This window comes from Dunckerocampus dactyliophorus, chromosome 17 (genome assembly GCF_027744805.1).
Source record: "Dunckerocampus dactyliophorus isolate RoL2022-P2 chromosome 17, RoL_Ddac_1.1, whole genome shotgun sequence".
NCBI classification, from domain to species: domain Eukaryota; kingdom Metazoa; phylum Chordata; class Actinopteri; order Syngnathiformes; family Syngnathidae; genus Dunckerocampus; species Dunckerocampus dactyliophorus.
In genome coordinates this window covers 19374659-19518837 of record NC_072835.1, presented here as the reverse complement: position 1 = coordinate 19518837, position 144179 = coordinate 19374659, and the positions used below count along the sequence as shown (strand labels likewise).

The 144179-nt window shown below is 41.5% G+C and overlaps 1 protein-coding gene across 1 annotated transcript; it reads right to left on the bottom strand.

Moving 5' to 3' along the window:
* Positions 1 to 70380: 70380 nt before the first annotated feature.
* trabd2a (TraB domain containing 2A) lies at positions 70381 to 134260 on the bottom strand. Its single transcript, XM_054757727.1, has 7 exons — positions 133701 to 134260; positions 128554 to 129114; positions 101295 to 101441; positions 99261 to 99435; positions 78470 to 78560; positions 75998 to 76261; positions 70381 to 72567 (listed from the first exon to the last, which is right to left on the bottom strand). Exons 1-7 carry the CDS (start codon positions 133806 to 133808, stop codon positions 72372 to 72374), a joined length of 1542 nt encoding a protein of 513 aa, XP_054613702.1. The 5' UTR covers positions 133809 to 134260; the 3' UTR covers positions 70381 to 72371.
* Positions 134261 to 144179: the final 9919 nt, after the last annotated feature.

Genomic DNA, 144179 nt, shown 5'->3' with positions numbered 1-144179 from the left:
GTGAACTTATTCCTCTGAAAGAAGTCCTTTGTGAGGCAGGCATTGTGAACAGCAGCGTTGTCCTGTTGAGTAAGCCAGTCATTACCACACGAACGAGGGCCTTCAGTCATGAGGGATGCCCCTGCAACTTCTCCACATACCCAGCTGCTGTTTGACGCCCCTGCACAACCTTAAGCTCCATTGAAGGAAAACGCACCCCAGATCATGACAGTACCCCCTCCACTGTGCCGTGTGGAAAACATCTCAGGTGGGATCTCCTTGTCATGTCAGTAAAGTTGGAAGCCATCAGGACCATCAAAGTTATTTTTTTCATCAGAGAATAAAACTTTCTTCCAAATCTGAACTGCCAATTTTGTTGCTTTGAAGGAGACGAGGCCTTTGAAGACGTTTAAAAGCCTTCCCTCGCAGATGCCGTCTTATGATTATTGGACTGCACTCGGCACCAGTAACAACCTTCATTTGGGCGGAGGATCATCCCGTGTCGGACAGTCAATGGGATCCTCTGGCTAAGGGCCGGTGAATTTCTTTTGGGTCTACCACTTGACTTTTTTGTTCTATAACCCTCAGGATCTCTGAAGAAGTTTAAATTGACAGTCTTACTGCGTGGCGCAATGCGCCAGGCCTTGCAGCTCAACAATCCCACCGCGTTCAAGGAGAGAAAGCTTTTTTGCCTTTGCCATCATGAGATCATAACAGTATGAAAAAAATGACATTGAATCCACATTTTTGCAGATTGTGGCTTTTAAAGGCTGTGGTCTTAAACTTTTGACAGTCTATTTTACTTGAACAGTTCTTTGCAATAAATTGTTTAATCAAAAAATGTTTCGTCTCGCTCCCATTTCTTCTTTCTGCATTTTGAGAATCCAAAATGTAAATTCTTGCAATTTTTCAACAGGTCTTAAAATTCTGATCAGGAGTGTATTGTCAATAAGGTGCATCGGACATATTCATGTATCAACATTTGCAACAAAAACAACTGAAAGCGTGAACAAAAACAAAACAGCTGCAGCATGCACACGATGCAGCACATTTCCACCACATATACTGTAAACTACCCAACATGACATAAGACACTGAAACATAAACACCAACAAATGAGCTGGCGCATCAATTTATCATTGAGTGAGTTGCAAATTTGCATCGCCGCGAGAAGTAATGTATTCACAGGTCTGAGAATCAATTTTTCATCACGCCTCCAGTTTGCAAACACGATAATTCTTCAGGTTGAATTCCTCAGCCGTCGACCTCGCATCCCGCTGCCTGCTTCCATTGTCGCCAGTTCAGATTTAATGGCCTCCCGAAAGCCTGAGACTGATGATGGATTACAGTTATTTCCAGTGGTGATTTTATATGAAAAAAATTGATGGGGCACCAACCTCATAGAAGGCTACATACTGTATATACGCATACAGTATATACAGGTGTGGAAGGTCTAGAACGAACTTCTGCTGGTAATAATAATGGGTTCGATTTTAGACACCCAAAGCGCTTCACAATGAAGTGAACCCATTATTCATTCACTCCTCAGTCACACAATGGTGTTGGTAATCTACATCTGTATCCACAGCTGCCCTGGGGTTGTCTGACGGAAACGAGGCTGCCAATTCGTGCCTACGGCCTCTCCGACCACCACCAAACATTTATTCACATTCATACACCAGAGTGGGCAGCACTGGAGGCAAGGTGGGTGAAGTAACCAGGGACACAACAACAGTGATTGGGTGGAGGGAGTGAGGATCGAACTGCCAACCTTCCAGTTTCTGGACGGCCTTGTCCTTTAAATGTTTATTTTTAATTATTTATTATTAATTAACATATTTCTGAAAAACCGTGATAGAGTGAAGCTGTGAATTTCGAACCGCAAAGTCACGAGGGACGACTGTACTTGTCTTATGTAATGTTTCTGGTAATTCTAGCTTATTTGTAGTTATTATTAACAATTTATTCCTACTTTATCAATTTGAAATCCATAGTGGTGCAGTATAAAGGCAAAATTGTAAAACCAAAGACGCAATAGGAGCCAAATACTCACCTTAGTTTAATACTTTACCCGACTCCAATTTGTTTGCACCTAAGCAGAGACTATTGAGAGACGTTTAATAACAGCCAGCAATGTAATGCTATAAATGTGAGCGTTAATGACAGGCTTGCGTGTATCTAATAACAGGCGTCATGAGAATAAACACAATGATGGAGGCAGGAGTGAGCGGGAAATGAACCTCAGATGCAATGACTTCACTCCACACAATTCCTTCTACATTGCAGATTCTTTATTTGTTTGGCTAATGGCTTTTGTGCTGTTCATTTAGGCTCGGTAATATTACTCCTCCAATGGTAATCCGAGTCAGGCAATAGATGCTTTCCTCCGCATGGATTGTAAATATTTATTTCTGATGCAACATTGCGTGGCAACGACAACAGTTATCACCCGTGAATCTTTAAAGAGCCGTGTAAAAGCGTGCCTCCTCGGTGGCCTGAGGGCTCGAGGAAATATATTTATAATGTGCACGGCTTGATGCATTCAAATGTAAACATCATTTTTAAGAGTTGCCTTTGTTTGTTTTTCTATTTCATTCCCAAAGGAAATAGTCATTGGGGATGTAATTGAAGCTAAAACAAGACATCACCCATTCGCAGTGCATGATTTTTCATCTACTAGAAAAGAGAAATTATATTTTAAGCAAATACAGGAGGCAGGGAGAATGTGTGTGTTCATGTTGGGGGAGATGGTGAAAGAATAAAATAAATGATGATAACCCGCTGACCTTCGGACTTCTGCTGTTTTCTCACAAGAAACAGAAGAAATACTCAAGAGCGTGAACTTTTATACTGTTGGAGATGGCTGGAATTGAACAATAGAAGCATTGTAGGATTAAACATTGGAAGCACCGTTGCTTGAATTTGGCACAGACAGGTTGCTTGGCAACATTATCATCTTGCCTAAGCTTGCACACATAGAAGGCATGCACCTAGATTGACAAGCACTAGAACCAGTCAGATACAGAGACATAGACACACCACTCATCCACATAGGGAAGCGGTACCACCCCTGCGAGGGTGGGACCCGAGAACAGCATAATAGAGTAGGCACTTCCTAGTTGGAGACTTCTTTCTTCTCCCAAGAGATGGACTGAAGTCCAGCACTGAGCTTTGTGACAACTTCCTGACAATTGCTTCACTGAAAATTGAAAATACAGAACAGCGTGTCCGAAAAGTAATTAGTAAAGTAAAACATTTTAACATTCTTATCTGTTGTAAGTGTAAAAAGACAACACGGCTGACGGCTGACAACAAGTTAACCTTAACTTTGAGTTTGAATTTGCGGCCTATGTCTGTTTTTTTTACTGGCCCATGACACATTCTAAAAATAGAATTTAACAAGAAAACTACAAAACAGGAAACATCGAAAAATCATCAGTGATTTTACAAGAATATTATATAATATATCAAAATATTAAGAGAAAAAGTCCTAATTTTATGAGCATAAAGTCATAATATTATAAGGAAAAGTAACATTCCTCCTACTATCCACAGCGACGATGCAATTTGGAAACCTGCACATTTCGATGAGGCACAAACATACATATAACAGCAAAGTGGAAACTATGAAATTCGGGACTAACACAATCTGTGACATTACAAAAATGATTATTGTGCTGCATGAACGCTGCGTATTGAAGGAAGATGTCTTACCCCCCCCCCCCACAATAAATAGCGCTTTAAAGTCATTGCAAATTGTGTATTTAGAATCCAAAGGCGAAACCTGGAGCTCTGTGGAGTATGAAGAGGTCTTGCTACTGATATGACATACTGTAAAGCCAATATTATCAGACATCCCAAGAAATCACATTTTTCTCAAGTTTTTCTATGTACTGTACTCAGACATAATAAAATATAATAGGAAAGTTTAATTAGCTTAATAATATAATGATGTTACACTGGTTTAATATTACAATAGTACATGCACTGACAATTATACATCATTTTTTAAGTTGAAAAAAAGCCTGTAATATTTACAGTACTTCAAGAGGTAGCCTACAAAGGACTAACGGTGACAGTGCTATGACTCATCCTCATTGACTGACCTTGACTATTTATAGTTCTTTCCAAAGACAATAAACAGTTTACAAGGGGATGTCCAGGCACAAATCCCAAGGGAGTTCCACATAGTTTTTCTAAGAGCACTTTCTCATATCGCTTACAAATAAGGATAAGGCAGCGTTTCTGATGGATAAGGCCACTGCATGAGAAAATCAATTTCATGGGAAAAGTCAGTTGATAACTGAGTGTAAGGAAATGCTTTGCCATTAATGCCACATTTTAAAGATTCCCAGTTTACAAACAAGGAGAGTAGCCAACAGAACACAACAAGGTAAACAGATGGGCACCATCACACCAATGTAATCTGGAATTTTCCTGGTGGGGATGATTCATGTCAAGGCTTACTTCAGTTCCTCCGCAGAGATAGTATTTATGAAATCCTTCCAAAATCAGTACGTGTGAGAGTGTGTGTGTGTGACTATTTTTTGCTGTCAGTGAACGTCACACCTGTTTTCTCATTTTCCTTGAAAAGAAGCCATTTCCCAATGATTACGTGGTGTCAATCAGAGTGTGACAAATGATATGTAATGGGCTATTACTGCACACAAACTCATCCCCAGCAGTCGGGGCCTGCGAGATATTCACCAGAGAGGTACGAGATTGGCAGAAAGATGCCGGGAGGAAATCAGAGCTGATGAAAAAGGCACCAGAGAGATCGTTACAAGGACCAGTAGGCCTTTCAAGTAGGCAGAGCACAAGAGGAAATAGGTCTTTGGTGGCCCTCTTCTATGTTTTGAGGCACAATCTGAAATGATTACACAAGCCAGAACTGCTGATCGTCCTGAAGATTGGAGGCTTTGATTAACGTTAACGTCTAACTGTTGGCAAATTGGGAGATATCGTGATCCAGAAATGACAGATAGGTACACCGATAGACCGCGGCACCCTTAAGGTTGTCGTCCCCAACCTTTTTGAGCCCATGAACCGACCCATTTCTGCTAAACCTCTGACAAATAGATTTATCAAAACAAAATATCCAATTAGAAAGCACACTGTAAAAAGCACACAAAAGGAATACTGACTCCCCATCGGTGCGAGCCTGGAGTTTGTTTTCCAGAAACAACATAACCATTTAGTTTGATGTGTGTGAGCGCAGTTTGTAAAAACGAGGGATGAGTGAGTACACCACTATCTGTACCTGTCTCTGTATCTATTCACCCACCTAAATGATCAGTATCCATAGCTCTACTCTGAGTGGGCGGGGCATAAACAGGAAGTAAAAACATCTTGAGTGCCATTGTGGAAAGTTTTGGATAGTTCCTTTTGACTTTAATCCAAAACGACAGAACATTGAACTTCACCCCAGGATTTGGTACTTCAGCATGCCTAGAACAAGAACCGTATTTTAAGAAGCTGTTAAAATTTACGTTAAATTTAACAACCTCTGTGAGAAAGCTTGTTAACGTAATTTGTCTCTTTGACCCAGAGGTCACAAACTGATCATATATTTGAGTCAAACCTTGGTTTACGTACTCCCCAATTTTCGTAGGATTCAGTTTACGTCAAACATTTCCACCCTAATTTTGCCTCAATTTCCGATCACTGTCACTGTTTTTGTACAATATTGCGCGTAATCTAACTAGTCCGTTTGCCCTGTACTGTATTGTCCTGCGAAACTGAGTGCCCAAACCAGGCACACTTTGCATTGCTGAATCACTGCCATTGGCCCAAAAAGTTGCCATTTTTTCTTCTTATTCACTTCCTGTACATGTAGAGACCATGCATCCCAATACTTCTGTCCATGTGTATTTAACCCCTCTGGTTCAGCCAGCGCCGGGCTCAAACCAGGGTCCGTAGAGTCGATAGCGTTAGCCATCGAGCTGAACCTTGTCAACAAGATGTCCAGCTCGCCTCTTAAGGTGTCAGGGAGTGAGGTTTCCCAACGAACTGTACATCTCTAACAGCTGCAGTCCGTTACACATTGATTTAAATGACATCCCAGCGTAATGACGGATTTGATGTTGTCATCGGCGAAGAAGTGTCAGATGTTTAAGCGAGCAGAGGTGTTTTGAACTGAATGTCAGCTGACTTGTGAACTGAAGCAACTGAACTATCAGAGAACAATTTGTATGTTCTTTGCTTAGTTTGGAGAAAAAAAGGGGTAAAATAGCAGAAAATGGGTTTTACATGTACCAATGCTTTGTAAGTGATTGCTCATTTTGGACGTGCCATGTCATTTTGATCTATGTTGGCAACATGGGTCAATATCTTACGTGCTAAACACGAAGGAGCTCTGATTACAAGACATTTATCCTACTTTGACAGACGCTGAGCTCCCTAAATATTAGTCTTGTGCTGTGGGCTGGTACGAATATATGAGCAAGTTGAAGGATTGGTCGGTGACTAAGTTACATTTTAATTAATTTTGTACACTCGTTCTCCTGTGCTGCCGAAGCTATTTATTATTCATTTAGTAGAATGAACAGCGGTACTATGGGAGCAGAAATTATTCTCCTTTCCTCTCACCAAGTACACTTCCAGACAAAAATACTAAAGGTAGTTTTTAAGAATGCATTGAGAAACTCGACAGCAACATTAAGGCCCTGTCCCAATTTCTCAGAGAAAAAAAATATGACCCTGGATGTAGGAACACTATAGAACTGCCTTGGCATTTTCAATACATGTTAGATGCTAACATGCTAACTGTTAGTATGTTGGTATTATAGCCAATATCGTTATATTAAATTGCATTTTTTGCCATGGCATGATGCTAAATCATGACAAAACAGCACTTTTGGTGCTTAGCGCTATCTTGCTAGGAGCTAAGTTTAGCATTTTACATATCACATTAAGATTTTGCACTTGAACCACTGTCTACTGAAGCGGGAAATGTTACCATGATATAAGAATGTATCCATGCAGGTTGTTAGCATGCTAGCTGTCAGTATTATTAACAACCGTTTCAAAAACAGTGTTAGATATTCTTATTAAACTTTTTGATTCAGTCTAATAGCTCTGTGCATTTTAAGTAGCCTATAGCTTATCGTAGAAGGCCTTCTTGACACACACACGCACACTCACATAGCACAATCAGTGTTGCGTAACACTTAGTTATACTGGGAGACAGGGCAAACACAGAACAGGTGCATTGTTCTCTCTCTCACAAACACAAGCTTAACTTTCACTTTCTCTATCTTGAGGGGTGTGCCAACTGCTTAATATGCTTTGTACTAGGGATGCTCCGATCAGGGTTTTATGCTGCCGATTCCAATACCGATCATCCATGAGTGAAATCAGGCGATATAAATCACATGGATTAATTATACATTTTTCAATTTATTTATGATGAGTGCTTTTGGCCAGGGGTGCCACATAGAGTGGAAAAGTCAGGACAATTCCAAGGTCCCCTGACTGCCAGGGGCCCCCAAAAATTGTGATTTTTTTTTCATTCCTGGCTTTACCCCTGCTATTGGCTATATGATATAAAAAACAGAACCATTAAATAACATTAATTTAGAAAAAAACATATTTTTAGAACATATGTCACTTGTGAAACTTACAGAGGATGAGACGCCTTTTTCAATTAGATTTTGGATGTGAGAGTACATGGGTGGAGCCCTGGCAGGGCTTCCAGGTAGCACATAGGTGGGCTCCAGGTGAGAGAGGAGTCAGCAAACCCGGTGTCTTCCACCGCTGACAAAGGCGTTTTGGCTGCATTTGCTGCCGTTTGACTGATGACCACACCGTGAGCCTCGAAAACTCACCACACTCACACACTGTTTGCTCTTCAAACGCCATGTTAAATTAAAGTTTTTTAATGTGCTTAAAAGCATCCCTACTCTGTTCACACATCATCCTGGGACGCTGATCGACCTTCCTGATCGAGTCCAGTGCTGTAACCAAATATATTGCTCTTATTTTTTCATACAATTTGAAAACCTTTTAAATGTCGCGGCCATTGACTACGTCTCCGATAGCAATGCGGTCCCGAGAAGCGGGAAAAAAAAGCTTTTACAAAAGTTTCAAGGCAAAACCCAGTAGTTTATTCTATTGTTGTCAAAATGTTGTCATTTTGCATCTGCTGCCTTCTGTGGCTGCAACAAAACAACACATAGTTTGCCATTTTAACACATAATAGTACTATAAAAAAAATGGATCGTTAAGCATTTACCACCAGACGGGACAACAAACGACTATTAAAGATCGCCTGCTCTTTGTTTTTGTATTATAAATTGCTTTCTGACAGCAGGTAAAAGTTGTGTCACCGCTTATTAGGCTATAGATGGAGATTAATGTGGTGGAGTGCTGTGTATTTGCTTTAAATTCAGTGATATTTGAAATTAGCTCGCACAAGTTTCAAAGCTCGGTAATGAGCTATTTTGGTGCAGACAGTGTTGACAGCGCCAAGCTGTGAATTATGTGATGGTTCTGTCACAACTGTCACAAAAGGTCCAAAAATAAACACTTGCCATCAAAATCAGTCAAACAAAACAAGAAAATATCTTTCTTGATGATGTGTGCGTTGTCTTGTTGTAGCTACTTTTACTGTTAAGTCAAAAGGTAACGACAGAAAGCAGGCCACGTGTTTCTATTTTAAAGCACACTATTCAAAGTGTCCTGATCGCGAGGGCTTTTGGGAGGTGGAGAATATCAACTATATGATCCAGAGAATTCATGAGGGACACAGGGCATAAAATGGGAATAAAAAAAGACCTGAGGAAGGTGAAGCTGACAGTGAATGAAAGCAACGTCTTTATCTCTGTTGCGACAGAAACATGACTCGAGAAAAAGTGTGAGACAAGTGTTTTTAGACGGTACCGACGTCCACAACCAACCTTTTCCAGGCTTTTCTTGCATGAAAAATGTGTGGCACTTTGTGAGCTGAGAGAGTGTGTGGACTGACCGTAAAATCTTTGGAGAGTATCAGACCTGAGGGTAGAGATTAAAAAAGGGCATTGGTGAGTCTATTGTATAATGCAAATCATGGTGGGGAGGGCTTTGTGCAGTGCAGGTGGCCTCACTGCCGGCTTACTTGTGACTGTTTTCAAATACAGCGCCTCAGGTTTGGTGTCTGAACACAGTTTATGTCATACAAATGACCTGTGCAAAGACCTAGTGACCAGGGTGTCATGACATCTCGCGATATTAAAACGTGATGAGAATTCTCATGCGGAAAAAATTTGAATAAATGAATCAATCACACGATAAATGAAAATGAACTCGATCATTTTGCCGGCCTCCGTATATCGCCATGTGGATGCATGTCTGTTTTCCTTGTCTCTTGCCTCCAAACAGACAGGAAGAGGTTTCACTCTGTGCATTGGTTCAGCACCTAGATGTTTAACAGAACAACGGTGTTCCATAGAACAACTGAGGACAGAGTGAGACCTCTGGTCAGTCATACAGTCGCTTTGTCATATCCTCCCGACCCAGTTTCCCCATCCTCTTCCTGACAGTCAACACTCAGACACGTTTGGTCGGCAAAGTAAATGTAAACGGAACAGTGCAAAATGGTGTGCGTTCACAGAAAGTAATCGCAAAAGAAATGCTACTCCTTAATACAACTGAAAAGTCAACATTTAAAAAAAAAATTCAAAAAATGTTTGACAAATGTTCTAACGATGCTGATAGCATGTCTGTTCACTATCTTCTCCTCTCAATATTTTTAAATGAGTTATCTGTGCGTGTTGTGCAAGTCTAGTTGTGCTATGTGAGTGGAGTGTCATGAAAGCGTTCCTGTTGGAAGCTATTAGACTGAAAAACACTAGGCTATTAGACTGAAGCTAAAATTATAATAATAACATCTAACACTACACTGTTACTGGTTTTATTTTTAAGTTTTCACCTTCCTGTTCTCAGATTCTTAGGCAGTATGGAACAGCTTTTTGTGAACAAAGGAATTTTGATCAGATTTTCTGTGACTTTGACTCCATCTCTCTGTGCTGTTTGACAAGAAGGAGTTGCAAGTGGAGATGCAGACTGCTACAGTCCTGACATTCCGACCCTCATTTATGATCACAAGGTAGCGGCTGAAAGGTCAAGATGTGATGGACACACTGGTAGTTAGTGTCACATGCTACTGCCTTTCCTACAGTCGTAGGTTCCATTCTCAGTGACTTCAATTGGGAAGGCGTGAAGACTAAACCAAACAACTCATGTGAGTGACTTGCAGTGGCTACCTCCTAATACGCTCTAAAATAGTCTTTCTTTAGCTTTCTTATCCAAAGGGACTATGTCTCAAAGCTGGGGACCCCTCCGTTGCTGGACACAGGGATGTCTGATTTGTTTGGCTCTGGATGGAACCCTAACACTGGAGAGTCTTGGAAATAGTTTGACTCCTTGGTAGCAAGCATCTCCCCAGGAATCATTTGACTCCTTGGTAGCAAGCATCTCCTCAGAAAGCAGTCCTCATATTCTGAGATCTTCTGTTGTTTAGTCCATAGATAGTCAAGCCAGGTTCTTGTGGAAAGAGCTACTGTCCCATGACCAGGTGTGGCCCGCCTGTTTCAGCCAGCCCGCGCTGGGATTGAACTTAGGACCTTCGCAATGGGAATCGAGAGTGCTAACCGTAGAGCTAAAAGTCTGGACAGTCAACCTGGTGTCCAGCACGGCTCGTAAAGTTGAGGTAGTGGGGCTGACCGACGTACACGTGTGCAGCCATACTGGCTGGCATCCATTACACGGGGTTCTAAATGCCCGATAAATACCACGCGTAAGAGTCCAGAAAGTGATCTACTTATATAGCTTGTACTAAAAAGACTTGGAAAAAGATAGTGGGTGGCATTAAATGAAGAAGACAGAAAACTAGGACAGTTTTAAATCCAGTGTTGATGAATGGAAGCTAAGTGCAGAGTGAAAAGCTTCTTTTATGTGCCTTTGTTGTTTTTATCAAATCATTTATGCCAGTGAATTAACTCTGGTCTGTTCTGCAATTGGTGTTTATTATTATTCGTCTTTTGTGCAAATTTGGACTGATCATTGCCAATTTGTTCAACCACTCTTGCACACAAAAAAAAAAACCCTACCTACTTCTGTTACTTTTTGTTCTGCATTGAAGCTCACAGTCGCTGATGTGTCTGTACAGCCAAGGTTTGTTGCTGGCTCGGCGCTACAGCCACAAAAAGGATAAAAGCGATGACGATGAAAAGGACACAGAATGATGGGCTCTCCATTGCTCAATTCTCAATTTTGCAAACATGTTTTTGGAGGCTGTACTATGCGCACAGGAAAAATTATTACATTTCTACAGTGAATAAAAGGCACAAGCGTGTTTTTTTATTTTCCTTTTTTTTCAATTTTGCAATAATATATTTAGGATTTTACTGTATTTGTCTCTCTTCCTGTCCGGCTACATAGTTTGAGTCAGCTGTGACGCGCACTCCTGTTGATTCCAATAAATAATAGATGTGAATCCACAAACAATAATGGATGAAGAGTGCTGTGTTCTTTTGTCTGTGTTGAATATGGAATAAATGCTATGTCGGGGATTGCAGATTTATTTGTTTTTCCCACCGCATAAATAGTTTATCAACTAAGAAAAAGTGTTTTAGTTGAGGAGTGAAGATGCAGCAGCGCTTCATTATGGTTGAAAATACCATCCTGAAGATTGATATTTCGGGCAGAGACAGTCGTGATTTGTTTTTTCCTGGTACTGGTACGCCCTTTTAATGATTTGTTTCTCAGCGGTGTCAGAACCCTTAGCTTCGTCAAAGGTTTCAAACAAGGCTACATCATTTTTATTAACAGTGGAAAAAAAAAAAAGTTACTTTTGGAAAAACAATTTGCAGGCACTGCTTAAAAAGGAGAACATACTGTAATAGCAATATTTATATTTATATGTTTAAGACTGCGCCCCAAAGAGAAAGAACACTCTTTTGAGGACAAAAATGTACAAATTCTGGACAGAGACAGCCATCTCTGAACAGACCACCTTTCTCTCACATGCAATGCTGTTCTTTTTTCCATTCCTAAAAGATTCAGTCATTTAGCTTCTAACAAATAAACAAGGCACAGCCATCGTAGCTGCAGGTGGGCCCATGGCCACCATTACATCTGAACCAGACGCTAACGAAGGTGGTACCACCCAAACAACGATCGTTGGCGGGCAAAGCCCCCACTCCATTGCATCCTAACGATCGTCATCCAACAGAGTGTGTGACTCGGTGTGTGTTTTTCAGTTACAAAACATGTTTTATAGTTTTGCCATTATAGTTTTACATGAAACAATTCTAAATGCATATAAATGACGAATAAAAGGGCTAAATGAAGATTTATCATTTACCTTCATTGAAGACGTGATTGTTGCCAAAGACACGATGTGGCAGCGAGATCGACATGGGCACCACCTTCATGTTATGCGAGGAGTTACTTCTTGAATTCAATGGTGTTTCTCACCTTATTTACCAAATGCTGGCACTTGCAATTTCCGTTGGCTCCATTTTGAGTTATTTTGCAGCCGTGAAGAAGAGCAGAGACTTGCTATGTTCTCTTTCTGCTGTCTGACTATGGACCGGACTGTACCCACAATACAGAGTGCCACATTTTTTTGGAACATTTCAACCTTGGTAGAGGTCTCTCTGAACAAATCAGTTGCACTTCAAATGTGATTTCATTGGAGACTCTTCACAATGAGATATACAGATTTAAATGTTTTTTTCTTTCACTAGGGATTGTTCTTTTGAAGATGGAAGAGCGACTCAGCAGGGGACACAGTGACTGACCTAAAATGTCACCATGCGAATGTCAGAAAATGAACCAATTACAAGGTACCTGCCTCCAGGCCCGTGACCACCCAATAAACATTAGATGAAATGTTAAGTAAAGGTCAGAAACACATGCCACTGGTAGTACGGGAAAAAAAACGGTGGCTGAATTGCAGAGTTTCTCTGGTGTTGTTGTGCGGTTGTTAGCTATGGGATGAAAATAGCTTTTGAAAATGCAAGTAGGCTGTACTGTGTGCTTTTCTGCCTCCTCTGAATGAGGAATCTGCAGAAATGAATCCCAATCAATCTCATTCCATCCCCATGTTTATTTTCCGGTCACCTGGATGTGTTTTGCATTCTACAGTAGGCCTGGCCAAAGCATAAATATAGACTTGAGTTGATGTGAGCTGGCAGAATGAAAAGGGGATTTTCTTTCCACCATGCATGCAGGAACTAGTGAAGGCATTCACATTAGTGTTCCGATATTTGCAATTGGAATTCAATTGGCAAATATAGCTATTAAGCCCTTTGCAATGGCCAGTGTTGTAATAAATACTCAATCCTTGGCTCTCAAACGCCATAGTTTACGCCAAAAAATGTTTGCCCAAATTTTGCCTCGGTTCTCGTACATTGCCTTGGTTATCGTACAATATTGTGCATAACAAATTGTTGTATTTTACAATTTGGCAGGCTGATTCTTGTGGTAAGAAAGATGTAGACTAGATTACTCCCAGCATTGCTTGTTTAATCGGCCATCTTGGATCACACACTCAACACCAAATCTTGTCATTGCTTGTGTCCCTTTGTAGATGTCATGTGACATCAGTCTGCTGATATTAAGCTCCCCTCCCGATTCGCTGTTGCGCCTCAGCGGCAAAGTATGTGGTGAACAAGCGACACACGTTAATGCAACTTTCATCGTTATTCGTCCGATTATGGATGAACTAACTCAGCGGTAAGAACAGAAATTATCCGTTCACTTGTAGCGGCTAGCTATATAGAAAAAAAGTCAATTAAGTTCACATCCTGAACTCCACTATAGAAATGTGTGTTTTCTACACTTTTGTTTGTGAAACTACTGTATTATTTCAGGATTAACTCTTTCAATAACACAGATGTATTTATAATCCCAAACACCCGATCCCAACAATATATTTATGTCTTTTCGGGGTTTTTTTGCGCGAGAGGCAAAAAGCGGTGATGACGCAACTCTCCACGAATGCGTTAACATTTCAGAGCACTTTTAAGCCATAAAAACAACCACAAGGTGGCAGAAATTTTAACGCATGCACACGCACACACGTGCACACACATAGTTCAGTTCCAAATTGTAAATACTTCAGGGTGTTATATTTGTAAATAAATTATTTAGTGTTTTGTTGGTATAGTTGTTTAGATATTTCAGCTGTCACACAAGAAAAAAATATTTGTGTGAAAGTGCAAGTTATGCTTGAAATGTATCTTTACTGAAAAAAAAATGTTTCTCCATTTTTTAGTCAGGAACTGATATTTTCCTGAAACTTACCTATGTTCTACTTCTGATTACTAAGGAACGGAAAAAGGTATTCATTCAAAATGGTGTAAAATGGCCTGTAACAAAGTGGTTGTCTTTTGAAAAATGGCTGAGATTGAATGAGTTCATTGGAAAATGTACCCTTTGCTGAAACCTTTTTAATACGTTGCTTTGACTTCAGAAATAGTTTTTTAAGCGGTCACAATCTGCAAGACAAATGCACTGCACACTCCACACCATTGGGGGCAGCACTCAAACAGTGGCACAAGAATTACCAAGTGAGGTTATTCACTTGTATTACAATAAAGATATGAATCATCAGTCAACTCCTACCGGTACATGTTACCCACTAAAATGCAGCTGCTGAAATAAACACACATGCTGACGTTGCTGACGTACCCTGTTGCTGCAGTACACCAGAGGCGACTGTTTGCCGCAGTGCTCGTTTTTTGTTTTTTTTTTGCCTCGTTGCTTTTTGTTAGTGTCTCGTTCTGACGGACGCGTTCCATGCGGCACTGTTTTCACAGAACAGACTGCTGTAAACCAAAGCGTGCAGCGCTGAAAACGTGTCTGCCAGCGTTGAAAGATGAGCGTCACCTGCTTCTTTCTACACAAATATTCTAACCTAATTCATCTACTTCACCTGTGTTTCGGTGCCCTGTGTACACGTATTCCATTTTGAACTTCTAATTACTACTATCCAGCACTTTTTCCTGTTCCGGTGTTTCATTCCGACTTGCGGAGTGACTCTTGCGCCGCATTCAATAATTCATGAAACACAGAAGTTGGAATTGTTCCTTTATCTACGTGTTCGTTAACGCCACACAGGCGTCAAGCCACGCCGAGCCAAGCGCTTCATATTCTTTCTCTCAAATTTGGATATGTGAGAGGAATACATTTGAATACATGGACGTCTTTGACAAGTTGTTTTGGTCCTTGTGCGTTTCATTCAAAAAGGAATATCTTGAATATTTGATTTATAATGAAATGATTTGTCCTCTATAACTCCTGATAAGGGCTCGCTGATGATTGATGAATACCAAATGCTTTCAGATGTGCTCTAAATATTTTACACCGGCCAGAAATATACGGCACACACCCACCCAATAGTAATGGAGGTCTGCTCCTCTGAGTAGAATAAAAGCCTTTTGTTAAGTGCTCCACCATAAATAACAATAGTAAAGTTGAAAGGCAGCGGACCCACTCGAGAGAAAACAAGTGTATTGTCTCCAAATATAGTTTGTATCTTGTTGTTCATCCGGCCTTTTTTGACCCACACTTCCTTTTAGAATAATGAAAATGGTTCTCTTTTGCCTACGAGTCGTAAGACGTACCATCGGGCTTTTATTTTGTTAGTTTTTTTATGAGTGAATTTGTATAATTTGAACACTCATGAATACGTGACTGTGAATCAAAGTACTTTAAAAAGACTTGCAAGCGAAAAAAAAAAGATTAACAATGGAACCTTTTAGGCTGTGTTTTTTGTTTACAGTCGTCACCTAGCTTATCGCGGTTAATTGGTTGCGGACCTGATAAGTGACATTTGCTAAGTAAATTTGCATGAAGTAGGATTCAATATCAATAAATCAAATATTTTTGTAGTTAGACCGTAGAAAACCTGTTTGACCCTCTAAATATGTTTTTTTCCCATTATTAGAGCACTGTAGACATGAAATAACACCCCTATAGTCGCCTTTACGTTTCTATTACCCAACATAGCAGACATAATAATAGAAAATAAGAGGGTTGTCCAGCCACAGATAATTATCGGCCTGTTATTGACATAAAAACGTGATATCGGCTAACGTCAGTATTGTTTTTTTTCCCTACATTGAAAGCCAATAGCATTTTTACCATCAACGTCGCAAAATTGCAACATCAACATCATCGGGAGAAAGAAGTATTTATTTAGCAAGCAGAGTAATGACAGCTCACAACAAACAGACCAGCTCCATAGAAGGGGGGGTTTCGTTCCACATACCATTTTTACTCACTGTGTTTTTAAAGAAAAAGCTAAAAAAAAAACCACCACACAGCAACGTACCAGGTAGATAACAACAGACAAGACACTACCAAGGAAGAATGCTGAATAATCAACTACTATGTGAGCTCTAAACGTGTATCTTAGCAGCCATTTACAACAACAGTACAGAAAAGCACGCTGGGAAACAGGAAGTGCTGTTGTCAAAACCACATACATAGACGCCGCATCGAGCGCTGAACCTTACGTCAACGTTGCCGCCATATTGGATGTGGCAAGGCTGCGCTGTAAGTGAATACAAGTAAATGTACTTACAGTCATAAAGCGCCTTTCCGCAAAGAAGTTTAAGTTAGTGGCTCTCGTTTATACATTCACACATGCACTAATATACTTGGGAAACAGTTAGGCACCAAAAACAACGTATTTGATCTGCTCAGATGGCTACAATAACAACATAAATGCGATAGACTCACATGTTAGCACTGGCAGCGTACATTCATGATAACATGTAACACTTACAGCATTTTGCCGTATTTTGGTCCTTGTAAGCAATACCGGAACGTCCTTCCTCTGCGCATTGATTTCACATAGAAACGAACGCATGAACTTTTCCAAACACTATAAAAAATAATAACACAGCAGCAGTGGCGGCAGCTCCAATATGTAGCCTTAACTTTTTACCTTTACCGGTGCTAACGCGCTGCGGGCGAGTGTGTGTTGAACGTTGCTAGCCGGCTAGTAGCTAGCCGGTGTGGTGGGGCGAAGTGTCAAAGTACCAGGAATAAGCGTTTCCCATCACGTGCATTCTTAGCTAAGTCTTTTTTAAAATCTGTTTTCTTCTATCTTTAAAAAAAAGAGCGCCATATGTGTTCAAGTCTCACATAAGGATTGCGAATGATGGGCAAAATTCCAAAACAGTTTTCCTTTAAGGATAGCCATTTAGATGTTGTGTTGCTTTGATATTGTTTCCTTTCTTCTTCTTTCGCCCCCCAGTCTTGTCTTACACGTTGCCCTTGGACCTGCTTCCCTTAAAAGTGTCTTTGTGAGGAGCGTGGAGGATGCATTATTGATTGCAGCTATGCAACTGTGAAGTTGTTAATGGCTGGGCTGCTTCACTAACCATTCGAGTTGTAGATCAGTTGAGAAAGGACGCAAAACACCACCGAGGGCCTTGACAGGAATGAAGATGGCAGCTGGTGGTTTATGGTTGAACATTATTTCAAAGCACCAGAGTAGCACATTAAAACACTGAAAATCTTGGCAGATATTTTCCTCTGAATGGATTCCAGATTTGAGGTAATCAGGCATATTGTGTCGTTAATTTCCTCACTGTTATTTGCTTTATCATAAGTGAGCTGACTGAGACAACTCACTTCCTGTAATGGGTCTCCCTTAAACCGTCCCCCTTGTTAAACCTTGACATGACAACCTTATTGTAGCAGACGCTACCTTCCTACTTTGCTACGAGTCCTTTCATGAATTCAACACGGTGCCTGAAAAAAGGCTGGGAACAATAAATAATAACTTAACTCGTAGTTGCTCATTTGGATTCAGTAATAGCTTATATGAAAAGGCAAAACCTCTCGATTATGCTTATTATAGCAAAATAAGGTCTTGTATTATTCATTGCATTTTATCATTTAATTAGGCCTGAAAGGTTAGATTGTTGGTGGACCAACGTCTTGTCGCATACCAAAATAATGTACGGTAGAAATGATATTTCCTTTGAAAATAAACATGCTACAAAAACATCAGAGCATAAAGTCAAGGTGCCTTGGTGGGAAGCATTGATATTGCGTGTGACTCCCATGAACTTGGAGGATTCTATCCAAACGTCATACGTGTGCATACGGTTTCATCTTCCAAGCCTCCTTCTTCATCTAACTCCAAATATGCTCAGTAATGTTCATGTCTGGAGCTGGCCGATCCTGGAGCGTCTCGACCTCCTCGCAAAATGCCTCCTGTTGCTCATTACCTTCCAAATCACAAGCGAGGGCAGATTCTTCAGCAGGATGACTTCAGCCTCCACATCAAAGTTCCTGATACCACAACCGGATGTATGATTTTTTTTTTTGATCGAGCAATTTTGTGCGTTTCCCCCCTAAAAACGAGACATGTTTTTGGCAATAATTTTCCGTTCGGTTCGGCTGCAAAATAAACCTCTGAGTATTTGTTGGTGGAATGTAGCGTAAAACCCCATCATATTGGGCAAATGGAATTGCTCCAAAGTGGAGGTTTTCAAAATGCCAAAAGAGGGCTTCATTGGCGGCGCAGCAGCTTGAAAAATAGATGAGAGAACGACAAGGACAGCAAACTTCAGTTGCATTTCGTATGGAATCTTGGGCGGCAGAGGCTCAGCAGGTGCAGCAGGTCGTCCAGTAACGAGTCTGTTAGAACCCTGCTTCCTGACTTCAAGCACTTGTGCCAAAAAACAGAACATTGACTCATAAAAAGAAATAGCAAAGGGTTATAGATTGTCGGTTATTGAAAAAGTATCGGGACGCCTGGTCGTTACACATTTTCTTGCATTTTAAGTTCCTGAAAGTGTAGGTGGCCCCCTTCTGGAGGTGCGGAGTTTCTCTGTGGGAATTGAGTGAATTCAGACCGTCGAATCCTCCTGCAACTACTGCAAAAAGTAGATGGATCATTTGGTGATTTTGTATTGATTGTAAGAAAGAGCGGAATACTGCTTTGGGAGCGCAGGATATTAAGTTTTAATGTCAACTGTCTGCAACTTTTTTGATCCATCGCTTCCGGGTCAGCCGGAGTTCTTTTGCTCTTTATGACACATCACGCTGTGAATGATACATCAGGTGAAAATGGCAAAACTTGTGGTTGAGCGTAGTGCAACACAACATATATGAGGCTGCAGCTTGGATGGGGCGCGGCAACTGCTTTATATGCTTCACACACCCGTCATTCTGGGCTCTTCGTCAATCTTCCTCACTGATGTTAGAGTCCAACGCTGTAACCAAATTAAGCAATGCAGTCCAAAGAACCAGGAAGATAGGCTCAAAAAAAAGAAAGAAATAGTCTTCACAAATGTAAACATTCAAAGTACTCCTATGCTAGGTCAAACAACATCAAAATACTAGGATAAAAGCAACATTCGTATAAAGCAAAGTAAGTACCGTAATTTCCGGTGCATAAGTAGCTACTTTTGTCTTAAACTGCGTCTTATACAGCGGTGCGGCAAATCCATGGCTATGTTCTAATCTGGTGACATCTCCTTTACTTCAGAACTACTACTACCCGTTTAAATACTGTGCCGCTCGCCAGTCAGTGAGGAAACGGGAGCTCTTTCTTTGGCAGGAACCAATCACGAGTTACAAGTGAACTCAAGACGAGCTTGTCAACCCATTGGAAATCGCGGAAGGTCATTACTCAATATAACAGTCTGACTCGCGGTGTCATCTTAGAAGGCTAAAATCATCACACAGCAACTTGACACTCAGAAGGTAGCTAAGAAATATACAAGACAAGAAAGAGTTTAAAATAAAAAGCAACAACTATTTTAACTATTTCCAATGTGCGCCCTCTGGTGGCCATGGCGACCATTGGCCAAATAACTGCTACTACAACACCAAAGCTATGATTAAAGCGAACACCATCACAGTACACCTAAAATAGTGTACAGTCGTCCCTCTCAAAACACTATTTTTCAGAAGTTAATTAATTAATGATTGTTGTTTCGTGGTAGACTATGGTCTACTATTTGTCATAACATATTGCAATACAAGTGATATGTAGTATTCTGGTCACTAGGCGGCAGTAATGACACAAAACATTGGAGACATTACCTTGCATTACATTACCTTAACACACTGCATGAAGTCATGAAGTCAGCCATGGCATGCCTGGCATGATAGAGTGAAGAAAAAGTTCTCCTCCCATCCCGTGTGGAAGTGGTAAGATTTAGACTTCTTAAGTTTAGGAGAAATACATTTGAGGCCATTTGGTTAACAAGCTGCCCTGCGATTGGCTGGCGACCAGTCCAGGGTGTACCCCGCCTGTCGCCCGAAGTCAGCTGGGATAGGCTCCAGCAAACCCCCGCGACCCTAACAAAGAGAAGCGGCATAGAAAATGGATGGATGGTTAAAACGCTAGCTTGTTGTCTCAGGTCCCTGGAGCATAAGAGTTGCAATGTGGTGTAAACAATGGATAACAGGAGTGTAAAGGTGACTATAGGGGTGTTATTTCATCTCTACAGGGCTCTAATAATGTTCAAAACTCATATTTAGAAAGTCATAAACGGTTTTCTATGAAAATATTAAAATTTTTTAACATTAGATCCTATACTGAGGAAATTCATTTAACGCTGCGGGCGTCTGGAACCAATTACCTGCAATAAACGAGGGACAACTGTACAATATCACTACCTAGCAAACATCAGGATACTCCTGATATGAGTCATCCAGAATCAGAGATGATGATAAAGCGAACAGAATCAAATCAAAGAATAAAACATGAACGTAATCAGGATGATAAAGGAGGTTTGACAAGGTCAAAATACTCAACATATTACATTAAAGTGCTCCTAGTCATACGGCAAGCATGTGTTTTGATCTAAGCCAGTCCAAATTTTGCATTTAACAAGTTATCCGAGTCACGGATTCAACACTGTTTTTTTTAAACAATCGATCACCTTAGAATTCTTTTAGGAAAACACTCTTGCTAACGTCTTTGAAAATAAATAGCTCTCAACAAAGTCGCCTATTGCGTGCAGCCACAGAGAGAAAAACAGCGTTACGTGTGGTGTAATTAGGAACTCAAGATGAGAAGCAGAAGCAGTTTCCAGCAAGGAAAACGTCTTTAATTAGTCCACGAGGTAACAGGGATATTACATCCAGAACAAAAAAACAACTCTGCACAAAGTACCAAACAAAAGACGCAGCACGGTGGCTGGGGAAAAAATAAAGTGAAAGCGGAATGCTGAAAATGCTAAATGAAAACACATGAAAAGAAAAGCATAGCACGATGGCCGGGAGAAAAAAAGCACAAACAAAGTGAGTAAAAAGAGTGAAAAGTCAGAGTCAGTGGCTAGACGGTCAAATGAGGCAGTAGGGACGACCACAGGAGACGAGGAGGCCCCAAAAATCCAAATGACATAACACCTCGCCACATGAATTAAGCAAGACGACTTGGTGACTGGAGAAAGTCTTCAAAGGCAAGTAGACCACATCGCGAGTTTGAGGCGTGCGCTGAGAAAACAAATCTGCATCCTCCTCATGCAGCGGCTTCCTTAAAAAGGCCTAATTGCCAATCTGCTGCAGATGTGTCCCCCGCCGCTGCCCCTTGTTCACACTAAGGTCGTCTAGGGTAGACGGAAACGAAAATAAGAAATACTCCACACAGTAAAACATGACAGTACATGAACACATGACGACGAAAACACGGAACATAACAAATAGAAAACATTCAGACGTGGATTTACTCGCAGTTCTGCTTCTGAAAAACGTTGCTGCCTTTGATCTGGCTCCGCCACTGCCTCACGACAGCGATGTGCATCCTTAGGTCATTTGCAGGGAATGTGCCCCCCCTGTGCAAAATGGGAGCCTACGTCTGCGAGTAGGGGGGGGGAGGCCCTGCTTTAGGTCAGAACTCTTCATCGTTTTAACCCGGTGTGACAGGTGGTGGTAGAGAGGTCACACAAACACTTGATGGTCATCCAATCTGGATCACAACATGTTAAAAATACCACACACAGGTAGTACTGCGGGAGTTATTCTTGCTTTTAGTTGATTACAGCGAAGAAAAGAGGTCGCCGTTGCTCCTTCACTGATTGGTTTGTGTGAATCTGTGAAAGGGTTCAGTGAAAAGCTTTTCAAATTCATTCCCACGCGCCCTTCCCTCTGTTGCCGGGAATCATTTATGTGATTACTATAAGTGATACTCCCACTTTTTAATTTCTTCAAGTGAAGCTTGCGGATGCCAGTTTGTCCATGGCACCTCCAGCGAGGAAAGCATCTTAATCACACATCCCATAATAATTGTGTAGAGTAAATGACAGCACACAAGCCCGCCGACCAACTACGGACTACTGAAGCTGTAAAGATGGAAAGCCAACATGTGCAGGTATTTTTCTTAAGGCATTTTGCAGAAACGATTTTTTGGTTGTTGTATTATTGAATGAATGTTTTGACTCAGGTGTTTGTCCTTCAGGGGAATTAAATGGATGTTCTCATCCTCTCGAAAGAAAGGCTCCCTCATCAAAGTTTATTGATTTTTGTGGGAGTATTATTGTGTCAATCAAACGTTGTTTTATCACTCTCACGCTGGGAGACATCTAAGAATGTTGCCAAGAGAGAGACGGTGTGCCTGCAATAGATGTAAAATTTAGGGCATGATTACTGGGGATTAAGCAGATAAAAAGGGTGTCCGCTCGTTTTTACAAAAGCGTGACAATGCGATCTTTAATGGTTTTTTACACATCATTAGCAGGTAAACACATTGAAAAATGGAGGCCTTTAACAGGCTGTTTTGATGATGTCAACAAAGGGAACAGCAGGTTACGCTTTGATTGCAGTCAGTCTATTATTTATTTACAGGTAGTTAATTCAAGTATCCGACTTTAATCCTTGTCCAGCGTTATGGAAACAAGATGGAATCATTCTAACCTCATAAAGAAGCACTTTCTTTAACTTCCATCTACTTTTCATGACTGAAGCATGAGGCCGGTGATTGCAACTTCCTTTCGCAAAACAAGACTCCTCTCGAGGGGAAGGAAGTGATATTAAGAAGGAAGAGTGCAAAACGGTAAATGGTTTTTAATAAGGCTGGAATCGCTGCGATATCTATTTCTGCCTGAACCCATCTGCCACACTGATCCATGACCAATCTGATCATCATGCTGTTCACTGCAAATAATATGCAAAATGAAATAATCCGTTTAAGCAGCCCTTTGCTTCGTACACTGGGAGCAGAGCGCCGCCTCCCAAAGTGCGTGATACGGATAGTGTTTTACGGATTTATTGAACAGTACAACACTGAGGGGGATTCATCTTGTATGAGCATCAAAATACGCGTGAAAGATGACTGTCATTCACTCTTATTTCCCTTCAATTCCCACTCAACATGCGTCTATACTGTGGCACAATTATCCCTAATGCCTTCCATTTGATCTAACCTTGGCTTGGGAAGAATAGAGGTCAAACTGGTTCCAAATGATACGCTTGGGGCTGGTCAGAAATGGGAGAAGATAAAGACCGAAGCTACAGCTTGAGCTGACTACTCCTTGGGCAATTATTGTTAAGAAGCTAAAATAATCCTAATGAGTAGAAGGATTACCGTAAATTCCGGTGTATAAGCCGCACCCACCAAAATGAGAGAAAAAAAAAAACATATATAAGCCGCACCGGTGTATAAGCCATACGTGTCCATGTCATAAAATGCCATATTGTGGCACACACGAGTCTGTGAGGACCAGGTGGCTCTTTATTTGACAGGAGCCAATCATGAGCTATGAAAAAAGTCACAACGAGCTCGTAGGAAATTGCAGGAGGTCATTACTCAAACTAACAGTCTGACTCACGCTGTCATCTTACAAACACGAAATTTGTCACACAGCAACTTAACACTCAAAAGGTATACCTAATAAATATACAAACATGTACCACTACGAGTTTAGAATGAAAAAAAAAAACACATTTTAAAGTTTTCCCACAATGCATTTCGTTTGAGCAAAGCATTTCATTGGAGGACTAGAAGCGTACAAAATGCATGGCTGGCGTTTCAATGCTGCCGCTGTCCACCAGAGGGAGCCAGAGGAGCTCAAAGCCCAGAGGGAGGCTGACATTATTGCAGCGCCCCAATGAATGCACTGCCCAGACACAATGCATTCTGGGAAAACTTGAAAAGAGTTGGGTTTTTTTTTCATTTTAAACTAGTATTGGTACATTTGTCAGGTATACCTTTTAAGTGTTAGGTTGCTGTGTGATGAGTTTAGTGTTCTTAGTAAGATGACACCGTGTGTCAGACTGTCATATTGTTATACTGTTATATACAATGACAATTCTCCCTTTTATAGTCGGGAACTGATATTTTCCTGAAACTTGCCTATGTTCTACTGCTGATTACAAGAGAACGGAAAAGGGTAGAAACTTTTTTTCCTGATGAAAAACGTGAGTCTAGTCTTTCTTCTGGTAGTTTCCAAGTTGATATATGGGCCTTGTACTGAAGGGGTTGTCTTTTGAAAAATGGCTGGGATTGAATGAGTTAAGTGCTTGTAATTTGATGTTGTTCCTGTCTTAGTTTTACACAACACATAATAAATAAAGCATTAGATCACTCGACTCACCCTGTGGGTTCAAAAAGGTCGGGAGCCATTGATATAGATGATTAATGACAAGATGATTAAAATAGGGTAATACGAAATATTTATAACAACAAATGGCCTATTTCAGTGGTGACTTCACAATAAAAGCGAGTAAAAGCAACACCCACTTGTGGAGTTCATCCGTTTGATGCTTACTGAGCTGAAGTCCCGTAGGATTTGCTAACATTTTTGTTGGCATATTTTAACAATACAACTTTTTGCTGATAATGCTACCATTGCTGTCCTGACTTGGGGGTTGGTAAAAGGGACCTTTTCATCAGATTTTCCCACCGTGTCTCTCACTTCTCCGACATTACCATGTGCACAGAGACAGTCGTCTTGTGACAGGTCAAGACGGTAATATCAAGAGAGTGAAGTCAAGTGGCGGTGAGGAAAAAGAGGCCTCAAGATAAATGGGGCGATGCAGAATGAATGTGAAAGTGTAAGATTGAGAGAATGAGAATAGCGGGGGTGAAAGAAATAAGGGAGTGAAGGAGATGATGACCATCCATCACCAAAGGTACTCTCAGTGCATTATGAGACCGACATGAGTGATTATCGGGCGTGTCTGAATGCCGACTCCATCCTGGTTTCTCCTCCGACTGCGCCATGCAGGCATGAGTGATGGCGGTGGCCGGGCGGCTTTGGGGCCAGCACGGGTCTCGCAAATGACGATGGATAACTATGACCTGCCACCTTAGTCTATGGCTTTACATTACTGATCTATCAGCTGCAGTTAGATCAAGCGTACAGTCAGGAGATGATTGGATTTGATGAACACATATAGTATTCATTTCTACGCTGACTGCTGTGATCATTATGACCCCGCTGGAGCAAGACAGCCACCCCAGTGAGGCTGCTCACAGGTGTTTATCATTAAGGTTTGAGACAGGAGCTCACTAGAAAATAGTACACCATTTTTTCTATTTATTTCTCTACTTGCCTGTGAATATTCTCATTCACCCGGGTCAGTGTTTGTTCAGGGCGTTGGATCGATCACAAACGGACTGTTCAGGTTGTCTTAGAAGACGTGAACTCTCATCAGTTTCATCAGTGTATTTATCCTCTGAAGGAGGAGGCATGTCCAAATAGGAATGGTGGAAAATCATTTGTCAGTTCCCATTACTCTTACATTCTGCGCATTCTGCAGGGTGACATGGCTCAGGAGGTAAAGTGGTTGTTTCCCAACCAGATGGTTGCTGGTCCGATCCTCAATCCTGCTGTCAGCATTCTACATATGGTCTGCACTTTTACTTTCCGACGTTTCAAATTTTTTAGTCCGCTAAATACGAATGGACAAATTAAATGGTGCCCTGTTGGGAATGGAATATTTCCCACTCTGTTTTGAAAAAGTACGACAACGTGTTTGTGCTTATCTACCACAGTAACATAACACATTCACAAGACCTTTCACTTGGAATAACGGGCACCCTGTTGTTTTTATCTGCGTGTGCACACACACAGTTTCGAGATGTGCCACCTATTTAATTTCTGTCTGAGAGGCTGTTAGCTGTCCAAACTGAGACTGGCTGGATCCAGTTTAAACTAATATCCCAACAACTAAAATAGGGAAGTTTGCACCCATTACAACACTCTGGGTCAGGGGTGTCAAACTCGTGCCTCGGAGGGCCGAGACACTACAGGTTTTCTTTCCAGCCAGTCACTAAAGCAGGTGATTTTAATGATCGACACCTTCAGTTTGAGGGAAGGAGCTCATCAATTAAATCACCTGCTGAAGAAACTGGTTGGAGAGAAAACTGCAGTGTCTCGGCCCTCCAGGGCACGAGGTTGACACGTGTGCTCTAGGTCATAAAAAAATCGGAACAGAGTTCCTCTTTGGGGATTGATCGGACTATGCTCAACCTTTGTTTACTGCTAATCACTCTCTCCAGTGCTGGCATTGCAATTGTTTGTATTTACTCCTGTTTGAATTAAATTGTAATCTCTCCTTGAGACTCCTTGACTCATTTCACAGCTGTTCCAATAAAACGGTGGGCTTTCGCCCTGCAAAAGGGCTGGTCCAAAACAGCCCCCTACTGTAGAAAAATCATTTTACATTATGATAATGTTCCACTGATTAAAGGTTGCTGGTTCGAGTGTCAGTCCTCATGTAAGTGTTCAACATACAGTCATAGAAAAAATGACTAGACCACCCTTGTGTCTTCAGTTTCTTGGTCATTGCAATGCCTGATACACCTAAAGGTACCTTTGTTCGGACAAAAAAACGTTACCAAAAAACGTTACTCAAAAAATACCCTGTAATTTACGAGCTAAATGAATATGTTTGCGGTGTGGGGGGTTATATGACGCCAATCAGTCATTTTGATGTTCTTAATTTGAGGTTGGTTCAGTGTTACTTACTTCAAGTATTACATGGGCGAAGCTGCGGGAAGCAAAACAAAACAAGGAGGATGATAATTTGCCGACAAGTTTTAATGGTGTTTTTGTGAAAATGACACTGTGTCAGCAAACATGCCAAATTGTTATTCCGTATAAACACTACATTATGTAATTATTCACTTAATGATGAAGCATAAGTGTTTCTCCCCACTGCGAGTGTACGTGTGTTTTGTTTGGGTGCCTAAAAAAGAAGCAAACTCCTGATTAAAGATCACACAGTGTGATGACGGAGCCCCCTAATTAAGCTGTTGTTTTCCTACTGAGCCCCCTGACTAATTCATAACTTAGCCCGTGGAAGTGTCACAGATAAACGCTGCAGACTAAACTAGGCCAGTTAGCAGCCATTTACTAAAACCGAGCAGGGAAAATGTGCTGAGATTTATCAGACCAGAGGCAATGAAGCCAGAAGGGAGAAAACTTTTTTTCTTCTTACCTTGGGCTAAAACTTGTACTTCTTAGGGAGTTGAAACTTACTTAATGGACATGAACATACATATAAAACATACTGTACATAAGTGGCCATGTCATATTAATTTACATGCAATATGTGTTGGGAAAATTGATTTGTAATCACTTGACTGGCAATGAGGAATATTAGTTCACACATGCCCAGGCGTCACGCACTGATTTTGACCTGTGACTCGTTACTGTACCTTTGATATAAAATAGGCCTCATCTTGGTAATGGTTTAGTTCATTTCCAACATGACTAACAAAGTTATATTAAAGTACATCACATCATCTTGCACAATTCAATATGTCCGAAAAGGAAGTAGTAAGAAGCCGACCTTATTTACCAAAAATTCGGGATTATAAAATGCTACTATTTTCACACACTGCGGCTTAAACAATGATGCGGCTAATTTATGGCTAAAATAACTACAGTTCCTATGATGCTTAGAGTGCAGATTGAGGGGGTCGTACAGTGGGTGCTAATATGACGTTTTGCAGCGATCGTGTTTTAATCTGACAAATCTTAAGTAAGTTTGATCAAGCGTAGAATTACTACAGCTCCTGGTTGGATCGGGCATCCTTACAAAATATGGTAGCACCTCCCCAAATGAATGTATTAATCTAATAGAAGCAATAAATTATATCCACAAATTGATATCCTGATATCATATGTGTGAGATTTTGTAAGAAGCGAGAACCACCACATAATATGCTCAGAAAAATGCAGTCCAGCAGGATGTTGTTGTTGTATTTGTCTTTTAACCGTTCCTTTGGATGGCGTCCAATGTATTGTCTGCACCACTCTGCAGATAATTGGCTGTCAGCTGTCTCCTAAAATTAATTGCGCTCAAAGCAGGAGTGATGAAGATAGCAGAAGGCACTGCGGCTTAATCAACTCGCACAGATTTTCGTATACAATTGCCTATGCGCATTCATATGGTTTAAAATGAGGACTCGTGTCCCCACACATATAATCACGAGTCAACTGCAGCATTGCGGTATTTATCTTATTTTGCTCAAACAGTGTTTATTTGTGAAATGCATCCAGTAGAGGAGCCATAAAGTGTTCATTACACGTGTGCTGGACAATTCTGGATTTTGTTGTAGATGTGGTAATGGCTTTTTCTTGTCTTTAACTTTTATTCCTGGTTCTTTGGACCGCGTTGCTATCAGAGAACTAGTCAATGATCACACAATTTAAAAGGTAATAACCGATAATAAGCTGCAACCAATAATATTTGGTTACAACGCTGGACTCTAGAGCCCAGAATAAAAATACATAGTAGCTGTCGCGTCCGTCTAGTAAGTGAAATCTTGTGTGAGTGATTTGTGATTTGCATCGATTTGTGTCTCCCGGCATTTTTCCACCAATCATATGTACGTGTTGCGCAACTCTGATATCTGAGAAGGTAAACTATTTGCTCATTATGAGACGGCATCAATTCTCCATCAGCACAGAGTGATTGGTGTCCCTCTTTTACTGTTTCTCTGTCTTTTGTGTACATATCAAGTAGGCCAGTTGATGTGGGACGGCAAAAACGTCCCTCAGTGGATTGGATAGTTGCTTCTGCAGTCCTACTCTCCATAATCATTTTTGTTTTGAGTGATTCTGGAATAAGTGTAATCACTGTTTGGAGTGTCAGTCAAGCCGTGGATAGTAGGATGATTTGACGGTTCATTTTCATTTCCAATGAGCTTAGTAATCAAGGACTGGAGGAGCACTTTAAAGGAAATGAGCTTACACTATGTGACTGAAACTGAGCAACTGAGTATATACATTGATTTGAAGAGCTGCATCTTTGTCATAAGTAGTAAAGAAACCTGCATATGGTTAACTAGATTATCCACAGGCCACATTCATAGCAGAACACACCGTGTAAGGAGTGGTGTTGAACATCCACTAAAACGTGCTCTGCCAAATATAATGATATTGAGACATGGAGTCAATGAAAAAAGAAAGGTCATGGCAGACTGCACTACGGCAGTTTAAAATTTGAAGGGATAGTTTGCATTTTTTGGCATGAAACTGTATGACATCCCCATTAGCAGCGTAGTACATCAAGTGAGACTTTGATGGACCACACTGCCGATGGGGATGTCATACAGCTTCATGTCAGCAAATGCAAACTATCCCTTTAATGAAGCTAATTTACACTAGCAAAACATGTTCGTATCCCTTTGGGGATCCACAGATTGATTATATCAGGGGTGTCCAAAGTGCAGTCCGGGGGCCTTTAACAAGAAAACTACAAAACAGCAAAAATAAATGAAAAACGTATACACCGGTGTAGCTTATACACCGGAGTTTACGGCACATAACTGATTTGGTTAGTAACTTTTAGTCCCGTTGTAGCCTTTAGAACAGCCACATCCTTAAACTACTACGACTCATTGTTACGTCTTTTGGGACACAGGCACTAAAAAAAGGGACTTGCAAGTTATTCTATCTTCCAATGTGAATAATGTAAGACAGCTTCCATTTCGATGCATTTCTTTGTTTTATTCATCCACTGTAAATTGGATTCGTGATTTATGTGACCGCGCAATCCCTTCAGATTGGCTTCACAGGTTGATTGTCCTGATTTATTACACTTGTACCCAGCTGACGTGAGCGCCAGGCAGGTGTTTTCTGTATTTTTTCCTGTAAAGGGCACTTAGTAAAATTGTTGATCTTTAATCTTGAGCACACACATTGGAATTGTTGGATGTTATCAGTCAGCGTGTGCTGCTTATCTGCTATTGTTCATGTCGACCTGATAGCTTACGTGTTCGCTCTCTGTGTTTAAATGTATTCCTAAAGTACACAAACAAAGTGTTTTTCCCTCGACTGGTTTTTCCAATTCATAAAACAATCTGTCTTGTTCAAGGCTGCGGACGTATTCCCGTCACTTTGCTTTTGTTAAACCCTCTCCGTCTTGGCAAGATGGATTTTTGCAATCATCTTAGATTCAGGACGCTTTTGGGAAAACAAGGCTGGAAACCTATTCAACATTCCGTATCTCGTCTGCGGAGAGAACACACCTGCAAGCAGATGAGATCAACCTCAGGCTGTGGAATGGACTGGTGACAAATAGACACACCTCATTATTTCTCAAAGACAAACAGGAGAGAAGTGGTGGTGGGCGCCAACATGTCCAAAATTTACACAATGCATTCTCGCACACAGTCATGGATTTGGATTTGGCCCTCATCAATTCCAGTGTGGCGAGATTTGCAGCTCAACTCACAATGGTGAATGCTTCACAACTACAGGTATGTATGAGCTTTGCTTTGTGTTTTGGACTGTAATTGTTTGCAGTCTTTTACTACCCTGAATGTTGTGTATGTCTGAGGTGGAGTTTTTACATGGCAAAACATTAGTAGGACACCATACACGCTGCCCCTCCTAATCGTTTTATGGTCTACAAAAAAGCAAAACTTATGCTTGCGTCTTGATTAAACCATAACTGAGAAAACCCCTAACAACTCAAAATAGGGCATTAAGTCAGTAACTGCACAGTGACATTTTGTGGTAGTGATGGGTGATACCTGATAGATGTTTTTATTTGAATACCGATTACTTTTTTTTTTCCCCCGGATACCATTACTTTTTTTGGCATTTTTACCCCAATAAATAAACTTTAATGTTTTTCATATCATATTAGTCATAACAAATTCAAATATTTTTAAAAAAGCGGTCTTGCGATAATAAATTAATGAATTAATCACACGACAAATGAAAATGAACTCGATCATTTTGATGGTCTTTATACTGCCATGTACATGCGTGTCTGTTTTCCTTGTCTCTCGCCTCCAAACAGGCAGGAAGAGAGTTCAGTCTGTGCATTGGTTTCGGCGTTCCATAAAACAATGAACCGAGTGAGACGTCTTATCAGTCATACAATCGCTTTGTCTCTGTGGGGGATAGGCGGGGCCCCTGGAATATGCAAACAGAGCAGCAAGTAAGCCTCGTGGGGTAATGAAGGGTAATGCAGCAGAAAAATATGATTGCAAAGTAAAATGCCACAGCCCCTGCATGGGAATATTCCGGCTTCAAACCGAATGAGCAAGGTGAGCCCATCAACGTTGGAGAAAAAAAGTGCACATCGAGATGCAGAGCCGTCGTTCTGACAGTCAACACTCACTGAGGCGTTTGATCGGCGAAGGAAATAAAAACGGAAAAGCGTAAAAAGTGGAATTTGCTACATCGCAAAATAAATGCTGCTCTTTAATACAGTTGAAAAGCCAGCATTTCAAGAAATGCTGCAAATGTTTGACAGACAGTACGAATTGCCTGTGAGAGAAAACATGTTACATACACCAATTCCACAACTTGTGAAAGAGAGTGAAAGATGGCATATTAAAGGTAAATATACTGTAGCAGTATATTGAAACTAGATTGCAATATATTATCATATATTTGTTATTTGGACTTTTATTAAAAGTAATGGTCAAATCTTGTCTGGTAGACCCATCGTCTCGTCTCGTCAAGTGAGTATCTCGTGACACCTAATAGAAAAATATTAGGCCGTACTCACATGAGACAACCTGTGCCATGGTCATGCTAGGGTGAGCGTTTCTAGCTAGTTTCTGGCCCATAGGCATGCTTGGAGGAGGTGGGCCTGATCCCTGCAAGGTTTCACAAACACATGCGTGCACAAAACCTATTGTGTTATATAATCAATGCAATTAATCGCTCCTCTCTGCAGTTACACCTACTTTACCTCATGGAAATAACTCGACTCAAAATAATCCCCCAAAGTGGCAGCACGGTGGAGTTAGCAGATCTGCTTCCCAGTCATGAGTTGTGGGTTAGAACCTCTATTGGAACAGCTCTGTGTGGAGTTTGCATGTTCTCCCTGTGCGTAATTCTGTGACCGGCAGGTGACCAGTCCAGGGTGTCAGCTGCGTTCAGCCCCAGTTGATGAGGGCAAGCAGAACAGAAAATGGATTGAAGCCCATGGCATCACTAAGTGTTGCTCATCCGGCCAGTTATTAATGGTAATCACTTGCACAGGAGAAATGAACACAAGTCTTGAAGTAAACCACAAAATCGGTGAAGTTCTAGCAATACAGCATCGTATCACAAAGTGAAGGTATTAAGCTGAAATGCCTTCTTTTAAAAGTTTGTTTTCCCAGAGAAGGAACAGCAGATACGCTAGAAATAGACAAGTTCCACAAACACACTCCAAAAACATGTAGAAAGTCTTCCCAGAAGCTGCTAAAGCTGCATGTCAGCTACTAACAATTCATCCAATTGGTCATAAAGATACCATCCACTGTGTTATACATTAGCATTCCCAAAAGGACAGCTTCATCACCTCCTTTTCGGTGTTAAAATGCATCTTTGTTTAATGAATATTAAAATACTTCTCCTGTCCTGGAGATACTCCCCAGTGTGGAAGAAAGGCGATAATCGAGTGCTTAGAACTTGCACAACTCCCCCACAAAGGTAGTCACTGTCAAATTGCAAAAAACCCACTGTAACACTCATTACCGTAGATGAAAACCTAACCTGCTGTTCCTTTAGAAACCCTGCTGTGTTGTTTAATGTTCCAGCATTTGTACAAATCATGATGTGGTAAATGACCAAGGGCATTAATGCACTTTCAGTTGTCACTGTGGGAACTCGCCCATTGGTGAGTGCTCTTTAAACACTCCGTAATTATGATAAACTGTGTTTAAAGCCACACTGGCATTGGTCCATTTTTGCTGCAGACCAAAGTTGGTGTTTGACAATTGTTCTCAACAACTCCACCACTCAGAGGTACAGAGGTGGCCCACAAATAATGAGGTGGATTGTTCAATGTCGACTGGGGCTAATGAGTGTTAATGAGGACGGCCAACAGTTAGGAAGAGAGGAACCGCGGTCATGGCTGCCACAGTCGCACACATGCTTTTCCATTTTGGTAACAAACCTTTAATTGTTGTGCAGAAAGCACCGCTTTTTAGTTGGATTACGTCCACAACAGTAGCCCGTGTTATTATTATGATTATTATGTTATTATTGTTGTGCCTGTTGTTTCGGTGATCAAATTTGCTGCTTGTATGTTTCACCTATTGACACCTAGTGACTGTTTGAAGTTTTAAAAATAAGCATCACATGACCGTACATGACTGTACAGTTGTCTCTCGTTTATCACGGTTAACTGGTTCCACACCCGACCGCGATAGGTGAATTTCTGCAAAGTAGGATTTCTTATTTGTAAATGGAATATTTTCGTACAGTTAGAGTATACTGTTTAAGACCTTCTAAAAATGGCTTTTAGTTTATTACAGCCATCAACGCATGAAATAACACTTCTATAATTACTTTTACACTTGTTTTACCCAATACAGTTGACGTGTCTTAGACATAAATAAAACATTACATAGACTCACACGTTAGCACTGACAGCATACTTCATCAATGTAACATTCTTGACACCTACCGTAGTGGCCCGTGTAGCAAAATACTACTGCAATGGCGCAGAGAACACATATGCAGTGAACACAGGAGCTGCTGTCAGCCACAACTCATGCGAGTCACTGGCACTCTGCACACTGCTTAATACCAACGCTCAGCAACTCTACAGTAGCTAGCTGATGACTCTTAAAGGCACACACGTCACAGCTATTACACTACATGTCATCTACAACATCTTCTAAATGCCTTATAGTTGTATTCTCATTAATTTAGCCATTTTTATGGTTGAAAATGCTTAATTTGGGCCAAGAATATGTGCAATATGCTTATAAATGCATATGTTTTGACTAATAACAAAACACATTTTCTTTTAAAAAATTGATTTTTGAAAAACCGCAACAGAGTGAGGACACGACGTAACGAGGGATGACTGCACTTGTGTTCATCAAAGAGTATCACTTCCCATGCCGATTGTGATGCTAAAAATGCATGTCTTTCACATCTCTTTAGGAATATCATGCAATGTTGGCTTGTTGGTTGTACAGAGAGTAAATAAATAATAAAAAATGGAAATGCCACTACTCAAATGATTGTAGCAAAAGAAGAACGGAGGGACCGCTGGTATGTAACAACTGCTGTTGTTGTCATTTGATGCTTTCCATCTTTGACTCAAAGGTTGTCAACCTAACCTGACAAGATCCTGTAACAAGCTGAAGTGTGAAAGAAAACTCAAGGAAATCTACTGGAGTTAAGGTGACAAAGCGTCCTCGACGGTCTTCTCAGCGTTTGGCTTAAGTCCATAAGTAGTTGACAGTTGATAAACCACGGAGCAGTTGTTGGAAGGAAAGGATAGTGCATAGAATTCATTGGAACGCTACAAAATATAACTCCTGACAAGAAACCAGGAAGCGTTCAAAATGGAAGATGAATCAACAGAACGAACGGAACTTTAACTTGAACTAAAAGTTCCTTCACAATGAAAGTAAACGTCATTCGTACAAGGGCAGACAAGATGATGGAGAAAGAGTTCCGAGAAGAATTCGCTCGTCTCTTTATTGACTTTTGCAGAGCAGCTGACGCAAGTGAAGACGATACAGCTGGACTCCTCAACGTTGATAGAAAAGAAAACATCGCGCTTAAAGAGCACTTGGAAAAATCAAAGCAAAGTTCATGGAAACTGAGAAGAAGATAGAAGGATCCGCAATCAGAAGGACTGAAGAAGACTGTGACGTAATTAAACGCATACAGTATCCCCTGCTGACGCGACTCTTTAGATAGCTACACATCACTCCTGGATGACTTTGAAGAACAGGTGACCGAAACAACGAAAGCTATTTCAGCGTGGGTGAAATGAAGAGACTAAAAACCAAAGTCCAACTAGTCTCCAAGACCAGTAATGAAATGTAAATGAAAGCATGAAAAAGTACTGGAGTTGAGTTGATAAAGCGTCCTCTACGATCCTCTCAGCCTTTTCGAGTGCAGGCTGGGTTAAGTCCAAAGGAAGTTGACAGTGACCAGTGTAGAATACGACAACGATTTCAATATGTCTTCTTCATGTCATATATTTGGATTTTACTATATATCATATATTATTGAAAAACCGTGAAGCTGCGAATTTCGAACTGTGATGTGGCGGGGATGACTGCAAATATGCCTCCTTTTTAAAAGTTTACCACTGAATGTCTTTGAATCGCATTCTCGCTTCTGTATCTTTACACACATTCTCTCCATCACTTTGCTTGCTGTCTCCCATACGCACCGCAAATGACTCCTGCATCCGTCTCTTCCAGTCACGTGACAGGAAGACCCAGTTGTTGAGGCATTTTTATTCTCACTTTGCTTCCTTCCTCACACCCAGCAATGTCGTAGCCTCTGCATTTCTTTCTCTCTCCCGCAGCTACCAGGGAATTATTCTCTTTGTTGTTTATCCTCCCACATCCTGCAGCCAGCTGTGGCTATTTGCCTCACTGCGCCATCTCCCATTCTCTCTGGACTCCACTGTCTCACTGTTGAACTTTTCCCTTGTCTGCTTCCTTTCCTCTTTTTCCAACCTGCTTTCTTTGGGATTATTTACCGGCCAACACACAGCAAAACTGTCTCCTAACGATCGTGAAATACCGCAGTGGGACACATAAGAGTTGCATTTTTGAAGGAAGACAAACGGGGAAATTCAATTTAAAATGAGTTTCAGGTTCAGACTGGTTAGATTATGCAAATGAGGCTACGTTCTTACGCACTGTGCATGTGGGAGCTCGCATTTGGGGTTCAAAAAGACAAGCAAAAGCCATTTTTTTGGGATGAATTCAGCACATCAAACCTAAGTTATTCAAGTGCGCAGAGGTGCTGGAGTGAAAAGGAGGCCGCCAGACTGTTGTAACTCCCGAGGAGGTCAGCTCTAAGTGGCAGAGGAACTCGGTGTTACACTTTGCCTGGCCCGTTCTGCCACTGGAAAAAATTAAAATACAAGAAGAGCAGCCAACTGTGAATCAATAATGTGAATAATTCAGCGTGAGGGGCGCTTGTTATCTTTGCAGGTTAACGCAGATAAAACTGTCAGTCCCGAGGGGACATGTGGAGGCTTTGTGCAGATGGTATGGGAGGTATGAGGCAATAAAAATACATTCAACCAGAATAGCATTCAGTAGACTGCCAGACAGCCCTCATCACGTCCGTGTGACTGGTTTATTGAAAAATCTTACACCGTGTACTGTTTCATTCTAAGCCCGTGGGAGCCGCTGTCCCCAATGAAAGTGGACCTTAACAGCAACAAAGCGATAGTAAATGATTGCATCCCCACTGACAAGTAATGATTCTTGGCTTCACAAAGTTTCTTGGAAATCGGTTGGACATTTTTTTGCACGATCCTGCTAGCACACCTGCATTTGATAAAAATACCAAACAAGAAATAAGCCGACTGTCACACAAAGAGCCACGTCGTCACGTGACAGTATACAGACAGGAAATAAGGTACTACAGGCCCACCAATCACACACAAGGGTTTTTTTGGAGGTGCACATCTGACCAAGAAAATGAAACCTTCGAAGTGCAACAAAACGCATATCCTAAGTGGATTTAAGGGTCAAAACGCGCGGCGTGTACGAAAAATGCAGACGTCTTAGCAGCTCTGGAAGGCTTCTTTCAAGTCTAAAGCGGGGTTAGGAAATAAGCAAACTCAATGCACACACAAGCCAAACTGCTTTGATTATGCTAAGTTGCTAATTAGCTAACACACATACAGCATTTAGTGAGGTAAAATAAAAAAAAGAGCATCCAGCAACCGACGTCACCGCAGTCGACTGAAAGAAAGGCAATTGTGCGGTTCAGTGGGGACTTCGACTTGGTGGACCTGATTTCATTTGGAAGTGAAAAGTGTGATTAAATTTGACCTGAACGTACGTGATAAGCAGGTGTAAAAATCTCTTAAGCAGTTTCCATTTAGCTTGCCAGAGAGAATTAAATCGTGCCGCAGTGCCTGAGTCAGGCCACATCAATAAAACATGGGCTTGTCTACCAGCACTGAAAGATTAATATTTGTGATAAGAGCGGCTTTAATTAATATGACATTACTTCCTGCATGCGTCGCGGCTGGGGAAGGTGATGCTGTACGCAGCAGCGGCTAGACTACCTAATGCAACCCTAAAGGAGAACTTGGAAAGGTCAAGTTAAATCCTAAAAGTATGACAGATCACGGGAAATGTGAATTTATTTTCTCTGGTGGATTTTTTTTGTTAACAGTGACTCAAAACTGCTGATATGGTCCAAATATATCAAGAGGTGAGAAAATATCATGGAAATGAAGATATAACCCCTGGAAATGTCTGCCAGCGGAACGTTAATAGTGCTACTCGTTATCCGACCTTTGATTTTGGCCAACTGAGCACAACGTTGTCTTGAGAACTTAGTAAGGAACTGTTCTCGAAAGTGAACTGAAAAACCCATCCTTACGACCTCCGTGGTATGTGCTAAACTTTGCATAAGGTTGGATCTGTGAAAATGAACTCTGGTCTGTTTCGGGTCAGTTCAGCTAAATTTCAGCTCACTTGTCCAGACTGGAACAATTCTTCAGGCAATTTTTTAACTTTTCGTTCAACGTCAAAGATGCCAGTGTGAACACTGAGGCTACATACACATGTCCAACAATTTTGAGTCATATGTCCTGGTTCACTTACCACTGACATTTTTAACGGTGGAAAAAGTTTGTCATTAAAGGCACACCCCGTAGTGTCTCTAATGTCTCTAACTCAACTTCTTTCTGGGTGCTCTGGTGTCCTACTGCATCTTTGCAAGGTTAACTGGAGTCGCTAACTTGCCCAAAGGTGTGAATGAGAGTGAATGGTTGTTTGTGTGACCCCGTCTCCTGCCTCCTGGTTCCAGCTCACCTGTGAACCCAAACAGAATAAGCAGTAAAAAAATGAATGCACCGAATGACAGAAATATACAATTTATCTCATTAAAGTACAGAAATGTATAAATAATAAAACCCACTAAATCCCTGAACAGTATTCACATGGCCGTCTGTGGTCGAATATATTTTAAATGTGATCCTTACAGTGGGAAATTACAGCTGCGGCCAGTTTGAGTCCACACAGTTGTGTTTTTTTCTGGTTAAAATGAGATATTAAAAGATAAGCTATGATGAGAGTGCAGCTGTTTGACCAAAGATTTCATGACGATCACAGAAACATGAATGTCACTCCTACACATACAGTCGTCCCTCGTTTATCGTGGTTAATTGGTTCCACACCCGACCGCAATGAGTGAAATTCCACAAAGTAGGATTCGTTTTAATAAATGGAATATTTTCATAGTTAGAGCACAGAAAACCCGTTTATGACTTTCTAAATAACATTTTTACCAATATTAGAGCCCTGTAGACATAAAATAACACCCCGATAGCCACCTTTACACTCATGAGACGGCCACCAATTTAAGCATAGCATGCCACCGAGCTAACTAGTTAGCCTCCAGTTTGTTTATTCTAACTTAAAAAAGGGTTTCAAACAGAGTGGGGGAGAAGGACAAAGTAAGAAGCCAAAAACCTCCAGACGGAATGGGAGGACTCCATGCTGTGTGAAGGTAATCTAAAGACATGTCATGTCTCATGAGTGTAACATCGCTGATGCCTTGTGACCACAATGTTACGTATAACTTGTCTTTCAATATATTTTGACTGATAATAATCCATAGTCAACCACGAAACAGCAGTCATTTATTCATTAATTAAAAAACGCACCAGAGTGAGGAAGCGATGTTTAAACCGCGTTTTAGCGAGGGACAACTGTACTCTAATTACAATAGTTTTCTACTACTACGACTATTAATAACAATAAAGATGGGATGGGTTTTCACGTAGAATACTTGCCGGCTTGTGGATGATTTCATTGTCATGTTGTTCTGAAATGCATGCCTGCAATTGTCGAGTCCATTTGCTGTAAATGAAAGCAGCGAAAATCTATTGTACATTAAATAAGTCATCTTTTTACTCCCACCGCTTACTCCTGCCTTTGTCTGAAATTTGTTGGGGACACAGACGATTGCACGCTGCAAATTAGCGGTCCATTACTGGACACAAACATGACAGTAATGTTTGAAACCTATATTGATTGTCCGAGCAAGCGCACAGAAACGGCATTTTGAACGCGCCGCGTGTAACAATTACTTACTCACAATCAGAACAAGGAAAAAGAAGGTCACTTATACGATAAGTGTGCAACTTCTGGGACGGGGGGGACGCTTCCGTGGTGAATACAAATTGTAAAATAATAAATTCCTATTTAAAAAAATGGAAATGTCATACTTTTTTCCATTCCTTAGTTAGCAGGTTACAAGCAAGACTTGAGGAAAGGATAAACAGCATTTGAAAAACCGTAACGCAGTACGAGCCGTAATATTGCAGGAGACGACTGTACATACACATACATATACACATATATACGTATACGACGCTACCACTTGCATTCTGCAGCGTAGGCGGTCCCATTGTGGCTGTTAGCGTTTTTAATCCTGGTTTGCACCAACAAGTCTCATGAAAATACGTTTTGTCCCAAAGAAAAGCCTGAATAAATCATGTAAAAGTCCTAAATAATCACTGAAAGCCTCAAAACAAAACCAAAGCAAGATGGCCAACTCCATGCTTATCATAACAATCACGGTTAGAATAAAGTGTGTTAACTGTTTGGCCGCTTGTGCCTGGTGTTTGTCTCAGAGTGAGCACAGAGTGAATTGCGACCAGGATCAGTCGGTTCATTAAGCCGCACTTTCTAATCACTTGATTCCCAGCGCATGGGGAGAAAACTCATTAACACATCAATACGACAACAGGGACATGTTCTTTTTCTTCTTCATCATTCTTCATTCTTCACTGAAGCCACAGCAACAAACATTTATTGAGTATTTGTCTTTGCATGTGTTTACACCGCGTTGTGACCCTTCTTTTTAACCTTTTTCTGACGTTCAGCACATGTGGCAAGTTGGTGCTGTGGTTGGACGACGGCAGGGTCATGATTGATTTATCTTGATATATTCCCCCCCCCCCCCCCCCCCCCCCCCCGACCATTTGATGTCGAGAGGTTGCTCTGATGACACACGTCTGGAATTTTCCACAAACAAGACATCAGCCTTCCAGAGGTCTTAAAACGATATCTACCCACAGTTTCCGTTGACCTAGACTTCGCATGTCAGCTAATATCACAAGATTAAATGCATGAGGTTAAAAAAAAGCATGTTAAACCTTGAATATTAATGGGTTCTACAATGATTATGTACAGGAGTGAGTGTTTTATGTCTTCCAATGGAAAAATTGGACAGTCAAGAAAAAAAATGCATGTGTTTTGCATGCAATAAATCGGTATATTTTACAGCTGTTCGGCAGATGTTTGATGACTTTGCTTCATTGATTACCATTATCTTGCATCATAGCTCCTGCTAATGTTTCCAGGTCTCTGGTGTGTGAGGAAAAACTCTTGATTCGCTTCTGGAAGTAATTTGGCATCCAAAATATAACACAGTGGAACCTCGGTTTTCTTAATTAATCCCCTGCTATCAATCCGCTCTAAAACTGAAACAATTCTTCCCACTCTCACCTAAGGTCGTGAGCTTTGGGTCGTGACCAAAATACAAGCGGGTGAACTGAGGGTGGCTGGACTCACCCTAAGAGATAGGGTGAGCAGGTCGGCCATCCTGGAGGAGCCGCTGCCTCCTTCACATCGAGAGGAGCCAGTTGAGATGGCTTGGGCATCTAGTTTGAATGCCTTCCGGACGCCTCCCTGGTGAGGTGTTTCGGGCACGCCCAGCTGGGAGAAGGATCGGGGCAGACCTAGGACACGCTGGAGGGATTATGTCTCACAACTGGCCTGGGAACGCCTTGGTGTCCTCCCGGTGGAGCTGGAAGAGCTGGCCGGAGACCGGGAAGTCTGGGCTTTCCTACTGAGACTGCTGTCCTCACGACCCGGACCCGGATAAGCGCAAATGGAATGGAATGGTTAAAAACACAGTGGGACTCACGCGGTGTTTTAAGAACACACCAATGCGTGTCTTTGGGCACTTGAGTTTGCGGAAGGATACAGCGGTAAACAGACTAGTTTGTGTAACATTCTCATTTCATTTTGCCAACTGAATGCGCCTTACAGGATACCGTAGTACTGTGAAAACTAAGTTTTGCAAGGTTTGGTGTTGGGTGTGTGATCCAAGATCGCTGAATAAACAAGCAATGCCGGGAGTAGTCAGGCTACAACTTATCAATACCGCAAGAGTCAACGTGCCAAAGGGTAAAATACAGGTTTATTAATGCAAAATACTCTACAAAAGCCAAAGCAAAAATGTTGGCAAAACTGAACCATAGAAAAACTGGAGTGTTTGAAAAGTTACTTTGTGTTGCAGTATATTTGCTCCATATATTATCCAGTCAATCTTAGACTCCCTTTTGGAGACAGCAACGGGATACCTGACCAGCAAGTGAAAATACGTCGTTGGTCCCTTTCCCAACCTCCACTTTTCTGGTAATACCTTCTACGAGATGCTGGAGTGTGTCTGTGGCATCCATTCATGTAGAAGAACATTTGTAAGGTCAGAGGTAAAGGATGTTGGCTCACAATCTCTGTTCCAGTTCATCCCAAAGGTGTTTAGTGGGTTTGATGTCAGAACTCTTCCAAACAAAACTCAACCAAGCATGTCTTTATGGATGCTGATTTATGCAATAGGAACCTACAAAAAGGTCCTCCCTGCAAACTCAGAAGCATAGAAATGTCCAAAATGTCTTAGTTGGATAAATAATTCATATTCAGGTGGAACTAAGGGGTCTAAAGCAACCTCTGTTTATTAATTCATTAAGAATGTTTTCAGTGGCAGTTTTTCAGATATATTTACAGATTTGCGTTCTTATACTTGCTCGTGCATGCATACACACCATCAAGTCAAATAAGGATGAAATATGAGCTGATAAATTCATCTAGCATGCAGGCCTCGATCAAATGATTGTGTGGATGCAGTTCCTAGCAAATGCACATGTTCCTGCCCAGTGAGCCAGTTGTGTCAGGAATGTAATCCATGTTTTGGCTTTATTACCACTGAGACAAAATTATTTCCTGTCACAGTATCACACCCACGAAACTTAAGATGCCATTTTTGAAGCCAGTGGAAGTAAAGATTACTACTACTTAGGTACTTTAAGACCACAAATATCGATGCAAGTCAGCCTTGTCTAAATCTTGCATGGATGGAAACTGAATCTGCAAGACTTGCTGAGTGACGCAGCTGCTATAATTAATCACAACGGGCCATAAATTCAAACACTTCTCCGTGTGATTGCTTTTCTTGCTAATTTAGAGGAAAACGTGCATTCTTAGCCGCGTCTTTTTAGCTGTTTTTATGTCTTTAGATATAAGAATTGTAGATGGGGGAAATAAAAAGTGCAGTTTTCCTTTAAGCATGACACACTAAAACTTACCACGCATTAAAACCTAGGACTCTGATGGTGGTGCACGTGCATGTGCACCCATCCCCACATTGTTGTCAACTCTCTAGTGGTAACACCGTCTCTTTGAAGTTCTCGAAAATACAAGTAAAATTATTTCATTGTGTTTTTGACCTCCTGCTTTTTGTGTGCTTTTTTTCAGCGTGATTCACCTGGTTCTCCGCCTGAGCCGTGCCTCTGCTGCTGCACCGCCTTCCCTGCTCTGTCCACCGAGAATTCTCTGCAGCGCTTTTCTTTTCACGAACGCGCAGCCTCGATAAAGTCGCGTTTGCATTTTGGAGTTCAGTCTGCAATCCGAGTACCAGCCCCTGACACATCAGGTGTAGAAATAAGGTATTGAAATCTGGACGGTATTCTGCTTGGAAGTAAAGAAGCCACTCAGGAGTTGCATCCTCTGAAGGCTAACCGATAGATACCGATCTATCTCCAAGATATTCACTCAATCATGATCCCCGACGAGAAGCTATTAGGGCTAAGCCCGGTCAAGTACAGGCATTCCTGGAACCTCCAGCACCGCTTATGTTTTGTGTTTTATATTATTTTGAACCTGTGTGGATGGAAAATCCAGAATAGATTCAAACTTCAGGTATTATTAATTAATGATCATCGTTTCGTGGTTGGCAATGGCCTGTTATTAGTCAAAAAAATAGTGGAAGACAACTCATATGTAGTACTCAGTTCACTAGGCGTCAGTGATGTTACATTGATGAGACATTTCTTTACATTACATTATCTTAGCTGGCAGCAATGGACCCTTGCAGTCCAGCATGACATAGTGAAAAAAGGTTATCCTCCCATTCTGTGTGGAAGTGGTACATTTTTGGCTTCTTTGTCCTTCTTCCCCACTCAGTTTCAAACCTATTCTTAAGTTTAGTATAAATAAATTGGAGGCTAACTAGTTAGCTCTGTAGATGGCTAGTTAACGCAGTGGCGGTCTCTTGTGTCACTTCAGAGATCCTGTGCAATGTGGTGTGAACAAAGCTAGCAGTATTGTCGGAGTATATGTCGATGCATGCCAGATTAATGTTAGACTGGCAGTCCTGTATACCAACCAAGTGACAAACGCCATAGTTTAGATGGATGATAGGCTGTCGATCTTTTTTTTTTTTTTTAATGCCATGCGATCAACTCACATAACGTTGGAGATATGACAAGGGACTTTCCCAACGCTAACGGTAAGTTGTTATGTCTTATTATCGCTTACTATGTCTACTATTTTAGGTAATACCAGTATAAAGGTGACTATAGGGGTGTTATTTAAAGTCTACAGGGCTCTAATAATGTTAACGTTTTTAAAGGTAATTCACCTATCGCAGTCGGGGCCGGAAGCAATTAAAAGGGTCGACTGTGTAATAGAAGACTGCAATGCTTGACGGCATTCTGCTTGGATGTAAAGAAGCTGCATCCTCCGAAGGTGAACAAATAGAAACCGTTTTATCTGCGAGTTACTCAAAACACTACTCTAAAATTACCTCAATCAATAAAGTTTTGACACAGTTGGGGGGGACCGGGAGTTGAAGCAGAAACCTTCTCGCTGTGAGACAACCACTTTCCCTCAAACTCTCAGGCGCTGATAAAACTGCTGCTTTGGTAGCCAGCATGCAACACTGAAATACTGGTTTCTACCTGAGATCCCAATCAGAGAAGGGTGGTGGTGGGTTTGGTGAAAAGGTAGAGCTGGGTGTCATCTGCAAACAATGACAACTGGATAGTGAACTTATGGGAAATATTACCTCGAGGGAGAATGTAAATGATGAAGAGAATGGGCCCCAGGACAGAGCCTAGGGGTGCACCAGTAGAAAGGGGGAAGGCTAGTATTTGAGTGGTTTGAGTTGAGTGAACTGACTATCTACCTAACCTAACCTGTTCTGTGCTGTAGGCACAAGAAGATGGGAGCCAACAGACAGAAAGGAAATAATACGGAATAACAACAATGGAACAAGGACACCGGCATGAGGTACGTGGGAAGTACACCAGGTGGCTGCATGAGATTGCAATGAAGATGAATAACAGTTTTCTCATTGACTTTGGGGACAACAAACAAAGGTGTCAGTTTATGAAGGTGATAAAGTGTTTTTTCTGGAGAGAAACATCTTGATGCAGACCGTCTGCAACATATCTCGTTAATGCTGATGAATTCATCCGTAGAGGGACAACTCGGGGCATCTGTGCTCAGAGTTACATGCCTTTAGTGAGTTCAACGTTAGGGTGACCAAACGTCCTGTTTTTTTCAGAAAGTGATGAACACGTCCTGGTTTTCATGAATTGAGCAGGATTAGGGCATTCTGCTGCATGTGACGTAATCCCCGAGAGGCCGACATGTGGCCGGGTTTTTGAGTTAGTGTCACCAAAAAGCCAAAGAAAAAAACGAACACGCACGGAGTTAATATTCTGACGCTTGCCGAGTTGAAGTTTGGTAAAATTGGGGACGTCATGCACAACAGCGGTTCAAGTTCTCAAGCCCTTGCGACTTTGGAAGCCGCATTTTTCCCAAAAATTTGGTTACATTCCACAACTTAACCAGCACTTGACCAGAGGTTTCGGTGTCGTTCTGTTTTTGGAATCACGTTCGTACCAGTTTTTGGACGTTTTTGAACATTCTTCCTTTGGAATGTGTTTGGTTATTGATCATATTTTGTAATATAACACTTTTCAATCCATACAGAGGAAGCATACGTTAAATGTATTCAAATTCTAAAACATCTTTGAGTAAACTTTGAGCAACATTTGAGTATCTCATTGCTGGGCTGAGTGTACTGGTTTTTGGTCATCAAAATATGGTCACCTTTGTGTTTTTATTGCTTTATTTTACTTGTTTTTGTTTCATTTTACCCTCGTTACAAATCTTGCTTGAAACATTAACTTGACAGTTGATAAAGGTGAATATAAAAAAACAATATTGATGGTTTGTTTTTGATGGTTCGCTCCCACAAATAAGCGAACAGTCAGTGGGTTGATAATGAATCCAGTATCATGGTAGAGGCTTTAGTGTATATAATGCATTAAGTTTGTTATACACTAATTACATGCAATTTGCAGTCTATTTCACAGCTGAGCAGCCTACCAAACTTTGTCTCTCTAATTGCGGTGTGTTGTTTACCATCGCTGTTGCGCGGCCATGACCTCGGGGTAAACTTTTGGGTGTGATGTTGGAGGTGAATGCTCAATGTCAGACCGGGCTATAAATAAGCTTGTTTATTCAACAAAAGCCGCAATGATGACTTGCGGAATAATCCTTCATCGTGTCTCTAATTGTAAATAATACAAATACATGACCTTTTTCAGGTGAAGGTGATATTTTAATTTGATAAAATTCCATATGGCTACCGTGTGTGTGTGTGTATATGTGAACTGTGTGGACGATTGTGTGACGACGTGTGACAAATTGATTGAAAGGAGGAGCTGTCATTTGAAATTAGAGCGGGGCAGCAAGCCTCCATATTTCATTTTACAAGAGATTAAATTTGGTCCCAACTCCCACACTGCGGGCAAAGTGTGTGTTTTCGATCAGTGTAAACTGTATTAAAGTAAAATATATATATTTTTTTAACCTGTAACCAATTTACCTCGATAAACTATACCTCGATTACTACAGTATATATGAATAAAATTGAGCTGACTTGACAATTATAGTTCCCACTCTTAAAACCATGCCCTTTACTTCAGGTCTAACGAGCAGATGATGTTTTGGCTATTTTTTTTTCCACACTACGTAGGTGTTTTAGAACCTGAAAAAGGTCTCAAGATGCATGTTTTGATCGGTCTGTAAAAACAATGATTCATGCTGTTTAGTGTACAGTACGCATGCACTTGCACTTCACAGCAAAAAGAAACAGTTACAGTATGTCGTTGAAATTCTGCATGTGGATGGAACTTTATCTTCTTTTGCCAACACTATTAGGATTCTAAATCTCCACCGTTTGTTGGTGGAGATGTGCACTTTCTAATAGGCTTTTTAAATGCAATGTTTTTAGTAAGATTACATCACATTTCATTGAATATCCTGCTGGAGAAAACATCCAGCTTCTGCCACCCCACCCGTTAATTCCACGACACATTTCTCATTTTCCTTTTTTTTTATCGAGTGTACCACAACATACTGTAGTGTTTGTATACTATCTGCACATCAGCAATTGTGTGTGTCGTGTTTGTTGCACGCAATCATTAGGATCAAGTGTGGTCTGACGATTAACATAATCACAAGTCTGGTAAAAACTCTTGAGAACAAAGCGCATGAAGAACAAGCTAATTACTTTTTCATCTGTCCAGAAGATGACAACTCAGCCAAAATTAGGGTATCGCACGCACGAAAAAAAGGAAATAATCCCCACAACAAACAAGTGAGATAAACAGAAAATGCACTAAGGGAGCTCGCAGAGGGAAATATGTGGACAGAACATATATTTATTTTTCTAGCATTTTAAAAGACACTTTATTAATCACCAACCACCGTTTAACACTTGTTTGTCACTTGTCTGTTTTTAGTCATTTATTCTTATTGGCAGCCCTCACAGTTAAGACAGATGTACTGCAAGTGAAACGTAGCCCCCTTTCCTTGACGTTCTCTTGTCTCTCAACACCACACGGCTCAGTGGAGCCTCCAGTCAAATGCAACATCAGAATAGTCGTTGGTCCCCGGCTGTCAAAACACTGAATGCTGTCATGGTGAGCAGGCTACCTGGGGGTTGTGCTGACAACTTCTTTCTTTCTCATGGCCAACTCAAAATAGGATGGGTAAATATTAATGGTGCAGGAAGTGAAGTGAAACAAGCATCTGCTGTCAAACTGTTGGAAATTATAGCAAAAAAAGCCCATAAGATCTGTGGTGTCTTTTTTATATCTTTTGAGTAAGAATACATTCACCCTGACATTGTAGATTAAAGTGAGTGGAAGTGGAGGAATGGCCTGGGGAAACGCTTCTATTCTCCGCCACAAAATAGCGTCTCAGTTGTATTCAAACGGGCTTTTTGCCTTTTGTGAGTGTTTACTCTGTTGTGTGCTTTTGGAGACTAAATGCTTTTGGTTATGGTTGGTTTTTTTTAAACATGCTAAACTGTGTGATGTTGAGTACAGTCGTCCATCGCAATGTCGCCGTTTGGTTATCGCTCCCTCCCTGTATCACGTTTTTTCAGAAATGAATGAATGAATGATGGCTGTTTCGTGGTAGACTGTGGTCTATTTTTAGTCAAAACATGTTGAAATGAAGTATTGTGGTCGCTAGGTGGCAGTAATGGCATTAGACATAACCTTACATTACATTACCTTAAAACTGCATGAAGTCAGCCATGACATGTCCGACATGATAGAGTGAAAAAAAGTTATCTTGCCAATGCGTGTGGAAGTGGTACGTTTTTGGCTTCTTAAAGGGATAGTTTGGATTTGTTGACATGAAGTTGTATGACATCCCCATCAGCAGTGTAGTACATCAACAGTGACTTCCCCCCCAATTGGCCCCGCGAGTCCAGTTCTGGTCGGATTTCCGTGACGAGGAACATAGTTCTGCTTAGTTGCCGCGTCATTTAAGTCAAGAATTTGCCCTCTCAAAACATGCGTTCAAAGAAGTGATACATTTGCATCATAAGAATGCTTCCTCGAGAAAATCAGACCTAAAAATCGCTCGCCGTTATATTTGTCTCCCGCCGTATCCGTGCTCACTGTCGCATGTTCATCCTTGTGTATGTGATGAAGACGCTCGCATCTTTTCCTGCGACGGAGCGCCGCGGCCATCTTGTTTACATGTGTGTCCCACAGCGTGACACAATGCATTACTCTTTTGAATGCATATTGTTTTGAGAAGCCAAACTCTTTACTTAAATGACCCAGCAACTAAGCGGGACTGAGTTCCTCGTCACGGAACTCTGCTGATGGGGACGTCATTCAACTTCATGTCAAAAAATCCGAACTATCCCTTTAAGTTTATAAGAAATAAATGCGAGGCTAACAAGCTACCTGCAGCATAAGAGTTACGCAATGTGATGGAAACAATGAATAACGGGAGTGTAAAGATGACTACAGGCGTGTTATTTTATCTCTACAGGCCTCTAATAATGTTAAAAAACGTATTTAGAAGGTCATACACAGGATTTCTATGCTCGAACTACGAAAATATTTCATTTATTAACATTGACTCCTAAATTGTTTAAATTTGTTTATCGGAATGAAACCAATTAACAGCAATAAATGAGTAAAATAAGAAAGAAGGAAGAGCAGCGCTGTCTGCTGGGGAAGGGCCTCTAAAAGCTATGATCTCTCACATTTAACAATGATGTGCTTTTTTTTTAGGCAGGGACAGAGTCGGACAGAGACTCTCGTTCCAAATCTACAATATGTCGCCTAAGGTGGCAGACATGAGAAGAACTGCCACTTCACATTGGTTTGATTCCTGCTTAGAGAAGTACTTGGGGAGAAAATGGCAAGAAAAAAAAACTGCCAGTCAGATACTATAAGATAATAACTCTCATGAAAGAGACTTCACGCTGTCAGCCTAAGAGCAGCGTGGATGGGATCACGGTTGTCACTGTCAATAGCCTCGCTGCTGTCTCAGCACCAGGCAGAGAGCCTGACAAAAATATCAAAGTAAACACAAAAGCCTTAGTTTGCTATCAGCGTGTCGTGTATGTAAATGGACCTGACACCACCTTGCCTGTCACTTTAAAAGAAGTGTAATTAGGAATCTGCATAGGCTGTTGCACAGCGTCAGACAGTCGATATTGGCTTTGAAGCAAGCCTTCCACCTGTTACCCTCAATTTACTGGATGAATTCATCAAGGGCCAATGCCGCCTTATTGAACTGCAGCCATGGATTCCAAGCAGGGGTATTCAACTAAAATTCAAACAGGTCCAGTTGGAGAAAATGTCCTCAAGCACAGCAAAGGACATCATAATGTCTGACTTGCATTAAGATTTAAGTAGCTTTGTACTTCTATCGTCTACATGTAATCAACAACTGATTGTCAGGCTTCGGCTTGGCAGATATCTCGGTTATCCTGGCTCAATTTATCCGTGACCCGGTTTCACACAAGAGTTTTGACATAAGTTACCCTGGAGATTTATTCTGTGGAGTTAGCCTGCTCCAGACCAGGCTAAGGTCCAGGATCTGTTTAATCTCATGTCTTATCTCGATCAGCAGCCACCATAAACGGAAACCAATAATTAACCCACTGCCCACCACACATTGTTATCACATTCAACTACACCCACTGCTATCAACATTTGCGATCATACATTTCAATCCATCCAACCATCCAACCATCCATCCATCCATCCGTCCATCCATCCATCCATCCGTCCATCCATCCATCCGTCCATCCATCCATCATCTACCGCTTATCCGAGGTCAGGTCGCAAGGGCAGCAGCCTAAGCAGGGAAGCGCTGTGGTCAAGCTGTGTAATAAATAAGTAAATTCAGCTCAATACTTTGGTTGCATTATTTTAAATTCTTTGAAGAGCTATTTTCACAACCATGTTCAATCCCACAAATCCATGTTTGTAACAAAACCTTATTATTATTGAAAAAACAAACAAACAACCAAAAACGATCGGTACCGGATCGGATCAGCCAGACTATAAAAAAAATCGGATCTGAAGCCAAAAAATGTGGATCGGTACATCCCCAGTTTAGTCCTAAACTTTGTGCTTCGTCTCACAGTGGCGTTTCTCATTGCTACTTTTGCCACAGTCTCATGTGAGACTGATTTTGTGCTTCCAGAGGGAGAAGGAACATACAGTAAATGATTCTGTCCATTCCGAGTTGAAAGCGCTATTTTCCCTGTCCACTTCCCTCTTCTTCGAGAGTACCAAGTCTATTTACTTTTCTGTTGTCTCCTACTCATCTCTCTGCCCTCTTTCTCCGTATTTATCTTATTTGCCCTCATGTCACTCATCTCTCTGTCCTCTCGCACTCGTTTTGCTCTACGTTCCCCGCATGTCACTCGTCTCGCTGTCCTTTCTCTGCGTATCTCTCACTGCCTGGAATACACGGATTGTTTTTGGTCATCTGATAAACCAGTACCGTAAAGTCGAAAAAAGATGCAGCGCCAAAACTTAAAACCCCACCAAAACTGAAATACTGTAAATTCCGAACTACCAAACCTCATGGTTAAAAAAATAAACATTGTCATTTTTTGGAAAATGAGGTGGTGGAAAAAGTTAGAATGTCACAAGAATAAAGTCAAAATATTATGGGAATAAAAGACACAATTTTACAAGAAAAAAACTTGTAACATTATGAGGTTGAAATAGTTAGAAAATGTAAAAAATAAAATAAAATACAGCAGAAATTTTAAAAAAATAGCTGTAATTTCATGAGAACAAAGTCAAAATATTCAAAGTAAAAAGTCATATTCTAATGAGAAAAAAGGAACAATTTTCCAAGAATAAACTTGTAGTATTATGACAAAAAAATCATGTAATTTTAGTACCGTAGAGTGGAAATACTAAGAAAAATGTTTGTTTTTTTCCAGTTGTAATATTATAACAAACAAAACAAAATAAAGTTGTATTTTAAAAAGTTATAATATGATAATGGTTGAATTTATTTGAACATGCATAAAAGTTACAGTGGAAGACGTCACATAGTACAATTCACAGTTCTGCATGTTCCAAAGGAGTAGGAAGACGCAAGGTTTATGGGAATAAAGTCAACATATTATGGGAATAAAGTCAGAATAATACAAGAGAAATCATTTATTTAAGACAAAAGTTGTAATATTAGGGAAAAAAACCCCAGCAAAAATGCAAAAAAAGACCAACGTTATACTAATAGGCTTTTTCACCTAATGCACAAAGATGAGATGCAGTTTTTTCTTGAAATATATATAACTTCTGAGCAGATCTTTACAAAATACCAAAGTGGCCCTTGCATTCTTTCATTTTTCACTATCTGGCCCTCGCTGGACACCCCTGCTTTAAACCTTGCAAACCTACCTACACTCGGTGTTCCCAGCATCACTAGTCAGCTCAGGTGAGACGCAAGACTCTTTTTTTGCCCATCGGAGTTCAACAGTTGCTGCTGTCCAAACAGTTGCAGAAGCTACAGAAGCTGTAATAATTCTAAACTTGATCAAACTTACTTCAGATTTGTCAGATCGAAACACGATTGTTATTAGCGTCTATTGCGGAAAGGCACTACTTTCTGTTTCAGCACTCTGAGCATCATGGGAACTGTAATTCTTGTAGCCACAAATTAGCCGCATCATTGTTTAAGCTACAGGGTTCAAAACGTGTGAAAAAAGTAGTGGCTTATTGTCCAGAAATTACACTATTTAATAACTTCCTGACTACGGGTCCAGGTCCGTACAGGACAACGTCAGCGTCCCGCCAGTTAATGACCTACGCTTCAAATCAGGCCTTTTATTAAACACATTTTATTTGCACAAAGCTATGATTTATTTCTATCTTCACATACCCAAAGGAGCAAAACTTTTTACATTTCTCTTTGTTGCTCAATTATGTTCCAGGTCTGCAAATCATTTCCTGCCATAACTCCTCAGAGACTTTTGTGCGTGCCCTGTGTCTTAAATGGCTCTCCAAAGTAACCAGTTTGACAGGTATAAAAGTGAAAATAAAATGTTCTAAGAGATGTAGGCTGCTTAAAATGACTCAGTGGAACTGACTACTGTAACCTCTAATATGCTCTTAGGAAACCTACTACAGTACTACAGTAGTACTGCTTGATATGAAGGATTGGGTCCAGAAGATCACAAATACTTCAGTTTGTTATACATTAGCATGAATAAAGTCATCAAAGGTTTTAATATTGTGAAAAAAGTTGTAATGTTAATATAAAAGTCAGTGCTGAATGAACTTGATTTTTTGTGTAAAAAATGTATCATTTCCTTTATTTCCTATGGGAATAATTGCCTGACATTTCGCAAGTTTTGTTTTCTGTCAGACCGACTTAACAAAAACCGAGGCAACACTGTATATGTTTATAGTCAAAATATAGTCCCTTTTTTTCGTAATACACATTATTTCTTATAATATTTCAACACCGCTCTTGTAATCCTCTAACTATTTTATTATAGTATGAATTACACGACGGCGAATTAGCACTAATTAATAGCTCGTCAGAGTAATGATCGCATCACGTCTATGCTGTTTCCCACTGAGCAAGCATACTGCGCCCAAGTGTGCATTTTTTTGTCTTGTAGATCAACATGGGTAAATGAATTTGATAAAAGGGCTTATATAAACCATCTTTATAACACTTGGTCTTACCATTGACAGCCGAAGGTCTTTGTCTTGTTGATATTGCTGAAGAGAGCTGAGAGCATGTGCTGGATTGTGTTCCTTTGTATTTATTTTCTGGAAATAAATTGATTGCCTCTCTGCGGAGGCACAATGTGCAATGATATTCTCTATGAGTGGATTCTCACATTGTCCCAAGACATTGTTGAGGTGAGTCAGACTCCACAACTTTGCTAAACAATGGATTTGCTGTCGCATACATAGTGTTTGCTTTCTTGCATCAATGTTTGTGCCTTTCACCGAAATACAAATGTACCTCACAGCATTCCACGTTCCAAGGCTGAATATAGATTTTCAGTTCTGATTTAGCACCGATAACTGACTTTTAGACTGCCTACTTGCATGCATCACATGACCAATAGCCAACCGTACAGTGTTCCCTCGCCACATCGCGGTTCACCTTTTGCTCTTTTGCAGATTTTTTTTAAGTGCAATTTTGCAAGTTTTTTTTAACAGCATATGTGGTGTGGTGGTGTATTCCAGTGATCTATCAGCGCTCCGTTATTGTACTTACTACTGCTACTAGTAGAGGATGTTGTATAGTATACTGATGTGAGAGTTGAAGACATGTCCAGACGTGTATAATACGTGTATAATATAAAACCACAACAGTCCTGATTGGCCACTGGAGAGCCAGTGGCCAATCACAGTGGCCAATGTGTTCTGTGTTTTGCTTGGCTGTAGACCATTGTCAATCAATCTCCTTTGTGCAGGCCTGCTTGTGTCCTGTTGTATGATCGCTAGCTGCTAGCGGTCATACATGCTGAATGAAGGCAGAAGTTACGCAGTTGTAGGGCGCCTGGAATACTGTAAATGAATCTTCGGTTCACGGAGGACGAGGAGGAGGAATATGTTGTATAACAAGGATACAAAAGAGCCTAACGGCGCCAGGACGAGCCACGATCAGAGGAGTGAAATATGCGTGAGTCACTTAAATTCTTATGTCTGATCTCATAAGTTGATCATTAAAATTCTAACTAAATTTGAACTTTGAGAGTGTTTAAACATGAGAGAAATGTGATACAATGTTAATGCCTGTCTGGGAAAAGTGTATAAAGTGTATGGTGAGGGCTTTTACAGCCTTCAAACTATAATAAAATATATAATAATTGTACAAAAATATAGTTGGCTACTTCACGGATTCCACTTATTGCTGGCTATTTTGGGAAACAATCCCCCGCGATAAACGAGGGAACACTGTATTTACATTTGCATCGGGTGACACCAACACATGGATGCACAGAATTTTAATCATCATTCATTTTCACGGTTCTCGCCTGGAAAAGGGTGGAGTGCCACCTCCTGGTCAGGGATGAGTGAGGGAAGGATGGCGCGTGAACTCGACAGGCGGCTTGGTGCTGCATCGGCCCGTTATGGTGAAGAGGGCTAACACTAACCCTCAATTTACCGTGTGATCTACGCTCCTACCCTCAGCTGTGGTCATGAGCTTGGCCCAACTGAGTTTCCTCCAAAGGGTTGCGGGCTGTCCCTTGGAGATAGTGTGAGAAGCTCTGTCATCCGGGAGAAACTTGGAGTGGAGCCGCTGCTCCTCCGCATTGAGAGGTGCCAAATGAGGTGGCTCAGGCATCTGGTTTGAATGCCTCCCAGACGCCTCCCTAGGGAGGTGTTCAGGGCACGTCCGACTGGTAGGAGGCCTTGGGGAAGACCCAGGACATGATGGAGAGACAAAGTCTCTCACCTGGCTTGGGAAGGCCTCAGGATGCATTAAGAGGAGATGGACGAAGCAGCCAGGGAGTGAAAGCCTGGGCTTCTCACCTTAGACTGCTGCCTCTGTGACCAGACCTTGGATAAGCAGACTCCGTTTCCTGATTGAAAGTTTCCATTGCTTTGTAGCAACCGTCCAGTTGTCTACCTCCAAAAAGCCATAATAATCTTAGGTGAATATCGTCAACAATGATAAGTTACATGATAGTTTTTCCACCAAAGACTGACCAACCAATCATCTGTTTGCTACTCACCTGATGCCAATTGTTTCATTGACGCTGATATATTTAATATCACTAGTTTCATGTTTTTGCGTATATTTGACCTAATTTAATCCTTCCCTTCTAGTTGTGTACCTCTGACTGCTTTCTGGATGTGACCTTGTTTTGGATCTCGCTCTGAGCCGTAACCCAAAGACACACACACACACATGCACACATTTTCTACCTTGATAAAGTGATTAAGGGCTCAGGCATCCTGCATTTGGTTCCAGCACCAATGCATGACACCCCTTTTTGCTGGGAAAGCAAAAAGTAACAGGAAGTCGACTCAGCCACAGTGACAGCAAATATCAAATGTAAAGATTAAGATGATGGGTTGAATTCCTACATTAACTTAAAATATCATGTCTTCCTTAGAACTATCTCTCCATGTGAATATGCTGAAAGCTCCCAGGCACATGCTAATGGGTTAGCAGTCAGGGGGTCAGGAAAGGTATTTATCGCTATAAATACCTGACCTGTAAGGCCATTATAACCAATCGAGCACCTGAAAAAAAGTTACTTCCGTAAAAGGCACGATAGCAACAATTGTAAAAAGATTACAAGTATTTTTCAGTATTGGTAAAACCATTTATCTATTGGACATTTAAATGTCAAATCCCGAAAAGTGTCTTAACGTTTGTAAATAGCCTAGATCGTAAGCATTTACTCATTAAAAGGCAGGTGTCTATGTTCCGAGTTCCCTGGTAATGATATGAATACTAATAATTGTTTGGATGCCCTACTTAGCCTCCATGTAGCAACAGCAATTTCCTGCATAATATTACAGAAGTAACATTTTTCCAATCATTGCATAAACACTGTATGTGTTATTTCCCTCTAAACTTTGACATACTGGTTATGTGTGTGAGCTTGTGCAGGAGCAGGCTGTGGAGCGTTCTTTTAATGGTTCTCCTCTCCAGACAATGCTCGGCAGACAGCTTTTTAATAATAAATGCACCACACACCACCACTCCGTTTGATAGTCTCTTCCATTGCAACAAAAGGCAGAGCACAGTGGTTTCCTCATTGCTCATTAAAGTTAATATAAACAGCTCAGCCACAAACAGCTTGACAACATCATTTCGAAGGTTCATTAGAGGACTGTAATCAAAACATTTAGCTAATTGGCTTGACGACTGCTCTACATTAGCATCGGTCTGCGATTGCAAATCTACACAGGCTTTGACGATTTGCAACACCCGCTGTACGAAGTACAACAATTAGAATGCGGCTGCTTGCTGTGATCCGGGAGTAAAAGTTTATTATTGACCAAATTAGATGAAGACAAAATGAATTTGTTAATGGTCTGAACTTAAAAAAATATGTCATTATTATTACTGAAACCCAGGACTATCAAAAGTGCGCCTCAGGAGCCATCTGTGGCCCACCGCACATTCTAAAAATATAACTTAAAAAGAACACTAAAAATAACAACAACAGCAAAAATGGAAAACTCCGCAGTAATTTTGCAAGAATAAAGTCAAGATATTGAGAGAAAAAAGTTGTAATTTTAGGAAAATAAAGTCGTCATATTATGAAGAATAATAATGGAATTAATTGTTTCACCAAACGTGGGACATTGAAAGGTGGAAGAAAGTTTTTTATTCTCTTATGAAAAAAATGTAACCTGGACAATCCTGATGGCTTCCAGCGTTACTGGCATGACAAGGAGATCCCACCTGAGATGTTTCCCACACCGCACAGTGGAGGGGGCTCCATCATGATCTGAGCTGCTTTTTCCTTCAATGAAACAATGGAGCTTCTGGTTGTTCAGGGGCGTCAAACGGTTGTTCAGGGGCTATGTGGAGATGTTGGAGGGGGCATCCCTCATCAGTGAAGGCCCTCGTCTGTGTGGTAATGAAGACTTTTTCAACAGGACAACACTGCAGTTCACAAGGCCCACTTCTTCCAGAGGAATAACGTCACTCTTTTGGACGATCCTGCATGTTCCCCTGATCTAAATCCAATTGAGAACATTTGGGAATGGATGGCAAGTGAGGTTTACAAAAATGGACATCAATTCCAGACAGTGGGTGCCCTTCGTGGAGCCATCTTCACCACCTGAAGCAACATTCCCACTAGCCTCCTGGAAACACTGGAATCAAGCATGCACAAGTGAATTTTTGAGGTGATTAACAAGAATGGCACACTACTCAGTCCTGTACATAAATAAGGAACTATACTATAAATAAGGATTCCCACTTTGTGGAAATTCACTGATCAGGTCTGGAACCAATTAAATGAATTGTGTTTCTGTACTGTACAGTATTTACAGCACCAAGACACAGGCGGCAGGTCTGGAACCAACTAAAGATGTAGCTTGCAACACAACTTTATTACTACACTAGGTTGAAAAAAATCAGCAGAATCATTCAAGTTCATAATAAACCACTTAATTTTTATAACCATCTCTAATTAAAGCTTTTATGCAGCATTCAGATCAATCACACTGCTAAGAACCTAACTGCAGCAGAGTTATTTGTTGATTGTACGAAGGGAACATTACAAAGTAGATTAGTAGGTTGCTTGACGGCTGAAATATTTGCATTCTAATTGTGTTTACTCACCAGTTTAGTGGTTTGGAAGAGCTACAGGGAAGCTTTATGAAATTCTATTTTTCTTTCCAGCAGCCTCGGACCATTAGGCCAAATGGTAATGAGAATTTATGTTATTATATTGTCCCCAGCTGAGGGTCCGTGTAATGGTTTGACTGTGAACTGGGTCAACTATAGGGGAATGCAATTATATGTCGCCATTTAGTTTGAGCTTTCCATGTCAAATATGTTGTGAAATTGCACATTCATCACTATTATTTACCAAAGTAATTGCCTTGTTGGTGAAGAATAGTCTACACAGTGGATATCAAACGTGCATTAAATCCAATATGATTGGGCACGCAAATGATATCTCTCTGAGAACCACTGAGAACAAATGAAAGCCGTAAGAACATAAAAAGAGCAATCATCCGTGGGCGTCGATGACTCTGCAGGAGACGAGTGTTTTGCCTCTTAAACCCCGTGATCTATGGATGCAGAACGACTCACATCTGGCAAACAAAACCACTTTAATTTTGCTTTCCGCTTCCATGCTGATGCAGACGAAGAACAACTCATATCGGGACTTGTTGCATGCAAGTTGAGGGCCGTACGCAATATCCCTCCTAATGAAACACATCCACATTGATTATGTTCCCCAGACGAGGTCGTCCCTTCAGGGTTTCTCCACCCTTGCCGTTGTACTTCTCAATATCAGTGGCGCAGTATGAAAAGGTCTAGCGTTCTCAGTGTGTTTTTAATTTGCCGATTCCAGCTCAGCACATTCTTGCCATTGTATCGCAAGGTGATGACAACTGTGAGGCCAGCGAATATTGAAATGCTGCTGTTTACAATCACAGGTCCTGATTGTGATGACTCACATTGTGCATTTGTGAGGACTTATAGATCCGCGAGCTCACAAGTGCAACTGCTCCCCTGACGCTCCACATTTGCTGTGTGTGTCAAACGAGGTGTTTGATTCATTGCGAGTTTTATTTAATTAGTGTGAAACTTTGTGAGGCAATCAGACCCTCGAGCGAAAGGCAAGGACGCTCAACGCTTCTGCTGGCATAAAAGAAATGAATTAAACATTACCGTATTTACTATTTTTCATGAAAAAAATATTTTCAATAGTAAAAAAAATACATAAATATAGCAGTAAAATAACAAAAACAATAAAATAATAAATATAGAACATATAAATATTAAATGTATAAACATAAAATAAATAAAAACTCAGTAATTCCACACCACTTCACGCTTCAAATTTCATGGCTTTATTTATTTTTCAAAAATATATGAATAAATAATGCCCTTTTGTGGTCGAATATGGCCTATTATTAATCAAAACAAATGCATATTTAAGCAAATTTTACATATTTTTTAGCTAAATGAAGCATTTTCAAGTATAAAAATGGCTAAATGAGCTAAAATACAAGTAGAAGGCATTCAGAAGACGCTGTGATGATATGTAGTAGGGGTCAGTAGTATTACTGTAATGTTCAGTGAGATGCACAAGCACCAGACTTGATCGCCGGAACAACACATGCTTTTATTGCTTTTCTTGTGAATTATCTCACAACAGGCACAATAATCCCGAACACGGGCAACTGTTGCGGATGTAACCCACGCCAAGCTAAAAGTCAACTCTGAACCACCTGTCACCCCCACCCAGCTGCCCCAGCACCAGAACACATGACAGCAACACACATGCTCACGAGTCTCATTCATGCCTTGTACGTGTACGTGTTATTTTCTGTTGTGTCAACTACATTGGTTAATACGAGTATAGGGGTGTCATTTCTACTGTATTTTGAAGGTCGTAAACAGGTTTTCTATGCTCCAACTATGCTTGGGCCTGGAACCAATTAACCGTTTAAACGATTACTGTATTACTGCCATGTGTTTTAGCTGCTCTCCTCTAAGTTTGCTAACTTCCGCAACATTTCAGCCATTTTTTTATGGGTCTCTCTTGCTGCTGCATCTCTCCATCACATCACCTGTGTGTGTGTGTAGGTGTGTGGGTGTGTGTGTGTGAGTGACGAGGAGAAGTTGCCCGGGGGGGATCTTCCAAACATGCTGGACAATGTTGCAAGCAGCAGAATGTTCTCCACAAAATCCCCAGACTCTGTGTGAACTTTGTGTCCTCTGTTGTGGATGTCGGGTCTTCCTACTGTCGTCATCGAGTCTGACAGTTTGGTGGTACTAGTGGCACGCTGGAGGTCGGCTTGTTGGACTCTGGCAGTGCTATTCTTGATCTAACTTAAGGGTTACTGCACTTCACCTCTGCTGGTGCACTGGCCTGTCTCCTGGTATCTCCTCCGTGTGCTGGAAGACACGGTATACCTGACACACGAGGTTCTGCACTTCCTGAGCATCTTGTGTGGCCTGCAGATATCACTGAATACTACAAGTGCTGGAAAAATGTAAAACTAGCCAGAAATGATGATGCAAGGGAGATGTTCGTGGCCACTACCTGCAGGGGGTTAGAGGTTGTCTTGTTAAATTCCACTCTTTTCTACGTGTTGTCTGTCCCATTTGTTCAACAGCAGGTGAAATTGGTGGCCAACAGGGCTGGTTGATGTCCTAGAAGTGTGCGATTGACTCGGCATTACACTGTGATCATTGTGTGTGTGTGTCTTCCCTTTCATTTGTAGCAGCATCAGTCTTACACTAAGTATTATAAGCCAGTACAAAACAGGAGCTGGTTTTGATTCCATACAAAACCTTTAGCTTTACAGACGCGCAATGTTTGATACTCCAGACTGATCAGTAATCAAAGGAGGCTCAGACCTGTTGGAACCTGATCAGAATACAGACATGAGGTAATCAGCTGCTCAGTCACCAAACAAGAGTAGTTACTGTGTCTGCAAACAACTGTGTGCTCTGTGTCAAAGTGCCATCTAGTGTTGGATACGCAGTCTGCTTTGACACGCTGCAATGTTGAAAGCCAGAATCCTGTTGATCAAAAAACATCAACTGAATCTTTATCATTCATCAGGGTGCTTTCTTCCAAGTTAAAACAATCCCGAGTTTCCGTAGGATCATTTCAAAAAGGAAGGACGTTATAGCAGGGTAGATGATTCGGCAGAGTTTCATTTCAAGGTTTTTTTTCAACAGCTTTTCCTCAACTTCTGCTCTGAAATTGATTTGTGCAGCGAAAGCAGCAGAGTCCCAGGTGCTCTTATTCCCCCCCAAAAGTGTTATCTCCAAGTGGCCTGACAGAACCTCGGGCGAAGACGACAAACACTTCCTATTAACAGCTGAGAACAGGAAACGAAATCGCTTGAAATTTCAGTGGATCCTGGCAGCGGTACAATGGGTTGGTGATGGTACTGGCTTATTTGTTTCGAACACACTTAACAGGTAACACGAAGGAACATCATTTTCTGAACTGGTCCATAGTTTTTGAGTTCCTTGCTTAGCTTTACTCCATATGATGAAAGGTTTTTAGCGTTGTGAGAGAATACAGATGTTTAAAATATAATTTCCCCCTGAGATTAAATCCTAATTTATGTTACTTGTTTGACTCTTTTCCAAAATACAATGGAACCTCAGTTTTCAATTGCCCCAAATTTCGTAAGATTCTGTTTTTGCACTGTCTCGGTTATCGTACAGTACTGCATGGAACAAACTAGTATTTTACCCTTTGGTACACAGAATAAAGATGTAGACGGATGTTGGATCACATGCCCAGCACCAAATCTTGCGATACTTTGCTTATCCAATACTACAGTAGTATAGTTTAGTGATCAAATTTAAATGAGAAAGTTACACAAACTAGTCTGTTTGTCCGCATACTGTATCGTTCCGCGGAGTATCCAAACAAAGAATCCCACACGTTGGTGACTCAGTCATATAATTAATACACTATGTATACATTTATCCCTTTCCATCTATGCATTTTCTTCTGCTTATCCGGGTCCATGTCGCAGGGGCAGCAGTCTCCACCAAGAGGACACTGAGGCGTTCCCAGGCCTGCTGTGAGACATGATCCCTCCAGCGTGTCCTAGGTCTGCCCTGGGGCTTCCTCCCGGCTGGGCATGCCCGGAACACCTTCACCAGGGAGGCGTCCAGGAGCCATCCGGACTAGATGCCAGAGCTACCTCAATCGGCAGGAGCTCTACTCTGAGCTCCTAGATCGACCGGTAAATTAGCTCTCTCTTAACCATGAGGGTCCGGTACAGCGACCGCAATACTGCAGACGCTGAGTCGATCTGCCTGTCGAGCTCACGCTCCAGCCTTCCCTCACTTGTGAACAAGACCCCAAAATACCCCCAACCCAGTTTGCAATCCACCCTTTATTTATGTATCCCTTTCACTTGTCATTTACATGAATAGTTTTTTGCATGTAAAACTGTTCTTGTTCTATATTTTTGTGTTTTGTGCTAACATTTTGGAGTATTCGGTTTTAGACAATCCCAAAAATCAAAGCAGTCTATATGTTAATCAAGGATCTGACCAGAAGGTCAATGAGGCAGCATTTTGGCCCAGAAGTCACTTAATAGTTCAGCTCCATTGCTTCTCTCAGGAAGGATTTCACCCATTAATTCGTGCCAGTGGATAAACAATGACAGCGAACAAGACCGTGTTTGACAGCAGAGTGTCTGGAAGATGAAAGATGTGGAGGAAAATAATCCTTTAATGAGGAACTGTGATTTATAATCCCTCCACTGAATGTGGCATGAGTGATTTTGATCTAATGACATCAAAACAAAAACAACACAGATAGTGGTCCACTTTGGATTATATACCCTGTAGCTCATTTTCATAGAATTGTAAGCTTTACAAAAAAGCCGGCTAAAACACAGTCAAACTTTTTTCATCAACATCAAAGCAAGAAGTATTGTTGTGTAGCTATTTGTTGGCACGATTACATAAAAATTACAAATTTAAATTTCTTTGTGGAGGCCTTGAGGATGATCTCAGTAAATCTGATGTGAGTCAAAAAGGAAAATGACATATAAGATACAGAAAAGATTATATTTTTGCCTTAGAAAACAGTCAGGTCGTCTTGGAATGTGGGAGTACTCGCAGAAAACCCACGCTCGCACAGGGAGAACTTGCAAACTCCACACAGAGATTCGAACCCAGATCTTCCCGATCTCCTTACTGTGTGGCCAACATGCTAGTTTAATTCATTTAATTCTGAATTGTGGTAACACAAAGATTTTCTGTCCAATCTCTTCTAGTTGGTAAGCTGCGTGACCCAGTGCAGGTAAGAAGCCTTTAATGGGCTCAAGCAAGAAAAATTAACAGAGAGTGTCGTGCAAAACAGCGTAACATAAATACTTAGGTCAAAATACAAAAAGTTCTGTGGGACTACTACTCACATAAATCACAAAGATGTGAACACAACACCATGTAAAGCATGCCATGAACCCGTGTCGCTCACACTCGGTCTAAAAAGCCTTCCAATTACCAATGCGTCAAGCCGAAACTTAACTGAACACACAACACCCGGAAACAAACCGCAAAATAAGAGCGCAAATCCAGAAATACGGAAAACAACCCAAAACAAGAGCACGCAGAGCGTGACAATTGCTAACATGTGGTGGTGTTCTTACCATTTTGTTTTAATATATATATATATTTAGAGCGAGTTACATGGAGTCCCTTTAAGAATGCAATCCAAAAATAAGTAACTAAAGATTTTAAGTAATCCAATAGCTCTACGATGCTAAAAGACACGTTTACCAAGTTCCAAGCGGGATATTTCCTACTTCTCAGCCGTATGAGCCTACATTAACATGATTGGACAAACATCTTTGCTAACAGTTTGCTAACCTCGGGGTTGTGCTAGTCTAGTAGAAGATTCTAAAGTCACCTTGGTTATCCTGCATCATACATACCAGCATATTAAAGTACCACTTACTGAAATGGTGTCCTCTTCCTCAGCCATTTCATATTATGTGAACATGAGGTATATTCTTGAAATGAATCACCACACAAACATATTGAACGAGTCATTATGCCGTATCCGGTAAAGTGCACTACTGCCCCCGAGTGGTCACAAGCGCTATTGCACTTATTGTGTGACATGACAGTCTGGTTGTGACAAAAATAGTCGTAGAAGCCGTGAAAATATGGAGTAATGGGTGTTTATTTATTTTTTTTATTTGGCTTTCGGAACATTGTAAAAATACAATTTAACAATAAAACAGTTAAAATGGAAAAAAATGGCAGTAATTGTAGTGAAGAATATAGTGAAAATATTAAAAGAAAAAATGTGTAATCAAACGAGAAAAAGTCATAATTATTTATTACGATAAGAGCGTACTATTACGAGGAAAAACAACACAAGTTAGTAGCGTACTGTTAAAATATTTTTTTAAAAACAAGTTTTTGTAATATGTTGTAATATGAAAGAAAAGAAAAGTTGTAATTTTTGGAAAATCAGGTTGCGATTATAATGTTACGAAAGCACAGTCAAAATATTACGGAGCTAAAGTCATAATTACGAGAAGAAAATTTACAAGAAGAAAGTAGAAATAAGAAAGTAGGAAAAACAGCTGTATTTTTATGAAAATAAAGTAAAAAAAAAAACGAAGAGAAAAAAGTCCTCTTCTAACAAGAATAAATTGGTAATATGAGGAAAAATAATGTCATTTTAGTGACATTGAGTTAAAATATTTTTTTTTAATATAGGGTTTTTTTTTAAGTTATAATATTATGACAAACAAACAAAACAAAATAAAGTTGTAGTTGATGGAAAAATAGGTTAATGTTCTGGGAATAAAGCCACAATATGGAAATAAAGTCATAATATTATGCAAAAAAATAATAATTCCAATGATTATTAAAGAAGAGTTTTAATATTTGGAAAATTAAAAAAAACACAATTAAAATGGGAAAAAAAGAGCAAAGACTGGACTTCATACTAATCATACGCTTTTTCACTTACATGAGAAAACAGGGATGCATTTTTTTTCTTGAAATATATATAACATCTTAGCATATCCACATGTGTTGCTTTACAAAATATCAAAGTGGCCCTTTTTTCACTATGTGGCCCCCAGTGGAAAAAGTCTGGACACCCCTGGCCTGAGGGGTCTCGGCCAGCACCTCATTGATGGATTCATTGATGAAGATTGGTCATGGCAAGGTGTAAACAGCGCTATCTGTTCAGGCACACCGTCGATGTTGCGTGGCTGTAAATTGGCTTAATGAGGTTTCCCATAAACTCCTGCTGGGAACTACATCACTCCCCATTTCTTTTAAAGACATTTTAATTGATTCTTATTTAAAATCACTGCACCAGCAGATCTGCAAGGATTTGTGGCGTCCGTGTGGGTCCGGAATGAAACCATGATATGATGTAACATCTGTGTTGGCTAAATCCACAGCGAAATTACAGCAAGTCAAGTACAAATCCATTTGGAAGTTATTTTGAGGTGAGTCATTCATTTCACGCTTGACCGCTACAGCGAATCCAATGCTTCCTCAACCTGCCAAATCCTACTTTAAACCTCAAGTCCACTGGAGGTGAGATAGTGTACGTTTCTAGCAAGCAAATGTGGGTTGTATGTCCTAAAGGAGGTCAATATTGAGTATATATCAATTTACCCTTTGTTGCAGTCAGCAGCTTCTATTTATCGGGTAATCTGTAATGATAAAATGTAAATACAGATCTTTTCTGTCATTAAGGGTAATTACTAGGACTGTCAAAAATAGTGCGTTAACGGCGTGTACCATGCGCATCATGTCAAGCCACGCGTTGTTTTAACAGGCGGAAGCATAGTGTAGTGTCCCCACACAGTCACACAACGTCTGGCGCTCTTTTGTAACTTTATTCTGACTTGAACACAACAACAGCAGCAGTGCAATTCCAACACAACATTTGTATCTCTAACCCACAAACGCGCCTCTAGACCGCCTTTGAACGACGCTTCCTCATTGTCACGAGACCGCCACCAGATGCATTCAGGGATACTCCGAAAATCACAACATATCTTAATTATGCGCGTATGTGTGGTCTAAATATACAGAAAGACAAAGAAAAACAATAAGTCGATATTCTTGTCGCTCACTAATCTAACTCTTACTGCTGAAGTACAATTTGATGCGTTTGAGTATGCTCGAAAATCTACACTCGTGAAACCCTTTTAAATTACCTCATGTCTTTGAACGCAATTCTTCATGGCTCATGATAACAAAGTGTGATTCAAATGTTGTGCTACTACAAGTATTAAAGAGACTACTGTTAACCTATCTTTTAGCTTGATTTTAATTTTCAGTTCATTTGGAGATGTTAATACATACAAATGCATATGTAATTGTGTCCTGCCATTCATCTTTGTCATCATTTATCTTTTTGTTCATAAAATACAGTAAAAATGGCCATATTTCACACATAGTGGTGAAATATGGTGATTAATGGTGATTAGTCGTGACTAATCCATTTGAAAACTGCTTAATTCGATTAAAATTTAGAATCATTTGACGATCCTAGGCATTACACTTAATGACATGAGCTAATTGGCTGAGGAAAGTCGTCTGCCAACTGAAGCAGTACCTCAAGTGACTGACAGAGGGGAGCATTCCACACAATTAAACACAGCAACTCCAATTGAAGACACTTGTGGGATATCAACCTGTGCTGTTAGGAAGCGATCAATTTCCCAATTACAGGTAGAAATGAGAGGCAATGAGCTGCCACTGCATTCCACTGTGTCATGAATAAAGCTTTTCAACTGGAGGTTTTCATTCATTGAGATCGAGGATGTGCTGTTTGTGTTCATTTCGCTGCTTCACTCAATGCGACCGATTGTGATTAAAAAAAAAGGGTATTCCAGTATATTTTACTTTTTTGCCTAAATTAATCATTTTAAGCATAAAAATTGCTAAATGAACCAAAGTACAAATATACCTGTATATATTCAGAAGACACATTCAAAGACGTGAGGGTAGGCTAGGTGTCACTAATGTTACTGTAATGTTGGGTGAGACACACAAGTGCCAGACTGCATTGCCGGAACAACAGCCTTTTATTGCAGGTTCGAATGATCTCACAACAGGCACAATAATCACACATCATACATGCGTCGCAAGCTAAAACTCAACTCTGACCCCCCGTTAACCCCCCCTAGCACCAGACACATCAGATGGTAAGTTTATACTGCTATACAAGCTGTACACTGACTACCCTAAAGCTTACCCAAGTTTCCTTCATGTAGCAGTGTCACTTGAGAAGATACACTGTAAGGAAAAATACTGCCTAGGACCCTTAAGTGGCTTTTAATGGTTAAAAAGGTGTCAAGTCCCCCAAATGAGTTTTTTCTAAAACCTGTAGTCCACTTTCTTTAACCCTCCTCCCAGTCCTAAAACAAGATATTTGTAATATTTCCAGTGACTCTTCTTTTAAGGCCCATCAATGCTTTGAACTCTGAGTGGTGTGTTCCTGCTGTTTAGAGTGTAAGGAGTATTTTTTCCACAGAGGAGGAGGCTTTGTGGGCACCCCACCACGTCTTTGGGGCACCCAGCAGGACTCGACTTAACCTGAACTTTACCGACACACAAAATGTGATGTAGGGCTGATTTCAAATGTGTGTGCAAAGAATCCAAGAATGAAAGGCATCTCAAATATTGGTGTCAGGCAGAGTTCACGGCCCGCTCTTCTCCAGGGACGCATACCCAAATGAAGTACCATAAATTAAAAGACCGTCTGAAAGCCTTTGCGCCTGACACTCAGTGTTGCGTAGTGCACTTGAACACCTCATCGCGTGAACAGCCGCATTGATAGCACAGAAAGGAGACGGATGTAAACATGGTTTACTTGGCACGAGAGCACCAAACATGGGGCATTGAAAAATGGAGGAAAGTTTTATTCTCTGATAAGGAAAACATGTAACCTTGATGGTCCTGATGGCTTCAAACGTCACTGGTGTGAGAAGGAGATCCCACCTGAGATGCACAGTGGAGGCCGTGTGGATGGAGCTTCAGGTTGTGCAGGGGCGTCAAACGGCAGCTGGCTATGTGGAGATGTGAGCACCCCTCATGACTGAAGGCCTGCGTCTGTGTGGTCACGACTGACTTATGCAACAGGACAACGCTGCAGTTGACAATGCCCGCCTGACAAAGAGGAACAAGCTCACTCTTTTAGACCATCCTGCGTGTTCCCCTGTTCTAAATCCAATTGAGAACATTTTGGGATGTATGGACAAAAATGGACATCAGTTGTAGACAGTGGATGCCCTCGGTGAGTCCCTCTTCACCACCTGGAGCAACATTCCCACTAGCTTGATGAAAACACTGGCATCAAACATGTACAAACCAATCTTTGAGGTGAGCAACAATGTCGGTGCTGCTACTCATTACAATGTCCTTTTTTGAACATTTTATTTCTATTTTGGGGGGCTATAGTCTTCAACTTTTGATCAACATCCTATTTCACTTTAATGACTTAATGGCTGGCAATAAGATCCACAAGAGGGAGCCGGAGGAGCCCAGAGGAAAAACTTTGAAATAGTAGGTTTTTTTCCATTTTGAACTTGTATTGGTACATGTTTGTATATTGTATATATGAGTGTTAAGTTGCTGTGCGATGAGTTTAGTGCTCTTTGTAAGATGACACCGTGAGTCAGACTGTTATATTGTTATACTGTTATATATAATGACCTTCTGTGATTTCCAATGGGTTGACAAGCTTGTTGTTGGGTGCACTGATAGCTCCTGATTGGCTCCTGCCAAAAAAGAGCCACCGTTTCCTTGCTGATTCGCGAGCGGCATAGTATTTAAACAATTAGTAGTAGTTCTGAAGTGAAGGAGATATCATGAGATTAGAATTTAGCCATAAATTAGCCGCACCGCTGTATAAGCCGCAGGGTTCAAAGTTAAAAAAAAAAGCAGCAGCTTGTTCACTGGAAATTACGGTAGAAAAAAAATGTTACAACTTTGTGAGCATGCGGGGATTGACTTTACTCTAATTTGTATCAAGACTAAAATCTGATTACAAAAGAGATGTTCAAGCAAATCAACAGCTCCTTGTGGTAAAGCTGGAACGCGGACTGCTAATATACTGTCGCTAACCCCGAGGAGATTTCCTACGTAAATACACTGGGCAGCACTTATTACACGGGTCTCAGTGACTGATGTACTGGTAATAGCCAGCTTAGGCACACACTGACCAGAGCTACTCTTTGAAAAATAAACTGAAGTCATTTTAACAATCTGCTTTTGCCTTCTGAACCGGAGGGACTGGATCTTTCAGGCTTCCTGGATCTTTCTGGACAAAATCACATGTTCAAGTAGATTAGCGAGCGTCGGCAAAAACAAAATCCATCCGTGTGAGGATGGAATTAATACCAGGAAATCATTAAAGTTGTTAAAACCAGAAACACTCAAAGTATTACCAACTCTATCTTCCTATAAATGAAGCTATTCATTCTTAGGGACCTGTTTAACAGGGGCGACAAAGCACAGCGATATTTTTGGAAACACTCCAGAATCATTAAGAGATCGCATTCCCCCCTGAAATGAAGAATTGTAATATGCGCCATTAGATGCCATGTCTTGGTCAAACCCACCCCACAGGAAACAGACGTCTGCGGGGACATCTGCTTTCAATTCCTACAGGTTGACGTTGTCCACTCGTCAACTCTTTCTCCGGTCCTGTGTGCTGTTCATTTTTAGATATTTCTCATTTGATTGTGCTTTCAGGAGTAGGTTTATTTTTTCCTGATATGACGCTGGAAATTGTAAGGAAGAATAAAATACGAACAGGATTTTGTCTTAATGATGGAACACTTGGGTTTGCTTTGGAGTTGACAAACAAGACCTGCCAACATGCACGCGTTTTTCATACTTGACCCATGAATGCACTCGTACGCTTCGCTCCTCTCCGGTTTTCAGTTCAGTCACCGAAACCTGGATTGTGCTCCTGTGTCGCCACACCAGCGTACGCTACATCGGCTCGCTCCTCCCGTTGCAAATTCTCTCGTGTAGCATGACGTACAGAAAAAAGTCGGACACGAGAAATGATAAAGTCGCTCGCCTGTATTTCACTCCTGTGCCTTTCGTCCTGCAGCCGTTCCGCTGTACTGAAGCGTTTTGTTTCCTTGTTAAAACGTATTGCTGCAGCACTCGTCCTGTTGCAGTCCTCCGCCTTTGAGCCAAAGATTCATTTCCATGCTGGAAAGCAAGCAAGCTAGCGATGACACAGGAGACACGGCACAAAGGAGATGGATTGACAGTGGTCTGCAGCCAATCAGGACGCAGAAAACAATGGGTGGTGCAGACAGACAGAGAGGGAAGAGAGAGACACCCAACTTCCCGCAAAGCAAATGTTCTTAACGGGCCAGGCTCGGCCGGTAACAGCGTTCGTATGCTGTAAGAAAAACAAGAAGCACTAAAAACAGGGAACATTGTAACAGTTGCTTTGATGCAAGCTCTTCCCCTTCCTGTCATGTGTGTGTCTACCTCCTCTCATGATGCACTTCTGCCACATTAAAATTGCCCTCAAGCCTAATCCATTGGTGAGGAGTTGCATCATCACCTCCGTGAAAGACGTATAAATACGTTGTCGGGATCAGGCGTTAGGGTTTATGAAAACGCACAGCTACGTCTTTGGCATTCAGTGAGTTAAAAAACAAAAACAACCTCCAAAAATGGGAAAAAAACAGACCAAAATGCATTAATGTGACTAATAATCACACAAAATTTGTCTTTAACTTTATATGTTTTTTAAGCCTTTTTACAAAATAGGAACTTGAGTGTCCAGCTTGCAACATTTACTAGCTGCATGTCCCTTGAATGAGCCTGATTGGAAAAGAGCTGCACCTGTCAGCAGATGCAGGCAAGGGGAGGCCATTAGACGAGTGAACGCCATTGATTTGTTTGTTGATTCTTGCCTGAGTGACACACAAAGTATGTTTCTGCAGGGTGTTACATTACACCCGGTAAAGTGCAGTCTGCAGTCACACGCGCTTATTAATGCTTTTGCAGGATACGTATCGATCGCTTCTCTGTCAGCGCCCTCGAGGCTTGACGTACTCACGGCCAGGTGTAAAGACTTGCAGACATTTTTGCCCAATTAAGAAAAGCTGACCTTTTAAGAATTACCCTTGTAAGCCTCTTGCAAACACACAAAAATAATCTCCATGTCCTGCAGCAGAAAGCCGCCGTGAAATCAAAGACCAAAATAAAAATTGGCTTTCTTTTCCTGTTGATATAACAAACCAATTAACGTTCATTTCCTGCCCGTGTAAGTACGGCCTGAGCTCTGGTTTCCTGTTTGTTTCCCGCGGGACGGACACGCTGGCAGCAGAGCGGCTTGCCTTGTTTGTGGCCCGACCACATGCACGCATCGCTCGCTTCTTCTTAATCGCTGCCTTATCACACCACATTAACCTCACGTAAACACTGGCGTGAACCCGGGTCAGGACACGACGATGCCGTGCATGTGCACAAACAAATGCAAAGAATGAACAGAATCCATCTAGATAAATATTTTATTGCTGCCATGGTAATACTAGGAACACTCCTATCCTGTAAATGACATGAAAGCTTTCGGAACACCTTATTATTATTATTATTATTATTATTATTATTATTATCACTGTCCAATCAAAAGCATGTATATTTATTGCCTTCAGTGTTAAAAGTCACAGTAATTACTATTTTCAAACGTTACCGACAATGAAATGTGGTTATCATGCACTGATATCAGCAACGCTTCAGTCGCTACTGCTCTCGACTCCTACACAGGAAGCTAAATAGCTAGTCAACAAGAGTGGTGCTTGCTCACGCGCCGGAAAACACCGCCTCCTAGCGTGTTGGGAGAGAACTGCAAGTCGCAAGCATCGTCAAATGAAGCACGAGCCACTACCAAAGCTAAAGCCGACATTTTTTTTACACATTTGATGGTTTAAAAAAAAAAAAGTACCACAATAATTACTTTCCCTGGTAACTAATTACATTTATGAAGGAGGGATTTCGTTATTAATTTCATTCATTGTCTGGGGAAATAACTAGTAACTATAACCAATTACTTTGCTTTACGTAATTTGGCCAACACTGATCATTTTTAACTTAAAAAAATATTCTACAACAAGGAAAAGTACAGGCAAAATTTGGGAATACATGCTTTCCATTGGACAGCGATGCCGTGCATGAAAAGTGATTAAACACGTACATGAAAAAAACAGGCACCGTGCCATCCAGCGTAAAGCAAAACTAATGTAGTTAAATAAATTAAACAAATACAATGAAAATAAGACATTTTTTAAGTGGACACAAAAAACCTGGCAAGCTATTACCACTGATACACAAAGTAAAACATTATTTTTTGACCGTTAAAAACAACAAAAAAAACAATTCAGTGAGACACATTATAGACAATGGTGGTTAGTTCCTGATTTTCTGTTGGAAAAAATATACTGCATATCTATTTATATAATCATATAAACATGTGTGTTGTGTGTTTTTTTTTAATTTTTTTACATTTTGAATAATTCTAAAATACATCTATAATATTTAAACACAATTTATACAAATGTCCCCTGCTGTGATAGGCTATTCTGTAGCATTAAACACTAATTAGTATTCTTCTACTATGGAAGAATAAATTAAAAGTCTGGAAACACTGCGGTTGGCAAGGCCAGGGGGCTTAAGAGCTGATAGATAACACACACACACACACACACACACACACACACGAATTTACACATTCATACCTCCTGCTCTTGAGGTTTTATGCTTGACGGAAACCGTTGAAAAAAATTCATATTCACAAAGCATTCCCTTACGTGCTGTCCTAAGTTTGCAAGAGAGATGCTCCGCCGGCTCTGGTGTACTGTAGTCCCAAATACTTCTACTAGAGGAGTCCGTGTGTACAACAAATACTCTACTGCAGCATAGTCCATGCCTGATGGATGACTGTAAGCGACGCACACAGGAGGACTAGTGAGGATGAGGGGAACGTTGAGGCAGATGGTAGGTTATAATAGTTGTAGTGGTTGAAGGCCCTACTCGGAGGCTTCACTGTGATGTAACCGTTGATAATGCGAACCACCGGGGGAGGCGGAGACTGGGGCATGGCACTGTGGAGACAACAAAGTAGAAAGGGAGACAGTTAGGATTTTAAAACATAGTGAAAAGCAAACTTAACAAGCTTTATACTTTATAGTAATCTGTGAGGTTCCTTATTTGTAAATGGAATATTTAGAAATATATTCCTCGCTCTATCGCCGTTCACATTTCGCGGATTTGCTGTTTCGTGGAATTTTCTCAGTGCTTCTTTTTTTTTTTTGTTACAGCGTATGAACACAGTTACGGGCCGAGCCTGGCCCTTTAAGAAGAACTGCATTGTGGGAAGTTGAGTGTCTCTCTTCCCTTGCTCGTTTGTCTGCACCGCCCATTGTTTTCTGCATCCTGACTGGCTATAGACCATTGTCAATCAATCGCCTTTTTGCCAGGACGAAAAGGCACGGTCACAGGAGAAAAAAATATGTGTGAATGAATTCATAATTTCTTGTGTCCTACCTGTAGGTCGATCATTAAAATTCAAACGAAGTGTTTGAACTTCTTTGAGAGTGTGTGTTTGTTAACGCCTGTCTGAGAAAAGTGTATTTAGTGGGACCTCTAAATATATGACATCTGTGACAGAGCAAAGGACACTGAGGAGGCTCCTTTCCATCATGAACAACCAGCATTCTCCAATGCACAACCTCGTCTCCAAACAGCAGAGCAGTTTCAGTGGCAGATTACTATCACAGTCTTGCTCCACTGGAAGGCGAAGCAGATCATTCTACCTTCACACCATACGGCTTTTCAACACAACATCTCCAGACTGTGACTGTGTGGCCAACATGCTAACCACTAGACCACCGTGCACCCAAGTAATCCCTGTATTTCTACAGTACAGTGGGGTTGAAAATACTTCTTGATTTGTTGACAGAACTGCTGCCGGATTGACAAACAGAGTTTGTGGCAGAGTTGACTTGCAGGACTGGCAGTTGCCGGATAAGATGCCAGGTTGACAGGGCAGATCCACCGGTGAGTACACTTGCTAACACTTGAAAGAAGTGCCTCATTACTGCATTCTAGATGGGCTCCAAGCAGGGTCGAGCCACTGCCCAACGTATAGACGTGCATGAAAACACCACAGACAACTGGGACTGTTGCTTCTATGTTTCTGACAGCCTCTTCCTTTTTCACTCAGGCATCTGGTCAGACATTAAAATATACAAAGATGTGAACCATGTTGGCTTTGGAACGTGGGTAAACAGTCTGTTTCCTTCCCGCAGAAGATACAAGGTCTCTCAGAAAACGAGAAAACATTTCTGCAGACTTGATGAACAGAAATGCTGACAAGCGTTCTCTGTTTTCATGATTAACAAGCCCTTTATTTCATCTTCTTCTTCTTTGTAAAACAGTATTTGATTTAAATGAGGTATTCCCAATATGGGAGGTCGCCAGACATGTATTTTGTTACATTTTGATAACTTGGTCATGCCTTGGTCTATTGTTCCAAACCACCCGATGGAACAGTAGAAGCATTTCTCCTGTAAATGATCCATCACTATTGCTCTCACAAAACTGAAAGATAAATGATTACCTCATTCAATCTCGGATATGTTTGCAACTGACCTTAAAAATGGTGTAGCCTAACAGTAACCTGTGCCAGCACTGGGATCACAGTTTATATTTATTTTCCATGTAACTGACTGCCTTCCCATGGTTATTCCCTCCCACAAATGGATAGACGCATGGATAGAATATCACCAAATTAACCTGGTGCCCTCCTGCCTAATCACTTTCAGCAAATACCGGCAGACCACACCTGTGCAGTGGTCTTAGTTTTCATCCGAAAGGTGAGTTTCTTTGGTTGTCCGCTTAGTCACCGCCTGAGGCTACTAAGAGAACCAAAACTGGATTCTTCTGAGGATTTCCCAGGCTGCTGTTTCCACATTTAAGCCACCGATACCAGTGGGGGACTCGTTAGGACTCATTCGTCACTGCAGGGCATGTGTGTGTTTACAGCTAGAGTGTGCATGTAGAATTTGATATGTTGGCTGTTTCAGCCTTGCAGCATCCCAACAGGAAGTGTCAGTCTTGTTCAAAAGACTAACGGGAGACTCTGATATCAAATCTCTGATATCAGTTCTCCCGTACCACTTCTTTGACAAGGATTACTTCCGTCAGTGTGTGACTTCATCCCATTTTTGTCCAATTTCCTGGCTACAGATGTTAGCATGTTAACCTGATCTCGATTCTTCCAAGGATGTTACTGTTGAGCTTGGGGTAGTTGAAGAATCTATACACTTCTAGCATTAAAAATGATCAGCATTTCAAAAAGTTCCGATTGATTTTAAAAGGGGGGAAAGATCTAGATAGATAGATACAAAGAGACATCCATTCATTTCCAGCAGTGCTGCAAAAATGTCAGAATAAACACTTGAAAAAATAAAACCAAGCAAGATAGGAGAGGTAAGAAAAACAAGAAAATAGAATAAGAATAAATAAATACGGAACGGATCACTTCAAATTCAAGTGCAAAATAATACATAATAAGGTTATGAGGCCAGCCTTGTGTGTGTTTTTATCCCCCCCCCCCCCCGTGTTTTGAAAGGTGGCATGGCATGGGGGAGGAATGATCTGCTCAGTATTTCAGTGGAGCAGGACGGTGATAGTAATCTGCCACTGAAACTGCTCTTCTGTCGGGAGATGAGGCTGAGCATCGGATGATGCTTGTTGATGGCTTCACTGATTACGTTTTTTTCATCGAGCATTGACATTTCCCACTTTGTTCGGCCTTCCTTGAACGCACCATAGTTGCCTGCCTTATCTACAGTATGTGATCTATATGATCGGAAATCGTTGTAATTACAACAGGCAAGCAGATCATGAAGATGCGGCTTGGAGAAATGCCCTCTCTAGCGCTAACCTGCAGACCAGGCTAAAGGCTACACTGTGACTCCGACTCCCTCTGTTCGTGGATCATCTTACATTACCGTTGATTGGTTTTATACTTTAAACGTGATTAATAAGTGTGTGGCGCATATTTCGGGCTTAAACCTGGACTGTGTCGTGAGTGAACAATGGCAATTGAAGAGCGAACAGGAGGTTTACAGAGCTGAATCTAATCTAGTGACTTTTGGAGCTCCGTGTTCGGGACCACCAAAATCTAACATTTTTCCCCGGTCACACCTGACACACCTGCTAATGTCGGTGAGTTTTTATGCATGTTTATGACTCCAAATGGGCGAGAACAGACGGAATATAATAAACACAATGAACACAAAAGGGCCTTCACACGCTCTGTGCTTGGCCACTTTTATTGCAAATGTTGATTTGAAATCGCAAGAGAACATTAACGTGACGCTTGCAAGAGGGTTTGAATGGATGTATCAATTGCTTGCGTTTTTTCGCCATTTGTTGTCGTATTTCTGGTATTGTGGTACTCAGTTTTGCAGGCGACAAACGTTTAAGTCTTGGTGGTGTTTTGTGCCCAAATTGACGGCCTCTTACCTCTCTTCTATGCGGACCCACAGATCGTTAAAATGCCTGTGACGCTGTTTCTTCTGCTTGTTCCTCCGCCTCTTCTTCAGCATCTTCTTCTCCGCTTTCTCCAGCAGCTCCAGGCTGTCCGAAGGCAAGAGCATGTGGGTCAACCTGTCGTCCTCCAGGGGACGCCCCTCATCCTCTTCTGAAAGTTCATGGAGGAACGGCTCCAAGAGCGGGGACTCAACTTGTTGGTCCTCTGACTCCATTACGTCAGGTCTGGACGATCTCCTTAAACAGGAAAAGTAAGAAACTGTTGACTGAGCGAGTTTTAGAGAGCTGGAGATCTGTCGTGATATCTGTGCTCTACCACCATTTCTTCCTAAACATGATTTCTGTATTATGGTACATTTACTCACCCACGCACTTACACACATACAGTAGATCTATTCTGTGATAGCTACCTGTACAAGACGTCACGCTACACTGCATAACATGCTTCACTTGCTACGCTAAGTCCATCCTTTCCACAACACTTCATGGGTGGTCAGTCGAGACATAATGGTGGTACGTATGGAATCCTCCTAGACACCTGCCCGCATTCCATATAAGCTGGCTTGACCTGGTTGGAATCTAAACATGCATGTGGGCAGTGGCGGAGCTACGGGGTGGCCAGGGATGGCTATGTTGACTTTGACTTGAATTGTGAAGTGTGAGACAGCTGTTAATATTGGGAGCTCTCTGGAGCAGCATGAAAGGGCATCTAAACTGAGGAGTCTAGAGTTGAAACAGGAGTGCCGATCGGCATCCACTTCCGTATGATGCCCTGCGCGGGTTTGGTTGCTATGATGGGGAGCAGAATCCAGAAGCTATGTATTTAAAGCAAGTCCTTGGCACACAGACGATCCAAAAGCAGTGGCAGCGCCACGAGGTGGTCACTATCCATCTCGACAAAGCAGGCATCAACTTGTTGCCACCCCTGTGTGAGTAATGGTCTCACCTTGGCCACTCCAATGAAACATTTCTGGCTGCATGTGGGACTTAAGAAATCAAGGCTACCTGTATCTATACGCCATGACATAGATTCAGCAAGGTCTAGATAGTGAATTCCATCCTTGGCATTGTTTGCAGTTTGACTTGGTGTATATGGAAACACTTTATTGTAATTAGAAACTGCAGTTCCAACCAGAGGTTGCATGTGAGATGCTGTTGCTGAGCCAAAATACCAAAGAATGAATTTATTTGACTTATTAAGATCATTTGCTAACATCACTGGCATCAGGTGTGGGAGTAACTAACGATATTCTTCCAACAATAGCTGTTTGTGGACTGTCATGGCTGCTGCCAGCACACGGGGTTCAAACTCACTTCGCTCAGACTGAAGTTACAGATGTCCGCCATCTCCTGGTGTAAAATAGTAACTACACGAAGCATCATATTTGTCTCTACGACTTGTTAAATTCAGCTTGTCATAATTTTGCAACTTTGCCGTTTAAAGGGTTAAGTTTAGAAGAAATAACTTCGAGGCTAACTAGCTAGCTTGCTAGCTAGCGGCCGTCTAGAGTCCCTGGAGCGTAATAGTTGTGTCCAGTGTAAACAATAAATAACAGGAGTATAAAGGTGACTATAGGGGTGTTATTTCATGTCTACTGGGCACTAATAATGTTAAAAACTGTATTTAGAAAGTCATAAACAGTTTTTCTATGCTCTAATTACAAAAACATTCCATTTATTAACATTGAATCAGATATTGCAGAAATTCCTTTATCGCGGTCGGGTCTGGAACCAATTAACCGCTATAAACGAGGGACGACTGTATATTAAAAAGTAAAACGGCATCTACAATACATCGCAATGTTGGTACAGTAGTTCCTCCCGCTCCTACTACGTATCAGAGAAATCTGCAGACGAACAATAAGCCCCAACTCCTACACTTGTATTTGTGTCATTTCGCCTTGCCAGTTTGTAGATTTACGATCCACTCTACATAAACTCTCCAGAGCAGAGAAATTACGACCCGAGAAAAGCCATGACACAACTACTCATGTTTTGGGACGTATGGGAGGAAGTGAAAGAACAAGAGAATGAATCAAGTGGATAACAGCCCCGGGCTATTGTCGATTATTTGCAGGCTACACATTTTGAAGCATTACAGGAACATCTGTTTCACATCAACAGATGAGCACATACCAGCTATGAAGTTGCATTAACTTTGAAAATGATTTTCCATTCGGAATCCAGTCAGCAAAAAAAAACAAAAAACAACTAATGTTGGAGTACATTTTTACTAGCAGGAGGCCGAAACTTGTTTAAGCGATAAAATATGAGCTTTTACACACATTGTGTCTTTTCTTGCTCAGACCCGTCGGACAGCATTTTTCTCTTAACCTTGGCTGATGATTCCCACAAGAAAAATGGAAAGAAAAGTCTTGCTGCCCTCAGTGTATTATTATTACATGTGTGTGTGACAGGTGGCAAATGTTAACTGGGAGTGTATACCTGCGTATGGGCTGCCCAGCAGGGGTGTGCTCTACCTCATATCCTTGGCGGCGAAGCACATCAATTACTGTATTGTTGCCCAAGAAGTGACCTGCAATTAAAAGAAGATTTTTTTTCAAATAAATGTACCTCATGACTGTCATACTATACATCAAAAACAATATCAACACTCCATAATGTAACGTATTAACAATGTTATGAAGAAATGCAGGGCCACAGACGCACAAGCTCAGCCTGGAGCGTTTACGGCTTCACAGACAGTCAGACAACACGGGCCTCTTGACGTCGCGAGTCACTTTTATTATTGTTGATACGAGCCGATAATAAACTCCTCTCTCCAGGCAAGGATGATACTGTAAAGACACGGAAGCTTGGTGTTATGCAGATGTCCGACTGTTTTGTGTGGCTGTTAAGATGGAGAGCTTGTGTTTGTGTGTGTGTGTGTGTGTGAGAACGGCTGCATTGTATGTGTGGAGACAGCTACGTTGGCTGATACTCTTTTTGGCTACATTCGCTGATATTCGCTGATATTCTTCAAGCTACGTTCGCTGAAAAGTTAAGAGATGACAACATTAAAGCGCGGACGTGGCGCATGGATAGGAAATCTCCGCAGGTGTTATCGGAAATTTCTGATAAGTGAATTACGCTGATATCAACACCCGATTAGATCAGTCCTATCCTTACCTAAGATGAGCAGATTGGTCTATTATAGTAACACAAAAAAATCTTGTCAGTCAAAAATAGTATTTTTGACTTTGACTTTGGAGACTCATCAGCACTACTCATGACTTTTGGAGCCCATGAACTGCTCTGCTGAGAATAATGCGTTAGGGGAAGGTGTTAAAATAACAGAATAAAGTAAAAGTTTCAGAATAAAGTTCTAACAGAGCATCAGACTTCCTGTGACTGTGTGGGGACAACTTTCTTCTTGTCATTTTTGTGACTTTATTTCCATAATATTTTGACTTTGTTTTCGTAGTAATCATTTTTCCCCCTTAATTTTCCAAAAACTGCAACTTTTTGTGGTTTCTAATATTACGAATCTAAAATTTGCTTAAAATTTCAACTTTATGCTTTAAAATAAATGTTTGTCATTCTGACTTTGTTAGCATAACGACTGTTTCTCTTAATGTGATGACTCAATTCCTGCTCTTTTCTTGTTTAATTGTATTTTTAGACCGTGCCGAGGGCCGATAAAACTTTGGACACTCCTGGTCGAAATCATCCTATATCGTTCAAGTCCATTTACACGTCACTTTATTTTGTTAAATGCTACTCCTTCCTTCCTGGGTCTTATCTGCCATCCTTGTTTTCATTCATTCCCTTTATATGTGCATTTTCCCCTTCCTCTCCCAATGCTCTACCGCCACCACTACCACCGTATTCCTTATCGCTTGCTTCCCCTGCTCTGTCTCTCCCTGACCCTCTCAGCTAGGTGAAGTAGGGCCATTGAGGCTTCAGGTTGCCGTGTCAAGAGGTCTCCATTCTTACCCTTTAGTCTGACAAAGGGGAGCAGGGAGCCATTGTCTGGGCCTGCTCAGCCGTGGCACCATAGAACTGTGTGAACAATGAGACCCGCCACTTTAATCTGGCCCAGAGCTATCGCCAGAGAGTGGATGGCTAAAATGCACCACTGGTGCCATGATACTATCTGGCAACTGTAAACTATTTTGACATTTTTCAAACTGCTGTTAGACTTTCAGAACATTTTGATCCTCGACGATCCTCGTTGGTTTTGAATGCACTGGACTACAACATCCCTTGATTCTTGTTTCTTGACAGCATTCAGTGCGCTTTATAATTACAATTTTGCAGTACACGGTTGGCTAAGTGATTGGCCAGAAGAGCGTCAACGCTCTTTGGAAGTTGGAAAGTGAGCGAGACGGAGAGATGAAGTTCTCCAGCCAAGCCCACGTTTAGAAACAACTCAACGTGATTTATGTGCGTTTACGTCAGGGGATTAAGGTGGGACAAATGGAGCTGTTCAGCCTCAGAAGGGTGGGCGGATTTCCAAACTTCAAAGGCGCACACACTCTCTCACACACACACACACACACACACACACACACACAGAAATGTATATAGATGCAAATTCTTTGAGATTGTAAACCATCAATTCTGTCATGTCCCCCACGGCTTCAATGTGTATTTCAGCACCAGTGAGTTGGAAAAAAAAGAGAAGGCGCTCGCTGACGTTGATGTAACAAGACATCACTGAATATTGTGCTGTAAGCCAAAAAACATAAAGATTTATACTTTTGCGGTCGGAGTAAAATGTTGAAAAAAACAAGGAAAGGTGACATTTTTATGTTTTTGTCTTCTAAGTGTTTACCTGCCAGTAGTCACCAAACTAATAAAAATCATTTGGACGATTTCACCTTGCCGTACATCAGCGACACCACATGAGGTCAAGGAGCGACGCAGCGTCACTTGTTTTACGGGGTGATAAAGCGTAAAAATTCACGCTTTATTTGAAAGAAAACGTTCCTTTTTTTATGTTTCGAGAAAGGAATCTCAAGTGAATGCCACCTCATGTCATTTTGCTGTTTTTGTGAGCGGCAGTTCACCTAAACAAGAACGTATTTCACCCTGAGAAAGGTCTGACGTGCTGCCCGACCAAAGTCGTGGAATTAAAAACAGATTTAGACGTCTTTGATTCAAAATGATTGATGACCCTAAAATGAAGAGAATGCGAACAGCAAAAGCTATGTCTGTTTTTTTTTAAACATAATGTAGCTTTTGCTACGCAATTTTAAACTACGGCAAAACATTTTCTTCCATCCATCTTCTATTCCGCTCATCCTCACGAGGGTCACGGGTATGCTGGAGCCTATCCCAGCTGACCCTCGGGCGGGGTACAGCATGGACTGGTCGCCAGTCAACCGCTACGGACAATTTAGAGGCGTCAATTAACCTAACATGCTTTTTGTTTTTGGAACGTGGGAGAAAACCCGGAGAGTACCCGGAGAACACCCCAGCACACACGGGGGAGAACATGCCCAACGGAGATTCGAACCCACAACTTCTAGATCTGATTCTGTGACCAACGTGCTAACCACTAGGCCACCGTGCATATTTCAGCTTTTAAAGAATTTCCTTTCCATTTCATGTACGGTAATCCCTCGCCACTTTGCGCTTCAATTTTCGCGACTCTGTTGCAAAGGAGAAGCACTTCCTGGTCTCAAACGCCAAACATTTCACCCAACTAACTGAGAACAGCCATAAAAGAAGCTACACTTGACCTGTTTTTGGGACTTACCCAGTCGATCGCTGCTATCTCATTTTACGTTTATATTTAGTGCAGCCGCTGTTCAGGGCAGACTTTGTGTTTTTTACGCCAGGCGCCTTGCAGACCAGCTAAGGGTCCTTCCCAGGAGCAGTGGCACATTCAAGCCATCCATGCAGCTGCTGTTGAAATGCGTGCATATGTTTATGTCTGTCTGTGTTGGTGGTAAAAGATAACAGATTATCTCAATGCCAAAGCAGCCAGCTGGATGAAAATCTGCACTGCGTATTAATGAAGACCGTCAAACGCCCCATTGCGTCTGGCTCTCTGACCGGAAATTTGCTTAAAACACGTACAGTCCTCACTCTCTGCTCCAATCGTGTTAATATTTGTAAAAATGAATGCATTATCACATCAGTGCCCGGCTGACACGCGTTTTGACCAACGAATACGACCGCATGCTGCTCTCCAGGTCCACAAAGCTCGGTCCACAAAGCCAGCGCCAACTAAAAACCAATAATAACCCAAAACTTTGTCTTTAAATATGTATCACTTGTAAAAAAAACTTTCTACTAAATATATAAACAGTATATCAGAGTGCGGGCGGGGTGGGGTGGTAGATCATGCCTGGGTTCAGGGCCGAGACCAGGGATCTTGGGCTCAAAAAGGTTGGTGACCGTTGGTATGGGGGCGATCTTGTACAAAAACAGGGGGAGCTTCGGAGCAGCCAATAACCCAACTGTTCCTCGCTGCTACTTTTACATCTAAAAATAAAAATCTGGACTTACTTGGAATGACTGTGACGTCTGAAGGTTTTTTTTTCCAAAGGTTATTTATATAGGCCAATTTCATACATTTTGCTGAAAGTGGCCAAGAATGACTATACCAAGACACAATATGTTCCCTGTATGTCGCTCCAACGCTGAGAGGCAAGATGGCTGAGATAAAAACCAGCGCCAGGCCTAAAAAGCCCTGATTCACAGCTCGCTCGTACAGTACATGGGCGCATTTACAGGGTTTATGATGAGATAATGTCACACTGTGACGATCGGACAGACGTGATTCAACGGAACCGTTAAACCGTAATGCACACCTGGACCGAACAAAAGATGACTGTGGTGTCCGTCGTTGTGCAGAAAGCCACTCCAATTATTAGAACACATGCTAAGCCTGAAGTAGTCGTCATTTTCCATTCCATACACATCAATATTTACATTACAACTTGTAACCGGTGCTCAAGCAGCGCTTCTCATAACATGACGACATGTTGGATAAACAAACGCTACAGCCCATTCTGCCCCGCTTTTCAAGCGGCGCAAGTCCACATGTTCCTAGCTTGTCGGCTGCTTCCAGCAGCCCATTATCACCATCACTAAGCACCGAATGAAGCTTTCTATTCCATTAGACGGGAATGAGGTGTCAGGTACTTTCTTCCTTGCGTCTTTAGTGAGATGAATGGTGGTTCTGGCTGCAGGCTTTTGGCCAAAGATGTAAAAGTACAAACATTTGGACTGAGTACACACAGGCTTTTGAGGGGCTCTTTTGCACAGAGATCATCCAAAATTGGCACGTTAGGGCGGAAGTTCCCGCATTTATTCAACCCAGCTAAGTGGGGCACTGCTGGTATTAGACGTACGCTTTCACACAGACGCTATTCCGCCTCTGTTATGGCTCTGATACTACCTCCAAGGCCGGAATATTGCTGGGTCGTTCCCCTGTTGTGCGTTGTTGTCACAGGTCAATGTATTTTAAGGGCAGTGTGGAAGGGGCAATGGACTAATTTGTATTCTTGTGTTGACGTTTAGGCCAGCATGGCAGGAGGTAGAATGACATTCCAAACTTTTGACTAAACCAGTGGTTTTCAAAGTGTGAGGTGGACCCCCCATGTGAGACTCCTGAAGACCCCAGCTTGAGAAAAAGAAAGAAAAACACATTTTTTAAACCTGTTAGGCCAACTTCAGTTGTGTTCAGAGATGTCCAATAAAAACGGGCCGTGGGGTCATATCCAGATTGTTTTTTCTGCCGATTAATGATAAAATGGTGCGCATTGGCACAAACTGACCACTCTACCGCACGACTTATTTACACCTTGTCAAGTAGTGTTTACGATTAGGTTACGACAATAGTACGCGCGACGTGCATTGGTCCCACGTGGGTATACTGTATGCATTGTCACCACCAATTCCCGCATCTGTGAAGCAGTCGTGGCATTATTTTGTCCCGCTGTGTCCCGCGGGATGCCATGCAACAGCAGGCGTCACTCCAGCTTCATTAATTCCTCTGTTTGCATGCGACCTACACGATGTTGAACCACAGAGAGGAAGCTCATCCAATAAAGAAAGGTAAGTCGATATTTTCTTGCAGCTGAGGGTAGAGAATGTGCAAAGAGCGGGAAGGAGGCAATGAACTGGAAAAAAAAGAGACGCAGACAGTGTGTGAGAGGGAATTGCTGACTAGAAGGTATCGCTTTGGGTGTTATGATTAGTTATGAACAGAATATCCCAAGGAAGATCCAAGACAGAAATGACTTGAGAATTCCCCCCGAATTGTTCCAAGATGTGGTGGAAAAGCTTCGATAGACACCACCTGCATGGTTTGCAGGTAGGTAGCTGTGAGTTTGTGTTACATTCACGACTAGTTCACGGAAATCATGCGTGCCACAAATTTTGAACAGTCGACAGCCTCGCGCAGTCTACACATACTTCACACCTGTTTACCACCGATTTACTCACTGGCACGCAAAATTGCGTGGTACTGCGGGGACAAAGTGCGTGCAAGTGTAAACAAGGCTTATGCTGAACGAGCCCACTTTACCATTTCTAAATTGCATTAGTCCAAAGTTTCCTACTACACTTTGTTCACATTTTATGTTAGTTGACTATTGGTCATGGTCGTTTGCATGATTGTTTACTTGAGACAAAATGTTGAAAATCTACTTTTTCTATGTCGTACATTGCAAGTTGGAGTATTTGTCTTGATTTTGCACAGTGCCTGTGTGTGAAATGCATCTAATGGCCTCACAGTGAAAGAAGCATAATGTGTGCACGAGATGTGACCGGACAGTTTGAGGGAAGAGCTGCTGCCAATATCGGTAATGAAGTGCTGGGCAATACATTGGATATCCATAAGAAAACAAGATCATGCATCTCTAGTATATTTAAAGGTAAAATGAACTGATCAGAGCCTAAATATCACAAATGATGCACCAGAAAATCAGTTTTTCAGGGAGGGGGGGAGGCCACAACCCACATGGATGCATGGTGTTTGGTGCCTGGCACTCCACAGAGAACATAAATTCTCAAGCAGTGTTTCTACATTCCTGGTAGTAAACCCAAAATTTGACATTAATATCTCCGAATCGCATTACTAATTGGAACTGAAGTTCCTCCAGTTGACATTGTTCCCACTATTACATTATTCCAAAGTTAGGGACACGAGCTTGCAGCAGAATGGAATATATTAGATGACATACAGTATGATGAACTCGGCAGCGAGAACTGCGTGGATCTTGTTAAGTGGTCTTAACCGCAATTCAATTACCGGAGGGTAGCGGTAAATATTATTTTAAGCACTGCAAGACTTTCATAACTTGTGGTGCGGAGTCTCTTAATGTTAATCTAATAATCATCCTTACAGAAACCACCAGATGAAAAAAAATGACTGTTGGATTCAATTTGACATACTACTTTCCAGTTTTTCAGTCGTGGATATCTGATCAAATCGAGTACACTAAGACACGTAGCCGGCGATATATTACATGTACAGTATACGCCGTGTTTGACTCATCACTTGGACTACATTTTTCAAACTGCAGGGGAAAATTAACAGCCGTGGAACAAAGTGCGTGGATGCGGTACACAAATTGGCAAATTCGTGTTTTTAAATCGTAATGAACAGAATCATCACCAGTCAACATATTATCCCACTGGAGAAAGGCAAAGCACACTCGCTGGCAAGTGGAGGAAACAGTCAAAGACAGATTTAATCATCTAATGCGGGGGTGTCCGGACGCTTCCCAGCGAAAAATGAAAGGATGCAAGGGCCACTTCGCTATTTTGTAAAGCAACACATGTGGCTATGCTAACAATGCTAGTCAGCTCTGTGATATACCGTAGGTGGAAAAGCATTTTATTAATGTGAACTTTGCTGTTTGCTGTGTTGTTTTTTCCCTTTTCGTTTTTTTTTTTTTATTTTCCAAATACTTCAGCTTTCGTCCTGTCCTGTCGGTTCCCTCGTCATTTTTTCCCCAACCTAATTTTCCAAAAATTAAAACTCCATTTTGTTTGGCATAATTTAATAACAATTATTTTGTCAGATTTCAACTCTGCTTCCCAAAATGACATCATTTAAAAAAAAAAAAAAATTTGGGTTTGTTTGCGACTTTTTTGGATTCATATTTTGACTTTATTCTGGAAAAATTACAGCTGTTTTTTCGTCTCTGCTATTTTTTTCTTTTAACTTTGCCAACTATTGCAACTTTCTTCGTCTGCTAATATTGTGACTTCATTCCCATATAATAACGTTTTACACAACCTGATTTTCCAAAAAAATACAACATTATTAGTTGTTTTGTTTGTTTCTTGTAATAAAAACATTTTGTATTCTTTTGCTTTAATATTTCGACTTTATGCTACTAAAATGATGATTTTTCTTCATAATATTACAATGTTATTCTTGTAAAATGAGGACTGGATTACAACTTTTTTCTTAATATTTTTAATTTATTCTTCTGAAATGATTGCAAATTTTTCCTTTTTTGCTGTTTTTTTTTCTTGTTCAATTCTATTTTTAGAATGTGCACACTTTGGATACGCCTGATTTCACGTTAAAAAGTAGACGTGTGCAAATTGACCAGGATCCGAACAGACTATTTACAAATGATCTTGCAAGATTATCATGACTTGTGATTCTGATTAATATTTCAAACCAATCAACTTTCCACTCTCCCTCTTCTATGCTCGTCTAATAAATGACAAACCTCTTCTGACGTGGTCCACTTACGAGCACAGGGTAAGAACATAAAAGCGTGCAGGTTGACGTCAAGCCGGCCCAATGAAAGGGTGAAGCCACAGACGCAGCCAAACCAAACGTCCCCGTGTTGTCGTAGCGCAAACTGCTTAGATCGACTGCGTGAGCCGTGTTTCACAAGGTGATGTCAGAATTTACTCACAGATTTTGGCAAAACTGGTGGAATTTTCAGCTCTTCATTCCCAGCCAGTAAATCTGAAGCGAGAGTCGGTTACAAAGTCGCTGTTCGCAATAAATCGCTCACCCGAAAAACGTTTTGTCTCACTCCCATTTCTTCTTTAAGCTCTACTTAGAACCTCCTTAAGATCCAACGGTGCACAGTTTAAATTCTTGCCATTTTTCAACTGGTCTTGTGTAGAAAGGAGTGAAGGATTCTACCACTTTCGGGACTTCTCATTTTCATCTCTTTCTAAATACCAAGAAGACATTTTAATACGGTAGAGAAGAGAGAGAGCTGACGGACGAATCACGATGGATAGCAGGCCAAAGCCACGGGATTGCTGTGCCTTCAGGGTGCCAAAGAATGCTAACATCTCAACCAACCTCTAGACGTTTAGATTTTCCATTTCTCTCCGGCTGGGTGACAAAAGCGAGTAAAACTGATATCGATCTCCAGTATAGACACAGACAAACGAAGTAGAAAAGACGTTTAAATGAGGCAGAACAAAAGGCGAGCCAAACAGACAACAAGACAAATGGATATGGACTGCAGATAAAAATGGACGGATTTAGAGCAGCTGGAGTAAAGGCAAAAGGAGGACATGCAAAACAATTGTCGAGCGAATGCTGAGTCAAACGCCAGAAGGTTCTAGTAAAGCGCAACTGTTCTCTTTCATTTGTAAATTGCACATTTCAGGATATTTATTACCTCAGAGTAGACTTAGATGTTCCAAACATAAATGCAGCAAGGTTGCCTAGCTTAGCAGTGATCATCACACCCGTCTCCATTTTTAGTAGTTTACGTGACTTATGTTTAACGGCCACCAGTGTGACAATGGCGACTCAGCCGGCGGACGCTTTCACGGCGTGGACCACTTCAGCTTTGAATTTATGATGAGAATAAATAAGAAGCGGAGCGCACGAGAGGTCTGTGGTGTGAGAGTGTTTTCTAAATAAACTCTCACCCTGAATTTGCGGCAGCACACAGCTCTCGGGAGCCGTGTAAGGAATTACATGTGTCAGGCGGCTGTAGTCCGTTTTGCTCTCTTTCGCTCCCGAGGCTCTGCTCTCTTTGCCAACAACTTTAAGGCTCTCCAGAAAACCGAGTCAGTCAATGGCGGCCTCACGAAAGAGTGATCAGAGATGGACATTTCTGTAAAAGTGGGCGGTTTTGACAAAATCGGGCAAAGCACACTGCCAGCGTTAAACGTAATTACTGTCAGGGGGAATATTCTTTGCAGCTAAAATAGATTTTATGAGTGCATAAGCTAACGTTTTGGCACTCAAAATAAATACGCCATAATTCACTAATGTATTTCGTTTGTGTCAGTGCACTTTTAAGGAGTGAATAACTGCTCACGTCAACCCTCACGAGATTGCTAACAAATCGGATTTGTTTGTTATTAACTCCTCCAATAACAAAGTCATAGTTATACGTTTTTATAAGAGGTTTTTATAAGAAGTGATGACACAACTCTACACTAATGCTTTTCACTTCAGAGCAATTTTTTAAACCCTAAAAAATATGTATCAAAAGTGCGTTTGATAAGCGCTCGGCAGGGGTCATTTAGATGGAAAAATCACCCATGACAGGAAGGAGGAAGCGAGAGAGCGTGGAGTAGTGTAAGCGTGCAGAAGGTTACGCATTGTTGGGAAATTTTAACGCATGCACGCACACGTGCCGAAACGCCACAAAAAATACAATCGGCTCCAGACAAGCAAAAATAGAAACAAAAAATAGATGATTTATCGAGAATAATTATCATTTTTACATGCAAAAAAATTATTTAAATAATCTCTTAACCTGCAGTTACTCCCAAATGCCAAAAAATGTTAAACAGAGTAAAAAAAAATCTCTGATTGTTGCTGTATGGACTCTGACTAAGTGCAAGAGTGGAAGCCACAAATCGCACAAGTCATGCCATCCTCTGTGTCTTCATGTGTTGATAAAATCTCCTTTTAGTTTTCGCACCTCCAAATGAGAGGACAGCCTCTCCATAGCAATTCCCACTCAGAATCATCAATAAATGAACAACTGCTCTCCAACTGGATGTGTAATTTTCCCTTCCTTCTTCCCTTTTAATGGAAGCGCGCCGTCTCTGCTCCAAATAAGAACATAGCCACCGGGCAGGCACGTAAAGCGCTCGTTCCAGGTGCAAAAGGAAGTACTGCTGGGTTTGAATGGGGTCATGGGTGAGGAGTTCAAGTCTTTCAATAAATCATCCAAAGCCGTTGTGACAAGCGTTCTGCTTCTATGACTGAGAGAGAAGTGTGCGCCATATAAAATATGTCTTTCAAGTCCCCCCCCCCCCCCCCCCCCGGCGAAGGAAAACGTACATGTTTAGGTGCTATTCACCGCGCAGCTTAATGGCGCATTCATTCCTTTGGTTTATCCTTTATCCTTCCGTTTAACCAAGAGTGAGCCATTCTAAACACGACACGTCACAGATGCGCCGTGTTTTTGATTTCAGCATCATGAATAGCAAACAATGACACGCCATTTAGTTTGGATCGTAAAAACTGGGACTCGGTGTGCTTTTGAAAGGTTTTGCATACAAAGAATGAAGTCAAAAGGTCCTCAGAAAACACAGTACAGTGGAACCTTGGTGAGCGTCTTCAATTCGTTCCAGAAGAAACAATTCTAACCGAAACAGACGCGAACCAAATCAACTTTTCCCGTAAGAAATAATGTAAATCCACATCAGCCAAGACATGTGTTTAGAGTTTTACATGGAGAAAGCAATTCAAAATGTATATAATTGACGAATCAAAGGGAAAATTTCATTTAAGGTCACTTTAACCTTCACTGAAGCCGTGGTTCTTGACACGACTGTTCCCAGAGACGCAGTGTGGCAGCGAAGTGACCCAAAACACAACCAAAGAAAGTCGCAAGTGCCAGCATTTTGACAAAGAAGGTGAGAAACACTGCTGAATTTGAGAAGTAATTCATGGGAAAACATGAGGGTGGTGGTTGATCTCGCTGCCACATCGTGTCTTTGGGAACGGTCACGTCTTCAATGAAGGTAAAAGTAACCTTAAATGTTCATGTATCATCAAAGACGGGCGACGCCCCGGAGTATAAATCACACCAGCCAAAAATGCACAACGAAGACGAAAAAAACATATGTCGCACTGGACTGTAAGTCGCATTTTTGGGGGGAAATTTGTTTTTAAAAAATCAGAGCAGGCATCTGTTAAGGTGACGTGAACAGGTGGTATGTTAACGTAACATTGACAGTTATTCAGATAACTAAAGCTTTAAAACGACATAACACAACTTGTTTACTTGCAGCTTGTAATCTGCATAATATGATTTTCTGTCCGGGGGCGTTTGTGTTCCGTTTTTCTCAGTTGTCTTTAGAAGTTGATGTTTACATCGTACATTTTCAGTGGTACAGGAGTGATAGGAGTAGCAGATACTGGCAAACAAGCCTGGAGCGCCCTCTTGTGGTTGTCAGTGTGGACAAAAACATATACAAATCGCTCCGGAGTATAAGTCGCAGGACCAGCCAAACCATGAAAAAAGTGCAACTTATAGTCCGGAAAATACGGTACGTTAAGAACACATTTGTACTCATGCAGTGTACTAATAACACAACAAGATGCGAGCCATATTGTACGCTAACCAAAGAATGCGCGCCGACCGAGACAAAATTGTGGAGTAAATTTGACATGAACTGAAAAAACACGCTAACCGTGGTTGGTATGTAATTTGCATGCCAGGCCGATACAACATTGTAAAGAAATGAGCACTTAATACTATACATACTAAAATACTATAATACTACATACTTAACAGTATGAAAAGCTGTTGTGTTGTTTGCGGCGTACTCACTCATGTCACATTTCATCTTGCGAGGCTATCTTCCGTATCCGTAGCTGAGCTCCAGGCTTTATTTTAAGATGCGTAGTGAAGCCTGTTTTTCCACAAAGCTCTCCTCCATGAAGTGGAATCGGTTACACATTAAAATTAGATTATCATAAAGCTGACCAATAAAATAGAGTGAGGTTAGTTCCCTCAGGAAATGCATGTCAAATGATTTAAGTTTAGTATTTAAGTATTAAGTATTACAGTAGTAGTAGTAGTAGTTGTGGTATTTCGTCCATGTTAGGCGAGTGTTTGGGCCTCAGCCGGCCGGTGTTCCTGCCAAGTGTGTGGTAGGTCGGGTCTGGATTTTAATGGTGCTCTATGACATGTGTGTACTCATGTCAGCGATTGCCCCAAACAGTTGTAAACTAGCTGTTTATGAGGGGGAGTTGCTTCGAAAAAAATAAAAAGCTCCGTTTTGGACTTTCACACCATCTGGTGAAAGAGGAAAAAATGCGGGGGACGTGTGGTGCTCGGTGTGAAATCACACTGGAGAGATATTTGGCTCAGGTATGTGTAAGGTTTGGCCTCAGGATTCGGGATTAGGGAATGTTTGGGAAGGAATTTGCGTCTACTATTTAGCTTAGTAAACTATATTTTAATTCTAGGCAGGAGCACGGGAGCTGCTGTCAACTCTCAACAGCTGATGTCACACACGTCACTTCCCAGGTCCCTCTTCTTAAAGGGATAGTTTGGATTTTTTGACGTGAAGTTGTATGACATATCCATCAGCATTGTAGTCCAATAACAGCGACTTACCCCCCACTTGGTCTCCTAAGTCCAGTTCTGGTCAGATTCCTGTGATGAAGAACGTAGTTCCGCTTAGTTGCTGGGGACAATTAAGTAAAGAGTTTGGCTTCTCAAAGCAATATGCGTTCACAAAACAAAATGTATTCATCTTTTGAACGCATATTGTTTTGAGAAGCCAAAGTCTTTACTTAATTGTCCCCAGCAACTAAGCGGAACTATTATATTCTAACTAATATATTATATTCTGGTGTGTAGTATGTTTTAGCTTGATTTAAATGTTCAGTTCATAACATACAGCACATTCCATATCCTGTAGTTTATCTTTCTGTTAATAGCATACAGTGAAAATATATTTCATGCTTGCATAACGGTGATTAATCATGATTAATTCATGTATAAACTGTGATTAATTTGATTGAAAATGTTAGGGGTGTAACTTGAGTTGGGTTTGGTGTTAAGAAGGTCAGGAAAAAGACTAATGAAGAACAGCTATGACAACACCTGGTACATTTAGTTACTCCTGGGTATTGAAGTGATGATTTCCTCACTGCAGGACTGGCGGCTAGCCGTACACTGGCCATTAAGGATGCTCTACATGCGTTATGAGGTCATGTCGACCTCTTTCGTTAGGCTATACCGCCTTTATTTTGAATAGCTTCCTAACTGCATGTGTATGGGAGGCATCCACAGGACCCTTCTACTCTCCATGACAGACTCTCTGAAGGTTAATTATTAGTGGCGTTCAGTTAGACAGGCTAACCAAGCTCTGTGGTAAATCCTGATGTGCTATGCAGCTTTGGAAAGAGAGTGAAACATTTAAAGATGAAGAAAAAGCTGCCATCAGCATTCAGTGATATGTAAACACATCACTTTATTCAAGTCAGGAGTGCCAGGGTATGGCAGACATTAGGAAGGGAACACGGGTTCAGGTTGTATACAAGGATTGGGTTACTGTACCTATAGAGTGAGAGCAATAACCGCTTCCATATGCCGTTCGGGAACACATGGCACCTTTTCAACGTCGTCATTTGCCGTGAGTGATGGCTGCAGAAGTTCGGACAAATGGAGAGGAAGGACGCATTGCAAGCCTGACAATACCTTAATACAAAACATTGGTGGGTACAGGACAAGGGGGTTATTTTTAGACTAGAGAATAATGAAAACCTTTTCTTTTTGTACCCTTAAAGTGAAGTATTGTAACACAACCTGACACCAAGAAGAACAGGAACATTTTGCCTGTCAGAAATACTGCAGAGGTTGGGGTTATTGTGGGTTACTTAACAAAAATAAACAGAGTGAGGTTTCTAACATGAGTATCAAAATGGCTAAAGGCAGTGATATGGATAAGAGTCGAGAGCATTAGCCATCAATCTAAAAGACAGCATGTCACAGAGTAACGTGGCGGTTATGCCGGAGCCTATCCCGGCCGTCTTCGAGCATAAGGTGGGGTACACCCTGGGCTGGTCGCCAGCCAATCACGGAGCACATATAAACAAACGACCATTGATACCCATGGACAATTTGGAGTCTCCAATGAGCCTAGCATGCATATTGTGGGTGCATATTTGTGGAATGTGGGAGGAAGCCGGAGTGCTAGCCATTACGCACAAACGGGGAGAACATGCAAACTCCATACAGAGATGTTCCAACGAAGATACAGTACAAACCCGCAATCTGACTGTGAGGCCAACATGCTAACCACTAGGCCACCGTACGGCAGCAGACCAAATGTTTCAGAGTATACCAGAAAAAAAATAGTACGGTTTTGGTAAAAATGGCATTTTGCAACATTGTTACATAATACATACATGCTATACCGGAACCTGTTACCTTGGTTTCAAATTTGACAACATTTTGAAAGTACATATATTTCTAAAGGTGTACAATGCGCCAGTGCTTAAACCGCCGTCATGCTTCCTGATATGCAAGGTTTCAGCATATCCTACATGAACTCACCCCAGTTCGAAGGGTCATCTCCCCCACTGTGTTTAGCTTGTTCCTTAACATTTTTTGTGGGAAAATGGTTTAATGATCGTTATAGAACCAGAAATGGAGCTTGGAGCACACACGTTTGTCCTGGCTTCTCAGCACAATATGGCCAATATGGCCAAAATAACAATAATAGAAGAACATTAGATGTGAGTGTGAACAGTTGTTTGTCTATATGTGCCCTGCGATTGGCTGGCGACCAGTCCGGGGTGTACCCCGCCTCTCGCCCAGAGTCTGCTGGGATAGGTTCCAGCATACCCGTGACCCTAGTGAGTATAAGAGGCATAGAAGATGGATGGATGGAAGAACATCAGATTCACATTGGAAAATGATCTGCATGCATTACGTGCATTGTTAGCTGCCTCGTGCTAGCTGTTTTTCCCTCTTTATAACGGACGGAAAAGGTAAAGACGCGTGTTAATGTCTCGATATGAGGATTGTGGATGACGGGCAAAATTCCAATTCCAGTTTTCCTTTAAGTGCACCAGCCAAAGACATCGTCTAAGTGCACTGCACTGAGTGCACCAAGTGGGATGACGATTTCTGCTTGTCAGCATGTCGCCAATAAATGGTTGTACAAACATTTATCACAAACCCTGACTTTCTACAGCCTTTGTAATGTCTTTAATGTAAATATGACATCATTATTCTTGCTAATTGGACAATAAAATGCTGGTGAGCTAAGGTGCTTGTGTTTGTTACTGCCGTCCTTCCATAGAGAAGAAAAGTCAAAGTTTTTTGTTGGATTTTTTTAAAAATTGGAAATACATAAACAGCAGTGCCAGCTAGAGCTAGATTTAACAACAAGTCAAATGCAATTAAGCTATTAGGATTATATGCCCAAGATCAAAAACGTATCCAAACTGGACTTTGTACCTTTACATTAAAAAAAAAACCTCCAAAGGAGTCAGTGCCTCACCAGCCACGTACGCAATGTATGACTGCCTTAACTCCCCTGTTACAGTTACAAATATAACACATATAACACATACAAATACATCTTTTACCTCACTTTTCCCCCCCTCTAGTACGCGTCCTGCCATGCTGCAACGAAGTAAAACTGACGCCTGATGTGGTTTCAGTCAAGTGCTGTTGATGGAACTCTCTAACATTCTCGGTGCAAAATGTTCTTACAGTACAAACACACAGAGATGTAAAAGCAATGATAAGAGACGTGACTGAGCATGTGCGTCAAAAATAAGACACATTGGCTCGGGTTTAGCAAGATGTGACGGTGTACCATTAATCCCGTCTCCATAAACAATCTCCGCAATTCAATATTTCTTTCCCGTGGCCTCAGATAACATCTTAGAACAGCAACATCCGTCTACTTCCCTCCATCGCGGCATCACTCATCGTGCAGCGTGTGGTGATTTTGCAGCAACTCAAGCGTGAAGATAAAGTTGTACGATTGCCATCCTCCGAGGAGCATTTTGTGGCCAAATATATTTCATTTGTCACTTTTAGTTGTTTGTTTTAGCACGTTCTTCGGACACGTTCACACTTACGCTTGACAAACACAAACAGAAGGTGACACAACCCAAAAACAGCACTCCAGACTCTAGCACACAGCAATCAGACGGTGAGTAGTTTCCACGCACTGTTTTGTTAGCCAGGTTTACATATTAATCCAGTGTTCCACAGAGGTCACTCAGAAATGTCAAGGATGCCAACTGCCAACTGTGTAATTCAAAGATGAACTCGAATCTACTTTAAGATTGGAACAATTGGAACAACCGAAGCGCTATTCACATGAACTCATGCAACACCAAAGACGTATTTATACGTTTTTATAATCCCAGACGGCCGATCCCAACAACGTATTTATAAGTCTCTTCTCGTTTTTTTGCGCGAGAGGCGAAAAGCGGTGATGATGCAACTCTCCACTAATACATTAACATTTCAGAGCACTTTTCAGCCGTAAAAAGCGCATTTGGTAAGAGCTCAATGGAAGAATCACACATGGTAGGAAGGAGGAAGTGAGAGAGCGTGGAGGAGTGTAGCTTGCAGAAGGTTATGTGGAAAAAGGTAGAAACAAACTGTTTTGTTTCTGATGAAAGACAAAGATATTTATATCAACACACTCACAGCACACAAACGTAACAATAGCAACAAAAAAACACAATTACAGGCCCTCGAACATACGGTGTATTAGTAACAAATATATATATATATATGCATATTTATGCAAATTGTACTTATTCTTGGCCAAAATTATGCATTTTAAGCATAAAATGGCTAAATTAACTAAAATACAAATACAAGGCAGAAGCAGCATTGTAATTGTGAATGTAGTATTCTACATTGGCCACAAGGTGTCAGTAATTGTTCATTGAGCATCAGACATGATCGGCAGAATTTACTGCAGGTTTAAATTATCTCACAACAGGCACAACAATAATAGCATTATAATCATAATAATAACACGGGCTACTGTTAGGGCCATAACCCACGACAAGCTAAAACGCAACTCTGAACCGCCGACATCACTTCCTGTCCTTCACACATCTCTCCACCCGCTTTGGGAACACATTTACTGTCACACAAACAAGCAGGAGTTTTATTTACATCTTAAATGGCGCATTTACTCTTATTATATCTACTATATTGGGTAATACGCATGTAAATTCATTTAAAGTCTCTATTACAATGCATTGAAACAGTAGCCATCGCAGGAAGTCTAAGGAAGTTTAATATGTCTTACTTTCTCTGATGATATCTAATATATTGGGTAATACAAATCTAAAGGTGGCTATATGGGTGTTACTTCATGTCTAGACGGCTCTAATAATGTTAAAAACCCTATTTAGAAGGTTGTAAAAAGGATTTCTATGCCATAACTACAAAAAATAATCAATTTATTAATAACCAATCCTACTTAATGGAAATTCACTTATTGCCGTCGGGTCTGGAACCACTTAACCGCGATAAACGAGGGACGGCTGTATTTTCTTTTGTTACATAGAGTTGTTTTGTCCAAAATAAAGTCCGTTATGCAAAAATAACTAAAAAGACAAAAAATATTATGGGTTGTCATTAAAACACAACAACCGTTATTGATGATATCGATATTGGGATCGATCCACCCACCAATATCGGTATTACCAAAATCCGTATCGACCCACCAACTGGCATCAGTGGCGTCAACTCTAATTGAGAATCGTAAGATGGGCTACTGCGCTTTGCTCGGAAGACCCATCATAAAAACAAATTGATTGAGTTTAGCCGCAGTTGATTAAGGACATGTCGTCTCATTCCCGTCCACAGTTGCAATACAGTCTTGAGAAAAATGGCCAGCACGTTTCAGTGCACTGCTAACTAAACAAACACACGACGTGACACGGCCGTTCTTGGAATAGAATAAATAATCCATGAACTTGGATAGTGACGGTGGGGGACATGGCCGCTGATAAGTGATAATACTTGTCTCACCGCTGATTGGAGCAGGGAAGTTAAGTAAGCCTATATAATGAGCTCCATTGTGGTGTATGTGCGTGTGTGTGTGCGTGTCCTTTGACCCCTCCAGGGATAATTAAGGACACATTTACCCTGGTTTGGCTTCAGTGTGGCTTGGGGGCTGGGGTCCAAATGTGTGTGTGCGTGTGTGTGGGAGAGAGAGAGAGACAGAATGCACCTTAATGCCCTCCATCCAGTTCCTTGTACACACTGACCCAAGCTGCCCTCCATTTGTCTAAAACTAGTGCTTCTGGGCTGATTGGTCATATCACTTTCACTCACCAGCTCACACACACACAAATACACATGCACCTTTTTAGGTACCTCCTTGGGGACTCGTCGTGAAATGTAGTCCTTGTTAGTGTGTGTGTGTGTGTGTGCGTGTGTGTGTGTGTGTGTCTGCTTTTCCTCAGCTGTTTCCTGCCAGTGCAAAGAGTCCAGCAGCATGTGAAGGCTTCTCTCTCATTCTCTAACTGTGTTTAAAGCGGATTGTTCTACTGTGAAATGACCTACTGAGAAACTGTGGCTGTGGACGATGTCATCAGATGTGGGTGGGGGGAAAAAAATGACAGCAAAATGGATGGCACGAAAATCTGATCCTCTCCCCACCAAATGTACACACCATTGTGAGAAACAAAACGTGTCGAAACATTCTTTCCGATGTTTGGGTACTCTCTTAATTGGACGTTTTTACACTCAAACGTCCAAGCACAATTTAATTTAATGTAGAATAAACATGACTTTTACACATCTGATGATGTCTTTTCCATGTGTCTTGTTCCTCTGTGAATGCTGTCTTTCATGATGCGTATTTTCCATAAGTAAGAGGCCACGTTTTTCTTATTTATGCAAGTACACAGAATACTGTATATGCTCACATAGTGGCCTCCTCTCAAACAGACGCCTCAGCCACTATTTAAGTAAATAGAGTTAAGTCTAAAATTCTTATGCAGTTATGCAATTTTTAATGTATTTTACGCTTTGAAAATGGTTGATATTCCTGATACAACATAGAGGAAATGCAATCTGCTGCACCACCTGGTAACTTCTATCATAGTCTAGAGCAGTGGTTCTCAACTGGTTTGTCAGCCGGACCCACCATCAGCCCTCAGTGACGAGCGGCAACCCAAATTGCAGGCATTTTACAACTCAAACTTCTCAAATATCTTATATTTAAAGGGTAAGCTTAGCGGTGACACGTTGTTTCTCTCTTCATAACGCGCTGGTCTCCAGCAGACATCTGCAGCTGTGTGTCGCACAGCTGTGTGTTGTTGGAAAGCCATGTCGTTTGTGTTCTTAACTACTACTTTAGACACCGTACAGTTATTTTTTCGACAACACACTACCAATTTTAATGAGTTTGGGTTTTTATGTTGTGTTTTGATCAGAAAACATTTGGGGAAACCTTATTTACAGCTTTCCACCAACTATAGTTTAAACAATGTCTATGCGTAGATATGGGGAGGAATCATTTTGGACCTTAAAAATATCAACAAAAATGTGTTAACACAGTTTCATACAGTCTTTTGACACTTTCTTCTGTCATTTCCAGCTAAAAGACACACATAAAAATTCACTTCACTCAAAATTTGGCCATGGCATGAATAAATTGTTTGTTATCATTTCATCTTTACAGTTTTAGTGTGTATGGTGTGCAGTTTTGCATATAAAGATGTTCTCCAAAGAGTACCTGACTTCAGACAGACTGAAAATCCGCCTTAGTAAATGATTACAACACAGCCCCGACCGCTTTACTCTGCGTGATCAATCATTTTGCAACCAAAAGCCAAGCAAAGCAGCAAGACTCCTAACACGACAAAGGCTGTCTGTCTACCCAAGATAGACATCACCCAATCAAGAAACATGGACACAAACCCAAATCTCTACGGTTATCTTCTGTTTTTATCCACCCTGCTTAACGTCTTTGTCTCTTATCAGACTTACTCAGACTTAACTACGCTCGTTGCGTAGTTACACAGGAATTCAGAGTATTAAAGTGACATTTCGGAAACCTTGCAAAAGACTTCAAACAGCCCACGAGCATGACTCTGGTTGCCCTCAGGCTGATAAAAAGGATGGTTTATTGTGCTTCTGCTTTCTTGAAAGATCAACTACAACTGGCCCTAAACTTATATGGAGCATCAGCTTTTGTTCAGCGGTTCTGTCAAAGTGCTTTGTCTCTGGATTCTGTCTATGTAAGTGTACAGCCGGGCTGGCGCTAATGAATATTTTGGTAATTGATTCCTCTACAAAGCAACAGTTGATTACCTGATGTTGGTAGGATTGGTGAGAATTAATATACAAACCACACCAACCTGCTCCAAAGGCAAAGAAGAAGCTCTTGTCTGGGTGCTCTTCCAGTAGGGCCTTGACCCGTTTGCCCATTCGCTCATTCCTCTTGTAGATGAGTTCCTGTCGGAAGTAGGTATCTATTTCCTGGGCGGTCACCTGCTCACTGGGCGGCAGTGTTACATTATTGAAGTTTGGGACCTGCAATTGACAATGTTCAATTTTAAGATCGATATTATGCTTTTCTACCGCCACTGTTTCAGAATTAGTTGGAAGGTCGTTTTGTTTTCCAACGTCAAGGCGCCACAAGGATGCCGAAGTAGAGGTTGTTTGCTTCTCACCAGGCTCCAAAAGCTTGCAGAGTTCTGAACCGTTTGTATAATGAAGTGGGCGTTACCTCAAGTATAGTACATACCATTTCAACATGACATGTTTTTGCTGTAAATATGAGCAGAGCAGACTTTCTTAGTCTGCGAATCTCGGATTTTTATCATCCAATCACGGCTGACCATAATAGCCATCAAACAACGTAGTGCATGATGTGGGGTGTTATTAAAATGAAGTTGCACATTTCTAAATAGTAAATCACTACCTGTTCCAAAGGAGTGTGTTTCCACCACACACAAACTTATCACAACTAGCCAAACTTAACTTTTATCCACACTCGTTTTGTTTTTGTATGTTTTTTTTCTGGCATACAATCACAAATTGGTGGTGGAATGATTTTATTTTGGAGAGCAGGAAGTGTTTCATCTCTGTGACAGTGTTTTGTTGCTACATGTTTGGTCGCTGCTTTATGGAAACAAATACTGTAGTCCTACATAATATTTATTACTGACTTGGCCCGAGCCAATCCAGTATTGGGTTCCGGTAAATTTCCGATAGCACCTGCGGTGATTTCCGATCCATGAGCCACGTCTGTGCTTTAATCAGTCAGCAAACGTAGCTAGAGGAACATCAGCAAATGGAGCCAAAAGAGTATCAGTGAACTAAGCTGTCTCCACACATGCACTGCAGTGTCCTCCTCACTCGCACCTCACGCACAACAGCCCCCACCTGACGTGTCCAGAAAACTAGAGAGGAGAGAGGAGTTTAATACAACCTCATATAAAATGAACAATAACGATAATGTAGCGAAATGATGTGCAGTGTTAAGGACTGCCTTTGAAGCTGTGAATGCGTCAGGCTGAGGGCTTCTGTGTGCGTGCGGGTCTGCACGTGTGGAGGCGGCTACGTTTGCTGATATTTATCTAGCTATATTTGCTGATATTCTTTTGGCGTGGTTCAATTTGAACACAGTTCTGGTGTCGGAATTAAGAGTGAAAAAATGGGGACTGGTGCAACCCCTAATAATAGCTGCAAGTTTGACTGGCCGGCAGTTTGGTAAACTGTGACGTAAGATTAGGAATCTTCAAAGTAAAAGTTGGAGCGTAAACTGTGCACCAGGAAACTCATCGCTTAAGATCTGGACATTTGACAAAATAAATATTAATGAATTGCTTGGCTCAAGCTGGTCTCCCTGTTGTTATTTCCTGGCAGGAGGCGTAACCCCGGTGACGTAATGACGTGACTCCCCAGGACAACGGAAAGTGAAACTGGTACGACCAACAGCGGTTCAACTCCAGCTCTGAACGAAATCTGCACCAGCACCAAAGTTCGCTAGAGTGGAAAAGGGGTCTGCATTATTTTTTGGCGACAGCCACACAAAATGTAGAAACTGAGAGGATACGATTTTTCCAAAAGAACAGTGACGAAATTGGGTGGCGTCTTCAGAAGGGGGTGGGGGTCAAGGAGGGGGTTCAGCGGGATGGAAAGGTCGAGCAAGGAGGTTAGGGGTTACTCTAAAAGGTCAAGGGCCGTGTCATTGCGACACTCCATGGGGTCAAAGGGTCAACATGACTCTTAGCTTATCAAGTGAAAAGAAAGTAGCTGACAAGTTTATATAGGATCAGTTTGATAAAATGGTGGATCTGCTTTAAAACCAAATGGCTTCTTTCTGGACCGATACCCAACTTTGCGTGAAATTGAGGTCAAGGTTGTTAAAATACGATAAAACTCACCTGTGATGTGTCGTGGTTAAAGATGATGGAGTTGAGGTCACCACAGTTGTAGTGCCTGATGAGGTCTTCTGTCGTGTACGGGACCTGGAGGCTTCCTGCTCGTAAGGACTCTTGCTGTAATAAAGTCTGGTTGAGGGCAAAGATCACCTGAAATGATAACAAATACAACCAATATTTTTAGCCAGGGGATCACCCAGTGAACCACCAGATTTATACATACGGACCAACAGGCGGCGCCAAATGACTTCTAGCTTTTGTTCCTGTCCCACACACACCATGTCAAATACATGCATTGAAAAAGAGCGGTCGTGTTATATTCAGGGTCGTCTTATATTCCGAACAATACGGTATTTGGCATCGAATCTCTAAAGCTGAGGTTATATAAACTGGAATTTGACCAAAAATGTCAAATGAGATCACACAAAACTTCAGAGTTCGAACTGGCGGCAGGCATGATGTCGAGTGAGACCTCATCGGACCTCAAAAGACCTCAGATTAAGTATTTTTGCAACACTTGTTCCAAAAACTGGACACGCCTAAACAAGGGGTGTTAAGATTGGTCGTTTCATTGATGATATCAATAACAACTAAGCGGGGTCCTTACGCCTCCGTGCTTGAACCCTAGTAGATCTTGGGAGTCAGTGCCAGAAATGATATGGCAATCTACTAAAACAATATCGGGCATTCTATGAGAACCAGATACAAGATGTGGAAACGAAAAACTCGGTGGAATGTACTGTAACGGCTCAACAAAAACAGACGGATTATGTACCCACAACCAGGAATGATGAGGTATTCTGAATCCGCGCCAAGAAAAAGACACCTCATACCCTTGATACATCTATCTTCGCTCATGTCTTTAAAGTGACGCAGCGAAACAGGTGATTCACATAAACCCTGAAGATTTATTCAACAACTTCTTAAGACGAAAGGGGCACTTTGTCCTTTGAACGCCTCTCAGCTCTGTTGCTGCCGAAATTCGGCTTTTGTGTTAGCGTGAAATCGGCCAGTGTTTGGTGAGAGGACCCTGTTGAGCCTGCCGCCTATGATCAGCACCGCAGGGAAACACACACTCATGCACAAAAACAGGCACACACTGAAGGTCTGCGGGTGTGCGCTCGGCCTCAGCTTAGAAAGAGCGAAACCACCACTCACCTCTCTCTCTCTGATCTCATCGCCGCACGCACGCACACACACGCACGCACACGCACGCACACACACACACACACACACACACACACACACTCACAAAGACGACGAAAGTGAGGTTGGTGAGAACGGCTCTTCAGAGTGAAGATGTGTGTTGACAGCTGTGGAATTAAGTCGATGTGTCCACAATATAAATGAATGCTTATGCAATTCACTGTGCATACCCGTACTCGAAGCAGGCCGACCCAAGCGGCTGTTTTTGTTCATGTTCTGTCCTCTATGGTCCTCTGATGACACTTTTCCCTCTCGGTCGCCCTATTGTGCTAGCCTCGGTATAGCGGCGTAGAGGAGGGCAGCATGGAGCAGATGCCGTCTTGTCACGGGACAAAGACCCCCTCCGTCACCCTGTCCTCTCCTTTCCTTGAGCGCTCCCTCCAGCTTTCATCAGCCGCGCATCAAAGTGGCGCTCTGCATATGAAAAGGGCCCCCGTCTTTATGCCACACAAATTAGCCTATCACCGCCCCTCCCCGACTTCATTCCACAAAAACACCCTCACATCTGTGCCACGTCCGTGAAGGAAGGCCCTCATCTGCACCGTCTCCGCTGTTTTTCTCAGCTCTTGTCTCTTTCTCCACTTGCCGTGCCTTTCAGCCCCTTAAATTATGGCTGTGAAGGGAGAAAAAGGGGGGAAAGGGGGGCTCGGTCTTCCCCAGATAAAAAGGATGGGGGCTAAAAACAGAGTGGGGAAGGTTTTGAGGAGGGCTAAGACGGAGTGGAAGAAAACAAACATGAACATGAAGAAGGATACAGAATCAGAAAGAAAACTCGAGCGAACGATTCCTTTGTTTCCACACATGATTCTTTGCTTGTTTGGATGCACTCTGGGTCAGTGGGTGCACTTTCCCACTCCCGCTCCTTTCATCAGGTCCCTTCTTCTCATCCACAGCTGCCCCCTCCTAGCATGCACACACAGACACCCCCCTTGCTGATATCAAAGCAAACGGAGCCAATGAAAGTCAATAATTGTCCATTGTCATGGAAATACTCCCTCTTCTTGAGATGGAGTGGGGTGGGAGTGTGCATGCACAGCAAACATTATCACGTTCGGATTCCCACATGTGGAGTTTTGGAGTGTTCGGTGACTCGGTTAAGGATAAATCACTCTTGCCAATCTGTTTCTGGAGTGTTATGATTTACTTTGAAATGTACTGCAGGAATTAAAGGCACTCGTGTGCTTTTTGAGGAGACGTAAAGCCCGCCGGTAGTCATCAAATTGCAACCGCACTGTGTTCCAACCAATCAGTTGTCAGGACCTGCCCTCTTAGCGGGGCAGAGTCCACCCAGATTCTTTTGTTCTACCAGCTGCGAAATAATGCTCAGAGTCTAAAGTAAGGTTTATAATTTCAAATTAAAAGGAGTAGATACAAAAAATTGCAATGCCAGCGCTGGAGAGAACGGTCAGCCCCCCTCCCCAGCCAAGGTCAAGCGAGGTCCAAGCAGTCTCTAAAGTCAAAATGAGTTCCTCTTCTTCGTATGCCTGATGTGGAGGTGATCCCAATGATCAGGAAACTTCCCCACGGGTTGAAACCAGATCAGATCAATATACAAACAATCTCGGCTAGGAGGGCTGGGCGTCTCAAACTCTTAAAAAAACAGGGTGTTATTTTTGCAAGTGAAAGGTCTTGTCATGGTGTGTTATCTCTCTGTTGTGAGCGAGTGCAAATATGTTGCATCACTTATCCAAAACACAGCGGAAAATATTCCATTCCTAACACAGTTGTAGGCCAATTTGGACATCGGACAGTCTTTCTTCTGAAAACTTAATACTCGTGTCAAACACTTTCTTAGACTTTGTTCAGGCCAACAATCCTTTAAAAGTTGCACCAAGGATAACAGGCAAAAATTCCAAAATCAGTCCAATATGTCTCAGATATCTGATCCAAGGTATGGTCATTTGCTTCTACTCTACACTCCACAGAATGGAAGTATCGGTCTGCATATTTGTCTTGGATGGCTGCCTCCCTAATTGTATTACAACTTGTCCAGATTAAAATGAATAAATAAAAAACAATGAAGTCGTATCCAGAATCAAGCATTTTTATCTTATGGTCCAAGATGGAATATAATACCTCAGCTGACTGACACTCTTAGGGCCGTGTGGTTAAGATGTGATCTGTCCAGGTTCCTAAAACAGCTGGGCTAGGATCCAATTGATGATTGGACTATCTTTGGAGATTGTAGAGAGTCATTTTTCTCTATAGTCCCATACTGCATAAATAGTGTAAGATGTTGATAGTATAACTTAACAATCCATGTTGTCATCATCGCAAGGAGATGATACTGAGTTTGACTCTGTCTGGCCTGACGTGGGTTTTCTTCGGATACTCCAGTTTCCTCCAGAATTCCAAAAACATGCGTGTTAAGGTTAAATGAAGACTCGAAATCAGTGGTCTCTAAGTCAACTTAGCCGGGTGAGGCCAGGCCACATCAAATATTCCACAGAACTGTGACTATGTGTACTGTGTGGTTTGCTGGTGACCAGTCCAAGGTGTACCCGGCCTCTCGCCCAAAGTCAGCTGTGATAGGCCCCACGACCTTAAACAGGATAAGCTGTAGAAAATGAATAAATGTGATCCCTAGTCATTCTTTAGTGATGGTGGGTTGTCCCGATTGATGATGCCTGCTACTGTATCTTAAATTATTTAATTCATTCATTTTCAAGATAATATACTTCAAAGACAGACCCTATGCCCTGTAGCCCATTGAGCTGCGCCGTCTGTACTTCCTCAGAAGGCTGGCGTCCTTCCACAGTCTGGTAGAAGCTGCTACAGATCTTCTACCAGACTGTGGTAGCTAGTGCCCTCCTGTATGCAGTAGTGTGCTGGGGCAGCAACCACAAGAAGGATGTCACACGCCTGGACAAACTGGTGAGGAAGGCAGGCTCTGTCATTGGTGCTGAGCTGGACAGCCTGACATCTGTGGCAGAGCAAAGGACACTGAGGAGGCTCCTTTCCATCACGGACAACCAGCATCATCCAATGCACAGCATCATCTCCCGACAGAAGAGCAGTTTCAGTGGCAGATTACTATCACTGTCCTGCCTACTTACCTACCTACCTAGGACCTGTAGTACCTACCTACTTTGTACCTACTTTATGACGGCATGGCTCGCAGTGTTTGTCTTTTTAATTGACAGGAAGACAAAAAAGTTACGAAGTGCTGGACAAAATTCGTGGAAAGGGACATCAAAGTGGTCGTTGTGCTTGTCGCATTTCAATGATGATTGGGGATTGAGGACATTTGCGGTGTTGCCAGGGAGCTGGGATACGTGCAAGACTGAAGCTTTCAGCATGAAATATCCCTCTACGACGTGTACGTCCAACAAGGAAAACCACCCCTTCAGCCGTCTCAGCTTGAGAGACCGAGACCGACAGCCAGCCCACGGAACCTTTGACATCAACGCCTAAGGCTAAACCGAGTAGAGGCGCTGTTGAAAAGTGAAATAGATCTAGAGTCAGTAAAGCAACGTAATTTAGTTCGGAATTCAGCCAGAGACATTTCTTCTTCATAGCTGTCGGAGCTTGTCGTGTACGTTGTCATCACGGCTCTACACCAAGTTGATGAACCCCGCCAACTCTGAAATAAAATTGCTCAAGTTCCCCGCGGAGTTACGGTGTTTCGGAACCTGTTTACAAACACGTGAGGAGGTACTCTACACGCCCCCAGTATGTGTTTCCAGAAAACTACCCTGTTTGGGATAACCTTTCAGCATCATTGCTTTGGTGTCTGGCTCTGGCTTTGCTTGGACGGTTGAAGAAGATTGCATTGAGCGGTCGAAGGGAACCTTTCACTTGATTGGTTGATTAGATAGTGACGGTTTGTTCAATTCTTGTGTTTCAGTGTCACCATTTTCTAATAGCGGAGAATGTATAACAAAAGATGATATAGAATGTTTATCCATCATAATCCCGTCTGCGGTTTCCACACTTGTGATGCAGTGAGGTGAATATACGGTCTCTTTCCGTCACATTCGTTATGGCTTGTAGACAGATTCCAGTGTGGAAAGAAGCTAATGGCTATCATGGTCCAAGTGTCATTCAGCAGGTATTTATTGACACTCATGAATCCGTCACCGCTGCACAGCTTCGCTTTCTAGCCGAAACTACAGCTTTTAAACACGCCCACGCTTGTCTCTTTAAGTTAGCTATACTGTTTCCACACTTTGTCTTACATCTTTTCTAATCTTCCTGCCTTGTTTCCACCCAAACACTCACACACACACACACACACACACACACACACACGTTCATGCTATGATTTAATTCCTCCCCTCCTGTCACGCTTTGATCGTGCACGTTCCCTCTCCTGATATGCCTCTTTCCATCCATCTCTCTCTCTGCCGCCCCTCCCCTCCTCTGTGCTTTGATCCTAAACATCCCCTCTATCAGCCAGGTCTTTTAAGACGTGACCCCTGCATTCCTCGGGTCACTAATGACCTCCTCGCCGCGCGCACGTCTGTGTATTTGCGCGTGCGAGTGTGTATACACCTGCGTGAGATTAGCTCTCTTCCCCATGTGTACATGTCGCATGCACACATGTATGTTGCCCTGTGTGTGTGTGTGTGTGTGTGTGTGTGTGTGTGTGTGTGTGTGTGTGTGTTTAAAGGCTTCATCATTGTGGATTATTGCTACCCCCGCGGAGATAAAGGTGGACCTTTTCTAGCTTTATTAACTTTCCACCGAGGCTCAAAAGAAAAGGAAATAATAAGAAGAGAAAAGAGGAAGACTGTAGTGAGACAAAAAGATGACAAAAAAAAGGCCGTAGATGACCACAATGTATCCCGCCAGGCATCTTTCAATTATTTAAGACACTGTGCCATAATAGTCAACAATTACAAAAAAAAAATCACTTTAAATGCAATGCTGACATTTAATTCATGAGAAAAAACATCATAAATGCATAAAAAACGGAAGAAAGGCACACAGTCAAACCTCTAATTTTGTATAATTCGGTTTTCAGCAAACATTTTGCGAAAATGTTGTCTCGGTTTTCCGACACCGTCTCAGTTTTTGTGCAGTATTGCGCGTAACAAACTAGTGTGTTTGGCCTGAGCTGTATCATTCTGCAAAATCAAGTGCCCGAACAAAGCACCGTTCATTTTTTTTTTTTTATTGAGTGCAACTTCGAAATAACCCACCATGGGGCCAAAGACAATTACGGGTGCCAAAGAAAGTTGCGAGTGCCAGCAATTTGATATAGAAAATTGAATTTGATCACGCCGGGGTGTTCGGGGAGTTGACATCAACAAGAAGTTCCATTCATTTGTCATTTATAATCATTTCACATTGTTTTCTGCATGTAAAACTATAATTGTGCTTGATAAAATGTGTTTTTTGTTTATTTTTGAGTGTCTGGATTGGATTCATTGGATTTACATGATTTTTCTATGCGAAAGATTCCCTCGGTTTTCAACGGACCTCTTGGATTGACGTCATAACAAAATCCAGGGTTACACTGTACAATTTTTGCCCCATTTTAAGATCTCATTTACTCTTACGAACACAAAAAATTGAGCTTGATCCAAATAAAACTGTATATTTTGCTCACCAAAAAAAGGACAGCAAAATATCAAACCTGCTACTATTGAAGATACTAGTGATGTATTCACTAATGGCATTCCTTAGTCTTTTCCATATGCGGCCCTTGGTGGAAAAAGTTTGGACACCCCTAACCCATGGATTTCAGGAGCGTCGCATCGAAGGAGCAGCGTCGTGTTTTCAATAATCCTCCTGGATTTCTGGGTCTGCCTTCTAAAACTGCTAAAGGCTCCTAATGCGTCAGCTAATCTTTGTTTACTTGGCCTATCCGTTGTCAGGCTTTGGCGACCGTGTCGTTTCTTTCACGCTGCTTACAAAGAGACACTGTGAAGCTACCCGAAACACATGATTGTGTGAACGCTGACAGACGGCGTTCACGCTAATGCTATTGTAGATCAGGAAAAAAAAATGATTATAATTAAATGTAAACTACAGTATTGTTTTCCGACACTGCAACATATTTTGATATTCTTAATGATCCAATGGCCTCCTCGCCTTACGGAACTCACTATCCAATCAGATTGCTTGCTGCACTGCTTGCCCGTACATGACGTATTCAGGGGTGTCCAAAGTGCCCGCGGGGGCTGTTTTTTATTGGCCCGCTGCACATCTAAAAAATATAATTTAATAAGAAAACTTTAAAAAAACAACAGCAAAAATGGAAAAAAGCAGTAGCAACTTTACAAGAATTCTAATTATTACGAGAAAAAAGTTGTAATTTATGAGAATAACGTAATATTATGAGGAAAAATAACATCATTTTAGTGTTAAAGAAATAAGACGTCTTTCTTTTAAGTCGCAATAATATTAAGACAAATAAAACAATGGATAAAGTTGTAATTTAAAAAAAAAAATGCGGGAATAAAGTCATAACTACAAGAAGAAAATTTACAGAAAATCACAAGTCAATACAAAATTTAAAAAAACAACAGACATGGAAAAAGCAGCCCGAATCATATTCTAAAAATAAATTTTAACAATAAAAAAAACATCAACAACAGCAAAAATTTTAATTTTAATTTTACAAAAAATAAAGTCAAAAATATTAAGACAAAAAAGTTCTAATCTAACGAGAAAAAGTTGTAATTTTACAAGAATAAGTGAGGAAAAGAATGAGGAAAAATGATGCAATTTTTAGTACCATAAAGTGTTGTCGTTTTTGGACAATTAGGTTGCGAAAAGAGTTATAATGTTATGAGAATAAAGTCAAAATTCTATGCGAATAAAGTCGTATTCAAACAAGAGGAAAAAAAAGTCCTAATTTTACAAGAAATAAACTCATATTATGAGAACAAATTATATTTTAGTCGCATAAAGTTGAAATATGGAAGGAAAAAAAAGTACATTATTTTTTGAAGTCCGACTATTACAGCAAACAAAATAAAATATGTTGGGAAAAAGTTACAATATTATGTGAATAAAGCCAAAATATTAAGTTGAAATATTTGGAAAAACAAAACAACAACAGCAAAACTTCTTCCTAATAATATGCTTTGTCAGCTTTATGACAAAACTGAGATGTAGTTTTTCTGTTAAGTATACGTAACATCTTCACATATCTACAGCACATGTGTTGCTTTACATTACATTCACATTTATGTGGCCCTCGATGGAAAAAGTTTGGACCCCCGTGCCCTGCGATATATTCAAAAGGAGCGTAACGGATGCCAGCTGGTGTGACCGTGCTAAACCTCACACCCTGACGCCTCTGAAGCCGTGCTGGACTCTGAGCTTGGCTAGCGGCTTCTCAGTTCTCATTTAGTGGGTAATTGGCGGACGTCGGTTGGAGACCCGGCGGGTGCAGGGCCGGATTGCGCGTGTGACCGCCGTTACAGGGGTGACTGCCCGCTTCATGTCACCGAGGATGCCACCGCACACACCATCACTCGTGTTCTTTGCATGGCTTCAAAAAAAGTGAAACATTTTGGCCACTCTTGAATAAAGTGACCACTGAGCACACTGTCAAATACACAAACCACATTTAATAAGAAGCTCACACACTTTCCCTGTGTGTGTTCTCTCTGTTACCATCTCCAAAACCTCTCTCTTTCTCTCTTTGCTGTCTCTCGCCCTGTAAAAACATTCTTGCGGGGTGCATTTACCTTGGTGCCCGGTCGCAGCCAAAATATTTAGGCTGTCAAGGGGAATCAGCGTCAAACCAAATGGCTTGGAGGTCTGTGTGTATGTGTGTACGAGTGTGTGTATCGGGGTTTGTGTTGATTGAAACGTCAACCCGTCAACCCCCTCCTAATGCCAACACTATCCTACCTCACTACACCCCAACGAGCAGTGCGAGCGCGGCACCGATGAATAGCCACACACACCACGAGCTTACATTTACACACAATTACCGACGGCAAAAATCATGAATGAGGAAAACACACTTTTAGAAAACAAAGTGCCTTTACAGTCAACAATAATTCACTTCAGGATGCTCGTTTTTGTTGTACAGGTCATTTTCAAGTAGCGTTTTAACATGAACTGTCTCACCCTCAGTCGGACACAAGAAATGATGAAGTCACACACGCGTATTTCACTCCCGCGACCTTTTCATCCAGTACTGTAACATTTTTGTATCCTTGCTAAAACATATCGCTGCAGTCCTCCTCCTTCGAACCGAAGATTCATTTACAAGCTTGCAAGTAAGCAATCTAGCGATGAAACAGGAAACAGGAAACAATGGGCGATGCAGACAAGAGAGACAGAGAGACACTCAACTTCCCACAATGCAATTCTTCTTAAAGGGCCAGGCCAGCGAATACGCGAAAGGTGAACCGCGATAGAGGGAGGGAACACTGTGTTCATGTTAGCATATAAGCCAAAACGAGTGAGAAAAACATAAATGCATCGGCGTGTTGCAGATGCGGAAGGATCTTAACGTCCTTAATTGTCACCCGGTTGTAACAATAAGTTGTTCAAACTAAAGAAACACAACAATCTCCCTTCATTTTAAGACCACGTGACAAAAATGGTAAAGTAATGCTGGAGTCCTTTTACATCAAGTACAAGTAAATCTTCTTCTCTCGTGCTCCTCTCAAGACAAGTATCAGAAAAGCCAAAGGAAAAAGCTTAAAGTTTACGCTGAGAGAACCTTTTTTAGGGAGATATGTTTCGTGGAATTCCAAAGCATACAACGGCAGTGGAGGGTTTTTTTGTGTATGACCTTTCAGACTTGATTATTTGTGCATTCTTATTTTTATTTGGTTTAAATCGCTTTCAGATGTGCATCTCTACAAGTTTCGATTTTTAGTCCCGCACGGCAAAAATGTTGAATAAGCCACTTTTTGGCTAACGTGAAGACTTTTCTGACGTCCTAGACTAAACAACTGATGACAGACAAGTTAATGACAGGGATACTAATAGTTATGGCTCGGCTCATGCTGCGGTCTCCTGATATAGCACTGAGGTCCCTTTTTGTACTTATACTTCAAGCATGGTGTGAAGATTTGCTATGAAAAAAGCAGTTAGAGACGCACACACTCTCCCCCACATATGTATAACGGTGGCACCTTTCATCACTCAAGCGACATGGGGGAGGAGCGTTGGTGATAAACCGCAGACACTCGCTCCTCTCTGCTTTATTTCTGTATGTCTATCATTCCCGCTCTTGTCCACATCAGAAATCCCGCCGTGTAGTGAGCCATATCGTGCACATGTTCACTGTCAGTCGACTGAGGGCACTCACACTGGGCCATTTCAACCGTGTCAGACTCGGGCGCAGTTGCCCCCTCCCTTCCCTGATCCTCACTGACCTGCACTGACTGACATTCAAGCTTCGTTTCATTATACAACGACAGTTTGCTTCAACCTCCCTTTCTCGCGCACGCATGTGCCTGTGCATGAGCAAACATCGGCCCGAGGTCCACCTCTTCCGAAACAGTTTTTAATGGTAACTTGACCCGAGTCGAAATAAGCCACACAGTTAGAAACATTGCAGTAATGCAGCGTTGTATCATGAAGCGATGGCACAGGCAAACGTGCCGAAGCATGAATGAGGGCTGTGCACACTCTTCCGCCAACAACCACAACCTCATAACAACACACTAACAAAAACAAGAGAAACACCCACGCATGGATTGCACTCAAAACATCCAGGTTGGGCACTCGAGCATGTGCCCATTCAGGAGCAATCGTCAGGTCCGCCGCCACCTCTTCCACCTTGCAAAATAGGAATACCCAGAATGCCTCTAAATGATCCATAAAGTCAAAGCCTGTGGTATGCTTGCTCATGTAGAGGTACTCAACTTGGATCACGTTTACATGCACTAAACACAAATTACTGCATGAATTCAGTTGAAACAAACTTTATAATTAGATCCATCCATCCATCCGTCTCCCTCCGCTGATCCGAGGTCAGGTTGCAGGGGCAGCAGCCTAGGCAGGGAAGCCCAGACTCCCCTCTCCCCAGCTAATTCATCCAGCTCCTCCCGGCGGATCCCGAGGTGTTCTCAGGCCAGCTGAGAGACATAGTCTCTCCAACGTGTCCTGGGTCTTCCCCGAGGCCTCCTACCGACGTGCCCTGCACACCTCCCCAGGGAGGCGTCGTGGAGGCATCCTGACTAAGTGCCTGCGCCACCTCATCTGCCTCCTCTCAATGCGGAGGAGCAGCGACCTTTTTAAGGATCGGATTGAGACACAGTGGAACATTGGCTAGCATCATTAATCCATTCCTGAAGGTAAGACTCTACCCAAAGCGGACATTGACCAAATCAAATGTTCCCATACGTAATAATGTAAATCCAATTAATCCATTCCAGAAAGCCAAAAATGTTAACACAAAACACATTTTTATAGTTTTACAATTATAGTTTGACATGCAGAAACCAATTTCAAACGCATATAAACACATAGAAATGATGAATGAACATTTAAGGCTACTTTTACCTTCACTAAGACGTGATTCTTGACGTGACTGGTTGATCCCGCTGCCACATCGTGTTTTTGGCGACAGTCACGTCTTCAATGAAGATTAAAGTAACCTTAAATGTTCATTTATCCCTTTCATTCATCATTTCTATGCATTTTGAATTGTTTTATGCGTGTAAAAACATTTTTGAGAGTCAACCACTGATGACATCATAGAAGGGGCGATGTAACATTTCGTTTAGCTAGCTAATAGGATGCTATCAAGGAAGGATGTACCGAGGTAAAACTGTGGTGTAAATTTCCGACGTTAACTAACCGGGGTGGATGCTAACCGACGTTAATACCAAGATTATGCGATTGGAAACCCGTACCCTCTTGCATGTATACTCGACCGTCGATCAATGTTCCAAGATTGTTACCAAGATGTCTTGTTTCGATGTGGCGTGATAGGTCAATCGGAAAAGCCATCCATTTGCTCGCTCTGGAAGGCGCTACTGTTTGGGCGATCAAATTAGAAATAGTGCCCGTAAACAGGGATGTCGCATTGACGTGTGAAAATGGATGAGACCGATTTATTTGAGGAATCGGACTAATTTGGTGCATGTAAACACAGAGTGATCCTCCTGCCAGTTATAAATTGCCACATTGTGTGTGAACTTTGAATAAGCCACAATGTCGGGAAGTTGCAGCATGTGCAGTATTATGAAGTGATTGCACATGCAAATGTGCTGAAGCACGTGTAAAGCACGGCAGGGTGTGATAAAACTGGCCCAATGCGAGAAAGTTTGATTGAGGTGTGGAGCTACAGTACGTCGATCACATGCATGATTCTGCTTCATGCCCTCTGGTGGTTGAAGTGGTCATGGCAGCACAAAAGAGGAACTCTACTGTGAGCCATTTGTGTGGCCTAAATTTCATGAGTTGTGAATTATAGTTATTGAGATTTTACCGGTTTAAAATAGAAAAAAACTGTCATCAGTTTTATAATGACATATTATAAAAGGGAAATATGCGCCTTTTAAGATGATTATGCTTCCCAAAATGATAATAAAAAAAATGCCTGGATGTATTTGTGCTTTTTTGTGCAACACATCTCCCGCTGCACTCGACAATTTGGTGCAACTCTTCTTGTGCAACATGTTTTCAGAACAAGACAATGCAAACAGCATACAAAGTCCCAAAAATAAAAAGTCCAACCTTTGCCTCTGTGGATCAGATAGAGAGACGGCAGTAATCACAACACAAACCCACACTGCACAAACCACCGACCCACTCTTGGAACTAAAGTGCCTGCTGGCAAACCAAACTTAATTAACTGAGTACACACCAAAGCACATCTCGGCGCAACATGCATGCAAACAATCTCCACCGGCTTGCTTTATACAAAAAAATAAACACACCGAATGATGGTTGTTGATGCACAGTTTCCCGCCAACAACCGCAACCTCATAACCGCACACTAACAAAAATAAAAGGAACACCCAAATATGCTGAATTTGTCAGGAGTCTGCTTGAACAAAATGTCTCGTTGATGCGGGAAGACGGCCAAAAACATGTCAAACCTACAGTACACGGGCGCTATCCGAACACCCTGAAAGTGGTCCACCAGTTCCGATGACCGTCAACAATGAGCTGCGTGGGAAAAACAGAAGCGAGCGAAAGACACCGACGGAACGGTTTGGGCTCAATGTCGACATGGAGGAATGTAGCTGTAAATTATTCCTGGGATCCCAGCCAGACAACATACATTCACACTTGTTTTGGAAGAGCGACAGTCCCCGAAAACATTGTTCTATGATGCAATATGTTGAATATGGAAACATGTCTCTCTCTTAATATACAGTGAGACTTCTACTGATCACAGACGAGATTACGACACTGGGTTTAGAACTTGCAAATAGAGGGCAAATGCATCACTTATTTGCTTATTTTTTTGAATGAATTCTGATAGCTATCTTGAGAGAAGGCGCAGCAGCTTGAGAAAAGTAAAGAAAAGCGTATTTGTCAAATCTGCTATGCTAATTTCAGTACTTTAGTTCATGAGATGAGAGAGTGAGCAAAGTCTGGAGTGAGCAGAAAACTCCACAAAATTTGTGTTAGTGTTTGTATGGAAACAATAACAGTGCTAGTTTCCAAACCTTTCCCAAAAATATTTCCAAATGTCACTTACCGTAAGTCAAAAATGTTATTACCAAAATAAGTGAATGTTAGTAAAGTAGAATTCCTTACTTATAAATAGAATATTTTTGTAGTTAGACCACAGAAAACCTGTTTACGACCTTTTATTTACATTATTAGAGCTCTCTAAATATGAAATAACACCCCTATAGTCACCTTTACACTCGTATTACCCAATATAGTAGACATAATAAGAGAAAATAAGATGAAAATAATAGACTCACACATATTCAGCATTAGGAGTCACATCACAGAGTACTTCCTGTGGTGCTCATCAATGTAACATTACTGACACCTAGTGACCAGGGTAGACTGCTACATATTACAAAACACACACACACCCCTGGCCTACGGTTTGTTCCATTTGATACGCTTACCACACGCTTGTACAGCAATGATATTTACAAGTTCACACTTGTTAGTGGTGCCGTTAAAAGAAATGTCCGTTAACGCGTTAACTTTGACAGCCCTGATAATAACGATCACATTAGCTGAATACTTCGAATGGGGACACATTTTACTCAACACATTCATTGAAAATGTCAAGTATTTAAGTCATCAGACTCAAGCCCGAGTCAGGTCCCGAGTCAATGATGTCAAAGTCGAGTTGCGAGTCTGTGATAATTTCGAGTCCAGTCCAAAGTCATCCAAAATGTGACTGGAGTCCAAGCCGCGTGACTGGAGTCCACACCTATGGTTGCTGGCACCAGCAAGACCTGCCAACCTTGAACAAATTTTAGGAGTTTGTCCCGCCCGTCCCTCATGACCAGCCACCCACCCCCCCGACACCTTCCCGCGACCCGCCCCAAGGGGTCATAGACAGATGGATGGACTCTAATGACGGCAGCTACCACGACTACACTAACCGCCAAGCAATCATGTGACTCGTCCAAGGCAACTTTGCTGTTATGGTTAAAAAACATCACCTCAATGGAAGAAATTCCCGTTGATGCTTAAGGCAAGTGCTGGTTTTTACTCTTGAAGATATGTAGCACTGTGCAAACAGTTCCCCGTCTGCCCTAAACATCTGTGGAGAGGAGCAACGGAGCAACAAACGCCTCCTGTGTGGTGCTCCCCTGTGAAATTCCACTAAAACCACCAAAATATGTGCAGTGAACACACAGGAGGTTTATGGTCGGATTTAGTTCAAATGCTAGCAAAACATATTTACATATACTCACCTGATGTAACATGAGGTGCAACAGTACTAGCCAGTACAGAAGTAATGAAACATATTGCCTTTTTTATATTATGTTACATGTAGGTATTTTTGGGTCCCCAAAATTAAGCTAAGAAACTAAAAAAAAAAAAAACAAAGTCATTTAAATTAAAATAGAAAAATCCAATGATTTCCCAAGACAAATGCAATAATTTCGTTATTAAAAAAATGACCAAAAAGCCAATTTAAAAAAGAATAATAACAGCAGGTGAGTTTGTGCTAGGTAGCAGAAACTGTTAGCCCACTGTGTTTGTGGACAACTTTGGCTTAGGGTCCCTCGGCTGCGGTCCAGCGAGGTTTGGCTCATTTCTGCTAAGTGCTGAAGAAGCTGGATTTGGACCAGAGCGGCAACAAACATGGCCAGTATGAGGCGGTCCAAGCAGACGCGGGGACATTTAGTTATGTATATATAAACCGCACGTCAGGTTAACGCTCATTTGAAAACTACAGTCTGTCAAAGAACAATCCCAAATGAATATTTTCTTGACGTTTTTAGTATTTGCTGGAAGTTATTTATCCAAAAAAACAAAACCATTTTGGTTTGCGGGTTGATCTTGGTTCTTATTGGGTTGAGCAGGTTCTTATTCAGTAATCTGCAGTCGACCTTATGTCGACCCACGAAGTAGGATTCCTTCTTTATTAATGGAATATTTTTGTAGTTAGAGCATAGGAAACCTGTTTACAACCTTCTAAATACAGTTTTTAACATTATTAGATGCCTCTAAACATGACATAACACTCCTGTAGTCACCTTGACACTCGTATTACCGAATATACTAGACATAACTAAAAATATGCCACTATTTTGTCACTTTCCTGACATAAATATATGTTGCGTTTTTGTCATTTAATTCAGAATGGAACCGTTCCCATGCCACAGAATAGATGGTACATCCTACGTGGACCAGGAAGTAGCTTGTTAGCTAACAAATGGGTAGGAAAAAAAACACAAATACAGCTCTCTAAAGTTATTTCACTTTTGTTAGAGGTATTTGTTTTCCTTTTTTTTTTTTACCTTTTTAGTCACGATGAAACCATTTCCCTCACCGGGATTAAAAATTGGTCACCTCCCGTTCCGACTAGCAGAAGGTTTCTGCATGCTGACGTTGTTCTCGGTAAAATACGAGATAGATGACGTTAGCGATGAATTAGAACAAATGGTTATATGGTAATTTCATTGAATTGTTTTTTTGTTTTTTTTTTAGCATTTTGCTTATATGAAGCGTGTAATTTGTATCTGTCACATGGTAATTGCAGGCTGATTAGTCTTAGCTCAGTCATAACAAAGGCCACACCATCCTTAACCTGCACAACAATGGAGGGTACGATGGCCACCAAACAAATTAAAATTAGCATCGTAATGACTCTAATGGTCTCTTACGTTATAACCAACATTAGCTTACATTAAATTAAATAGTTGTTAGTGACTTTAAAGGCCATTTGTAGATGCTTGGCTTTTCTTATTTAAACAACAGAGCCTCTAATGTGTTTCTCCCTGCAGCTTTTTGTCCGCAGGAAGACTTCACTGTAGGATTTTTGGAAAATAAAGTGTTTCTGTTGTTTGTTTTTTTTAAATCCATTTTCCTTAATTATTTAGCTTTCCTATTTAACTCGAGGGTTAGCCTGTTTCCCAACTGACGCGTCCTATTTGGTTCAAAGAGACGACATCTCCTCCCAACATGAGGAGTATTTGCTGTAACGTACAGAAAACCTTCACTAAACATGCAAACGTTGCTACACAGGAGGGAAAATCTCAACTAATCCAAAAACAAACATGTGCAAGGAGTTTGTTCCCTGCTCTATTTCAACATAAACAGGCGTTTATTTACATAGTATCACGTATGAACTGTATGGATTTCTTGTGTTTGCTTTACTGAAATGCCATAACGACGCCACAGCCACGGAAGTTCGTTGGTTTGCCGCCAGCTGCGTGTAAACCTTCAGCATTTTGTGTCAGTTTGTGTCCGTTTACAAGGTGAACATGTGTTCAGCAACACGAGGACACCAGAGCAGCTTCATAACAATCATAAATCCACATTTTTCTAGTGCTGGTGACCAAAATACTACATTTATTAATTCATTGTTGAAAAACGCGATAGAGTGAGGTGCGAGATGTGTGATTATTGACTACTTCTCTGAGAACCAAGAACCAATAATCACCAATAACCATTAATACCAAGAGCCAGGAAGAAAAGCTAAAGAAAATAGCCTTTACGGTATCACGCCGTCGTTGCTGCTCGTTATTCATCCCACTGTTGTATTCAATTTGAACATTTCTACCGCAATTTAATTCCAATCATCTAGAAAGCTACAAATATTGACTATTCAGTCAGTTTGAGCCAAACAAATGAATAAATGGTACGTATAGATTCCTATATAACAACACAGTATACAACCTAGTGTTTACATCAATGCTAAATAGCTTTAAATGACATTCTAAATTGCATTGTTTCATGCGGGCAGAGAATACAGCACAGTAAACAAATCACAGTGACTGTATTACGTTTAAGTGCAGGGCTTTTGGGGGAGAATGGATTGTTTTGTTTTTTTAAAACAGAGGAGCTTGGTGTCATGTGTCCCGACTGACGGGAAGATAATGTCAGAGGAAGTGGCCGACATCTAATATGTGACTGTTTGGTCAACAGAAGGGACGAAATCAAGCACCTCCATGCGACGTGACACCGGCGGCTCAAAGCAAACTGGGAGGACACCACGGCAAATCGGCCGCAGAGCCGTACATTTACCAGCACAAACCCACCCATGTAATCACCCACGCAGAGATGAAACGCTGCACATACACGCACACGTGAACAAACATCCAAGCTTAGCCAGACACAAACAATAATAAACACATACGAGCAATTACGGGCACAGTGGACAAACACAGCCTGTGCTGTAATTAAAGATGGAAAGTTTATACTTCCTTTCATCAAAGCTCGGTGGATTACTTGCGGATGAAAAAATGACATGTTAATCACATGAAACAAACATTGTTTTTGAGCTATGCAACATTAAAGCCAGCTAAGAGCATAGTCTTTGAAATCTCTGCAATACAGTAAGGCTATGTAACAATAAAACCAAAGGAGGGTAATGATTATATCGATGGTACACTGGATAATTAATAATGAAGAGAGTAGTGTTCTCTGTTAGTGTCATGGTAACCTTGGATCACCTACTTTATCCATCCATCCATCTTCTACCGCTTATCCGAGGTCAGGTCGCGGGGGCAGCAGCCTAAGCAGGGAAGCCCAGACTTCCCTCTCCCCGGCCACTTCGTCCAGCTCCTTCCGGCGGATCCCGAGGCGTTCCCGGGCCAGTTGAGAGACATAGTCTCTCCAAAGTGTCCTGGGTCTTCCCCGAGGCCTCCTACCGGTCGTACGTGCCCTGGACACTTTCCCGGGGAGGCATCCTGACCAGATGCCCAAGCCAGCTCATCTGGCTCCTCTCGATGCGGAGGAGCAGCAGGTGCACTCCGAATTTTGCTTTAGTGGTCTATCCTTCACAACCCTAAGCCACTTCACTCAAAGATGGACTCCACCTAAGCTTGTAAACGTTACTGCCCTCTGCAGCATATATCCTGAATTACAGCTCGGGACTCTCACCTGAGCGATTCTTCAAAGGCAACTCTGACACCGTGCGGCACAATCTCAAACTGTCCACAAGAGTAAAGAGTTCCAAATCATTTGAGCATTTTGCCAGTGACACAGTTGGAATCGGTTTGGGAAATGTAACAAATGTGGAACTTTGAACAGTTCCCCGTTCATTTTCAATGGTAAAAATGTTTCGGAAAATGCAGAATTTTGGGAAATGTGGGAATTTTCTGGAAAATCTTGGTCATTTTGATATATGATGTGTGATGCATTCACACAGTAAATACATGAAAATGGTGCTCAATTAATTAATTAATTCACATTTACACCCATGGAAATGTTCCTTTTGCAACACCAATGACGTTATCATGCCGTTTTGTTAATGGAGGGACAGCAAAAATGCTGCAATTATTCCTTACTTTTGTTTTAAGAAGTTGCAAAAGCGCAGTTGTCTAAATTTGCATTTTGAAATATTTTACTGAAGTCAACCATCACATTGAAAATAAGCTACCGTACCTCAAATGAGTGTCCTCATTAATAGGCAATTAGAAACCTTTGAGCAGAGATTGCATCAGATGGTGTTTGGTTGCGTGTACAAATAGGAGCCATTGTGCCGTCAGTGAATGGAACAGGATGTGATTCTTTCCAGTGAGACAACTGAGATGTAATCAGTTTTGCGTTACAGGCAGATACTGTCATCAGGCCAGCATCACTTTAGCGCTGTATAGCTCGCTCTGACACACGCATGCGTGAGTACACACACTCACCATGTGCTGAAAGACAGTTCCCGCTCTCAGAAAGCGACTGTGCAAAGATCACAACTTTCATGTGCTTTCACAATCTTAATATTATTGGGGTTTCGTGTGGTTTACAACTGTACTGCATCATACTGAAAGATGTTTCGCCCTAGCATGTAGTTGAATGCTGATGAGCTTTTCACCAACTTGACCAAAAAAGGAAGTACAATTCTGCCTGTGGGTATTATTTGTCCAGGTCATTGCATTCTCAGGTCATTGACTCGATCGCATCTGGACTGTTCAGGTTGTCTTAGAAGACAACTGTCAAACAACCTAAGAAAACCTGAACAGTCCAGATGCGACTGATTCAATGTCCTGAGAGCATGTACAATTTTGGCCACAAAGGTGGGATAAAAATGGTGGTTTTACATCTCACAATGAGACAGGCACAAAGATGAAATATACCAATCTTGCAACCAAAGATTTCAAGCCATAATAAGGGAAACGTTCCATAAAACAAGGAAAATTGGGAAAATTCTGATCTTCCACAATTATTTCCACCAACGTGAAAGTCAAAACTACGGTAAACTTTGAAGACAGTAAAATACAGTAGTTTCCTGTTGTAAACCAGAGGGTTGACAGGTATGTTTCAAGCAGTCCTCGAAAGTTGGGTAAATGAATCACCCAAATAATAAGAACAGACCGTGAAATGACGTGAATATCACCAGTTCCACACTACCATCCGTGCCTAACACAAGGAACATGAAGGAGAAACAAACATGATCAGACTTTCCTATGACTCCCTTTTATAATGTGTCTTTTCAACGCACATAAACACTGCTATGGCAGGTGCTACATTTCGGCATGGACCAACGACTTGAGATGGACACACTAATGACGCTGCATTCAATGTTCCATCGCACAGTGTGAATATTCAGTAGTGCTGGCCTAAGATTTTCAGATTTGTACTTAGTCTCAGAAACTCCACCATGTGAGTCTTACATTGATGAATGAAGCATTAGTTTGACCTCATATTACTCTCTGGTTATGACTATGGCTTTTGTTTGGATTTCTTCAGGCCTTATTTTGTGAAAGATCTAAAGATCTGAAGCGTGACTTCCAGTTAGAACCAAGCAGGTAACACCACCATGCCTTTAAAGACGGTGATGGAGTCATGCCTTGCTTCCTTAACGACTCTTCCAGTGATCCAAGACCACGTTGCAGCTTCCCAATGTGCCAATCCCTACTGGTCATGAATGGACCAAATGGGCTTCAAACATTCCTCATAGACCTGCATTCATCCCGGCGCCATGCACCATTACACTCAGTGATGGGAGGAAAGAAACAACACTTTCATTAGCAGGTCTGGTCCAGCGAGACGCGGAATGTTCTGTGGCTTTCCAACAACACGGACACAGAAAGGAGGCCTTCATGCGCCCATTGTTGTCATCAACAAGCTCACTTAGTGTAATGGGCTCAGCGGAGCCTGCGCTTCAAAAGACAAGGGGGCACGGTGCACGAATAAGAGCAGTCATGCTTGGACAGATTCGAGATTGGGGCAAAGAGAGGATCATTGGTTGTGCTGAATGAGCCTCATTTATTCCAGCTCAAAAATAGACATCATAAACATGATGCAATTAAAAAAAACACCACTGGGAATAATTTTAGCCTGAAACAAGACCACAGCCTTTGTAAGACCTGAAAGTAACCAAGCAAACCAAGACCGGATCACCCTGGCTCCCACTCTCGACTGCCACTCAAACCATATATCACCCACAGGTGGAGATCTATAACATAAAAGGTTTTATTTTGACTGTTATTTGAATTTGAATAAAATGTATAAATATACTTATTCTGCAGCGATGCAGACTTGGTCTGATGTGGTGAAGAGGGAGCTAAGCCGAAAAACAAAGTTCTCCATTTCATTTTGACCCTCACCTATGGTCATGAGCTTTGGATAGTGACCAAAAGGACAAAAACATGACCCGAAAAGAGTTTCCTCCGTCGCGTGGCTGGGGTCTCCCTTAGAGATAGAGTGAGGAGCGCTGAGAAACTCGGAGTAGAGTTGCTGCTCCTCCGCAGCCAGATGGGGAGGCTCAGGCATCTTGTCAGGATGTTTCCCGGACACCACCCTGGGGAGGTGTTTAGGGCACGTCCGACAGGTAGGAGTCCTCAGGGAAGACCCAAGACACATTGAAGAGACTGTGTCTCCCGGCTGGTCTAGGAATGCCTCAGGAGGAGCAGGACAAAGCAACCGATGAGCGTGAAACCTGGGCTTCTCGTCTTAGTCTGCTGCCCCAACCGACCCGACCTCGGATAAGGGGAAGAAGATGGATGGATGGTAATACGAATATGTGGCACGCATAATTTCCAAGAGCTAGTCGTGAATGCAACCTCAACGTATGTGCAAACAATGCGGGCGTTGCGTATCAAAGCGTGTCTCTGCGTGTCTCATTCACATGAATGGGTAAACTTTTCCGCCACCTCTAGGAGCAATTCAGTAGCGTCTTGGGTCTTCCCTGGTGTGTTCTAATCAGTAATTCCTCTGTTACACTCTGTGTCTCTTTTTTAGTTTATTGCCTCCTTCCCGCTCTTTGCGCATTCTCTACCTTCACCGACGAGAAAATGTAGACTTACCTTTCTTCATTGGATGAGCTTCATCTCTGGAGTTCAACATCTTGTAGATTCCTTACAAATAGAGGAATTAATGAAGCTAGGGGTGATGCCTGCTATCGCACAGCGTCACGCAGGACACAGCGGGACCAAATAATGCCACGGCTGCTTCACACATGTGGGAATTGGTGGTGACAATGCATACCCATATGGGAACAATGCGCGTTGCAGGTACTATTGTCGTGCACAAGACGTAAACACCACTTGACAGGGTGTAAATATGTCGTGCTGGAGGGTGGTCAGTTCGTGCCAATGCGCACCATTTTCAGTCACAAACTGCCTGCCAAGTGTGTAATTTATGCGTAAAAAGAACGCAAACAGTGTGCAAACTAGTCTTCACGCTTTTCAGGCGTGCCATAAATAACTAAATAAATGACACATATTGCCAATTGCGGGACAATGTGGAGTCAAAAAGTGTAAACGCCGCTTTATTCTTCAAAATGATATACAAATTTGATCCTTGTTTACAGTTTTATCCATTACAAAAGAAAATGTTTTGGGCGAGAAAATGTTGAGCTTTTCTATGATGTCTTCAAAGTGTGGAAATGTACCATATTTACCGTTCCAGTACAAGTATGACAAACAAATTGCACCTGATGGAAAACCAAATAACGGCTACTTGAGTCAAGCTCAGTCCACACGAGCAAGTGGCGCCCTTGTGAATGAAGGGTTTGTGTAAAGTCATTCAACAAAATGTCTCATATTATTTGCTAAACTCATAGTTTGTACTTATCATTAGAAAAACACGAATGTGTGTATTTTTATAACTGGAGCGAACTTTCAAGTTGCACTGATTCCTTTCTTTTCTGTCAGTTTGGTTTCGCGCTAGATGTAATTTAGCTGTGAAAACATTACAGAGCCTATTAAGCGCTCATGAATATGGCTCTTCAGTCACAGGCTGATAAAAGTGAAACGCAGTCGAGGGGAATATAATGGTCCCTTTCGGAATGCATTTCACTCGTCACACTCTATCTACACATCTTACAGTTGATTTGAGCTTAAAGGCTTTAAAAAGAGGAGATTGCCCTTTTAACTGCACGGCTGAGCCGTGACGAGGAAGGGAAAAAAAATGTTTATTGAAATAAGTCAGACAGATCTGGGCGTACATCAAACCGTTGTTGATTAACTTTAAGGCTGAGAGTGAAAGGGACTGCCAAGTTGTGTGTGGTATGCTAGTGTATTGTCAGCGTGGAGTTTATTTAAGGGACAGCAGAATTCATTGTTTACGTGTGTGGACTTTGCGGGCTTAAACGCAAGGAAGGCTGTGATTACAAGAGGTTTCCAGTCCGCTTGTACGGCGTATTACTGAAACAAAATGACTGGCAGAGGGTTTTATAGTCATGTAATCAGGGTTTTGCAGTTTGTTAATCAGATTTATACGTGAAATTGGGTCTGAAAATGCACATGTGCTTTTTGCGCAGGTTTTTTATGACTTCGTTATGCACATTAAACTGTGATCCCCGTGAAATCTTGTGAATTTAGTTGGATATCTTAATAAATATTAAGTGGCAATTATACTGACATTACTGTATATTTGCAACTGTAAATGCTATTGCTTATCTTTAGCCTGTTTTTGGTACCGCATTGCTATCGGAGAAGTAGGCAATGATAACACAGTTTAAAAGGTTTTCAAATTGTATTCAAGAATAAGAGCAATATAGTTGGTTAGGGCTCGTGGACAAAGAGCCCAGAATGAAAGTACACAAAGCAAGTGAAAGTAAGTGAAAGTTAAGTTTGTGTCAAAGTGAGAGTTAAGCTTGTGTGAGTGTCATATGTGTCCAGTCATATGTAACTGTTGTGCTATTCTTATTGTGCTATGTGTGTGTGTGTGTGTGTGTGTGTGTGTGTGTGCGTGTGTCAAGAAGGCCTTCTATCAGAAGCCATTAGACTGGAAATGTACTGAGCTAATCGACTGAATCTAAAAGGTGAAATAATAATGTACATTAGTAGTACTGTTCAAAAAAGTGGTAAGCATATTTAAGCAAATGCTAATCATTTTTGCTTTATGAAATCCTTAGAAATTTAGTGAGAACAGCCCCCATACACACACACGCTGCAATAATGTCTTTTTTTTTTAAGAATTTGACACAAATTATTTTTGCATTATTTGTATGAAATGCTATTTCATTTTTTGGAGGAAAAAAGCATACTCGCACATGCTGCGATGAGGGTATACTCATGCCCAGAGCTGGCTGGCCCATTAGGCAATACTGTACAGGCAAATGTTAGGGGCGCCGTGGCCTCCAAGGGGCACCAAAAATTGGGAAAAATTTCACCTTTAATATAATTATGTTACTTACTACTTATTATTATTAACTCTTAAAATGGAAATTAATATTACTACAAATGGTAACGAATGAGCCTCATCATTTTTGTACATAATTTTGCCTATAGTGGTATAGAGTAGGTATTTTATATCACATTTGATTTAGCTTCTTATATAGTTTTTGCATTGTGTAAATGCACCTTATATGTACAGTTAGTGTGTGGTTATTTAAATTGTTTATTTTGATTGCAATTATTTTTTCACATATATGCAGTTTTTTATTTTGTGGTAAAAGTATTTATATTGTATTTCTGAATTTATTTGTAATTTGTTAACCATACTCATGCCCTAATTTGTGAATTTTTCGTATGGCCATTGCCAATTATTGGATAATTAGGTGAATTCGTCATCTAAGTGATGAAATAAACGTGTCATCGTGTTACCACACTAATCAAAATGACAGCTGAAATGATTTTTCCAAAAAAAAAAACAACTTTCCAGAGTGCATCCTTAAAGTGCATCTCCTCCAGAATGGAAGTGCAGGCAGGCGCCACATGTTGACCACGAGCGCTGCCATTGGCCGCTTCTGCTTTCTCTCACAAGTTCTTGAGATTGTTGTGGAGATTGTTGATGAAAACAAAGTCTAGGAAGGGAAAGGGAGACGAAGCATTCGCTGTATTTGTGCAACATCTGCGTCGGCGCTGCTTTCTTTCTTACCCAGCAGTCCGATTGTAATTAAAGAATGACAACACTGGGGAGTCTCACAGTCCAAATTACGGCTCTAGCACTCCCGTTTCCCCAGAAACTACCACCTGAGCCAAATATAAGGGAAAAAAACATTGCTTTTTCGGTTACAAACTACAAAAACGCCGTCATATATTGTGTTAACATTTACGCAGTGGTTACGGCATCCAGGATGAAGAATAAAATGCTGCTGGGTGGTTTTGGGAAGAGAGTTATAGTGTGAGGGGCCAGCAAGGCCCGCTTTAAAATAACAACACTTAAAGCTTCTGGGTGTTAGAGTAAATGGTGGCATATAATCCCCTCCGCTCCCAAGCAGCATTAGCTGAAATTCCTCAATAATAGGCAGCATGAGTCTGTAGGGAGTCCTGCTTTAGTGATATGTTTGTAATACTGGAAGGGTCAGCGGAGGGCACAGACAGACAGGCAGGCCGACAAAGAGGCTCAAGTGTGCCGCTGGTTTCAGAAACAAGGTGCCTCTTTTCCATGGGGCGGGGGGTGACTTCAGACTTGAGTCATTAGGATCCATTTTTCCATCATAACAAAGGACGTGGTGGAGCGGGGTCGAGTGTTTGCACAGCTGATTATTAACGCGACACCTTGCTCCACTCAACCACGCCGTGGAAGGAACAGGGGAAAGTGGCAGCCGCAGACTTGTTGGGGCTTAATCCATGTACGTGTTTGGCCTTTGTCAATTATACTGAAAGTCTTTTGGGTGGAATCAATTTGTAGACGTGAGGCCTGAAGACATGACGTCATGTGCAGAAACGCAGCGAATCTAAGGAGCATGAACGGGGAGAAACACATGCTGCACGGCCATACATCAGGTGACACCCATTAAGTGGACATGCCATTAAGACTTTCATGCATTCGTGGTCATTCAGCACAATACATACCATGAGTGCATCATCGCTGCTTCTCACGCTATGAATAATGACTAATGATATCCAGCAGGTCCACTTATTGGTCCGCTGACAACATGAGCTTGTGCTTTAAGCTTATTAGACCTTTTGGTTCTTGAAATGCATGCGATACTGTCTGGAAAGCGAAATCCTTGCTCTGTTTCTATCATCTATAGCAGGGGTTGGCAACCGTTAGCATCAAAAGAGTCATTTTGGCCTGTTTCCATGAAATTGAACCCGACTTGGAGCCACAAAACCTATTTGACGACGACATTGATAGTTTCCTAAAGGGCATTGTCACCTTCCTTTTCTGTCTTCTTGCCACACCTGTTGCCACCTGGCAATTAGTCACATTTCTTAATGTTGTAACACACTGATTAGTTCCAGTACCAGTACCACTCTCCATGCCTCTTTAGTTTCCATTGCTCATTAGTTAATAAGCGAAATAGTCAACCAGCATCATGGTTTCTCACCGGGCTGACCCACCAGGAAGCTGCTCCTAGCACTCTGGTGGAGAATTGCATGGCACACGCTCAACTCCCACGCAGAGCAGAAGAGAAGAGAAGAGACAGCGTAGGGAATCCACAGAAGTATAAACCAGCTGGAGCCACAGCAGAAGGATAAAAGAGCCGCTTGCGGCACCGGGGCCACGGGTTGCAGACACCTGATCTATCGGGTTTGTGGGCGATGTGGGCAAAAAAAAATCAGGCACAGAAATGTAATCCCTCACATTCGTTGTGTGTTCTTAAATCCGACTGCACGTAAACAAGTGCATGCATTCAATGAGGCAGATTCAAAGGGAAAATATAAAGAGGACGAGTGATGTTGCTAAATATGATGCTCATTTTCAGATAATGGTGATCTTTCAAGCAAAAAATACCATATCCTTTGTCATTGCAATCTACCAGTCGTTATTTCAGCGATACTTCTGTCAAATCGAGAGCGACAAGATCTTTCTCAATTGGTCCGTCCTCCAATATTGGCTCTGAACATAAAGCCATGTGTCCACCAAGCGGATCTTTTCATTTAGTTTGACACCGTATGGTTTGGATCACTAAACCTTGTGTTTCCTTTGCAGCTTGGATGGCGACGGCTGCATCATACATGTAAACAGTATGACATCATTGCAGTTTTGCGGACTGACGCACATTATAGAGTAAACGAGCGACACAAATAGCATAAATTCCTCTCTCCATTGTAGCACGGAAGTGACAATTCCCTGCCCGAGCATCCCATACTGTACTGCTTCAACCAGTACCAGGTATTTTGGACCCCCTTACCAGAATGAGCACAGTACCATCCTGTTCAGGAAGTAGCTACTCAAACAGTTTCACACTCACCTGCGAGAAATTGAGGCCATTGAGTGGATGACACTGTTCCTCCACCTTCTCGACAGCTCCCGTCCTCTTCCTCATCCTCTCCGCCTCCTGGGCCAGGTAGAGGTCCAGCACCGGCACGCCTCTCGTCTTAATGTCCGCCTCGGTTAGCGAGTTCACCATCAACATGACCCAGACCGGTCGCTTCCTTTCCCAGTTCCCGGCGATGGCGTTGAAGAGGTAGTCCGCATAAAGTCCCTTCCCTCGCTGATCTGGCGTCATCCACGAAGGCATCATGAGTTTCACATACTCCAGGTGTCTCTTAAGTCTGCGATAGATGTCTCTGGGTAGAACGTCCTGCAGGTTCTCGCCCTGGGGGAGCAGCTGGCAGCTGGTCAGAGCTGAGATGGTGTAAGGATCAGTCAGGTCCAGCTCAAAGTAGACTATGTTGCTCTGCTGGAAGGCCTGCTTGGAGTTCTCAGGGATGAAGTCCCACACGCGGGTGTAGGGAACGTGGATTGTACCATAGAAATACGAGGGAGGGTCCCTTTTGATGGTCCACAAGAAGGAGTTTAAGTCTGTTTGCTGCAGAAAAAAAAAAGTGTTATTTGTAGTAGTTGACATCGTCAGTCGCTATTCACATGCTGCAGTCTGCCTTCAGCCCCAAGTCAGCATGTGGGAGAGCTTCAGCTTCCCTGAGAGCATGAACAGGTTGTGGGATGGATGGATGATACTCGACGAGTTTGGAGGGTTTTAATTGGCTACTGCAGAAGCCTATTATTAGCGTCAACTTTGCTATTTGCTCTTCTTTTCCCATTTTTGGCCTTGTTTTTGTTAATTTTCCAAATATTTCAACTTTCTTCTCAAATAATCTTTAGAAAAATTGTTCTCATAATATTTTGAATTTTTTTCATAACATTATAACTTTTCCCTCATCCTATTTTTGTTTTGTTTTGTTTCACACGACATTACAACTAAAAAAAAAACATCTTTCTTAATATTTCAACTCTACCTTACTAAAATTCCCTGTGCTACTTCTGTATGCTACTTATTTTCTCTCATAATATTACAAGTTTATTCTTGTAAAATTGTGACTTTATTTCTCGTGAGAGTATGACTTTTTTTTCCTCTTAATATTTTGACTTTATTCTCGTAAAATTACAGCTGCTTTTGTTTCCACCTATATCATTTTTTTTTTTAAATGCAAATCAGCTTTGTGATATAGGTTACCTGTATATATACACATAGCTATATATACCTATATATATATATATATATATATATATATACATCTATATAGGTATAAATATATGTTTTGCCGCAACCTAATTTTCCAAAAATTACAACTTTTGTTTTGTTTGTTTCTCATAATATTATGGCTTAAAAAATAACAGCATTTTTTCTTTAATATTTAAACTCTATGCTACTTTAATTTTTTTTTTCTCATATTGCAACATTATCCTCGTAAAATTCAAACTTTTTTCTCTCAATATTTTGACTTTATTCTTATAAAATTACTGCTGATTTCTTCCATGTTTTTCTTGTGAAATGAAACGCCACAGGCCGATAAAAAGACGGCCGCGGGCCACAGATGGCAAAACATTTGTTGGGTCAGTGGTGTATGAGCGCCAAATGTGAGAAAATTCTATCATCTCCTCGCTTGTTTTGAGAGAACAGGCACTCAAATGCTCGCTTTTGAAGTTTCATGAAGGAAAAACCTTTTTGCTCATGATCCTGCCCTAGCTAGATAAACCCGCCCTGCCAACACCTCACGGTGGACAGATTTGTAAAAAAAAAAAAAAAAAACCCAAAAAGCAGGCTTCTCTACACATCTTAAAATAAAGTCTACATCTCTGCCATCAGACATGATAGCCGTAAAGTTGATCTTCAGCGAAGAGGCTAACCTAGCATGATGTTGCTGTAAAAGTATGACTGTAATGTTAGCATAGTTGCTACTGTTTGTGTCTTCCTGTCCCACCCCTTAATGTTACATCGCACCTGGTACAGTAATCCCTTGTTTATCGCGGTTAATTGGTTCCAGACCCAACCGTGATAAGTGAATTTCCTCGAAGTAGGATTCCTTTTTTTGATAGATGGAATATTTTCACAGTTAGAGCAATAGAAAACCTCTTTAAGACCTTCTAAATGTGGTTTCTAACACTATCAGAGCCCTTTAGACATGAAATAACACCCCTATAGTCACCTTTACACTCCTATTATCCGATATAGTAGACATAATAAGAGAAAATAAGACATAATATTGACTCACATGTGTTAGCATCGGTAGAGTTCCTTGTTGTTGTTGTTTTTTTAACTTCCGGGACTTCTTGTGGTGACTAATGGAACAGTACTGATACCTAGTGACCACTGTGGAATACTACATGTCAACTGAATGCCTTGTATTGGTGTTCTAGTTCATTTTATGCTTTACATTTTTAATTTAGATCAAAAGTACGTAACATTTGTTTCAAATTGTTGAAAATGTCTATAATATGGGACCTGGAAGTTTGCTATGAATGCATCACGCTTGAATGTAACTTCCAAATAAGCATTTTAAGCGCTCTGGCGTTGCGAAAAAGAGAAGCTAATGATGTTATTTCCTGCCTTGCACTGGCCTGTCTGACACTTACCCGAGAGACTGTTTATTAGCCGTGTGCTAACAGAGCGCTAATGACTTATTAACAGGCCACTTGGGAGCAGAGTGCCAAACAAACAATACACATGATGTCGCATCATCAGACGGCAGATTAGCTGCTTTAATGTTTCCTCGCGGATCTCACCTGACATACTGAAGTAGGGACTGAAAGTGGGTCATGATTGGCTGTAGATATGGAAAAGATGAGCGAATATCTCGCAACTCAAATCTGATGTACTTGGGTATTTTTCGAGGATATTTGGTCACTTAAATGTGACAACCGAAGTTAGTGAATAACACAAAATGACAAAACTTTTGGCTACAAATGTGTATGAAAGTGAATTTTATCCCAACAACATATTTGTACGTCTTTTACGTTTTTTAGCGCGAGAGGCAAAAAGAGGTGATGACGCAACTTTCCACTAATGTCAGAGCAATTTTAAGCCATAAAAACGGCCACGAGGTGGCAGGAGTGCATTTGATAAGAGCTTGGCAGGGATCAAGTGAACGGAAAAATCACACATGGCAGGTAGGAGGAAGTGAGAGAGCGTGGGGGAATGTAGTGTGCAGAAGGTTGCGCGTTGTAGGGAAATTTCAACGCAGGCACACGCACGCACACACATGCACACGCATAGTTCAGTTCCAAATGTGAAAACCAGAACTAGTTTGTGGTGTTTTATTTGTACATAAATTGTTATTTTGATGTAAAATAACCCCTTTTTTGTGCTGTTTATGTTGATATAGTTGTTTAGATTTGAGCTGTCACAAAAGCAAAAAATATTTGTGTCAAAGTGAAAGTTATGCTTGAAATGTACCTTATCAGTAATGACATGAAACCTTACCTTACATTACGTTACCTTAACACTGCATGAGGTCTTCAAGTCAGCCATGGTTTGTCTGACATGATAGAGTGAAAAAACGCTCTCCTTCCCTTCCGTGTGGAAGTGGTAAGTTTTTGGCTTCTTAAGTGTAGAAGAAATAAATTTTGGGCTAACTGGTTAGCTCGCTAGCTTGTTAGCTCGCTAGCTTGCTTTCTAGCTAGCAGCAGTCTCGACTCCCTGCAGAAAAAGAGTTGCCTAATGTGATGTAAACACCGAATGATAGGAGCGTAAAGGTGACTATAAGCGTGTTATTTCATGTCTACAGGGATCAAATGTTAAAAACTGTAGCTAGAAAGTCATAAACACGTTTTCTATTCTCTATAAAAATATTCAGTTTATTAACATTGAATGTGGAAATGAATTTATTGCAATCGAGTCTGGACCCAATTAACCGCTACAAGCGAGGGACGACTATTCCTTTTAGTTTTCGCATTCACTTTTTAACATAAGTACTAGGGCTGTAAATAACGATACTTTTCTTAGTCGATTAATCCGAAATTTCTTGTTTCAATTCATGGAGTAATCATTTAGGCACTAGACCACGGGTGCCCAAACTTTTTCCACCGAGGCCCACATACTGAAATATCAAAGGACGCCTGGGCCATTTTTTTTTATTTAGCAAAAAGGCTAAAAAAAAAAAAAACATATATATTTTTAAAGACAATTTTTTTTGTGTTATTATTAAGTATTAGTATCATCATGTCAGCATTTTCACTTTACATTGTACCTTTTTGCTCTTTTTTTCAAATGTTAACTGCTTTTTTTTTGTTTGTTTAATTTTACTCCTACAATGTGCTACGGGCCGATTAAAAACCGCCTCCGGGCCACACTTTGTACGCCCCTGCTCTAGATGGGCCAACTCAGTATGAACCAAACCCAAACGGTGAGTGGTTTCGTCCGCAACGTGTTTGAAAAGAGGCCAAAATGTTGACCACTGTTTTCCAAAGCCAAAGCTGATGTGTTTGAATATCTTGTTCTACATAAAACACAAGGATATTGTTTGCTTTCATGGATGAGGAAATTAAAAAAATTCCCATTTGAGAGACAGTTTTCATCATAAATGATTAATCGAATGCCAAAATAGTTATTGATTAATTGGATAATCGATTAATCATTGATTAATTGTTGCAGGTCTAATAAAGACACATACTGACAAGTCGGCTACTGCACATTTCTGACGCATGCCTGTCAAAATAGTTTCCAAGCAAACATTGCATATGCATGAAATACTTTTGTTTGGTTACTGCGAGCCATTTGTGGGACATGCCCCACCTGTTGAGGATCCGTGACCTACGCTTTACGCTGTCAAGTTTGAAGGCTTCCTTAAAGCAGTGTTTCCCAACCTTCACTGAGCCAAGGCGCATATCTTAAATTAGACAAATCTCACCGGCAAACACCACCAAGCCTGCCGCGACTTATTCTGTTGTATGAAAGGCAACAGGTGGATACACAGGTTAATTATGCACCTTCTGCCATCTAGTGGAAGAACGTTTAATTGTGTCACTGCGTTGCTGGCATAGACGGGATTTGGAGCACATGAATCATTTTCGGGATAATTAGGTGGAAGGCACACCTGATGAGTCCAACAATTAACGAATGAACCATTATTTACGACATGGGATGCAGATGCACATCTATCTATCTGTCTTACTTACTTTCTTGTGGAGCTCACAGTCGCTTGAGTCAGATCTGATCCTCCACTGGTCACTTTTGACCAGAAGAACCAGGCAGGACTGGATCAATGCGCCCAGGGTTCCGCGCATCGTGACTCTCTCCTCACACGCACACACACACACACACACGCACACACACACACACACACACACACACACACAGAAAGTAATCCAAACTATGTTTTCTTAGAATGCATGGATGAGTTAATGCTTCCACGGCTCCACGCGTCCACGCTAAACAAACCAGTCATGCTCAGGCTTTGCGCACAGGCGTAGTAGTGGTGTTGGTGGGAGATGTTGGTGGTCATTTGGTGGAGTTTTTCTTTCCCTTCCACCGGAGACACATCGTCAGCTTGTCACGGAGATGTCCGCCTGCGGGCTCGCCTGTCTCCCTGTCCGTCTGTCCTGTGAGCACTTTGTCGTAGGTGGTCCAAAGTTGCGCAAAATCCACGCGCGTCAGAATGAATGGAAGCAGCGGAAAAAAAGTTCGCTCCTCACTTCTTCACTATTTGCATCTCTGTGCGTCTGCCTCGCTGCTACGTGTGTATGTCCTACCCCCTGTGTCGCCTGCACCCCACCCCACCACCCCACCCCCCCAACACACACACACACACACACTCACACGCACACACCCTGTAACCTCACTTTAACCTTACACCAGTTCTCAACCCCCTAACATTTAATGATTACCGTAATGGGGACAGTCTGACCGTGCAAAGAGATTTATGACACATCACGATCTGAAACTTTCGCCATCGCTCTTTTCAATATGCAAAAAGTAGCAGCAAAAAATCCAAGCAAGATATGCAACCAGTTGAGGACTGCATGTATGAAATGTATTGACTCTTGGTCAGGTTGCCTGCAGGCAAGACAAGAGGTGCCAGTGGAGATGCATCGGCCAGATTACCATAATGCCTTACAAGGTGGGGACATTAACATGAGAAAACGCCCAATAACGAGGCGCTTTGCTCTGCAAATTCATGAAGATGGGCAGACACTCAATTAGCCTAGTCGGGGAATTACACGCACATTCCTGTAACATCAACAACATCAAGTCGCGCATTGTAAGTCAGGAAAATAAAATATGATTACAGTTCATGGCATGTCTATCCAGGAACATATATTTTTATACATTGATGTACTTATTTATGTTGTTTTTTTGAAGTATGGGAGAGGTTTATTATTCTGCTCAGAATGTAGAGTATACGGAAAAATGAGAAGAATAAGAAATACAAAGACAAACAAACACAATCACAAGTCATGTAAAAATTAAATATTATTACAGACCAATAAAATGTTTATTTGGAGAGGTTCATTATTATGTGGTGATTTCAGTCCATTTTTTGGCATGCTTTTATTGATTAATTTATTCTGTTCAAGATGTATGGTGATTTTTTTAAAAATCGGTAAATATCTGTTTATTTTAGGGCTGTCAAATGATTAAAAATTTCAATCAAATTAATCACAGTTTTCATTAATCACGGTTAATCACCATTTGCAACTATGTGTGAAATATGCCCATTTCTACGGTATTTTATGAACAAAATATACTGTAAATGCAGGGTGACTACAAAATAAATGATCTTTTTTTATTATTATTTATTTTTCCAATTGACTATTCCAACTAAAAATGTGAATTTTCAGGGGTTCATTTGCCTGTTTATTATTTATGGTGTTTAGATCTTTTTTTGCAATTTTTTATTGATTAATTCTCCCAATTTTATTTTATTTTATTTTATTTTATTTTACATTGGTCTTTTTGAAGTGGATGCGCACGTGGCTCGTGTATCTTAGCTCTGCGTAAAAGTGTCAAACTTTACAACAATCTGACAGATGTTGCACTTTAATTAGAGGTTTTGCACATTTTTTTTGACAAAAAAAATGTGAATTTAAGGGTTGCAAGATTCAAGTGTGGGGCCTGTACTTACACTACAGGGGCATGATAGCTGAGATGTGTTGGGTGGGGGGGGTTGCTGTTTTTGGAGGGTAGAGCTATGTGCTTTGACTTCTGCAACACAACTGTTTCACGGGTGCAGAGAGCACATTCACATACATCATTGTCACGTGTGAGTAAATAAAGAGGGTTGCTCTGTATTGTTGACTGCTGTTTTGCAGGAAAAGCAGATGCCTCTCCATATATTGTGGACACTGCGGGGATGTCCATCATTTTACCTACAAAGGCATCCACGAGGACAGTTCATGTGTGTTTGAAATACAATTCAACTTTGTCAAGTCTTCAGAAAACTCCCCCTGGTGGCCACCTTTTACATGACCTTCTCTGCCCTGACGTCTATACTTTCAGTGTTGTATGCCAGTTAAAACAATAACATTTGATTTGGTTCATATAAGCTGTATCAGTATATCTTTTCCAAAAAAAAAAATAGTCCAGTTCTTGGCCCAGTTCCTTGTCCATGATTTCTTTTTCTATGTTGTTTTGCAACGGGCACTATACAGTGGTGTGGAAAAGTGTTTGCCCCCTTCCTGATTCCTTCTTTTTTTGCATGTTTGTCAAACTTAAATGTTTCAGATCATCAAACAAATTTAAATATTAATCAATGACAACACAACTGAACACAAAATGCACTTTTTAAATGAAACTTTTTATTATTAAGGGAGAAAAAAATCCAAACCTACATGGCCCTGTGTGAAAAAGTGATTGCCCCTTAAACCTAATAACTGGTTGGGCCGCCCTTGGCAGCAACAACTGCAATCAAGCTTTTGCGATAACTTGCAATGAGTCTCTTACAGCGCTGTGGAGGAATTTCGGCCCACTCATCTTTGCAGAATTGTTGTAATTCAGCCACATTCGAGGGTTCTCGAGCATAAACTGCCTTTTTAAGGTCATGCCACAGCATCTCAATGGGATCCAGTTTAGGACTTTGACTAGGCCACTCCAAAGTCTTCATTTTGTTTTTCTTCAGCCATTCAGAGGTGGACTTGCTGGCGTGTTTTGGATCATTGTCCTGCTGCAGAACACAAATTGGTTTCAGCTTGAGGTCACCAACAGGTGGCCGGACATTCTCCTTCAGGATTTTTTGGTAGACAGCAGAATTCATGGTTCCGTTTATGACAGCAAGTCTTTTAGGTGATGAAGCAGCAAAACAGCCCCAGACCATCACACTACCACCACCACATTTTACTGTTTGTATGATGCTCCTTTTCTGAAATGCAGTGTTAATTTGACGCTAGATGTAATGGGACACACACCTTCCTTTTGTGACCTCTTGGATGAGTTGTCGCTGGGGTCATTTTGGTTGGCCAGCCACTCCTGTGAAGGTTAACCTCTGTTCCGTGTTTTCACCATTTGTGTATAATGGCTCTCACTGTGGTTCGCTGGAGTCCCAAAGCTTTGGAAATGGCTTGTTAACCTTCTCCAGACTGATTGATCTCAATTCATCTCAGTTAAGTTATGCAATTTTTGTCACACAGGGCCATGTAGGTTTGGATTGTTTTCTCCCTTAATAATAAAAAGTTTAATTTAAAAAACGCATTTTGTGTTCAGTTGTGTTGTCATTGACTAATATTTAAATTTGTTTGATGATCTGAAACATTGAAGTGTGACAAACATGCAAAAAATAAGAACTTTGCACTTCGAATTTCTCAGCTTCCCTCTGTCACAGTTTTAAAAAAATATATTAATTAATAAATCATTGCTGTTTCATGGTTGAATAATATAGTTATTAGTAGAAAATAAGTATATTTAAGAAAATGTTACATTTTTTTTGCCTAAATTAAGCATTTTCAAGCATAAAATGGCTAAATGAAGTAAAATACAAACAGTATATACGTCAGAAGGCACATTCAAAGACGTTGTTAGTAGTGTAGTATCCTGCACTGGTCACTAGGTGTCAGTAATGTTACATTGATAGACAATACATAGACAATAAACACCGCAGGAAGTACAAAGAACTCTCCCAATGCTAACACATAAGTCTATATTAAGTCTACTATATGAGTAGTACGGGTGTAAAGGTGCCTATAGGGGTGTTATTTAATGTCTGGCAGGGCTCTAATGTTAAAAACCATATTTAGAAGGTTGTAAAAAAGGTTTTCTATGTTCTAAGTACAAAAATATTCGATTTCTAAATAATGAATCCTACTTTGTGGAAATTCACTTATTACGGTCGGGTCTGGAACCAATTAACCACAATAAACAAGGGATTACTGGACTTTAGAGCAGCCAGTGTGCAGCTTGATATAGCTGGATAGGTTTACTATTCACTGCAAAATTGCTCTACACACAGTTTTTGTTGTCTAAATAGCTGGCAACAAACGCCTACGAGCAAGCAAGCAATGGGGATGGTCCAGGGCTGCACGAGTGCTGCCGGCATGGGGAGCTGCGGTTCATTGACGGAAACATGAATTACAACATCTGCTGTAACACTGTGAGGCAGCATGGCGGTTTTCCAACATGGCAATGAGCCCAAACACGCCTCCAAGATGACAAGTGCCCCGCTGAGGAAGCTGAAGGTCTCTGTGCTTGCGGGGACGTGGCGTTATCCAGCCGAAATATTTTACATGTCCCCGTGTTTCTTCCATCATCATTGCCTCAGCGTTTCAGGAGAATGAACAGAGGGTCTGTGAGGAAACCCAGAAGTCATGAACCCATTTGAGGGTGAACAATTCAGTGAGCAGCATATCACATGTTTCATGTCAGAGCTCATGCCAGCAGCGGTTGATTACAGCAGACAAAATGTCACTTCAGTTTAAAAGCATATGGAACAGCTGCACGGGGGCTTATTGTAACAAAGGTGCCGCTTGTGCAAAGCAGCCCCCGTGCAAAGTTGCATTATATCGCCACCGGAGAAGATTAAAGAAATATGAAGATATAAACGTGTGATTGAAATCATCATGCAGAAATTTGCCCGCCTCCCCCAAAAAATCACTTCTAATTCGTTTCTTTCACGGAATGAAAGAGAGGGCGTTCAAAGGCAGCTGTCAATACTGATACAATGTGCCATCTGTACATTTCCACTTGAAAGTGTCTCTCTTCGCCGACATCAAATGGATCTTCTGAGGGATCCAGTGCAAACATCTCATTCTGCCTTCAAACGGTTCTCACAATATGGAAATACGCACACATGTTTCATTTTATACGGGCCGGGAGGTGGACCTATTTGATCCTGTCAGGCCCAGGTGACCCCCGCAACGCTATAGACACAAATACTTGGCGCCAAACAAGGTTCTCATGAGAATTTATTAGGATTTCATACAAAAATACGTTCTAATCAGTGGAAATTTATATAGTTTTGGGAGGCTACTTAAAAAAGTTGAATTTATACGCTGGAGCCCAACCGATATGGGATTTTTGGGGCCGATACCGATATTGGTGGCTGATAGTTGATGTCCTATACTGTATATCGACCGATATCCAATATATTGGCCGATATATGAAATAAGAGCATTGATATCCACAGGACATATCCTGTACATGAACATAAGTTCTTATAATACCCCAAATAAGAAGCAGAACACTGCTAAATTCAAATAAGGAACATTAATTAGTAACATTATCAACATAAGGACTGTAAACACACTGATAAGTAACAAAAGGCAAATTGTAAACACAATGATATCAGCTATATAATGATATATAATGTGATATCACTTTGAAACGCTGTACAATACCCTCATATTAAATATCAACAGTTGCAATCTGTCTTTGTTTATCTCGCAGAGACGCAACGTACACAACATTAAAACGCTGTAATTCGCTCGCTACAACTTGCGTGGGGGAAAAAATGGAATGTTCTCGTTGATGGGCCCTGACAGCGTGTTTCCGCAGGGACGTTATTCTCATGGGGCACTAAAGTGTAGCGTTATATTGTTTTACAAAGTCACAGATTACCATGGTGCTCGTCCCTTCCCTGCTGCAGCCGAGTTTTGTCGCAACAAATAGTAAATTAAAAAAATCATGACTGTAGCAACTAAAGTAACACGTTCTGCTACGATCCACAAGTAAGACAAATTAGTTTGAATACATTCACAAATAAGAATCCAATGAAATCGTGCTGGTGACGATACCATTTGGAAAGCTGCACATTTCAATGTGGCACAAAAATCCGGTGCAAGAACAAAGTGCAACTCTGGACTGAGGCAATCAGTAAGATTCCGCTCATTCCGCACACCACGCATGAACGCAGCATGAACGGACAAATTAGATTAGAAGTATTAAAGGAAGTTGCCTTATTCCCCCTCGCTCGCATAACCGCCGCTTTCATCGCAAATTGCATATTTTACAATCCAAAAGCGTTTTGGAATTAATTTTGTTTTTCGCAAGCTTGTTGCCGTGCGGAGCGTGTCATCACCCGTGCGATGTTATCGGACTCTAATTTTACAGAGCTATTGTAACGCAAAAATCTAAAATGCAACGTAAAATATAGCGCGGTATATAAACAAAACTCCCGCACAGCGCAAAGCTCCGAAGAAAATGTGTAATTATCAGCGCAGTACAGTACAGAACGTCTGCTACGCCTTTTTGTTTTGTTGAGGTTCATTTCCTGGACTTGGACATGAGCGACGTGTTCATGTAGACTCCGTTCTACTCATGATGCTGGAGAATGGTCTTGTTCAAACAAAACAAATTTCCTGCTGACATCTCCTGAAAAAACACGAAATAAGCGCAACCAGATTTGATTTTCGTCTCCTTGACACATCTTCAAATGTTGAGTGATTGAGTCCCCCAGCAGCAGCAAACAAAACGAGGGAATGTGTGTTTCTGTGGGCGAGAGCTTAGATTCCTATCTCTTGATTACACTGTTGGTTTTTCTGCACGCACTCCCGTTTATACATTCCTTGCGTCTTTTTTATGATCCGCACATGACCACATGAGGACATGAAGAAGCGTCTTCCAGTAACAACAGCTTCACGTCTTATGAGTCAGTGCGTTACAGATGGTGGCTTATATCGAGCGTGGTCCGCTTCTTTCACAGCACATTAAACTCTGATTGAAAAGCCGTGGCTCCAGTGTGTGTGTGGTTGCTTGGAAGTGAGACTGATTTCTTCCACGTGAGGCCAAGATTGCTGCAAATTTGAAATCAAGAGGCCTCCAGTTTGATGCCCAAACGTATCACATTAGCACAGTTTCGGGCAAGGAAGTGAATGACCTCGGCCAAAGTGCATACTTTAGGAACATCTGGGAATATCAGTATGTGTTGCGTTTGTTACTGCCCGCTAAAATACATACGAAAATGTCAGATAGGCTGCAATGATGCAGCTATAATTTTCATAATTTCGGAGCATTTCAGTTGAGGATGGAGGATATTTGACTAAATTCCCTTGACTATTTTTAATGGGCTGGGAGAATGTCTCTTCTGAACTCTGAACAGATGAATGAATGAATGCATGAACTTGACGTTAAGCGGCTTCAACAACTGAATTTGCCCTTTGGGGATGAATAAAGGTTCATCTCAATTTGATCCTTTTTACGTTTCGTGTATTCAGTGCTACGTGTGCTTTTTGGTCGGGAAAACCAACATGGCACTTGAGTGTTCACAGTCAGCCGGGCTGGAAGTGGTCGTGTGACGACGGTGTGAGTCACAGCATCAAAGCAAAAATGGTGTTCATGGTATCACAACATTTACAGGAACCCGACGTGTCCCCGCGGCTTTGCGGTCAAACACAAGCGCCACGTACACTAAACATCCAAGGGTTTGATCGCTGCTTGTGGAGTTAATTAGTGCCACACCAGCATGGAACCCCCACCTCCTGCTGTGTCTCTCCGTTTCAACGCTTGTTGGTTTTCTTGGGTTTGCATGGAAGGCCGAGCATCACGGCGCTAACGTTGATCATAACAAGTCAAGGAGGCTTAAGTTTGGTCTGTTGCAATCTCTGTTCACTAATCAGAGCCTATCCTACCCTCATGCCCTCCCCAGGTGTGTCTCATCGGTGCAACGGCTTTGAGTCTCTTTCAAAACGAGTTGAGTTTGGTTAGCGTCTACGATAGAACCTCCTCCTCGTCAGGTTGGCCTTTAATGATGTGGTTCTGAACACAAGGAAAAGATGGACACCTCCATCGAAACATTGTTAAGACTTTATTTCTTTGTCCGAAACACATTTTTCCATCTCTACGGCTATAAATGTTGTTTTTTGCTCCACTTCGAAATGATGTCTTGTCAGGTCCTGTTCATTTTTGTAGGCCCGTTTGTTGCTCAAACAACCACAGCATGAAATAGGTTTTGCTAAGAAATTGAAATTCTTGACAAGAAGAACAAAACGAAATCAACGAGGCGCCGAACTCTTTAAAAAAAAAAAGTCAACTTTACTGTTGAATGTAATAAATAAATGAAATTGTGTAAAATTGGTTGACAAAAAAAAAAAAAAAATCTGTCTTTTGAGTGAATGGCTGAAAAAAATAAAAATACATCCATCGATCCCAAAAAATTAATAAAACAAAATTAAATAAATAAACTGGTTCCACGCCTTTTGGATTTTGACACATTAATTTGACACATCAAGTTCATCAAACAAAATACGTGTTTAATATGTGTTCATGTCTCACATAAGGACTGTGGATGGAAATCCCCCCCCCAAAAAAGTGCACTTTTCCTTTAAATGAACATATTTTGCGTGTGTTCTGAAGGTGAAGTGGAGTCAGTGCTTGGCATGTTCAAGTGTAATATAATAAGTGTGATATTTTGACTGATCCAGACACGTACGTGGAACAAAAAATGCTCTGCTGTGGAACAATTTACTCTCCAGAAATGATGGATAATTGTCTGTTTTCAAGGGCAATATTTAAAAAAGTGTCTGCAGCCGAGGTCAAGAGTTGATTAGGAGGATTCTATCATGCACATCCAGTGTTGGCTTCAAGAAAAATAATAATTATCTTTCCTATGATTATCATTCCAACTCCACCCCGGCAAGCTCGGAGGAGGCTCTCCTTCTCTCACTCACGCCAATCCCGAAATTGATGTTTCAGTTACATGTTGCTACCCCGAGTGGTCAAACCCGCGACAAAAAAACCCGACAACAATCCGCGTGGAAGTGAGCATGAACTCGGTCACCCTCTTTCATTCATTGACGACGTGAAACGTTTCCAGCAAGGTGCGGCCTACTTACGTCTGTTGAACGATGCCGCACGTACCGCGGATTGTACAGCTCCAAAGTGGGCGTGAAAAGTGATTGTTTGGGCATCTGCAACCAGTGTGTGTGTGTGTGTGTGTGTGTGTGTGTGTGTGTGTGTGACATGTAGTTTCCCAGGTGGACTTCCTCTTGTGGTTAATGCCGCAATACCCCGTTTTACGGACGAAGCGCCTGCAAATGAAACCACCACAATCTTATTTCATCTCCTCAGCAAAACCTTAGAAGAGGGATGGGCAAAGAGCGGCCCGTGGGCCACATCAGGCCCGCCAAGCGTCGTAATCCGGCCCACGGGGCATTTCCAAATCCGCCTTAGCGGGCGACATGACTTGCAGTGCTACTGTGGCACGCTTGAGTCGCCAAAATAGTCGGATGCGATCTGCAGCTTGTACAAAAGAAGCCATCCGAACAACGCAACACGTCAACGCACACGACGCACAAAGCAACCTACCGCACAATACCCATGCCAGAAAAACACCCATATGTTCCCGCCCCAAGGTACGCCGGGTAGCGTGTGGTACTCTTTCTCACAACATTTTGCCGCGTTTGTTGCATTTTTGCTTGATTGCAAAATCAGAGACGTAAACAAGGAGGAGTTAACATACTCTTGGTATCCAATGACTACCCAGCATGCCTTGCGGGCATTTGGAAATAACACTTTTAAGTTGCGTGCTTTGTTTCGAGCTTAGTTGTTGTTTAATGTAAATCGTTAACTCGCACCGTGAGCAAGTATGTCGTTCTGTTTGAAAAGGTTTGCCCACCCCTGGCTTAGAATCTTTTGCAGTATCGGCTGGATAAAATGGAGCAAATCGGAGCGAAATCTAGAAGGCGATCGCCTCCACTCTAACATCTTCACTCAACTTCAGACCTGGCTGGAATTTATCCCAAGATGATTATCGCGCTAATGCCTCAGTCAGGGGTGTCCAGAGTTTTTCCAGCGAGGGCCACATAGTGAAAAATGAAGGGACGCAGGGGCCACTTTGCTATTTTGTAAAGCAACACATGGAGATATGCTAAGAAGTTCCACATATTCCAAGAAAAGCTGCATGTCAGCTTTGTGATATACCGTAGGTGGGAAAAGCCCATTATTAGCATGAGCTTCGTGATTTTCTTTCTTTTTTTCCTTTTTTGCTGTTTTTTTAAATTTTATTTTCTTCTTGTATTATTATTATTAATATATTCTTGTATTATTATGACTTTCCATAATATATGACTTTATTCCTGTAATATTACGACTTTTCTCCCAAACCTAATATTCCAAAAATGACAACGTTATTCTTTGTTTTGTTTCTCATAATATTTGGACTTCAAAACAAAACAAAAAAATTGTATTTTAACACTATGCTACTAAAATTACGTACATTTTTCTCATAATATGAG

Coding starts and splice junctions, on each gene's coding strand:
- trabd2a (XM_054757727.1), bottom strand. CDS start 133,808: ATGCGCGGAACCCTGGGCGCATTGATCCAGTCCTGCCTGGTTCTTCTG. Junction 101,442..128,553: donor ATGGCCTCAATTTCTCGCAG/GTGAGTGTGAAA, acceptor TTATCATTTCAG/GTGATCTTTGCCCTCAACCA. Junction 76,262..78,469: donor GCTGGGCAGCCCATACGCAG/GTATACACTCCC, acceptor TTCCTGTTTAAG/GAGATCGTCCAGACCTGACG.